Here is a 144179-nt window from a genome sequence, read left to right on the forward strand (position 1 = left end):
TCTAAATTTCAGATCAATTAGTGTTCAGGAACGGGGTCAAATTTCAATTAATGTGGAACAACCCTACAAACACTCAAACATACATACAAACAAGGGCAAACTGAATGAAACCATTGAAAGGAAATTGTCCATTTGGGAACTGCGGCCATCTTGGATTTGCATTTTTCATAAATAACTGTGTTTCACTAGTCAATTCCTTTCATTGGATGTCCATATTGATGGGGTTCTAAGAAAATATGTAACCCGCCATTTTGGAATTTGCATTAAAAAAATATTTTGAAAAAAAAAATTATAAAAGAATTATAAAAAAATGGGCAGGTTTAATCCATCCACCATATAGTCCGGACCAAACGATTGCCATTTTTTTCTCGCATGGGTATTAAGAAAACCGGTATTCGCGTATTCTCGAACGTACCGCTCAAAATACATTCAAGGCCCGTTATTTACTACATAAAAATCAACTTGGTATTGAGTTGAGACGGCGACGTAGCACGTTAAAGGATCCGAAGAAGAAGAAAATATCAGATCGAGATTGTTCAGGTTTATGGGCTAAATCAGAAATGAAATGACAGAAATAACACCTGTAAACTATAAAAAAAAACAAATATAATCAATAATTACGAAAACAAAATCCCGAATTTTTTGCAATTATAATATACACTAGTTAGACTAGTTAATTGGCTACAATTTTATATGTTGATTATTTGAATCGATTCAATAGTCCAAAAGCCATGAATTTTAAAAAAATATTTTTTTGGAAAAAAAGTGAAAAAGTGATTTTTTGGACCACCCAAAAATGGAAATGGTCACCCTAGCGGAAAAAAAATACGGGTGTAATTGTTTGCGATAAAAAACAAATCTACCACTTTTCACGATACTCTGAGAACCACTATATCGGTTTGGCATGAAATGACTGATAAATGACTCGAGCTATAGTCAGCAGTGATTTATGAGAGTAAATATGAACAAGGATTTATCAAAAATCAAATCGATTGTTTTATGATTCAAGATTTTACTATCATTAGGAATTGTGAAAATTGATAAAAATTAAATCAATGCACAATGGTCCAGGAGATGCATTTAAGTGGAAATTAGCATTTAGAGCTCGACAGTTATTCTCTAGACAAAAACTAACTGAGACAAAGTTGTTACATATGATAGAGCGCTCATTTTTATTTTATCAAAAATAGGATGACCAAAATTTTCGATGAAATAAAAAATATAACTTTCTTATCTTTAGAGATAGAGGCAAATACAGTTCGACAATGTTGTAGTCCCAATTATTTAAGACATCTTTGTAAAACAAAGTTTTTCTCTATCTCTTGAAATAACCGATATAGCGCCTTTTTCCTAATTTGCGTTGGAGTCACCATTAAAAAACTGTTTTTTTTTTGCTCTAACTTTTATGTTTCAAATTTTACATGCAAACTGTCTTCGATAGACTTTTAGGGCTTACTAATACAAACATTTGTCGATGCAGAACTTGTCAATATCTCAGCTTTACTCAAAGTTATTGATATTTCTTCCCAAAAAAACATGCTCTTTTCATTTGTTTGTCATTCTCTCTGGGTCAAACGTAAACAATGTTTATTGGCGGCATTTGAAAGAGCATACTTCACTCTACATGATGTGTGATTTTCAGAACTATGTTATTTTTTGTATTTGATTAAATTAAAATTTTCATGAGTTTTTGAGTAAAAAACCATCAATAACTTTGAGTAGGATTAAAATATAGACAAGTTCTGCATCACAAAATGTTATTATCGATAAGCTCTAAAAGTCGTACGAAGACAGTTTTGATGTAGAATTTGAAATATAAAAGTTAAAGCAGAAAAACACGTTTTTTCATGGTCACCCTAATGCAACTTAGAAAAAAGCGTTAAATCGATTATTTTAAAAGATAGAAAAAAGCTTTGTTCTACAAAGTTGTTTAAAATAGCTGGGGCTATAACATCGTTGAACTATGTTTATCTCTATCTATAGAGATAAGAAAGTTAGATTTATCATTTCGTCGACAATTTTGGTCACCCTATTTTTGATAACATAAAAATGAGCGCTCTATCTCCCACAAAGTTGCTTTTAGCGCCTTCTGTATGAGTTGCATTAGGGTAACTATGAAAAAACGGGGTTTTTTACTCTAACTTTTATATTTCAAATTCTACATCAAATTGGTCTTCGTACGACTTTTAGAGCTTATCGATACCAACATTTTGCGATGCAGAACTTATCTATATTTTAATCCTACTCAAAGTTATTGATGGTTTTTTACTCAAAAACTCATGATTGCAATTTTAATTTACTCAAACACAAAAAATAACATAGTTCTGAAAATCACACATCATGTAGAGTGAAGTATGCTCTTTCAAATGCCGCCAATAAACACTTTGTTTACGTTTGACCCAGAGAGAATAACAAACAAATGAAAGCATGTTTTTTTGGGAAGAAATATCAATAACTTTGAGTAAAGCTGAGATATTGACAAGTTCTACATCGACAAATGTTTGTATTAGTATGCTCTAAAAGTCTTTCGAAGATAGTTTTCATGTAAAATTTGAAACATAAAAGTTACAGCAAAAAAACAGTATTTTTTCATGGTGACCCTAACGTAACTTAGAAAAAAGGCGCTATATCGGTTATTTCAAGGGATAGAGAAAAGCTTTGTTCCACAAAGATGTCTTAAATAATTGGAGCTACAACATTGTCGAACTATGTTTAGCTCTATCTATAAAGATAAGGAAGTTAGATGTTTTATTTCATCGACAATTTTGGTCACCCTATTTTTGACAACACAAAAACGAGTGCTCTATCATAAATAACAACTTTGTCTAAGACAGTTTTTGTCTAGAGATTAACTGTCAAGCTCTAAATGCTAATTTCCACTTAGATGCATCTCCTGGACCATAGTGCATTGGCTACACGGCCAAATTGCTATGGACGGAAGATTATTATTTTCGATTAGTGGTATCAGTAGCCTGTACGCTGGAAAATGACTTGGTGGTTGTTCCTTTTTTTTTTTTTGGCTCGGCAATCATAAATTGCCAGTGAGATTGGGAAAATGTATTCCTAGACATGGATAATGCCTTGAACAAAATTATATGCTTCATTTTCACGCATTCCTGGAATGATGTACATATCAATTACTTTTACTAAACGACAGTATCCGAATACAAAAATATTCGATACCTGTATAATTTCCGTTTCCTAGTCAATCGGCCACCAGAATAGTATTCCGAAGTGTAACTCTGGAACCGGAGATCCGCCCACCGGAATGGATCAACATAACCCAACACACATCCCCAGAACAGGGGTGTGAGGGTTATCTCTAGGGGGAGGACGGGTTGCGGGCCGATGTACCGTTCACCACAATTTGCCAGCAAAACTTTCCCTTAAAAATTTTGTTGTCATACTGCAAGCATCCCTGTGAACTAAGGGAAGGCAATGCATCACCACTCTTCACCGAGCTTTCGTAAACAGCATCCATGGCCCGAAGAAATGTAAAGAAATACACTCCCCACTCCCCTTTTCTCATAGAAAAGTCATCATGTGCTTTGGGAGTGTGCATGTGTCTGTGGTAGAGCCATGGGTGGGGGTGTATTTCGGTGAATGCTAAATTTTGAACCGGACAAGAGGAAAAATATTGGTGAAGACATCGCTGATGAAGACCCCAGGGACACAAAATGCTATTATATTTCCGGCTGCCACTGTGAGAAAAATGGAATCCGCCCAGTGCCACTGTGCGATCGCGTCTCATAGCTGGGAACGGGGTCATACAAAATGGAGTGATTCCAACATGCACGGAATTCCGTAACAACCAGCAATCCATTCACTCGAGACTATCAAAGAACCAGTGCTGCTCGTGACAATTTTCTTCTCGTGAAATACAGTTTCCCGCTTGATTGCATCTTTCACTCAGATTGAGGGCGATTCTGTGCTGGGGAAAAATACTACCCAACATCGCTCTTAATCTTTATCCGGGAGATCAAATATTTTTTTCCTCCATTTACACAGTTAATGGGTATCATTGAGTCGCAAATAGCCTTCGAAAATTACCTTTCGCCGGGCACCGCCGTTCCGAGCAGCGCAATCCAACAAACTCCCCCCGATAAGAAAGCTCATTTATCCTTCACGTGCCGCATTTGCATACCCGAGACATCCATTTCAGGATCACGCGCGTACGCAACACTTTCGCCGATTTTCCGAGCGAATGTACACACATATTTCTTTCTTATCGCTTGCGGATCAACTCGCCGTTTGCCGAGCGGATGAGAATTTGTTTATTAAACAACACTTTCCACCGCACACGGCTACATTCCGCCAGCGCGACCATATTGGGAATGAGCGCAGTGAACAGGACCATAAAATTAAATTGGACGGAACGGAAAAAAAGTTTGCGAAATCTCTTTTTAATTTACTTTTATATCCTTTGCTCAAACTTTTATCCCGATGAGGTGGGGTATGTTTGTTTGTGTGTATGTGTATAAACCGGGACGAACCGTGGTCCAGCAGTGCAATACATTCCAATTATCGGCACGATACGATCAAACTCTGTTAATCCTTTCCCTGCTCCCGGAAAGTATTACAATCGGTTCGGACGGTGACACTCCTAATGCTCTCCACTGCTGCTAGATGATTCCATCGCCGCTGCGATAATTTCCGCCGTCGGCAGAACGGACAAAAACGCCACTCGGTGAAGACGCAAAACTCCGACAGCATCCCCGGAACTCCCCGGGCAGGATAAGTGGCGTCGTAAAATCGCTGGAAATTAATCCACTTTAATTGAAATTTATTCAATTTCTATCTCGAGGGGATCCTCCTCCGCAGCCATTGCATTGCTGGCAGTAGCAGTAAAAAGTAATTTTATGTTCATGGACCAAAAAAAAAAGTCACTCCACGATGTACGCGGAAAATTCCACACTGCACCTTGGGTGGCCAAAACGGTTGGCGCAAGGATGGCGAGGGATAAAACAGAGTGGAGTCGATCATGCAGAGCGAGATTGGAGCGAAAAAAATAATCCCGCACGACTGATTTTCAGCTGACTTAATACTTCTCCTTGCGCGCTGTGTGCGAAATGTTTTCGCACAAAGTGATGATTTGAATTTCTACTCCTGCTGTCACTTTTTTTTCTGTTGCCCCCCGTTCCCGCATTTACCAAGTGATGCAATTTTCTCCAATTTATTCACGTTCCACCGGCGGAAGCGGAGAATTCGTGGAGAAAAATGTTTGACAAAGTTTTGAGGAACCAGCGCAAGTCCTACCACACAACGCGAGATGGGAGCAAGAAAAACATTGCACAAGTCAAATGATGTTTCGATATTTATTTTGCTGAGCAGATTAAGGAAACCGACGCGGAGGTTAAGGAGGCTAGAGCAGCAGCAACCAACCCAAGAGAAGAAAACGGAGAAAAACTATACCTTCTCTACGAGAAAAGCTTTTCTGAGACAGGTCCTACACAGCGGGTGGCGTTGGTGCAGCACCGATTGTTCGCGACTGTAGATGTGATTGAAAAGTCGGAACAGAAGTAGCAGTTTGTTTGGAAATCAGGAATAATCAAAACTGATTCAATTTGCAATTTTCGATTTGTGATTTTTCCTTTACTTCGCCAAGACGAAGAGCCTTTTTCGTTTAGTTTACCTTTTTTTTCTTCTTTTCCCAGATCAGATCGGTTTTGTTGGTTTTGTTCACGAAACAAAAAAATGCATCGTGGATTTTGTAGCTATTAAAATTTAGTTTCGATCTGTTGACGATTCAAGGAGAAGTTTTGACTTCTGAAGACATCAACTTGTTGTTGATACAATGAGACGATTATATCGGAGCTGGTATTTGGTAGATTATATTTCAATTTTGTTTAGCAATACGATAACATAAACAGAAACTAACAGAAATCAAATTTAAATAATTATTATGTGGGTTTTTCTTTCCATAAAAACATTTATCAATATATGTTTTCCTTACCCCTCCTGTACTCGCGCGCAAAATCGTAACTCGTATACTCACAGATTGTGCATGTCTCTGTAATATTGCTATTGTGTATATTTAGGCCTTATTGCTATTTATTTGAACAAAAAGATATAATTGAATGAAAAAAAGTAGAAGGGTCTGAGCCTAGCGGCACGGACGGAAGTTTGACGTAAGACTGTGAAGGTTCAGAATACTTGGTTATTTTAAATGTAATTCTGTTCATTGTTCAGAAATCTGTTAGTTCAACCTTTTTGAAACTCTAAATAGTAGCCTTGAAAAAGAGCCGTTGTTGTACCTTCAAACGGTTTGTAACGAACAAAACAAAGAAAGACAATAAGCTACTGGCAGGAAGTTCAACTGTACAGTGATAGACATTCGTTCAGCCGCACTTGAAAAAAAAAACTTGAAACACTTACAAAACAACTAGGAATGTTCTTTTTATCGGGATACTTATTTGATGTAGTGATAGTATATTTAAGTCACTTTTTTTGAAAGGACGTGCGTCACAATCACACACACACATACACAAGGCGGCATCGGTAGATATAAACATTCAAACGTCGCTTTTTCCCGAGACATACGTTTAGCCGCAGGGCATAAAAATCGAGTTTTCGCATAATCACCAAGCCTTTATCTGTGTTTTTTGAAAAAAATACTTGGGAATGTTCAATTTACAAGATAAATATTAGATGTGCAACGTAAGAAGTTGGTCAGATTAGTGATTTACGTAGAATTTAAAGGAATGGCGAAATGTATTCTATTGACGGAAGAGGGGCGGAAAATAATAAAGATATTCAGTGAACAAAAGTTTTCTAATCGCTCGATCGTAACAAAAATTGGTCTATCTAAGAAAGTGGTACGGAATTTCTTTAAATAGTGCCAGAAATATGGGATATAACGACTAACGAATGGGAACGCCAAAGTTACGAAAACGGCGAAAACGTTCAATTCAGATGGTCCGGACTGTTACAGTTGCTATTGGTACAATTTAAGTCAACGGCATGTCGTGAGATCGAAGCGAAACTTTGGGGGCGGAAGTTTGACAGTGTGGGGAGCCGTTTCCTATCACAGCAAGCTTCTCATTTGTTTCATTTTCACCCGAATGAACTCCGAAAAGTATCTTCAATTACTGGAGGACGTTTTGATTGACCATATTGAGAATAACGCTACTGGGGATGTCGTTTTTTCAGCAGGATTATGCATAGTTCCACGTTTCCAAGCAATCGAAGGCATGGTTTGCCGAGAAGGACATTCCGCTTCTTGAATGACCTGCTGGCAGTCGATTACAATCCCATAGAGAACCTATGGAGAATCTTGGCCGAGATGGTCTATGCAAACGGATGACAATTTGACAACATTTCCAGTCTCAAGGCAGTAATTCAGAAATGTTGGGCTATAATCAATATGGCAACACTTTAAAAGCTGTCTGACTCGATGCCAAATCGAGTTTTCAAAGTGATCCAAAATGGAGGTGGACATACTAAATATTAGCTACCGATTGGACTCGAAATTTGCCGCACAAATTTACTTTTATTGAAATTTTAGGATACGGCTAAACGAATGTCCACCCTGATTCCACATATTTGAATTACTTAGAAAACAAAAAGTGAATTTATATTTATACTTTATACTTTTTTTTAGAATGGATTCGATGAAAATATACTTTTATGAGCAAAACTGTACAAAGAATTGACTTATTTTAAAAAATATTGAGGAAAAATAGGGTGCGGCTAAACGAATGTCTACCACTGTATAACTGAGAATTATTAATGAATATCAGTGGGGCACATAACTGGGTGGAATGGTAGATGACGTATATGTGAATCGGTAAACAAAAAAAAACAAAAAAAAAGGAAACGAAAAAACAGGTTGAAAATATTCACGATTTCTGGATATTTTGAGGTAAAATACACATGAAATCATGAAGTTGTTTCATGTTTAATGGATAGCTATGATATTGTGATTTCTTTCCATTTCTTTTCTATTGTCGGGAGCAGTAGATTTTTCGGTGAAATAATGTTCGATTGCAGACTATCACAATCAAGTCGAATTGGTTATACTGTTCAATCTATCTAGGAATTTAGTCATTGAGAATTATGAATATGAGTCATGAAGAAATTTATTATTTAATTTCGTTTCATTTTTGTGATGCGATGTAATGCCGATCTCAATAAGTCTTCGCATGATAAACGCAGCCTCCTCCTAATTAATGAACGATCACTGTATGGGTGACACTTTCCTCGTTGCTTTGCTGAAATCTTGCATGAAGTTTCAGTGATGCATGAAATCTTGCATCTGATTACTTTAACATCTTGCTAATTTGTTAGATAGAACGAGTTATTGCACGCAATTTTGTACAACATTCATGGGAACGAAGTTGGAAGAAAGAATGCGTAATACATGATTTACCTTCGCATCCACTCGCAAAACATGTGTCCTTCATTTGTTGAATTACTCACTTGTTTTATTATTTCCACTGTTGATTTTTTTTTTTTTTTTTATTAAATCGTTTATTTTTACAGGCTCAGTTACATAAGTTTAAAGGAGCCAAACTCCTATTTGTATAGTTACAAGTATATATAAACATTTTTTATTAATTCTAATGTTAATGAAGTAGAGAACCGATTACTCGCGGCTTGCTCGAGTTTAGAAGGGTGACATTTTGTTTCAGGAAAAGGATGGGATATAAGGATATGTTGACAATGTTCACACTCACATTCGCACTCACATTCATCATACTCAATTCTTAAGCCTATCTTATATCTAACATGTATTTACATTTCACCTTATTCTATTGTTAGTAAGAAGGGATTTGATTTCTCGCGAAGGGAAAGGAAAAGGAGAATATAAGGATATAAGGACAATCACACACGAAGATTGATAGCTTTTAGGAAGACATATATTTGGGACATGTAATCAAGGTCTAAACCAGCTAACACATCTCTCACCGGCACATTGGGCTGCCTTCCTCTAGCCCAAGAGAGTTTTCTAAATTCGATCTGGCAACAAGATACTCCTCGCACGACCAAACAACGTGTTCGATGTCGTGGTAACCTTGGCCACAAGCACAGATATTGCCATCGGCAAGATTAAAACGAAAGAGTAGCGCGTCTAACGAACAGTGATTGGACATGAGTCGAGAGAAGGTGCGAATAAAGTCCCGACTTAAGTCCAGACTTTTGAACCATGGTTTGAGGCTAACCTTAGGGATAATCGAGTGAAACCACCGGCCCAATTCATCTTCGTTCCATTTACGTTGCCAGTTAGCGATGGTATTTTTACGGACTAAAGAATAAAATTCATTGAAAGCGATTTGACGCTGATAAATATCGCCTTCAATTGCACCTACCTTTGCCAATGAGTCAGCCCTCTCGTTACCCGGAATTGAGCAATGTGAAGGGACCCAGACAAAGGTAATGACATAACAGCGTCTGGATAAAGCACTCAAAATTTCTCGTATTCTCTCAAGGAAGTACGGCGAGTGCTTTTCCGGCCTCACTGAACGGATAGCTTCGACAGAGCTAAGACTATCCGTTACAATGTAATAGTGTTCAACAGGTCGTGAGGCGACGCTGTCCAGCGCCCAATGTATTGCTGCCAATTCAGCAATATACACAGAGCAAGGATTCTGAAGACTGTGGGAGGTGCTAAAAATTTCGTTGAACACTCCAAATCCTGTGGACTCATTCATAGAGGAACCATCAGTAAAGTACATATTATCACAATTGACACGCCCATACTTTGCATTGAAGATCGTAGGAATGATCCCCGATCGATGATAATCTGGAATTCCATGGATTTTCTCCTTCATGAACAGATCAAAATGTACAGAGGAATTGATGTAGTCAGGAAAACAAACACGGTTGGGAGTATACGAAGAAGGATCAACATGCATGGAGATGAATTCATGATATGAGCTCATGAATCCTGAATGAAAATTTAGCTCGATAAGCTGCTCAAAATTTCCGATCACCAATGGGTTCATAACCTTACACCGGATGAGGAACCGAAGAGATAATAAATTGAAGCGATCTTCCACTGTTGATGTCTCAGGCGAAAAAAAATCTGGGTAAATTTGCCGTCTAACGGTATATATTATAACATATACCGTAAGAACGATTCTGCGTAATATTCATTTGAAAACTCTTAATAATCGTTACATTTTTCGTAGAGTGACCCCCCTATATAGAAATCAAAGACGTAGTCCTACGTCAAAATCTTAGAAAACATTTTTGCAAAAAAATCAGCATTAGTAATCATTTAATTTAACCACCTCATTGATTCTCGGTCTGTCCGACCGTTCGTGTGAGTGTAGGAAGGTTAAGGATATCGATCTTCAAATGTGATTGTTCTTACATCCTAATCCCCTTCTGTCGCGGCCAGCAAAGAAACACAACTTTCTAGTTTTTTTAAACACTTTATTCACAAGCCAAAAGCAAATACTTGACTAAAAAAACACTTCACACACTATCCGCTTCGCAGCCTTGAACCTGGATATGCGCCTGGAAAACAAAGAGCAATGAGTCTAGTTATTAAACATAAATACATTGTCACTTACCTTTTTCACATGGAACCACACTATTTGTATCCCACACTAGCAGTTCACAAAACACAAACAACCAGGGGTTAGACATCAATTGAATATAGGCTACCCAAAATCAAAATCAATATGGCGTCATTTGTTTATCAACATATCATTTACGAGGATTGAAATCGAAAAATGCGCTGCTTTATTCTAACTGCATGAGCGATTTTCATATTTCGGTTTCACATGGAGGTGTTCACATTTAACATGGAGTTTAAAGTTAGCCACTATTCGACTATATAATCGGACCGAGTTGTAAACAACAGTAATTGATTGAACCAAAATGTCAGTAAACCGCAGCAATATTGGGTACACTGGCAATATGAGGGATTTGACGTTTTAGTCGTACCCCTGCAAACAACAGCATGACAAAACAACGTATAAACAATCACAACACAGAAACAATACCAAGCGAATTGTCAAAGGACAGGAACGCATGGAAACGGATCCGCTATTCAAATGACTATGGGATCGATCGTTTAAAAGGAGCATGAAATGTTAAGAACAGGTTTAGAGGCGAATGAACTGCAAAGTCTCTCAAAAACAAAAAAATTAATAAGAACAGTGTTCAGACGCAATAAAACCTTCGATCAGTATAGATCATCATCTTATCTATATTCGATCTCATCACTCTCTACATCATCATCGGGTAGCCAGTCTACTCTCATCTCTACTACTCTTGGAAACTCTGCTTAGATACCTCTCTGGGCGGAGACACCTTCTTTCGTGCTTCGCGAGCTATCGGTTCCCTTCTTACTAATATTAGAATAAGTTAAATTTTAAATACATAATAAATATAGGACTTGTTTTATGAAATGAGTGTGATGAGTGTAAGTGTGAGTGCAAACATTGTTACAATTTCCTTACATTCCATTCTTTTCCTGAGGAAAATATGTCACCCTCCTAAACTAGAGCCCCGAGATACCCAGATCATAAAAAGTGGTAAGTATTTTTTACTACTGCGCAATTTTGAATACTAAAAACTGATACAATGAACAACAGTTCTTTTTTTGTAATAAAGGTATTTAACAAATCTAGATTTTAATTTCTAGGTTCATATTAATTCAAATTATATATATCTCTGAGATATCTCTGATCTGCAAACCTCAAATATCGAAATCCTCTATTAGGTGGCCATTGATTATAATGGTAAAACTTACTTCCAAAGTGAGATTTCCTAGAAGTAGATAAAATTTTCTGGATTAGACACAAAAATGTTCTTTTTTGTCGATACTGCTGTAGACAAAATTATTTGTATAAAGCAATTTCACATAGAATTGATCGAGAAGTGTGCTCAGACCATTCAATTTTTTCATCTTATATTTTTCATTATAATATGACAAACTTCATTAGTCGATACATTTTTTTATGATTTCCCATCCAAAATTAATGAACATTTATTCTTATGCCGTAACTATAATCTAACTATCACATTTTTTTAAACATATATTTTTATTATTATTTAATTTACAAAAATAGTGACTTTATTTCATATATCGAGAAATGATGCCATATCAGCTGGATGGAGATGCAATTTTTTATTTCAAAATTTTAAACGAATTTTACGATAATAGCCTCTCAAAATTGTTGTTTTCTGATAAAGAATTCATTACCTAAAGAGACAAACAATTGTCTACTCATGATGAAATAATTAATCGAACTTGATACAAAAAAGGAACAGCTGTGAGAATGGTAAACAATTCAAAAACTCATTACAACAGTGATAGTGCGACTATCACATATGAAAAGCCATCGATAGAAATGAAACATTTTTCCTCCAAATGATTGTAATTTGTGTGAAACAAAAATAATTATGTTTTACGTTGCAAAAATTTTGACAATCGAGTCTTACTTTTCCGTTTCTTTAGAATTTGTTTAATATCGTTATCATATTTTGACAACAACTATTTTTGATTTAAATAATTTCGAACTTTCCCTTTTCCTTCCAAACGTGCTGTTTGACAAATGGTAATCAAATGAAACACTTTTCGAATTCAACTGAATTGAAGGAATCTGAGCGAAGCATGTGTCAATCCAATTCAATGCTTTGTAGTGAATTACGTTCTTCGTTGCAAGTAATTGCAATGAATAATTCGGAATAGCATGTCATTTTGGCAAATGCATAATTAACTTGATTGTTTCTGTCAACCAAATTGAGGCTCCCTAGGCACTCTGCAACTGGTTCTCTGACATCCAACTCCTATCTTTTTTACTTTTGCTGCAATATCATTTTCAACAATTCCCGGTGAGCTTTCAACAAAAATCTTCAAACATCACTCCACTTACTCCACTGTTCTTACAATAGCCAATTAACCTTCATCTTCACATTGAAATTCTACATTCTTTCTTACAATAAGTCGTATTCGAAAAATATAAAAAAAACTGTAAATAATTGGGTTTTAAATTCTTTATAATTGTATCATACATATTCGAGTCGAGAGCAGTTCCAAATGAAATGGTCCTAAAAATGCAGATTTTAAAAACATGTAAGGTACCGTTCTGTATCATATTTCGGACAACATCATATTTCGGAAACTTTGTTCTAATATCTTGAAATACTTAATGCACTGATGATATAACTATAAAATTAATATCACAATTGCTTCTTTAGAGTAATCTCTTGGTTTCACTATCATTTCATATTAGAACTACATTTTAATTATAACATAATCGTCAAGTATCCGTTCATCAACATTTAAATTTCTCCCGTGTTTCATCAGTTCTCATCATCGTTAACAGTTTACTGTGATTGCTTGGTAGGTAGGTGTTTCGCAGTTGACTATAAAATATAATCAAGTGTTATTTAATTTTCGTTCAAAAAATTACAAAATAAAGTGTCCGAAATTTGAATTCAATCTGTCCGAAATTTGATCTAGTGTCCGAAGTTTAATTTTTATTCGCTTCATTTGAAAAGCATTTCATTCGATGATTTTTTTTATGTTTTCAATCAAATAGGTATCAAAGTAGAAAGCTTAAAAGCATATTGAACTAATTTATTAAAAATATCAACCAAATAATACCTATGCATAAAGTTTAGACCTGTTTTCTGCATCATATGCCTTAAGCGTCCGAAATATGATTCAGAACGGTAAATGATTTTGGTTTGTCCAGCCGAAAATATGATCATGGTTTGTCCACTATTTTGAATGCTCTAATTCAGCGCTCCTTTGTAAAAAATTTTTTTTCTGGATTATAACACTTACAAATATTGTAAACATCATGCTTGCACACCATTTGTATCACAATTATATAGCTAAACCATTAAATTAACGCATTTTGATGAACTCAATTCTGATCATGAGTTGTCCCATTCAATGATGTTATTTTGTCCACATGATTTCTATGGCAACCGCTTGGCGAGCTGCAGTTTGTTTGTTTTGTTTTGTTGTTGTACGATGCAGAAATAAAGTTTGTCTGTGTTGAGTTTTTTTCACCATTTCGAAGGTGTAGAAAAGGCAATATTCTGAAGAAAGCCTAAATTATGAATGGTACAATATGATGACAGTAAACCCAAGCAATGATAAATGCAACTTGAAAATTCGAATGTTTTCATTCAAAAATGGTGATTTATAAAACCGGACAAACCATGATCATTTTTTGGGCAAACCATGATCATAATTCCTATTTAAGAAAAATTATTAAAAAACATAAAAATTTGAATAATTTCAACACCTTATGGTAGTATTAGCAACTAGGGACTTGGGGCTTTTCAACAAACCCAAACTCGTATCGATTATGTGTGATTTTCATGAAGAAAAATCGATTTGCATTTACTAGTAGCGTAAAAATACTCCAAATCGGACAAACCAAGATCATTTACCTTATTTTTGATTCAAATGAAAGTTTATATTCCGTTTGGGTTGGGGGATTTTTTGACTCAAGTATAACTTTTGAAAAGGGCGTATCGATGTTAGTAAGAGAAATCTTTGATAATTCATATCTCAAAACTATGACTCGTACCGAAATAGTATCTTAGTAATAGAGTATTGATGTTAAAATGGGAAAAAATATAACCTGAGAAAAAAAATTAGTTCTTTTTTTTAATTACATTTTTATTTTTTTTTTATTTTCTTCATATGAAATATAAGTCATATAGAAAAACACGGTATAACACGACAAACATATCAAGAGAGCCTATCTATATATATATAAAAATGAATTGATGTCTGTCTGTCTTCCTGTCTTTCTGACTGTCTGATTCTTATGGACTCGGAAACTACTGAACCGATCGACATGAAAATTGATATGTAGGGGTTTTTGGGGTCGGGGAAGGTCCTTATGATAGTTCGAGACCTCTTCCCCCTCTCTAAAGACGCGTCCACATTACGCCAATCGGCCTTGGCCGCCTGGTAAAGCCGACTGAATGTGGACGTACCGCCCGGGCTTGCCGACGTGCCGAAAACCGACTCGAATCAAACCGAACCCAACCCGAAACAAGTGGGTCTGGTTCGGGAAAGTCGAACCAAAACAAAACGAAGTAAATTAGCGTTGACGACATTGTGCTTCGTGTGTTCGTGACGGCTTCCTGCATCCGATGGGACTTCGGCTTCGTGCACCCGATGGGGCGTCCACATTACATAACGAACCGAATATGCCGCCTGGTACAGGACGATCGGCATCATTCGGCATAATGTGGACGCGCCTTAAGGAGGGGCTGCCATGCAAATTAAACACACATTTCTAAATTACTCGAGAATTAAACAAGTAAACGAAATAAAAATTTGGCATGTGGAGGTTTTAGGATACAATAAATGTTTCTATGGTGGTTAGATATTCCTCCCCCCCTTTCTTAGGGGGGCTGCCATACAAATGAAATACAAATTTCTGGATTACTCGAGAATTAAACAAGCAAATGAAACCAAATTAGGCATATTAAGGTTTTAGGGTGCAAACAAATGGAACCAAATTTGGCATATGGAGGTTTCAGGGAAGTGCACCCGTAGCCGGGTGGTTAGCGTCTAACATTATCATGCCGGGTGTTCGGGTTCGATTCGCGTTCTGGCCGGGGGATTTTTCGTCAAAGAAATTTCCTTCGACTTGTACTGTGCTTGCCCCTCGGAATACATCCAAGGCGTGTGTTAATTGGCTTAAGAAATCTCAACTAAGTATTAACAAATGACGCTAGTTAATACATACTTTGAGACAGCAAAAGCTCCACAGAGGACGTTAACGCCATTCAAGAAGGTTTTAAGGAGCAATAAATGTTTTTATAGTGGTTTGACACTCCTTTCTCCTCTCTAAAGAGGAGGAGGGGAGGGTGCTGAACAACTCGAGAACTAATCAAACAAATGGAATTAAATTTAACATATAGAGGTTTTAGAGATCGATAAACATTTCTATGGTGGTTCGACACTCCTCCATCCTCTCTAAGGGGAGGCTACCATACAAATGAAACACAAATTTCTGCATAACTCGAAAACTAATCAATCAAACGGAGCCAAATTTGGAATGTGAAGGTTTTTGAATAAGAGAAATGTCTCTATGATGGTATTACACCCCTCTCTCCTCTGAAATGGAGAAGTGGTCCCGTAAAAATAATACACATATTCCAACCAAACATGAAAATTTAATTTTTTTAAATGTGATAAAACGCACTCCTATATCTTCTTCTAACTATATAAATAAAAATGGATCACCGTATGTGTATCCTAGCTACGGCTGAGCTACTAACGGCTCGTTTGGTAGGAATATAAGTACAGAACTATTCTTTTTTAAATAAAATTTCGGGAATGAAAGTCCACATACTAGGTAATTCCAAACGTGATTAATGCAGCCTTTTTGATTTTCGGGTTAATGTGGATATGGGTTAGTACCATAATTGTTAATGCCATATCGGGTAGCAGCTGGAGGCTCCGGAGAAGATATTTTCAACACTGTACATTCTACCGCAAGGTGTTCTGTAGAAGAGGTATTGATGCTTTACAGGCTCGATGGAGATGTTTTTCATCTGTCCACAAACTTCGCTACAGTCCACAAAAGGCTGCCTCCATTTTAAATGTATGCTGTGCTCTACAAAATACACTGAATTCCTTTTTTACACGACTGATGCGTGCAAAAAAAAGATCGCGTAAAAAACGCATATTTTTAAGCAAGTCACGTGAAAAGAAATTGCCACATCACTGGTGCGCGTTCGTCACAACCACACTCATAAAATTTTTTCTTCTGTTTTTCTCTTCCCAACGAAGCTACGGTGGCAGGGCCAAATCGCGTAATTTCGAGTAAAACGCATAATTTCTAGAGAATCTCGTAAAATAAAATCACGTTAAAGAAGAATCCAGTATATGTGTACAGTAATGTGCCAATGAAAATAGTCATCTGTTATTTCAAAAAGTTACCCCATAAAAAATGTTCATCATTGGACTCAATCGGACTTAAGGGAGAGTGGCGCAAAGCGGTCAAAGTTTGAGTTTTTTGAAAATCGAAAAATCACCCAAGTAAAAGTGAAGTAGTAAGGGAAATCGGGGTTTTCGAAAAAAAAAATTTGATGCCAAATGTCTTAAAATTGCATGAAACGTCGAGATCTAGCGTCATCTCGAAAAAAATTGTTTTTTGTCAAAAATCGGCACTTTGAGACCTTTTTTTCGGAATACGAAACGAAAAGTATGGTTTTAGGCACCAATAAAAATAGTTATCTAGATTTTTCATTCGGAAAATGCTACGGAATGTTGATTTGCACGTTAATATACCCTATGCAAAATATCAGCTCATTCGGACTTCATTTATTTGTGTCACAGACGTTAAAATTTAAGTTGTTTAGAAAAACGAAAAATCATCGAAAATCGAGGTTTTCAAAAAAAATTTATGCCAAATGTCTTAAAATTGCATTACTTGTCGAGATTTACGGTTATCTCGAATTTTATTTTTTTTTTGTCAAAAAAAAATGTTTTTTTGGCACTTGGTCGTTTTCCGCCTGAAAAATTGATCCTTAACTCAGATTGAGCTGAAATTTGGCATAGGTTGTTTTTTCGAAGTGGGGAACATTTTGTATAGGGCTTTATAGACTTTTTGCAATTTTAGGGTCGATTTTTTCCCATACGTTCATTGGCTAGGGTGCCTACTCACTAGAATATAAATTAAAGCATTGTTTGTTTATAATGACACAAAGCAGCAAGATTATCACCTGGTCTTATAGAAGTTGGACAGAGTGTATATAATGATACACTCGACCAACTCTTCAACAACTATGGATTGTCTGAAAAGCATATACTTTTCCGTGTTCATTGAAAAACGGAGAGACGAATCATCTGGAGAAATCCAATATTTCATCTGAAATCCGTGTTCTGGTTATTCAGAAAAGCTTGGCTTCTCCCTAGCCGCTATGGTCGTATGTAATTGGCCCACTCTGACTGTATACTATTACTGATTTTTGCTAATCATTCAAAATGAATTTATGCCATAAATCTGGCTGTTTGCAACATTAAGAAGAGGTTAAGAAGTTCTTAATTGTTTTCAACTATTAACTCATTTTTTTCTTATTTTGTTACTTAGTCCGGTCTGACTTAACACCGCCCATTAGTATTTTTATCTGGATGTGTGTGTAAATTTTTATCTGGATGTGTGTGTAAATTTATTACACTAAAATATCGGGGGGGAAAAATTCTGTTCCTTCAAAGTTTTTCTGAACTAATACATTTTTTTGCGAAATGAATCAATCCAAATTAAAAATCCAATTACCTTTATCAACAAAATTTTGTTTGATTCCAGAACATTTCTGTAGGATTTTTCAGTACAGAGATATTTTTGTTTGAATGAAGAGAATACTTCTTCGTCTTTGATGTACATGGTCATGATGTACATTAGGGTGGCAGCGAAAATGGTCATGTCAAATTGTCGACCATGTACATTTTGATTATTGACCCCAAAAAAATGATCTATGCAAAGTTTCTGCTCGATCGGACATGATTGATAGAGGTGCCTCAAGTGCTCAAAGTTTTAATTTTTTGATTCTCGAAAATCTTCCAAGGGGGAGTAAAGGAAATTCAGAAAATCGATTTTTTTCGATGCCAAATGACATAAAAATGCATAAAACGTCGAGATCTGGTGTTATCACGAAAAAAAATTTTGGTCGAAAATCGACTTTTTGGGACTTAGCCTGAGTGGTCAAAAAATCAAAACTTTGAGCGCTTTGAGGCACCCCTAAATCATGTCTGATTGAGCTGTCACAAAATGTCGATTTTCGGGCAAAAATTTTTTGTCGAGATGACATTAGATCTAGATGTTTCATACATCTTTATGTCATTTGGCACCGAAAATCAAAACTTTGGAAGAAAGTAGTTGAAAACGATGAACAATACCTTGTTCAAACGTGTTCTCCCAATAATTCATAAAAATGATGTATTAATTTCCATTGAAACGGTGGGTTTTTTACTCCAACAAAAAGTTGAAACAAATTAAATTTATACTACGCTTGGTACGATTATGCATTTAAGACACCCAGTGGACATATTGAAATAAAGGTATACTAAACAACAACACAGTTACAACTTTCGCTGCAAGCAACAGAGAAAAATCCATGAAAAGCGCCACCTGCGGTGACAATGGCGCAGGGCATTTAAGGACATAGCAATTCAGCTCGCTAGTAATCATCATCTCGCACAAAACTCCACTCCGATGAACAAGAGTCCACCCTCCCGGGGGGAAAATTGTAAAATTTTCCTCTAATAGAGCAAATCAGAACGTCTTATTCTGTTGGGTGCTTTCTATCTCTGTACCCCCGCGAGACAAAGTGAAATATTTATCAGATCGAATGTCCTGCGAGGAGTGGCAGGCAGCAACGTCGAGCCCGAAGCCGAACAGGAAATCAGCAGAAGCGTCACGTCCATGTTCCGGCAGCTGCCCCGTGAATGGACGGGAAGGAATGGAACACGAACCGAAAAGGAAGGAGGCCAAGACAAAACGAAGGCAGATCGCTTCTAGCGGTGATAAGAAAAAGCACTTCTTCAAGTTGGCAGACATGCCAAAAATAAATATCTCTCGCAAACGAGCAGAATTACGACACTCTGCCTTGAGTACTATAAATGTACACAACAAACGTACCGCCGCCCGCCTTTACAGATGGCGAAATACAGAATGTACTGATAATTGTAGATAATTTCTACGAACGAAAATAACTCGAAGTATTTTTTGGTCCTTCTATCCCCGGCTGAAACAGAATCTGCTTACCTGATAATTGCGCCAATTCTGCAATTCGACTGAATTACAATACGATAAAGATAAGTCGAGTATACGAATGTTTGGACAGCAATCTCCAACGCGGACTCCTTCTCCCAGCGCTATCGGTCCATCGCATCGTGTTTTTTTGAAATCATTCATTCCTATCAAACACAGTCCAGGCGGTGCCGAGGTAAATAACTGGAATAGCATCTCTTGCTTTAATCATTATTATTGTTGAAAATTGTCCCCGTCAGCTATCGTGAACGACTGGACCGACCGACCGGGCGGTGGCGGCAATGCTGATAAGGCTCACCGAATGGGCACGAAAGGAAGAAAAAAAAACTCCGAAAACAGGATCACAAATGAAATTCAAATGAATCCCTGTGGACGAATGCAAAGAGAAATCACTGTGTTGACAAAAAATGTAAATGAGAGTGCAATATCCGGTTTCCTATCGCAAGCCCCGCTTTCCGTCCACGCGAGGGTGGACACGTAACGCGGAAGCACAAATGTTTATTCCAAGCTCATTGGAATTGCAGAATGGCGTTTGAGTATTATTTTTGTGGTTATAGTCAATGTTGTGAATGATTGTTCCGCTTATTATAAGGAAGGGGGGGTTAAGCGTGGAAAGTCAAGTATTCAACCGTGAGGTGCAGGTTGGGTTCATCAGACTTTCGAATGGATTTATCAGCTTGAGCCTATTGCCTTGAGCCTAAATTTGAGCTCAATCATAACTCCATTCACCAGTATCGCTAATGTCAAAATTTGAAGCTGAGTAGCTCAGCTTTCAACAAAAATATAAAAAAAATATACCGCTCTCTTTCTTTAACTATGTAAACTATAAAAAAACAAATACAATCCATAATTACAAAAACAAAATCTAATTTGTCGCAAGCGTTCAAAGAAAATTAGCTCATTAACTTCATTTTGATATCTCGATCATCTGAATCGGTTCAGTAGTTATGCTCAAAAGTTATGCTCTTAGTCTCTTTCGCTCTTTCTCTCTCTCTCTCTCTCTCTCTCTCTCTCTCTCTAATTTCCACAGAACTGATTTCGAGCGAACTACTTAGAAACGAATGAAGTGCATTAATGTATGAATGTCAAACATTAATACAAAAATAGCTTTTTTGTGATTCGATTATGTATTGTATTTGAAAATTAACTTTGAAAGTGAAATTGCGATTATATATAATCGAGTCCGACCTGTACTGAATAGGTACATGTTGAAAGTAGAATTCGCTGGACGGAACGGATGAACCTAACGAGGGCGCTTGGATGAAACTAAACAAAACAACATTGTCATTCGAAAGCCAAATTCATGCAACGTGCGTCTTAGTTTGATAATGTATGCTCTACTTTCAATTTGAAATTATTTTTATTCACTACTAGTGCATGAGGCTTTCAAAATGTTAAAGGCAAAACTATAAATTTTCAATTTTATATATTTCATTCGGATGGAACCATTATTAAACATGATTTTTCATGGAACCTAGGAACCTAGAGAGTCCCGACAGCAAATATTTCCATAATGTGATTTTTCAAATATATCCAAAATGAATAAGATACAAATAGCCTAACGCATTTCTACATAAAATATGCGATCGTGTCTAGAGCGCGACCCTTCTGTGACTTTTTCTAACAATAACTTTATCATCATGTTTTCTTTGAAAAAATAACAATTTATCCTATTTTTTTTAACAAAGTGATATAGTGCGTCTGACAAAGTTTCTCTCTTCTCATTGAAATATGAACTTTTGTCGAAGACGTCAACTTTCTATCCTTTTCTAGTTTCTGGAATGTATGCCATTTTTGTAGGTTAATTTTCGTGTTCGACATATTCTAGACGTATTAGTACACTACAAAAAAGTTTACAGAACATGCCAATCGCGATCACTAACACACACAAAAATGTTACGAGTTAAACATTAGTAGTATTTTTTCGTAGAAAACATTAAAAAATGGTTAGGAAAATTTGTGTCCGTTACATTGCCCTTCTTCCTATATATATGGATGACTTGTTGGTAATTGTACGAGCTAGTCATATACAGGGCGGACTCGATTATATACAGTTTCGGATTTATTTTCACTGGATATAATCGAATTCTGTATACAATCGAGTCAACAAAAAAAAATTTTTTTATGCATATATTTTTGTTTTTTTTTTTTTTAATATAAAAAGTTGTGAAACATCTATTGGATTTCAGTATCATTTTAGAAGTGAAAAACTTCAATGTCAGTTATTCTTAATGTGTTATTAATAATTTTATCCTAAAAATTCATATTGAAATTGATTGTTTCTCTTTTGTTTTCTGTTGTTTTTTCTACAATTTGTTCTTTGACACCCAACTTCTTAACGTTGAAAGGAGAAATGAGTTATATTTGAGATATAAAAACAATTGTTTTTTTTCCAAACTCTAAATAATCGAATCCAAAATTGTATATAATCGAATCACATATAATCGAGTCTGTGTATAATCGAGTCCGACCTGTATTTCAATGCAGAAATAAAAAAAAACATGTTTAAAATATAATATTATTTTACAATGATTTTGTTTTTGAGATTTGAAACTTTGTCGAATACACGTCAAACAGAATCAAGATTAGTTGTGATTTTATCGAAGAAAACATGAGAAAGTTGTGGTTAGAAAAACTTTTTCACTGTAAAGGTACCCATCTTACGATTTATGGATGACTTGCTGGTAATTGTACGGGCTATTCATATGCTTTTTTTTTTGGATTTTTGAAAAAAACGCGTTTTTGAGAAAAAATGAATTTTAGTTTTTAGAATAATATTTTTTTCAGTGTCATTTGAAAAAATGTTTTTTTTCATAGTTTTTAATTCAAATTTAAACTATTTCCATCTTTGGAAAGAAAAATTGTAAGTATTATAGTTCTTCAGTTAGAAACTTTTGTAAAGCAACAAAAAAATAACCCTTTTCAAAGTTACCTAAATGACCAATTTTTCACCCCCACAACGCAATCGGAAATGATGCCAGTCGAGTTGACATAACTGTCAAAGTTTTATAGCAGAATGCTGTCCTAAATTATCAGGATTACTCATAAAATTTGCTTCTATATTCTTGCTGATTTCCAAGAAATACAAGGGTTTCAGCTCTTTGTTTTTAAGAGGCTTTAAACTTTGCAGTTCATTCGCCTCTAATTAAAGGGCTTATTTGTCTTTGTGGGTGCATTTTATACACTTCTTCCTCTCTAGTCTTTTCTTGAATGGCGTTAACGTTCCTTGTCGAACTTTTTCCGACTCAACGTGAGCTTGAGCTTGAGCTTGGGTAGACTGTACAATTCATAGTTGCTCTCCGTGATTGACCTGAACCAACCAAATTGCACTGTGGAACTTTTGCCGTCTCAACGTATGCATTAACTAGTGTCATTTATTAATACATAGTTGAGATTTCTTAAGCCAAATAACACGCCTTGAATGTATTTCGAGGGGCAAGCTCTAGATTACGCGTAACCACAGTGCAAGTCGGAAGAAATTTCTTTGACGAAAAATCCCCCGACCAAAACGGGAATCGAACCCGAACACCCGGCATGGTAATGTGAGACGCTAACCACTCGGCCACGGGTGCACTTCCTCCCTAGTACTGAGTCTATTGGAAAGGCAGAGTCATATACACACATACCCCATACCTGGTATTTTCAACGTGGGTGATCGCATCAATTTTCTTCCGCCGACTTCCTACTGATACTACTTTTTGAAAATAAAACGAATCATATAAAAATATCCAGTACTGATAAAGAATTTCAAAAAACTTCCGTTAAACCATCCCAGAGCCGACCACTAAGAACGCTATTGTTAAGGGGGGACCCACAGTGTTCCCTCAGAAATTCTAGATGGCATTCAATAGAAGAATGAACGACAATGTCCGACCGAATGAATGGTCTAGTTGTGTTCCATGACATCTAGTATCACATATGGTAACAGTGTTTGTGAATATTTTCGTTGCGATAACGACGTGGCAACGTAGTCCTTTATGCAATGAACCAGTGTAGCGATAAACATGCATGTTTTTAAAATTTTGCACAAGTGCTACAAAATATGTTAATAAATAATGTGGTGGTGTTCTAGATAGAGATTTTTTTGCTGATTTCGAATTTGTTTTCCTTTTTTAGTTAAAAAAAAATTGATGCTGTAAAATGAGTGTTTGAGAGTAAGTACATTTTCTACACTTTCCCTTCATGACTACTGGCCAATTCTGGCAACTTTGCGAAAAAATGCCATGAATTGATCAGGAAGTTTGAAAACATATATTTAGACACCCCACTCGTTTTTTTCCGAAAATTTAACCCCTCCTGTGAAATTTACCCCTAATATTGTGATACTTGTGATATTGTGATACTTCAGGAGTCATACTTCGATATAAGGCAACCTCGATATAACGTAACTTTAACCTCGATATGACGTATCTTTTTAAAATGTCTTAAAATTAAAAAAAACTATTGATGGGTTATACCTATGATAGAACCGCAAGGTTGACGTAGGACTGCCGTTGGCATAGTAATCATTTATGTTTTTTTTTTTCAATTAGCAATAATCGCACCTTGCATGTTCCAAATTGGGCGCGATATCGCCGCTGCGCAGGGCTATCCTGTGTATGTATTGATTAAATTATTGATTAAACTAGTGAATGAATGAAACAATTTACGAATTCAATTGCAAACAAATCCCAATCTAGGTCAATTCATACATACCATAATACTAATGCATAATGATTATTGCAGCAAATAGTTATCAACATTTTGCCTAATCATCAAACGGTATGCGTAGAAGTTCAGTGAGCTGGCGACATGAAGAGAGTGTGAAAATGCATGGGGGTATAAAAGAACTGCCGAGATCTGCAATGCCGATTTTTCCAACTGATTGTTTTCGGAATCTGTGTTGGGAAAACACATTCCGATTTGCAAAATTGCAAACGAGTACAAAAGTACCCGCTGCTTGTACCTAATTTGCAATGCCGATTTCCCCGGGCTCCATGGTTTTGAAGTCTGTGTTAGGGAAATATCCATTCATTCCAGCGATGGTACCTCAATCGTTGCGCAATCATAACTGAGTGGATTTCCGAGCGACACTCGCTTTTAAACCGATTGGTGTGATTTCAATCGCCTCTTTTGAAAGCAATTTTAAGGCTATTGAAACAAGTTTCTTGATCAAAAAGTAATAAGCATAGAACGCGTGGACGTTTTATCTTTCGAATGAAGTGTTTATCATTCCATTTCCTTCAGTTGTTCAGCAGCTATTAACGCTCAAAATCTCGTTCTCCGGCGTAACGCTTTCGTTTTCGAAACGTTGAACTTACACCCCAGTATAGAAATGAAAGACGTAGTCCTACGTCAAAAAAACAATATAGAAATAGTTTTTTGGAGTATAAATTATTTCGAATAAATGTTTCTTGCAAGTTTTCAAACAAATAAGTACCGTAAATAGGGAAAAAAAATAATTGTCTTGTCCTATTTGTGAATATGTCCTATCTAAACCCAATAATATTATGTTTCATATTCTCAAAACAAGTACTGCTCTATTCGAAACAGAAAAAAATGAAGCTCACATTGTTTTAAACAATTAAACCTGTTAAAATAAATGTTTTACGACCAGTTTTCATTTTGGATTTCAATCTGGATAACGAAAAAATTGAATGGAAACTACCGACGCATATCGATATATGGTTGAATTTGTACATAATTGACTTTTCACAAACGTAAACAATGACGCCGAACGGTACATTTAGCTGATTGAAACATTTCAGGAAATATGAATTTATTTCATTATTTAAAAAAAAATGGAACTTATGGAAAAGCAATGTCCGGATTGTTTGTATTACAGTCCACGACAATTTCCCTGATGAAATACGCATGTCTTCAACCTGATATTAATTATTTTTTTTAACTTTTGGCATAACTTTGAACATGTTTCAAGAACAAAATTCTGAGAAATTTCCATTTGAATATAAAGTAAGTCAAACATAGAAGCTGTAAAATAAACTAGATAATAGATATCCATTTCCATATCCAGCCGGATACCGGATATTTGAAAAGAAATCCACAATTTTTCATTAACACAACATAAATCATAACAAAATAGTTCATTAGCTAGATAGCATAGCATAGCAAAACCATTTATCTATAATTAGAAATAAAGTTTGATTACTGAAATGTCAGATTTGGTTTTTTAAATTAAATTAATATTTACTCATAACATTAATTTAAGAACAGTACTCAAAATTACCCAGTGGTAAATTATGATGAATAAATAATAAATTTTCAGATGTTGATGGTGACTTCCGATTATGCTTTGCTTCGTACACCAGGCCAACTTCAGAGAACAGTCTTCACTGTAATACTACTGCAAAAGCTGAGCTGAAAGATGAAATTTAGAATCGATCGCAATCGTGATTCACATTTCGTTCATTTCTTTAGCAACGTGATTTTTTTTTCCTGAACGCGACTCTTATTTTCATTTGTCACTTCGTTGAAACAGTCCTAAAAGGTGTATCGTGAGTTTCGTGTTTAAGGTTTGATTCAGTTTCGTCTCTTTTGTTTCATTTACAGGTCTTGAAGTCAACGATGAGCTGTTACTCTCAGAAGATTCGTCGCGAGATATTTTATGTACTCCAATAATATTTCCAGCAAGACTGTTTACGTTTCAAAAACTCCTAAATAGTCCGACTGAACACTCGGGTCTAGAAAGGTTGCAATTGAGTAATTGTGATCTTCTCCTAAGTACTTGAATCCTTATAAGAAAAAAAACATGTTGAAGATTACTTGCAGATATTTGATTCTCTATAAAAGGATATCCACGGAAACGAAAAATTTATTCATAGTTCATTATTTTTATGTAAATTTTTTTTCTAAAATGTAATTGTTTATTCGCTTCATGCACACAAGCAGTGTCTTCCAGTTTCGTATTCGCAAATAAAAAGCCGAATATCCGACTGCCGGATATCCGGTATCCGGCCAAACTACTATCCGTTTCATCACTAATTGATACCGATTTCACTTCGATTTTTTGTCTACGAAAATTTGCTCAAATGAGTATAAGAAAGGTTTATAAATACTGTTGGGTGTAGAAAATTAATTTTTGCGCTTTTTTAAGTAATTATGAACAATTTTGCATTAATAAAAATTTTTTTTTGTCTCGATATAACGTAACGAGAAAAAAATAAAGTTGCCTCATATCGAGGTATAACTGTACCTAAAGCGTTTCATAGGGATTTTTGAAAATTCGAAAAATTGCCAAAATGGTGGTTATTTTTGTTAAATGTTATGAGTTATTTTTCATGAAAAATCACTGTTTAGAAGCTCATTAAAAATCGAGAACATGAGATATCAAAGAACGACTATGTTTTTTACATGCTAATAAAAAATTACAGCAAATTCGGTCGAGTAAATACTTAGATATCGATAACACAAGATGAAAAAACAAGGTTTCGAGAAAAACGCGTTTCAAAATTTGTACAGCAATACCATATACCTTGAGGTGATTTAATACTTTTGGCTATAACTTTCCAACGAAATCAAATAACGAAAAAATCTTTCAGGACAACATTTCTGAGGGCATAAGCCTCCCAAAAGTGCAAAAAAAACAAAAATTCTATTTTTCCGATTCTACAGACCGGAGTCACCGGAGACCGGAGTTTTCGAACTGTATAGGCTCTGCAACTTACCTGTACCAATCTTCAATAACTGAATCTATATGCAAACCGAAACAAAGCCAATAGTCATGTGATATCTTTTTGTGAAACAATTTAAATCACAATTTATCCGGTCATCATTTTTTGTTTTGTTTTCGGATCAATGGAGTGAAAGATTTGCTTAATTTTTCATTCGTTTGAATTTATTATTAGTCCTATTTTCTGTACAAAAAATACACTTTTGCGTCCTTTCTAGTCTATGTACAATATATACAATTTCAACAACTGGCTCAGAGTACAAAATTAGATCAAAATATTCGATTGTTATATTCTCTCCTAATCGTAATACTAATGTTTCGCGTTGCCCACCGTTGCGTACACAGCGCATACAGTGTTCTTGTTGTCACAATCTTTCGTTTCCCAACCTAAATACTATTTAACAGAGTCTGCTCAAATGACTAGCGATTTTCTAAAACTGAACAAAACTACCTTTTTACAGTAAAACTGTACAAATTTGCTCCTCTATTTCCTTTCTTTTTCAATTTGTCTCACTCTCACGCACACACACAGTCTTATATTTCTATGGTCTCTCCGCGGCGCACGCACACACACACACCCATCCCTGCCTGTTTACGATCACCTCACCCCCGCGCTGCTCGGCACCACCCCTCACACTACCCCCACTAACCTGACGGTGTTGATAAAGATTACGAACAGCGCCACCCGGGAAACGACGTTCCCACTGGACCCAAACAGTGCCACCCCGGACGAGCTGCGGATGGATTTACTCCGGGCGGCACCCTCGATCACATTGTTGCTTTCGTCCTCCAGCAGTGTCCAGCTGGGTGCGTTACCGACACCCCCAGCAGCAGCCTGTGACTCCCGCTCCGTTACGAAGCGATTCACGCTATTGGTGGGACCAGCGCCGGCCGGAGCCGTTGCGCCGCACGTTGGCGTCGGGCGCCAGATCCGGGTGAGGTTGGGTGCGTACGCGTCCATATTTTCGGTGCCCTGTGGACGGAAAAAGAGACAAGTAAATCGTTAGAATAGTGCTGCTGCTGCTGCTGCTGCTAATTGTTTGATCTCATTGAAAATTCAAAAGCCAGAAAGAAACCCAGCTCGGCGCGCTGGGGACGGAAAACTATCCGAGCGAAGAAGGGTGGTCATACTGAAACCTCAATATTTGCATAAAATTGATTTATAAAGTACTTTGCCAAACTATTGTATAATAAATAATCCTACTTTGCGATTTTCGCCGGTTTCTCCTCAGCTTGGTTTGGTGAAAAAGAACAAAGGCGAGTAGTTAGGAGAGGGAAAGTTTTTTTTGGGTTCTTCCCTCACATTAAGTGAAGGGAGGAGGTGATTTTTTGGGTCGGAGGATCAGGATTTGGCTTGGTGTGGAATATTTATTTGAAGTTTTGCTCTTGTGGGATGTGAAAAGGGGGTAATTTGGGTCAAGTGGTTCTCGACTGGTGGAGAGTCGAACTTCTCCAAAGAGTTTTAATTTATTCTAGTCCAACGCATGAGAGGAGTCGTTTGATGATTAATAATATTGCGAACTTACCGGAATGGGAGTGTTTCGTGCGCTCCAGCAGATCGGCTTAAAGGCACCCTTCCGTATCACATACTGAAAAGCGTTGAAGTTAACCCGCCAGTCGTAGGAGAGTAGCCGCTCCTCGAGGGTCATTCCGGCGATTTCCGGCGGGGAAGCAATGCGGATGGGATTTGCTCCCGGGGCCAGCTCGTTGATGCCGACGGCATGCAGCACCGTCGGGAGGCTGGGAATCGAATGGCAGGACGTGAGTTCCTTCTGGCGCGGATAGTACAGACTTAGAACCAGGCAAGTCTCGTCGCGGGAGGTATAGCCTCCGAGGGCAATCGTCTTCCTGGCGTTGCTGTCGTATGAGCACTCCGCAATGAGACGATCCCCTGGCAGTGCTTTGACGGGACTGTGCAGCCGTCGGAACTCTTGGTAGTTAGAGTCGACGTTCAGATCGTGAGCGATCGGTGGCAGTTCCTCGCGGTAGCGAATCTGTCGCAGACGGACCTGCTTACCCATGTGGCTGGTTTGCATCATCACAGCGAAAATGTTGATCCCCGGTCGGGGAAAGGCACGCTGGGTACACTCCTCGATGCAGTGGCCCTCAGAAACGACACGTTCCTGACCCGGCGGGATAATGTGTCGCCAGTTGGGTTGAATTCCAACCGACAGCACCCCGGCGTCGTGCTTTCGCAGGATCGTTGTGTAGTACAAGCGCAGCCCGGAGTTGTCCATGCGAGGACGGAGGTCGATCGAGTTGCTCTGGAAGCCCATGTAGTGCGTCTCCATCATGTAGAAACGGGCCTGGTACGAGTCCAGAGGGTAGCCGGCCTCCAGTGGGAAGGTGAAACCCTGTCAAAAAGAGAAAAAAAATATTTGCATCAGATTTTTTGATGATGGGTTACGGCTTTCAATAAGGGTGCCAAATCAGAAAACACGATTTTATGAAGTAAAGCTAATGAATGAATTTTAAAGATTCACACACCATTCGAATCGAAAATTCTCTATATGATTCGTATGAAATGCTGTACATTGAAATTACCCAATCCGCAAACGTTTTGAATCAACGAAAATAGGAAGCTTCCCATTTTCCCATACATTTATTCTATACCAAAACTAGCGTTGGCAGAAAAAATGCTTTTTCGTGTGCTGAATGGTGAAATGAAGAGTTTTAAAATATTTGTATGTATGGGAACAAACCACTCTTTCTCTTAGACTGAACGTCAGCTTGGAATTGCACAAAAAATGCAAACGATGCCAAGGGGCTATCAACATACCACGTGAACATAAAAAGTACGATTTTAGATTTCCCCTCCCCCTTCGTGTACAAGCGTGGACATAACTATACCCCTCTCCCTGTTGTCCACGTGGACATTCTTCGAATTTTTTTGAATTGAAAATGTTCAAGTTAAAACCTCGATGTACCCACATGCCATTCTAGGTTTATTTCATGTTATATTTTGTTTCTTTTTTTTAATGAACGGAGAAATTCAAGGAAATAAATGATATGTTCAAAAAGCAGCGTTCACTGAAACTTTGTGATCTAGTTCTTCTGTCCATTGTACCTTACTTACTGAGGAATATGATCGATCACAGGAAAGGCCGGTATATCTTCACTCTCGATTAAAAAATATTTTCAAAGAGAGCGTTCCACTTCCCAGTCTGCGACTTCAGCGTATTGAAGAAGCGTTCCATTTTTTACAAATCCTCAACCATCAACCATCATTGTCTAGATGATTTTCAAAGATCTTGTGTATGTACGCTGGATGGTACCTAAATTAAAATTTTGTTGTATTATGTCCAATTTTGATATCCATTTGTTTTTTATAAGAAGATAACAAAAATAATTGTCCATTAAAAAAAATCAGCTACATACAAACATTTTAGCACTCCTCAAAACAGGTGCTATTATTTGTGCATTTTACCTTGTAAAACACGAAGAAACATGTTTTCTGCCAAGGATGCAAACTTTTCTGCCAACGCTAGTTTGGGTGTACAAATGTGGTCATAATATTTTCTGTTTTGCCGGGCGCGAAAATTTCATTTGCAATTTTCATTTTTAGGAATTTAGGAGGCTCCTAGCAATTGAAAACAGAAACAGATTTTAGTCTAACTATAGCCAGCGAGCAGTAGCACTTATTTTAGACTGAGATTTGAATTTGAAAGATGATGTTCTGAATTACATTGGCTTTCATGTGGATTTAATTCGTCTCAACAGCTTTAGCATTACATAAATGGGCTCTTCAAAGACAACAAGATAACTGGTTTTAAACTTCTAACTATTCGTGTGTTTGTGCTCACGGGCCAAACGGATTAAAATAACATCTCAACGGACGGTTTTGGGGTTCGGCTTATATTTCATATGCATACAGTCGATATGCAGTCGGTTAATTTTCGTCGGATCCGTGAGTAATTCGCGATGACGAAGGTACTGTGTCGACTACTAATTTACTCTCTATCAGATGAGCAGGTCCGAATGCAGTTTTAAACTGTTAGAATTTAATGAAAACTGTTTTTTGATACAATTCAAATACACGCAGTCTTGACTATTACTAGGCTATTCATTTTCTAGATTTTCAGCCGCTTTAGTCGGAAAATAAAATGTCTTATTAATAATTGACCCAAAAAGTTGTTCCAATACCTTAAAAATTGCTTCCAAAACAAGCTATTGAAATCACACAAATCTGAATAAAAGGTGGCGCCCGCTTGCCTCAACATTATGCTCCTCTCTTCCAATCCCATTTCTTTTCTGCTGTCGGACCGGAGCGAGCCTTCAGCGAAAATCGAAGTGTGGATGACAATTCGATACATATTATTTTCAAACGATGGTGACATTAACTATGTATTTGATAGCAGAGAAAATGAAATGTTTGATGTGGTGTATAGAATATTCCACAATATCAAAGAAACCATATTGTTTGATGAAAGTTCGATTTCTATTTGAGCGTTAATGATTCTTTTCCAACTAAACGAAGTAGATTGTGATAATTTTATTCAAAAGATAAAATATGTAAGAGTTATATGGTCATTAATTATTGATCCGAAAATTTGTTTCAATAGCTTAAGAATTGCTTTGAAAACAGGCTAATGAAATCACAAAAATCTGTATATAAACTGATGTCCGTTCGGAAATCCATTTCAAGAACGTCGTTTGATATTTGCTGAAGCGGACACGGTTTGCTGAGGAGCGTCGGAAGACAATGAAGTGTCTTCGTCAAGGCAGGTAAAGAAGAAGTTTGTATTGAGTTGTGTCCAAGGGCCCTTCTCAGGGCTAGAAACGGATGAACTGCAAACGTTTAAAGTATCCATAATTCAATAAGAAGAGGAAGACGAAGTAATTTATTCAGTTGCGATCACGAAGGGACATGAGACGGTAGCTCGTTAAGCTGAACGGAGCCGCATTCTTTGGTAAAATCAGCAGCTCTATTATCAAAAGCCCACAAATACTGATGATTCCAATTGTCGGGTAGTGAAGGGGGAGTGGGGGGATATTATTTGCGCTGAGTATTTCCGAGGAAGAATCGATTCCTACCTTGAGCGTTAATAATTCTTTTCCAGTTAAACGAAGTGGTATGCTAATCATTCCATTCGAGAGATGAAATGTCTAAGAGCTATATGCTTGTTACTTATTGATTGCTACGCCAACGGTAGTCCTACGTCCACCTTGTGGTCACAGATATATCCCGCTGCTTTAATTTTAGCATTTGTTTGTTTAATATTTTACATAGTTGAAGGTTGAGGGCGTTATATTTTTTAGTATTTTTTTTATGCTGATTATTTTTTTCCATAACATATTCTCGTTTTTAGGTGGTGATTTTTCAAAGTTGACATGTTTTCTGTCTTCGTTCACTATTCTTATGTCACTAGACAAGATTTATGAGACTAGAATTCAGTTTTTTCGCATGTGCAATATTTTTTCAAAGGAGACTAGCTCATCAGCTTCAATTTGATATGTCGATCATCAGAGTCGGTCATTTCAAGTTGTTCTTGGAAAAACGGAAAAAAACATTATTTTTCGGACCACCATAAAATGGAAATGGGCACCCTAATGAAAAAAGTAAAAAGACGGGTCTAAGAATTCGCGATAAGGAACAAAACTACCAATTTCCACGAAAATTTGAGAACCATTATTTCGGTTTCGGGTGCAGATAAAAAATCTATGTTTTATTTATGACTGATGACTTAGACAGCCGGTGGAAGACAACTTTTGTTTTCGGTGAGGATGTGCTCACAGCGGAATAATTAAATTCTCGCCTGGCGAAATTTATTACTTATGCAGTGCGCACACAGACCAATATGAATACCTTCCACTCTTCTTGGAAGACAAAGCACAAAAGTATCCAAATAATTTAATTTGTATTTCGTACCCATCGCACATTAAATTCATCAACAGTCGGAGGAGAGCTTCTGGCGTTCACTCAGAAGTCACAAACGAGAAGGAGAAGGTAGGGGGAAAAATCCCGCCCATTCAATGCATAATGGGATTCAAACAAAACAAAACCAAACCAAAAAAAAACACAAAATAATTATTATTCCAAAACAGTTTTAAGCGGCCAAACGCGCGCGCTCTCATCTGCGCGTCAACGCCCACCGCAAGGCTTCGCAGCGACGACGAATGACAGATTGGCGGTCGACATACAAACGCAAACACACAGATAAAATAAAAGCACGGGTGATGATAAAGAATTCATAATCGTGAAAAAAAACACGCTCTGTGAATGGAAACAATGATAAATTTATCCAGCGGGGCGCGCGCTTGTTCCCCCTCCGGGAATGCGCTTAGTGGAACGGAAGACCCCGGCCGATCTAAGCCACAAGAGTCGTGTGGTTTTGTGACATGGACACACCGAAAGCGAGGCGGCGGAACAGGCGGGAGAACACGGGTGAGTGGGTGTGTGATGGGACATTGTTTCTCCCAGCCTCGGCGAAACCAGCAGGGGATGCGCGCGCGTGATCTGTCTTCCAAAGGTACGATGTGTTTTTTTTTCTTAACTACTATGTGGGAACTTACCTCCGAGCCACGGGACCACGCGGCGACAATCGAGTTGCAAGTTAGCAGCTCCTTCTCGGCCTGCATGCAGGATCGGCCAAACTCGCGGGACATGATCTCCAGCTCCGGCGTCGAGCCCTGGCACTCGTACAGGATGATGTGCTTCATGAAGGGCAGATTCGAGCGGGATTCGATCACCGGCTCGTACTGTGTGTGTGTGTGTGGAGAAACAGAAAAAAATAGAAACAATCAATCAAACGATCAAAATTTGGCGTCTGTGCGCTGTGTTGTGGTGTGCGGGAAAGCTGTGCGCTGCCCATTAACTTAATGCGTTTTTTTCTGTTGTTTTAAGGGGGTAAGGAAGTATAGTGTGGAGAGATTGCTTTTAATTGTTCCCAAATTCGTGAGAATCAACATAATTATTGACGGATAGCGTGTACGTGCGAAGAGGGGGATACAAAAGTGGTGTAAACCACCGAACGGCGCTCGAGAGAATGAGTGAAATTTAATGAAAAACGATTCCAGCTTCCGGATGGCCATTTTTGCTTGCTGCAAATTCGCTTCCTCTGGGGGCCGCCTGCGTTTTAATGTGGGAAATGTTCCGTCATTCCGTTTTTTTCTCTATCTTAAATAATCCTTCATTCAGCGGTTGGAGTGAGAGCACCGAACAGGAGTGCAGCTGCTCCCGATCCAAAAATGGAATTGGTGGATAGTTGTACAAATGATAATAATGGAAAAAGTGGAGAAAAAACTCTCAAAATAACACTGACTGTTGTACCAATTACGAACGAGAAAAAATGAGATGATCATACATATCATAATTGACGATTTAATTGATAGGATTTTAAAACAGATGGATAAAGATAATTTAAAGACCTTTCAGTTTTGAACAAAACGTTAGCAAATTCCGTGATTTTAAAATTAAGAGAAAAATACTCTTGCGAGATTTAATGAGGTCAGCTCAAGAGATCTGAGCCAGTTTGTCGTCATTGGCGTTATTGAATATTCAGTCATTAAAAAGTGAATTTCAACAATCTAGAACCATCTCACCAACACTTTCGCTAATCCAAAACATCATTCAGAGCTCAACCCTCTCTCGTATAGTTGGGGTTGATAACGAAAAGGAAGCCACCGTAAGCGCGTATCTTCAAGCCAAGAAGGAATCGTTTTTGCAGGCGCTCTTCCTGGTGAATTTCCTTGCTAATTGTGCCTTTGGTGATAAAGGAATTACTTTTCCTGCCACAAGTGCAGATTGATTGTCAAACAAGATATATTTAGGGGAGTTTCATAAACTTTTTCGTTCTAAAGTATTAACGTACTCGTTGCAGTATAAAATTCCAGTCCCACAAATTTAAAATTTTGTCCATACTAACACATGAAAACTTTTTCAAATAATCACAATACAGCTATTGAACAGGTGACATCACCGTCGAATTTTGTTTGTGATTGCGGTTGGGAGCTTTTTTGACTTTAGGTGCCTTCAATCCAGCATGTTTCTTTGACTTTCAGACGAATCCTAGCGACATTCTCATTTTCATTCGATGCCAAGAGAAATATTGAAATTCAAGACGAAGATGATCATTTTTACAGAGGAAGATCTGCTCTATTTTGTTTGAATATTTAAAAATGTTCAAATATAAAATAACCATTTGTAACATATTGTGCCTTATCACACGTAAAAAACCAAAGCCTCAAGGACCAAAAAACTTAGTCCCAAAAATGTTAAATACATCTTCAAACATGCCCGAAACACGCCGCAAGAGATTCGAGCTAAATCTTAAATGGCATAAATAATTGTCAAAACCAAAAAGTCTTTTTTATTATGGCGCTGTGTGCAAGTGTTCTCTAGAAGTCGACACCTCGCTGACGGAAAGTTTATCTCATGAACCATACGGCCGATTTAGCTGAAATTTTGCATAGAAAAGTTATTTTATCGCATAACCTAGCGGCTTTTTAAAATAAAAAAAAATCTACTAAAATGGACATGATTTTTTTTACAATTCTTGTAGAAAAAACCTCCACTTCAAATGTTCATATAAAATCGAGAAACCACATTTTCTCAACACGTTTAAAAATTTCATTACTTTAATAACGACTCATTTCTTATGATCTATCTGCTATCTGATCAAAATTGTTGGGAAACCAATAAACTTTTCATGAAAAACGATTTTTAAGTTCTTTGTTCAAAAAACTTCAAAAACATCGGGCTGCTGTTCTATTAATAACTCAACAATGATCATTTCAACTGTCTCCGCTGTCCGGTGGTCTAACTGGATGATGGAAGAACTGAAGGAATACTCTTAAGCCGAAAAATGGCAACTGTGTAATGTACTATTTATAGATATGATAAACATGTGGCATGTACATGATTAAAATTCGGCTCTGTTGGAGCTAAAATGCTAATGAAACTAAAATAAACAAATGGGATAAAAAAAATACTTTAGGAAATCGTTACTAAAAAATCGTATGGTTAAAATTCGAATCGCCAACTGCATGAAAAATCATCTTAAAAGTTTCATCCTAAGACTAATCATTCTCGAGTTATGGACGTTTTTATATAAGGGAAGTGCGCGTTTGTTTTATCTCGTATAGCACTCTTTTTTTTTTTATTTCAACACGCGCTGTATTCTCCAGCAGAGTGGGTAACCGAGGGAACTCGCGTTATTGCGATTTTCTTCAAAGCGCGTGAATAATATAAACCGCATAAATGCTTCAACAAACGGCGACAGCAAAATAAAAGCACAAAACTGTAAGAATCCACTTATTTTTTTGAAGAAAAAAAAATTAAACAAATCAAAACAAATATTTAGTAGCAAATGTGATCTACTTAGGGCCTCAGTTACCAATTGCAGACGCACTTGGGATGCTTTCGATGACGTTTCGAATTTTGGACCCGAGATGCAAAATATTTTGTCAAGTTTGTAACATCGGAAATGTGTTATATCTCGCCAAAAAGGGATTGTTAAGGTTATCATTCGAACATGGTTTTTTTGAAATAGGTGTAAAAAGCTGTTAGTTTTTTTGTATCACTTGCGTCAAAAAACTACATTTTCGCTTCAAATTTCATGAAGCACTAATATTGAACATCTCCATTTCTATGAAACTGCCAGAGCAATCCTGGAACCAATTGAGAAATTTGGTCAGAATATTTTATTTTTAAAAAATATTCAGCCATTCCATGATCTACCGAAAAAAAATGCTCCGAATTCCTCAAACACCGCATAGTTATTTTTTTCGAAAAAAATTATACACATATTTTTGTCCTTTTTTGGTGGTTTGATAATTCTACTTTTTTTGTCGATTTTGCCGAATAGAAGCATTTTTGAGAGTTCCTTTCTTTTGAATTACTAGATCGATTTCTGATGTCTTACTAGCAAATGGAAGGTAACGAAACCATCACAAAACCAAGCTTCTTTGTGGTTTTCAAGATGTAGAGATCGAAGAGACTCTGTCCAATTAAATCATTTTTGGAAAGCTCAGCTATTTTTTTTACATGATTCACGAAAATTACGGGAACGCTTGTTTTTTTTTTCGTTCTTTACTTGTATATTGTATTTCATTTTTATGCTGAATGCGAATAAAAATCAGTTGAACTCATATTTAAGTTTTGTGCAGTGTGGGCATTTCTCTTTAAATTTCACTTAAATATCCTTCATTTTTTGGTAGAAGATCGATAATCGATCCAGCAAATAAAAAGTAAATGTGTTTCCAAAATACATTAAAAAATATTTTAAACGACCATAATCGAAATCGTGCCCCATAAAGGTGGAATAAAAAATTCATACCTTAATCTTTACAAAACTGAACAAATATTAGAGATAAATATAAGAGGTTCGAGCAAAATCAGAGCTTCATTTTTTCGTTTAAGTATAATTCAAATTATAAGAAATTTGTTAGCAGAGTGTTCCACATTATATTTTTTCTTCAGTGAAGATCGACGAGCTTATAAAAACTTTGTCGGAGATGTGTATAGAGTGGGATTCGAGGCATCTGGTATTCGACCGTCTGTCTTCCTTGTAAAGGAATTCATCATTATACAAGTCCTCTAAAGAAATACATAATCTGACTCACGAGTTCCTGATACATTTCTAATAGAAGGTTCCCGGAATAAATCGCCACAGAAAACGACTGCAACAGAAACCACCGCTTATAAAATGTGTAGTAGGCTATAAATATTGTGGCGCGGTATTGTATTTCAAAACAAGAATTAACCGGGCAAACGTATCGCCCCAGGCAAACGTAACGCCCCGGGCAGACGTATACCGTCCGACGCTCGCTAGAGCTCGGTCGGACATTGCTAAAGGATCGTATCCTATGTTTCAAACTAACCGGGCAATCAGTGGATCCCAGGTTTGCGTGCGAGACACCGCCGCTTCCGACGGCGGGTCGGCGGTGGACTCGGATTGCGTCATCTTGGCGGCATGGGCCGCCTCGATTCCTTATCCTCGCCAAATGGGGACTTCGTCCCCATTACATTGTCCTCAGAATAAATTTCGAAAAACGAGAACAAGAGAATAAATTTATAATAGAAATGTGAGGCACATGATGTTTTTCCCGCGCCAAATATTTCTAGCCTACTACACTTTTTCTAAGCGGTTGTTTCTGTTGCAGTTGTTTACTGTGGCGATTTATTCCGGTCACCCTAATAGAAATACAGGGTGGGTGGGTAATTTCAGAGAATGACAATAATTGATCATTTTTTTAGATATGGAATACCTGAAAATTTTTGAAATTATTTCATTAAGTAAAAGGACATCTCTGTTGTATTTCCAAACACTGAAATGGGTGCGTGTATGTTCACATCAGCTCTAAAATCGCTTCAAAATCACAATTGCACCCAATCCAAACGTATTTTCTGCCCCACTTTCGTTAGTTCGCTTCTCCAAATAACAGCCTCCGCACTGTGTTACCGCTGGGAAGTCAATTGTCTGAGAATAGAGCACAGCGTCTAGCGCTGACCCCGTTGATGATGCATCATAAAATTTATTGCGTTCGTACTTTGGAATCCCCCACCTCACACTGACAAACATCTTCCCGCACCCAAAGCACTGAGCAGCAGCGGCAGCTTCTCTCAATTGTTCGACTTCACCCATTGAGAAGAAGGGGGATGATAATTGAGGCTGGGGAGGCGATGAAAAAACCCAAGCTACTGCTGCTGCTGCTGGTGCACTGATTTGAATGCGTTCACCTACCCGTATCATGTGCTGCTTTCGCACGAACTGGTCCAGCTTGAACATCTTGCACCAGCGCAGATTGTCGTCCCCCATCGGTATCTCGACGTCTTTGTTGCGCAGCTCCAGGGTGCGAGTGCGCGAGTCCAGCTCGATCGGTACCTGGTTAACACGCTGGGTGAGAAAAATCGGAACCGAATCCTTGAAGGCTTCATTCGGATCCGGCAGTGTACCGATGGCCTGGGCCCCATTCCGCGGATCCCGGTTGTGGTACATGTAGATGATCCGGATGGTGTCGTTCTGTGGAAAAGAAAACGGAAGAAAAGAAACGGAAATAAGCGAGAGGAAAACAGAATAACGGAATCACGAGACGATTGCACGGCGAGGACCTGAACACTTTGTCGGCCTGTCAATTGAATATATTATTGTCAATCTCTTCCCGGTCCCCGCTGGCGCGGCGGCAGCTATTCCTTTCCAATTATCAGTTTATTCAAATGTAAATTTATTTAAATCTGTTCCTCCCGCGGCAACGTCGACCGGCTTCTGCTGCTGCTCGCAAGCCTCAGCGCAACTAGGTCATAAATAGTAGATGATGGACAAGCCATCATCCTTCCGGGGGCCGCGAAGCAGGATGGACTCAATGAAGCGTTTACTCTACGGCACTTCCAAACCCCAAAGATGACCTCCCTCTCCCTCTCGCCGCACTTGCGAAACACCGCTTGTGAAATCCACACAGTAAATCGGGCTGGGACCGGAGCTATGATAACATGCACTCTGCAGAGATTTATCCAACCTACGGTCGGTCGGATTTTGTCTCGCTCGGAGTTAAAAACCACACCGCGACTCTTGTCACCCCTACCCCACCGACCGCCATCCGAGAGGGAAGCACACTACAGCACAGAAGTTCATCACAAACGCCCGAAATCGAGAAGAAGCCTCCAGAGACTCTCTCTCTCCTGCCTCCGCTAGCGCTCTAAGCGTTTTATAATTTAAATTTGCATTCATAACACAGCGCAATTTTGATATTTGCATAAATTCATCACCACGTCTTCCCAGTGTTCCCTCCCCCCGATTCGGCCTAATGCCGGAAAGTGAGTCTGCCTCTCACTCGCCCGAGCGCTCAAGTTGACTGCTTCCTGGGGGGGGGGAGGTGTCCTGGAGGGATTTGGAACAGTGGGTGAGAACTTAGTGTGCGCGCGCGGAAGATGAGGGAGGCTATCAGAATTGATACGTTCCAATGAAAAGAGGTTTAATGATGAGAAGGACGGAGAAGGAAATGTGAAATGAGTGTCTTTCGCTGGGGATTTTGCGGGTCTCCCCCCTTTGTTCGGAAAGCGGTCGGTCAATCTATAGATTAGCGATTTGTGCTGAGAGCAGCAGCAGCAGTGGCCCTTTTATTAGCTTGGTGATATGCGCGTTTTTTGCGCGTGATTGCAATTGGCTCAGCGTCGATGCCAATAACCGAGGAGAGTGTGGTTATCAGAAAGGGTCCACAGTTCATTATTCCACTCGGAAGATAATCGTAACTTGTCTGACATATGAAGAGAATCGTGCAATTGGTGACAGTAGCATCTCAGATTGCAGTTAAACGTTGCGGGAGTTATTTAGTCATTTAGTCAAAAAAAAAATTGAATCCTTTCTAAAAAAAGGGCCGAAGCTTTTTATTTATTTTTTTACTAAATTTTATTACCGTAAAATTATGACTACCTATAAAATTTCGATCAAATGATGAAATGTAGGAAATTATTTAAATGTTCTTGAAAAAATACCAAAAAATTATTTTTTGAGAAAAATTAATTTGCTAAATTTTTTTTTCTCAGTGTAACTTTATAAAAAATTTTAGCGTTTTTCAAGAAAATGACAATTTTCCAGATTTTATTCTTTGACCATAATGTTGTAAGTATTATAGATTTTGAGTCAGAAATTTTAGTAAAAAAAAATTGTAAAAAGTATATTTTTTTAATATGCACTGGAAAAAACCTTTTGACAAATTTGAATTCATTTTTCTCAAAAACAAATTATTTTAAAATTATAAAAACTAGCTGTACCCTGCCACGCTTTGCTGTGGCACATTGTGGTTTCATGGTTGAGTTGAATTTTTCATTTTTTCATGTTGTAACAACAATCCTAGATGTATTTGGTTGTTTTGTATATTGTATCATAGTTTGAGCTCAGTCGGTTCCGTACTTTTCGAGTTTTTAACGCGCCGCAAACGAACAGAATACTTTTATATACATAGATATTCTTTTAGAAAATTTTTAGAAAGAAACAATTGCAATTTACTACAGTTCATTATCTGACCAAAATTGTATATGTCTTATAGTTTTTGAATCAAAAATTTATTGAAATTATATGTTATTTTTCACCTTTTTTCGAAAAAAATTTAACGCGAGAACTACAAAACCAGAACAATTCTGATCAAAGAATGAAATATAGGAAATTATTGAGGTTTACATTAAAAAAAATTACCAATACATACATACCAATTTATAAAAAAACAAAAAAAAAATTTATAAATTCAAATTTATTTTTCTAAATTTTTTTTTAATTGTGAACAAAATATATGAATAGCATATAGAAGAACCAACAAGTAACCCGTACATCAGAAGAAGGGTATCCTTGACTCTGAACAAAATTAGGATTGGTCGTATTTTTTTAAAGAAAATATGGTCAAGTTTTTGTTAGAAAAACTTTTTTCCAAGTGAAACGTGCCCATCTTCGATTTATGGATAACTTGTTGGTAATTGTATGGGCTTTTCACATAATTATCATAAGAAGTTAATAGAATAATTTTTTTTAGAAAAAATGAATTTCAATTTTCTATTTATTTTATTCTCAGTGTGACCTTAAAAACATGATTTTTCAAAAGAAAACTTAAGTTTTCCTATATTTCATCCTTCGACCAAAATGTTATAAGTATTATGAATTATCAGTTAGATTATTTTTGCAAAAAACTAAAGAAATAAATTCGGTCCGTTTTCAAAAATAAGTCCAATTTTTTTGGAGATATCAAGTATGCAAAGTTGTCTAAATAACCAATGTCTTTACATCCCCAACGTTTCACAGCAATCAGAGACGGAGCTGCTGGCCAGTAGTGTTGGCATCAAATTCGTCAATTATTATCAATTCACAAGAGCATGTGTCCTTCGATACATTTTCTACCGATCGAATCATAAATTACATGTTCATTTAATTTTCCTTCAATTGGGAACGAGGGTTTGATACATTTTCGAAGGAAATGTGCGAGCTGCTGTCTGAAACAAACACCCACCGATAGTTTTGGGTTTCAATCATTTACAGTTCATTTTTGGCAGAGTAAGTAGTGCATTTGAAATTAAACAAAAAACTTACACAATAATTTAATTAAATTGAAAATGTCAATTTTTTTTCAAATGAACCTCAAGGAAACAAATGAGGTTTTATCTCAGTTTATTTTGTTTTCCATTTATACCATACTAGCTGACCCGGCAAACTTCGTCTCGACCAAAATTTGTTTTTTGTTATGAATACCTTCAAACATTCACGTTTTCTTACTATGAGCAAGTTAATGAGTTAATGGGTCCAATCACAGAACTGTTCATTGATTGGTCTTCTATTCGACCCCGTTGAAATAACCTTTTACTATAAAATTCCTAGTATTTCTAACAAAACTCATCATGATAATATCAGATTATTTTCAGACACAATTCTTGTTAAAGCTTTTTCAATCACTTGCAGATATTTGCACACAAATATTCCACAAATTCCACAAATATAAGGTTCCGAGTCCATATGAATCAGACAGACAGACAGACAGAAATCCCTTTATATATATATATATATATATATATATATATATATATATATATATATATATATATATATATATATATATATATATATATATCGCTCGCCGGCAAGCGATATTTACTCAACAATTTCTCAAACGGGAAGTGGGTGTTGTATGGCAGGACGAGCGAGTGCAACATTTATGTAGATTGGTTCGAGGCGACAGATATTTTGTCGCTTTTACTGACGTTGTGCACAAAGCGAACGGAAATCTTGCTTCGCTAGCAGTGTCTTGAATCACTCGCATATTAATCATAACTGAGATGAAATTTCAAACAGGTACCCATATTTAAAGATTATTGTGATTTTGATTAATTGAGAATTGATTTAGATGCTACTTCAAACAAATGATCATTAAACCAATGATAGTCCTACGTTAACCTTTTAGGAATACAAAAGAAGATTTTTTGTTCCGCGAAATGCTCAAACAATTCCTAAAAAATGACACACACATAAACAAAGAAACACATGTATACACAAAAAGCAGTGCTAAATCTCATTTTTTTTCTAAAAATGTGAGCATACCAAAAAACATAAAATATATATAAAATATTTTTTTGTACCGCGCAATGCTCTAAAAATTCTGGAAAACAACAGGTCTCAAAATTCAAAAAAAAAGTTTTTTTTTCTAAATTTTAGAAACACCAAAAAAATAAAAATATTGTTTTGTTCCGCACAATGATTTGAAACAGTAGAAAAAAATACAGAAAATAAAAATATGGTATTTGTACCGCGAAATGCTCTGAACATTCTGAAAAAGATGATACATATACAAAAAAACACCTTCGAACACATCTTTAAAAAAATACTTTAAAAAAAACACTGGGTCACAAAGTTAAAAAACAAATAGAATTTCCAAAAAAAAAATGGGAGCGCTCTTTACATTTTGAATACTTATTTGAAATGAAAAATGTGAATAAAAACTGAAAAATCATAAAGGATTCTGCGTGTGGATGAATGTTTTGTGACTTTGATATTAAGCATTTGAGCGGTTTAATTTCTAAATATGAAATACGATGATGTGGTAACATTTCAAAAAGTAAATTAAAATCGAAGCGAAGTTAGGGATGTATAAAATATGTAGGTTTATTTATATTTACCAGTATACGAAGGTTGAGGAGTAAAAAAGGGTCAGTATTATTTCATTGCTTTTAGAGAGTGAAATTGAAATTGATTAGGAACTTCTCCACAACATTTTAAAAATAATTTTTAGATGAGCTGGGTTAAACTTGGATAAATTGGTCCTATTATAATGTGAATCAATTTCCCGAAGAGTCTTAATTTATCAAACTATCTCACACGTAACATATAATTCATCTAGCTCAGAATATAATGTAAATCCCAAATTTGACCTCGCAAAAAGTGCCACCATCTCAGTATCCATCAGACGTGTCCAACTCGCACAGACAAAGAAATCTCCCCCAAAAGCGTTGGGCCCCACACAACAGCCATCAGTCTCAGTGAAAAAGGGTACGTTATTAACGATCCCCAACATTTCCCGGGAGGAGGGCAACCAGCCACTGCTGCCGTACAGAGAACTTAATTTCGGTACCTGCAGGTGCAGCATCGAATTAAAACCAACCCCCACCTCCCGTAGAAACACTTACCGTGATGGGAACGTCCTGATTGGTATCGCAGGTATCCAGCTTGCGCCGAAACCGCAGCACCGTGTGGGTGGCGTTCTCGTAGCCCAGCAGCAGGACGTAGTCCTGGGAGGGATCCACGTGCGGTTCGCCGTTGCTATTCATCTTGAAGTGGCGGTCCTGTAATTGGATAAAACAGAGAGAGAGAGGGAAAAACACATGTGAGTCAGCTCCGCATACGTACACATCACACACCTTGACAGGCTATTAGACTAAATTATGCAATTTGTAAGTGAGAGTGCGTGCGTGTAGCATCAAGATATGTGCTCATGGTCACGAGTTTTTAGTGAGTTCAGTTGTTCTGTTTTTCTGGTGCTGCGTGGGAGCTCCATAAATCTTGATTCCACGGGGTTTGAAATTGGATACAGTTTAGCGAAAGTTTGGTTTCAGCGAACATTAGCTCGATCGGTTTATCGATCGCGTCTTAATTAGCCCCGTTCGAGGTTTTACAACATTCTGCTTGGAACAGCTAACGAGTGCCAACGACCCGACAAATGTCATGCAAATAATTAAAACTTTATTCGCCGATCGACTGCAGCTTCCGAATGAACCTCATGCAAGCGATTAGTACCCCGGCAAAGGGTAATAAATGGCGAGCAAGTCACATCAAATGCGTGGATCGAACCTGTTTTGTACCTTTCTCTCCTACCGCCCCTGGCTGATGGCTTATTAGCTTGTGAACATCATTCCCAGCCCCATTATTTAACGACTACCGATCGTATATCTACCAACCGGGCCACTCACTCCCACCATCAAATTCATTATTGCGGCCATCGATTTTGCGTCACTCTCCCTCAGCCGACAGGGGACTATCTGTGGCCCATCTGGCGATGTTATCGCGAAGGCTCGCGGTAGACAAACAGACGCAAACAGACACCCACACGCCAACCGTCAGCCAAGCGTCGGGGCGCCACCGCGGATGATTGATTGGAAAAATATCGATCCTGCACACACCTCTTCTTCCCGGCGATGCACACCGACGACAGTCATTGTCTTGCCTCTGTATTCTGCTCTGCAGGATTCGCGGATATTTATGAGCCAATCATCCTCGAGGGGGTTGTGGGAGAAGATGCATTCTCCCCGAGCGACTGGCTGCGAGACAGACAATCTCCCAGGAAAACTAATAACGAAAGGGAAATTGATTTCAATCATGGAATGATTGTCTTTCGAATTTCTCGCCTCTAATCGGTTCACTTTCCTCCCTGGAGCCGGAGGATTTTTGTTGCTGTTTTATGTGGGCACGTTTCGGAATCTTCTCCCCCTGAGGGGCACACCTCACGGAATTATCAGCCATTTCGGGGGAATGAGCAAACGATTGAAACTTATACTATCTGCGCGACGGTTGCGGGAGTATTCCAATGTGGGGAGAATCATAAAAATAGATTGATTTTCCTTTGTCTCGAGGCAGTGTCTGACGAAGTGCAGTGATGCCCTCCCGAAAAAAAACCCACAGTTCTCCATTTCCAGTCGATCAGTGCGCGCGTTTTGTTTGCGCCCGAAGCTAAACTCCATCCCCAACCAGCCGGTTTTGACCGGTGGGCGATGAGTTCGGAGGGCATAAGATCTGGGTCAGGCAAACAGTTTGCATCCCCACATGATAACTCGCGTGTGGCATGTGCAGAAGAAGATGATGGACGATGTCCATTACGTGACCGGTGGTAGCCAACGCCACCGCGCGCTTCGCAAACACTTCCGAGGAGAGATAGTCGTAAACCGAAGCTCTTCTTCCCTTCCGGGCCAGAGGAGCAAACGCTACCAGCCGATAGCTGGTGTCTACAGCTCATAATCAAATATTAAATTACCTTTCGAGCTAATTCGATTCGCCTCACGCGAATGCTTTCACTATTACGACGCACGGCTGCTGATGCAAGAACGGTGTCGAATTTCATGCCTATAATCCGCATAATTTGAAGAAAAAGTATTGCTCATTCGTGATATCCAAAAAAAAAAATCCAATATAGATTTCCGTCAAGACAATAGTGTTAGTTACAAACTCTGTATTTCAGTGTTTCGTTGGAGGATGGTTGTTGGGCACTAACCGAAATCGATGGTAAGAATCTATTTTATGAAAATGATCAAGGAATATTTAACACCTTAATGAATCAGAAGGTGAAGAAACTGGAAACAATAATGGACTCGAAAGTGAAGATGACAGTGGAACAATATCAAGATTTTGAATGAGCACCAAACGATTATCGAGCGGTGATACTCCACTTTGTTTGCAGATGAAAAATTGGGCACCACTTCCTGAAAGCATTCCATCAGTTAGTTAATTAGTTTTTCAAAGTGAATAAACGCAGTGGTATTGTTCGTCGTTAGGCTTCTCCCACCTTTATGATAGCACACAGATTTTCGTCAGTGGAACTTTTGTTCTTCCGTAGCGACCACGAATCTATCTAATGTTTTATGAATTAGATATAAGATAGGCTTAAGAATTGAGTATGATGAATGTGAGTGCGAATGTTAGTGTGAACATTGTCAACATATCCTTATATCCCTTCCTTTTCCTGAAAAAAAATGTCACCCTTCTAAACTCGAGCAAACCGCGAGTAATCGGTTCTCTACTTCATTAACATTAGAATTAATGAAAAATGTTTATATATACTTGTAACAATGCAGATAGGAGTTTGTCTCCTTTAAACTTATGTAACTGAGACTGTAAAAATATACGATTTAGTAAAAAAATTACGCCTAAATGCCTACTAACTAATGTGTAATTTGCAATTTATAGAAAACTAAACATGTAATATGTACACGATTAAAACCCGGCTCTGTTACAGCTAAAATGCTAATGAGCCTGAATAAATAAACAAAAGGGATAAAAAAAATTAATTAATATTATAATTTCCGAAACACTTTATAAAAATATAGAAAAAGAGAGAGATGGAGAAAGGTAAAAGATAGAAAGAAAAAGAGAAAGAGAGAGAGAAAAGCGAAGAAAAAAAGAGAAAAGAAGAGAGATATGAGAGAGAGAGGAGAGAGAGAGAAAGGAGAGAGAGAGAGGAGAGAGAGGAGAGAGAGAGAGGAGAGAGAGAGAGAGAGGAAAGAGAGGAGAGAGAGAGAGAGAGGAAAGAGAGGAGAGAGAGAAGAGAGAGAGAGAGGAGAGAAAGGATAGAGAGAGAGAGGAGAGAGAGGACAGAGAGAGAGACGACAGAGAGAGAGGGGAAAGAGGAGAGGAGAGAGAGAGAGAGAGGAGAGAGAGAGAGAGGAAAGAGAGGAGAGAGAGAAGAGAGAGAGAGAGAGGAGAGAAAGGATAGAGAGAGAGGAGAGAGAGGACAGAGAGAGAGAGAGGAAAGAGGAGAGGAGAGAGAGAGAGAGAAAGAGAGAGAGAGAGAAAGAGAGAGAGAGAGAAAGAGAGAGAATAAAAAGAGAGAGAGAGAGAGAGAGGGAAAAAAAGAGGAGAGAGAAAGAGAGAGAGAAGAGAGATAGAGAGAGGGGAGAAAAGAGAGGGGTGAAAAGAGAGAGGTAGAGAGAGAGGAGAAAAGAGAGAGAAAGAGAGAGAGAGAGAGAGGAGAGAAAGTGGAAAAAAGAGAGAGAAAAGAGAGGAGAACAGAGAGAGGCGAGAGGAAAGGCAGAAGAGAGTTGAGAAAGAGAGGAGAGACGTATATTCTAAATATCCAAACTGAGAGAGAGAGTAATAGCCTGGATATCCAGACTGGAAATTTGCAAAATATCAAAATATAGTAATTGTTGAGATAATAAAGAGGAAAGTTTACGTAGTATGCTACATTGTAGCACTCACGGTAAATGTTGCGTTTGTTAACATGTTATAGAATCGGTTTAGACAGTTGTAGAACTTGTATGTCATTAAGCAATTTGTTCTGATTCAGATTTGCAATTTTATAATATAGATCGGAAAACGGGTAAGTCTTGGGAAAGTTCTTCTACAAAAATGAATACTGAAGAGTACTACCATGCATATCATTCTGTATTTGTGGTACAATTTGCTATAAAGTGCTCATCTAATTTACTTCAAACTTTGAACGATCGGCTAGAAAAAAAACGGCTAAGCGTATCAATATAAAACGTTCACAATTGTTGATGAAATACATTCGGTTAAAAATTACATGCAAACATTAAAACTTACAGCAATTTGCAGAACTACAGGAAAAATTTTGTAAAACGGTATGAAAATACTGTTTTTTGGCACTTTCTGAACTCGATGCAAAAAATTAGAATAATTTTGTTTCGGCATAGTAACAAATTATCCTTATACAGAATTCATTTGAGTCAAAACTACTTTTCGGTTTGCGATAATTATTTATTGAATTATACATCATCAAAGGCGAAGGGGTGATTTCAAATCACTTTGAATTTCCGACTTCGCACTCTGTTTCTTTTTATTTTTGTTTTGTCGACTGTATTTAGACAGCGATAATGACGGGAAACTAAGGCAGAAAATGTAACCGTTAATTATTAGAATTAACGCAAAACTTAAAAAAAATAAAAATGCGTCTGAAACACTTCAATTGATGAAAAATGTGTTTGGCGATTATTGTGTTTTCTAAGACAGGAATTTGAAATATACGAAATAAACGCTAGGTAAATAATGATCGTCAATTTTTGACTAGTAATCGCGTCTTCTAAACTCTCTGCTGTATTCACATGATAGCCAAATCATTGTCTTTGATTTGTCTTTTTTCTTTAAAAATATTTAGAAATTGCTTTTTTCAAGGTTAGTAGAACTTGAATGTTCAAAACCTTTATAATTTAAAAAAGAATAACTAGGTCAATCATTTGAGTCACTTTTAATGTATGTATGGAGTAATGCTTGAGTAGAATAAAACGAACATATACGAAAAAATGTTCAAAAATTAATTTTCACTCCAGTGCCGAAACTTTATCAATACTTGAATACAAGAGAACACATCCACAAATATTTGTTTCAACTGTTATCGTTCCTCCGTAAGAAACTGAGTGACGAATCACATTTGTTTATATAACTTCATCGAAAAAGTACACCAAAGTTGCATTCTCTCATTCAAATCACGAACATTCGTCCCGTAATCCCCAGCTTAATAAACCAGTGAAACAAAAACAACCGTTTGGGTAACGAATTGAGAAGTTTATCTTGGCTTAGTCCGGAGCAAACCGCACTTTCGAGGCTAATTTACGGATAACGCAAATCGCCAAATGCCATCTCTTTTGGCTATACACCCACCGACCCCTCTTCCCCCTCTAACCAGAGACTTTCTGGAACCGTTCATCGGAAAACCCGTTCAAGCGATCGATTCTGTGACTCGTGGACCGCGAAATCACTCCCAATTGGTTCCAATCGGGTTCCAAACCGATTTCGCCTTCTGCTCCAATTACCCAAAACGATCCATTAAGGGCACACGTACGCGCGCGCCACTGCTGGCTGCAAAATCAAGACAAATGGCTTCAAATTAGCTCCTCGGTGGTGGCTACGCGACGTCAAGTGCTCCGCTTCATGCGCTGAACGCCAAGCTAATCTTTGTTCCTCAGTTTGCTGTTTACCTCTCCACGACGACGTGACCGCATCTACCATACTCTCTGGATGGCAAATGTTTGATGGAACTTCGGAGGCATTTATCTAGGTCAATTTATTTTTCCCTTGATTTGGGTTCGAATTCCAAGAGCTCCCGCGAGACGATGCCGCCGCAACCACGACACGCAACGCCTGGCCCCCAAAGTTAAATCGCTGCTAATAAAAATCATGATTACAGCAATCAAGCTTCTTCGCTTGGCGTGGAGTGGAGGCTGCAACGGCCATACACGATCCCCACGCGAGCGGAGAACCGTATCTCCGGCGTAGAAGTCGTCCAGAAGTCGTAAACAGCAATTGACTCGAATTTCGGTCGATTCGATTCAATTTAAACCGAAGGGGATCCAGAATTGATTGCGACTATTTTTTTTTTGTTTCGTCTGCTTCTTGTGTTGCCTTTCGGTTCCGTCTGTTGTGTTTGCTCGGCGCACCCTTTGGCCGCATCTTCCACGAATTTTGTGTGATTTTCAGCTCGCGAAGGGATTCCTCGCGTTGCTCTCGCGGAAGAAGAGGCGCGCACCCGGCTGGAACCGTCTGCCGGTTAAATCAATTATGATAAATTTTCACTCGAAATCGGCCAACATGCTAACAAGATCGGTGTAAAATGGGGACCGGGGGAAAAAAATGAAGGAGGGGCGTAACAAACTCCATGAATGGAGCTGGAGCAACAGCCGAGCCGAGGGAATAAATACAAAGTTTGCAAATAACAACGCGAGCATACACCAAGCGCGCTTGAGTCATAATTTACATAACTTGTTATTCAATTTTTCTTGCCGCCCTCCACTTGTTTGTTTGTGCTGCTAGGCGTTTTCTCCGCGAATATTCGCAACTCTGAACGACGTCTTCCTCACGGGATTCCTAAATCCAAAGGGTGCGTTTTTAGGGCTGCAAAAGTTTGCGCGAAGATCACGCGCCGATTATTGGTTGTGGGAATGCAAGTGGCCGCGCTGTAAACTGTCGCGTTCATAATCGCGCCGATATTCAGTGACCATGAATAAATTTCCACCCGGTGGAATTTAGGATTCACGATTCACGTCCTAAAAACGCACTTCCTCCCCCTCAGTCTAAACCACGAATACCGCGAATTAACAGTCTCGGTGCGGCTGTTACGCGCTCGGACGCCTTCGCACGACATCTTCCCTTCCCCCGGAGAGACGACGTATCACCTTGTAAAACGTGTTCGGCGAAAAGAAATATATCTTTGACCCACGAGCGCGCAACGACATCAACACGGTCGCGTCCCAGCAGCATGTTATATACAGCATTTGCATTTAGATTGGCTCTGACAAGTGAACCGGAAGAAACAAAGGAATTCAATTCTGAAAAAGCCATTTAAAGTGTAGATTACTTGGGCAGTAAGAGTTTTACGCCAACTTTTCGACGAAACCCACCGCCTGCCCAACAACAACAACAAAAATGCGAAGGTAATTCGTCCATCTTTTCCCTTCGGCTGACAGGGTGCTGTCACTTTGTGGTTAGATGGATTTTGTCCATCGGATCTAATATCTGTCCATCGGTCTACTGATGGGTTTCGACCGGCAGTGAAAATGGTCATGTCAAATTTCAAAAACCGACCATGTACATTTTGTTTATTGACCCAAAAAAAATGACCTGTGCAAAGTTTCTGCTCAATCGGACATTATTTAGGGGTTCCTAAAAGCGTTCAAAGTTTTGATTTTTTGATCCCCGAAAATCTTCCAAGGAAATTTAGAAAATCGAAATTTTTTTTCGATGCCAAATGACTTAAACATGCATCAAACGAGATCTGGTGTTATCTCGAAAAAAATTTGGCCGAAAATCGATCTTTTTGGGACTAATTTGGGCCAATAAACAAAATGTACATGTCATTTTTGATCTGTCCATGCGACAAAAAATCCATGGAATCCCAGATCATCTACGCTCAGATTCTATTCCGCCGATATTTTCGGCAGAATATGGGGGCATAGTTAGATCTGATAAAATGTTCTTTACTGACGGTTCATTCATAAACGGGTCCACTGGCTTTGGCATCTTCAATGAAAATTCCAGTGCCTCTTTCAAACTCAAAGATCCTTGTTCCGTGTATGTTGCTGAACTGGGTGCGATATACTACGCACTGGGGATCATTGAAACATTGCCCATCGACCACTATTTTATTTTTTCAGACAGTCTCAGCTCAATAGAGGCAATCCGCTCAATGAAGGTTGATAAACGCTCATCTTATTTCCTAACAAGAATAAGACAACTATTGAGTGTTTTGGTCGAAAAATTATTCAAGATTACCTTAGCATGGGTTCCCTCTCATTGTTCGATTCCGGGGAATGAGAAAGCGGACTCGCTAGCTAAGGTGGGCGCTTTAGAAGGCACACTTTTTGAAAGGCAAATTGCTTATAATGAATTTTTCCACATTCCTCGTCAGTACACGCTCGTAAGTTGGCAGCGCATGTGGAGTGGAGATGAGTTCGGTCGTTGGTTACACACGATTATCCCTAAGGTCTCGACGAGTGCATGGTTCAAGGGATTGAATGTAGGTCGTGATTTCATTCGCGTGATATCTCGGCTTATGTCCAATCACTACAGCCTAAACGCGCATCTCTATCGCATTGGGCTCGCAGCAAACAATCTTTGTGATTGTGGCGATGGCTACCACGACATCGAGCATGTTGTCTGGTCGTGTATCCGGTTCCATGCTGCTCGCTCTCAGCTCTCTAGAGCACTAAGAGCACAAGGCAGACAATCGGATATCCCCGTCCGGGATATCTTAGGTAGACGTGATCCTGATCTTCTGCTTCATCTATACCTGTTCCTCAGAAACGCCGATGTCAACGTTTAATGATGTGTCCTTCGTTGTGTCCCCGTTTCATATCCCTCCTATCCGATCGATAAACTTTTACTTAGTCGCGGCAATACATACACACACTCTTTACAGATACACGGGCCAAAGGTTGTGCAGTCCACTGATCATTCAACAAGAGCCAAAGGTTGTACCGCTCATGACAACTCTACACGAGCTGATGAGCTGTCGAGAAAGACGCACCACGCTAGATATGGGGTACAGACTAGGGGGGCGTTGCTGATTAATGGTCAGCTGCATCCCAATAGGAAGTATCCTGTGTCGAGCACACGTACAGAGCATTGGAGACAGCAACATCCCAATTACGAAAACACTTGTAATACTAACCTCGAGCCAACCGCGAGTAATCGGTTACATATTACTAACATAGATAATAAGAAAAATTGTATTGAACTCCCGGCCCCGTGAGGCTAACGCCATATGAGCCTTTATAAAAATATATATTTTGGAAAAAAAAAATGGTCGGTTTTTGAAATTCGATGATGAAATTTTTTCCATACATCCATTGCCACCCTAATGTATACGTATGAACAAAGATGCCAACCTTCCTGATTTTTCAGGATTTCCAAAACTTTTTTGAACGTTTCCTGATACCCTGACAAACACTCAATTTTACCTGGTTTTACTGAAATAATTCTGGTTTTCCCTGATTTTTTGTACTTTTTACCACTGAATTTTAATCTGAATGAAAATTATACGTAAAAATATAGAAATGAGAACTTTCATACACAAAATACATAAAACATATATAAACATATAAAAACTCTCCGGGCTGTATTTGTTTAATGCTCGCTTTTTCTTTCGTTTAACGGGCAATTCGCGTTATCGCAGGTACATTGTCAACATATATTAAATATTGTAGTTGGCGTAAAAAAAACACTATATCAGATTAGTACACTCAAATGCATTTCAATTCGTTATAATTTTACTGAAAATAATTACTTCATGCTATTTGATTGTTCAAAACACGTGGGCCTGACTCTTACTGAACCATTTTTTTATACAAGTGCTGAAATTTCCATAAAAAATCATCATCTATGTATATAAAAATCTCGTGTCACGATGTTCGTGGCCGAACTCATCCGAAACGGCTGTGCCAATAATCCATGGTCAACATATCCGCAAAGGTAAAGAGCGAACGTTTGCTTTTCCTATGACACATTCAACAGAAGCGGTTCGAGGAAGAATACATTCACTTGCGAGACGCTATCATGGGCAACACCTACACAGCCTTTGTTTAAACGTGTGCACGTGTGTTCAAACAAAAAAAGCAGTCTTTAATGAGCTCCATTACAAAAGTACAGGTATGTCGTCCAACATGTTGCTGGATGTATTCGGTTGAGTGACAAAAGCCAGGATTGCCTAATACGCAATTTTTTTAGTTTGATTAGTCGACAAAATACGCAATGAGCAAAAGGATATAGTAATTTCCTCGGAAATTCTAGATCTATCTTTTTCTGGAAATTCCCCTGAGAATAATGTCAATCAATTTGTAACAAACCGAAATTCATTTTATTTCAATTTGATTAATGAAGACGATGTCATAATTACTTTATACCATATAAAATCCAATGCAATAGGTCTTGATTCTCTTCCAATTAAATTTTTGAAAGCAATCATTTCGCTTGTGGCCAAACCGATTACTCATTTATTTAATTGTATCATAACTACAAGTGTTTTTCCTGACGAATGGAAAAAATCTAAAATAATTCCGATAAGAAAAAAGGCAAACATTAATAACATCCAAAATTTGCGCCCTATAAGTATACTCTGTGCGCTGTCCAAGGTATTTGAACGAATTATTAAACACCAAATTTGTCATCATATAAATCAAAATAACCTGCTAAGTTCGATGCAATCTGGATATCGTCCCCATCACAGCACAAAAACCGCAATGCTGAAGGTGTTCGATGATATAGGACTTATTCTGGATAAGGGTCGACCTGTTGTCCTATTACTTCTTGATTTTTCAAAAGCTTTCGACACGATTTCCCACGAAATTTTGTGTAAAAAACTGTCGCAAAACTTTGATTTCTCGAGTCATGCAACGACATTGCTGCGATCGTATCTAATAGGACGAAGTCAGACCGTTTTTAGTAACGATGTTTATTCTAGATTTCTTCCAATATCCTCGGGAGTACCCCAAGGTTCGATATTAGGACCAATCTTATTCTCATTGTATATTAACGATCTTCCTGATGTTCTAAAATGTTGTAAAATACACATTTTTGCAGACGACGTCCAGATATACTTCGACTGCCTGGATAATACAGCATCGACCATTTCAAGAAATATAAATGGAGACCTTGTCAGAATACATGAATGGTCGTGCAGAAATAAACTTATGTTGAATGCCAATAAAACCAATGCATTATTCATAAATAACTCGCAATCCAATAACGTTCTCAAACCAGTGCTGCAGTTGAATAGTTCAATAATTCAATATGTTGAAAGCGGGTTGAGTCTCGGTATAATTATTCAATCTAACTTTTGCTTTGATAAATTTATTTTTAAACAATGTGGAAAAGTGTATGGTACCCTTCGTACATTGTATGCTACCACATCGTTCCTCAGCACTGACACTAAACTTAAGCTTTTCAAAAGCCTGGTATTGCCGCACTTCATCGCCTGCGATTTCCTTTTATCTAACTCATCAGTTTTTGCGCAATCTAAACTACAAGTAGCATTGAACGCTTGTGTTCGATATGTTTTCAGACTGAGTAGATTTGCCAGAGTTTCTCACCTTCAACATCGTCTGATTGGTTGTCCATTTCGCAAATTTGCTCCGATGAGATGTTGCATCTTTTTATTCAATCTTGCAAGAACAAAACTTCCAGGCTACTTACACGAAAAACTAGTAACTCTAAGAAGTTCACGCTCAAAAAAATATGCAATTCCACGACACTTCACTTCCAGGTATGGTAACTCTTTCTTCGTGAGAGGCATTTCACACTGGAATTCATTGCCAAATGAGTTGACTCTTGTTAAATCACAAACACTATTTAAGAGGAAATGTATAGAGCACTTTAATTGTTAAACTCAAGAAATTCTTCAAAGTAATAATTAATAATTTAATAATCAGTAATGCACCATTTGTACGTAAATCAGTGTAACAATTAAAGAGACAAAAGTCTCAAGTTACAAATTAAATTTGAATAAAGAATAAAGAATAAAGAATATCTTCTGATCAACTATCCTCCTGTATTCTAAAATCCGATCGAATCAAAACTACCCGAACGAATCGCAATTCACGTTCAATCGGGTTGTGCAAAGGTGACAGCCTTGCCATGCAATTCGACATTGAGCTATTTCTGTAAAGCGCAAATGGTAAAATATCAACAAATATCATTGATATCCCAAATCGTTGGGTAGTACCATATTCGCCTCAGCTGAGCAAACATTCAATGTTCATATTAATGTCAAACTCTGCAGTTCGGTGAAGAGCAATAAATACATTTGCAAGTCTGTGAAAAAAGGAAACAATATGGATGTGTTTCGAATTCAGAATACCGATGTGAATACTCCTTGATTGAATCACTTCGACGAAATAATAAGGTGCCGAATTGGCCTGTACTTCAGCTCCAATAAAGTTGTCTGGCGTATCTTTGGTTTCAGAATTCATGAACGAAAATGGTGTGATGAAATGAAAATGAAAATGTTTTTTTTTTTTGTTTTTTGTTCAACTTTTGTTGGTGGTCATCGTCTAAACCGCTCCATTTTCTGAATATCATAGATCTCATCTTCAACTCCACATCACACTCGGGTTCGGGAAGTCCATTTTCCCACGGTCCAATGCAATACACGGTCAAACCTTCACGTACCTGCTCGATATTCACGTGGAATCTATCCTCCATCGATCACAATCGATATATTATATGGATCGTTAAAAACATTTAAACATACTTACAATACATTAGTTGTGTTTTATTCAAAAAATATTCACTAGAAGTAATTTATATGGCAGAACAACGTTTGCCGGGTCAGCTAGTAATATTATAAAATTATTACCAATTTTTTTAATGCTTTTCACAAAAGTGTTCCTCTATTACGTTGAATACATATTCGATATGAAAAATGAAAATTTCGTCCATAATTTACAGTGTTATCGATTTATTGTAAAAGTTCATTTATTCCACCTGAAAAAATTGTTATGATTTTAATTTCACAATGACAAAACACAAAGTTCAGTGTCGTTAAGACAAATTAGATCAATGAACTATGTGGATTGTGTTACGAGATTTTTTTCTCTTACTCCAGAATTTTACTTCAAGAATAGCAGACTTTATACGTATAATATAAGAGCAAATATGATTCAAAAACAATATGAAATTATGCAATATGTAATCCAGGAAAAAACTTCCAGCATTAATCAATGTGGCATCGTGTTTCATCAGCGCAATGTCTAAATTCATGTCTCTTTAATGACACTACAAACTATTTTGAAGTCTGGCTGGAATAAAATATTTTTTTTATTGATTTTCAGATTCAGGTCCTTGAAGAGTACTCTCAAATGAAAACTCTATGGACAGCATTTTCGGTGAGAAAGCAAACGTGTTCTGGAAGGATACCATTATTGAGCGACTTGAAATTTGTGGAACAAAACTGTGCATATAAATTTTAATAAATTTGTGTCTTCCTATAAAAATTACGCTTCTGTTTTTCCAAAAATCGGCGCGTACTTTCCGGACAACTCATTATGAACTCTCCTGATTTTTTTAAAATTATATTTGGCAACCCTGCGTGTGAGTATCATTACTCCTTGCAATCCTACAAACGCATAAAAACGAATCATCTCTGTATGGAAATGTCCTAAAGGAACGATTCAGGAACCAAATGAAAGCTGGTTGGAAGGTTAATTGGATTCGCGATTGAGTTGGTTAAAAAAAATGTGTTAGTCCACAAAACCTTTGAAAAAACCATTGAAAATCGATTTTTTATTTCTTCCCGGTACTGTTGTTCACTACATCTACACACACCGAGATAAAAATATGTACGTAAAATATTCTAATACCTGAAAGTTGGGGCTCTCAAATGATGCATATATCATTTATATGTGTTTATTTTTCACGAAGTTACAGCATGTGAAAAATAACTTAGAATTTCCGACTTCGCACTCTGTTGCTTTAATTTTTTGTCGAGTGTATGTTAAAAAGCACAATTTTTCCTCCGGATGCCACCCAACAATGCCAACTCTAAATTGTTACATCGTGTGATCGAAACAAATCGCGAAATCCGCGAATTTTTCAAAAACGATGGCCGCCAAAAGTCAGCGGTCCCAAGTAGTGCTGCTCATTTCACCTCAACCTCAAACGGCGGGGGGATAATGATAATGGCCTCCGTTGCCGCTGCCGAGGGTTGGCCAAACTTCGGCAATTAATCTCCCCAGCGCGCTGATCCTTTGCCGCGCTGTTATGCCCTTTTCCGGGTTTGTTGTTGTAGCGTTCGCGAAATTAGTCAGCTGCGGACTGTGCGCCGCGAAAATTTATATCGTTGGAATAAACAGAAACCAAAAGTGACATTGCTTCCCCCCCTCGCCACCTTTCCACACAGCTTCATACACTTGTATCTCTGTTTCGATCCAAAATCCAAAACGAGATAAAGTGGCTTAGTGTCGGAACTTCCGGTTCGACGGAACTGAACAGTGGAGGAAAACGCTAGGAATTTTTATTATCTCCGCTCTCGTCATCGCTCGCTCGCTGTGGACGCGCTCGGGCGGATGATCGGGGTGACATTCCTGTGGCGGCGAACGGCGGGAGTACGAGAGTATTGACCCAACTTGGTGACACGGGTTGTTGTGTGCGCTGCGGTGCTTGTTTCGTCCCTCCGGCCGGTGTCTTAAAGACGTTGCTAGCTATCCGAAATATTTTCAAGCTTAATTACACTTTAATCCTTCTTGACGAGCGGTTCTTCGATGTCACCCTTGTTTCGGTTGGGAGGGTGAGGACGAACCCGAGAAGACGTTGGTTTTTAATTCCTGACCGAGGGCCAAACTCATTCGGAAAGGGATATACACTCTACTCGAAAGGAGAAGAAACAAGAACGTGCTTGGAGCGATGAAATATCGGCTAATCCTTTTCGAAGGTCCTCTTTCCTGGCAGGAATGTTCCGAACTGTTGCAATGTAAGGAATGAGGCTGATTATACTTTTTTTTCTCGACCGAACACGGGCATTTGCCTCCGTGTTGTTTATCAAATCGATATGCGTCAATCGGAAAACCATCGAAGGCTGCACTCCGCTAATGGAGCACAAAGCCTCTTACGATGGCCATAATCCTCAACCCTCGGTCCGATGAATGGAAAATAACAAACAGCAGACGGAGCGAGGGAAAAAATGACGTGGAGGAAAAACAATAAACCAATCGGGTTCGTTCCCACGAGTGGTTTACAATCCCTTTCCGCTGGCCAAGTTCGCCGCCGCCGATGGCCATCCGCGCCGAGATCGAAAATGAAAATATGTTACTTTTATGTTTTGGCGAGCGGGCAGCAATTCGGATTATGTCCGCTGTGGCCCTTTTGGCGCAGAATAACCATGACTCTGGAGAAGTTGAACCGCGGCGGAAGCGAACGCAAATGTGAGACAGAATGGGAGAGAGTAATCTTAATTAAAGGTATTTATTTTACATGCGATCAAATGGAGCTCACCGAATTCAACGAAGTTTTTTGTTGCCACAGTCTGACAGCCTCGACGTCTTCAATTTAGTTATGTTCAGCAGCATGGGAAGGTGCAAGCTGTGTGCCAATGTGCACACAGGAAGTTGAAAACAGATAAACTTTTCTTCTGCGAATTTGTTTGGGCTGTTTAATGAGTCATAACTAGGGAGAACGCTGTCTGTGTTGCAGCAGCATGCCTTGTCTATTAAGGCCAGGAACACATTCTCATGTGACAAATTTTGCGGCGCCAGTTCCTTCGTTTCCTCGCGCAATTAATAACAAGCACCCACCACAGTACTTGCACACGTTTGGAAAAGCAGAACAATTACGACCAGATGAAGAGAGAGAGAGAGAGAGAGAGAGAGTGGGGCAGATGATAATCATCATCATCATCATCATCATCATCATCATCGTCGTCGTGATGGCAGCATCTCCACAACGATCCGGCGTTATGTTGGTCCCCAGCTGCGACAGTATAATATTCATAGCCAGGCGAACGATTGCGCCCTCGTTCGGTACAAGAAGTGTAACAACGGCGGTTATGATTATTACGATGTGCAGTACGCTTTGCGTAGGAGCAAGTTTTTCGCCGATGGAAGGAAAAAAAACAACGGTTTTTTTTCTGATTTGTGGTCACCTTTTGTTGTCTCCTAGCGGATTTCCCACTCAACCAGTTGTCGTACAGAATGGTTACATCGTTTAAAACGTAAGTTCATATCACTATCAAATATCTGTGGTTGAGTAAAATTTGTTTTTTTAACGTTTTTTTGTTAATTTGAACTAGTATGATATATCACTAGTTCAAATTTACTGATGAACTCATTATATGTACAAGGAAAATTGTAAATGTTCCACAAAACGATGCATATACAGGGAACCTTCGATATAACGTACCCTCGATATAACGTCACTCGATATAACGTACACATTATCAAAGCCCAAAAAAAAATTTTTTTTTATATTTTTTTTTCGGAAAGAACAATAGATTATCTGTATTTTGATATTAAAGCTTGTGTTGTAACTTTAACCAATTCCGAAATACAACTGTTTTGTGATTCCGGATTCTAAATGAATCAAATTTCAATCAACAGAACGAAGGGAAACTTCCTGAGAAAAGTTAGCTTCGTCTTCTTATTGATTTTATTCATCAACCTTACTCAAACAGCAACAAAATAAAGTAATATAAGCTACGTTTCTAAGTTATTTATCATGCTTCGATATAACGTACAATTCGATACAACGTACAATTTTGAAAGTAAAATGTACGTCATATCGAAGTTACCCTGTAAATACAGAGGATATTGTAAAATACATTATTAGATTACATGAGTAACGATTTGAATTGTTAGAACAACAAAATGTATATTATTAGCACGACCGAAATCAGCTTATTTTTGTAACAAATAAATTACAATATAAAATTAATCGTAATGCTGAAACGTCATGCACACGCAAATCTATCAAAAAACTATAAAAAACTAAAAAGTGCATCACATTAATTTCTTCAAGTGTGAACGAGAGATGCGAAATTGTTCGTTGACACGGAAAACTATGGAGACTAGAAGAGTAGATTCCGCTCTTCTAGTCTTCTACTTCAGCGCTATAGAAATAAGTGGTAGCTTTCTAGCAACAACAACGCATATCTAAGAAAATCTTCTACAGCTTCACAAATTACATCGCACACAATAACAAAGTTATCCGTGTAATACATAATATAATGAGAATAATGTGAAATTGTTCTATGATGAAGATATTTTTTTTTGCTTTTCTAAAATAGTTACAATCTTGCAAAACATTAAAATTCCAAAAATTAAAATAAAGTCATATCCCAATTTTTTGTCAGTCCTACGCAGCGCCACCATACGTCAAACATTGTTGAATTGAATGTTGATTGAGCTTAAAACTAGAGGATATGCATTGCACTAATCAAAAAGCAAGTTTAACTAGGTTGTGAAAAATGTTTCTAAGTAGACAAATTTTGTAAAATGAAGTAATTTTTTTAGATAAGTTTATAACAGTTATTATTTTTTACTCTCTTGGAATATTGTGTTAAACAGATAGCTGGCTTTCGAGTTGATTATGAATTCGTTTCTATGAAAAATCTGAAATATGAAAAATTGATCTTTTTTTTCATTACAAAGTTTTTGAACTATGAAGTTTGAAAAAGACTCATTGGAAGATCAATCAATGACGAGTCCTGGGATCAAACCCAGGGTCGTTTGTTTTATACACGGACACGCAACCGTTGTTACTACGGAGACTTCCACGTGTAGCTTTTTCTTCATTTATTTGTTAACGAAGACTTTAAATCTCAATTTAAATTCTGATTAAAAGCTCTTATTTCTACGCTATGTCTACAACTTTTGGACAACTTTTTTGCGACGCGGCCAATTTTAAAATCGTAAATTTGTACCCCCAACAGATCAATAAAATCGGAGAGGGTCGGATCGGATTGACTATCTATCGGAATCTCTCTAAATCAACAATAAGGTCAACTATTCTGAGTGCTCAGCATCAAATCTAATTCAACAACAATACAATATGTTAATATGGCCATTTGTTGCTGGATGAAAAATGAAGCATAACCACTTTAACAAGTTCGCCACTCCGTCACCCAGATATGGGTGACACTTTCCTCGTTCCCATTGAATAGGATTTTTAGAAGAAATATGATAGAATAGGCTTCTAAACGTAGCTATAGGATATGTAGAAAAATCATCAAATCATAACCATATTAATATAATGTTTATACTATACTATGAATAATTTATAGAACGGATGATTTGTACTGCAGTTTTTTTGCGAAACCCATATTATATGACAATGGCATGTGTTATTGTTGTCAATTCGTTTTCAAATTTGAAAAATATTCCTAGAACATTTTAAAGTTGTCTACAAACTGAGCTCTTAATTTAATAATTCATCTGCAAGTTGGACCCCACAAGAAATTTAGAAGTGTCGCGTTGGGCAACGAACTTTTACACGTAGCGAAGCAACTATCGTAAAACAGATTGACAATTTTGGGAAACAAAAATTGATGGGCCCTGTTTAGGACCAATGTTTTCTTTCTTCATCAATTTCAACATTCGATGGTCGTTTGAAAAGTCCGTACAAAAATGAAAACTGCTTAATTGTATGGGGTAAAACTTATGCATTTTTCAACACAGCCTCCTTTTAGGCATATACACTTCGTCCAACGCTACTCTAGTTCGTTGATCCCTTCCGAATAATAGGGTTTGTCCAAATCTGAAAAAAACCCATTCGTTTATGCATTAACCTTATCGTTTGAATGAATTTTTTTCTCCCTTTCGTCAAATTGGGGAACAAATAGTAGTCCGAAGGAGCCAAGTAGGGGGGATGCGAAGCGAGTTGGGATTCTATTGATGGAAAAAAAACACTGAACATCCTCGATTCGAACGAATGCCAAACACAAAATAACAGGCCGATCTGGTTAAAGCTTGGTGAGTGTGTGTGCTCTTCCAAAAGATGCTACTAACTAATCATAATCTCGATATGTGCCAGTAGTCCCATCTCTTTGACTTGTCACGGGCCCTCGTGAATATATATTTTCTCCAGATTTCAGTACATCAGTGTTGCTCTAGACAGCAAGCAGCCAACAACGTGTGGTAAGGTTAATTTAAAAAATTTCAAATTGGCATTTCATCGCTTTTCCGCCGTGCCAATCGTTCGTGCCGCTCAGTGCAAGCATTAAGTGCGCTTGGAAAGCACTTGCACTCTATGGAAATAATAACGGATGCATCAAAAAAATGGATGGACTAGTTTAGGATGGCGTTGAAAACGAAACTACAAAACATAATTCGATAGTATACTTTAAAACTTTACTGGATATCATATGGGATGCATAGGCTTGTCAAGGTCTTCAGTTCACCTCTTTTTCGATGAAAACTAAATACAACTAACTTTTTTGTCTAGTGAGTTTTTATTGAGCGCAAATAAACTCATTGAGTAACATTTCCAAAGCACAATAAATTAAAACAGTATTTTGTGAAATTCGTGTATGAAGATGAAAAATATAGGATCAAAAAGTCTATTGTTTCAAAACTACGATCTCTTTATAAAATGATTCGTCCTAATACTTTGAATTCACCGGCAGTAAAAGAACACAAGCTAACTTAATTTCTTATTAAATATTCGATAATGCATACTTCAGCTAGACATATTTCTTGTTATTGTTCTGCAATTGTGAAAAGCATAATTTTAAAACACCTTTTAATACTCTTGTCCAGTGCAAAAAGTTACAAACGGACGTAGCTTATGTTGCAATATTTCCGATCTCATCAGCGTTCGTGCAGCAAGCACTGTGAGCAGCTTAAGCGTGTCTAGAAGAACTGAAATTCATATTGAATCTTTGAAAATGCATACTGCAGCGGACATTATAACTAAGATTCAGAAATAGTGTAAAAACATGGCGAACATAAAATTATAAAATTATATTATATTAAATAGTTGTTCTGCTGAATTCAGTGTAGAATCTAACTTTTGTATTACCTTCCTCAAAATCTGCAACCTCACAAAACATTGGAGGAGAAAAATATATGTAAAAAGGATGTTTCGAGTGTTATATATAAAAGGATGTTTCGAGTGTATTTTGTATTTCATTTTGTCTAGAAATTAATTGTTAACAGACAACTGGTTTTCGAGTTTTTTTTTAGAAAAAACATTGGATTTTTGCTCGATCAGATCGGCTGTTTTTTTGGTAAATTTGGTTTGGAACCGTTCCATACCAACAGGATGGATTATTACGCAGCATTAAATTAGCTTCTAATGTGTCTCAATATACGGGTTTGCTACTGATGAATGACCTCTTTTTTGTAATCATTCACATTTCATGAACCAATTATCGTATAGTAAGTCGATTGGCATTTTTAGGAAACACAGTTTATTTAATTATGTTTCGGATGCAATATTAAAGGCCCGATTTCTTGGTATTTTTTTATTCGATTCGATCCGAAGAGAAATATAATCGATTAAGTCAATCTGTTGCTGTTGTTGTATAGAAAAAAAATATATTTATTAAAATATTATTCGCTTTTGCGAAAGCAACATGATAAAAGGAATGCTTCAAACCATGTAGAGCTGAATAAATCTGTATAAATTTTGTGTACAAATGCGTAAGAAGTGAACACATATTTTCTAAAATAAGTTATGTTACATTTTGTCACAAAAACGTTTTTTTTTTCGGAAAATTAAAACTGATCCTCATTTTATCCTGATTTTAGTATTTTATTCTTTCTGATTTTGGAAATAAATCGTTGACATCGACGTGTACAACCGTCTTTATTACTCGTTCCATCGAAAACGAATTTCAAAAACAACTCTATAAAGAAGTGCATTTATTGCTCATTAACCATTGGAATGAATCCCAGAGATGTTCACATGTTTCTAGATCAGGTTTGAGCGTTTTCTCAAGGAGACTGCCCATAGTTGTGCATAGCGTGCGAAGCGAAGTATAGAAAGGGTGCAAACTGTTACACATCTCATTATAAGTCTCATCAAACCTCGAATAATCATTAAAAGTATTATATAACCGGTTTTCTATTCTACGGATAGTACAATACAGGCGGTAGAAAAATAATTACAATATTATTTGGGAGATGAATTCGATTAGAAGCTTCAAAAACTACTGTTTCAAAGTCTTAGAAAAAAAGTCGTTAAGTCGTTTTCCCGTCTTAAAAAAAAGCACAAAAATTATGTTCCAGAAAATATTATTTTTATTTGTTCCAGAAAATATTATTTTTATATTTTTTTAATTTTAACCACATTTAAGGTTAAAATTTGCAAATGATTTTCAGCTCAAAACAATTTTCGTACTAAAAATGTCAAAAGACACATTTTAACGCGATTTGAACCACGATTTTTGTGTATGCCTTTCCGATCTGTACGTCTTTTGGCAGTCGAAACAAAAAAAATGAAATTTAAAATGTTGCACCATAGAAGTTTACTGAATATTTTCCATACTTAGCTACTTCCTCGTACGGAGGAAGTCTGAGTTCGTATGAGTAGCAACATTTCACGAAAAATTGATATTTAAAAAAAATATGATTTTCTCCATAATTCAAGCAACTAAATCTTAGAAAGAAAATTAAAACCAATATTTTACTCTTCACGTAATGACAATTCTGGCGGTAGGCAACCACCTTCTTTTATCAATATTGATTTCAATATTGTTTTCAATCTGCCCAATTGTGATGTCAAATGTTTTTTTTCTTCCTAAAAGCTGTGTGTCAGTTCTTCTACGGGTTGTATTCTCGAAATGAAATGGAAGCACAATGCCCCAATCAATTTAGGGTAGAAATTCTGTCAGCCAAACAGCAACCTGAAAAAAACTGCACCGCAAACGAATGAATGCAATGCGCTCAATCCTCCTCCTTTCGCGGTTATAATTACCATCATCATCAACGGATGGTTATGATCGTCATTAACATTATTATTATTATTTTAAATAGAAACTTAACAATTCGCTGCCCCAAAGTCCGGAAATGGACTTACGAGAGCGCATCGTAAACTTAATCCGTTGACGAGACGAAAACCGATGAGCGGATTTCGTCCGAGTCTCGCTCGGACGCTTTTATTAGTTCTCTTCTGCACTGCTGCATATTATCCATCGGTATGTTTGGGTTGTGCCACCACCACTTACCCCGCGCGCTACAGTACAGAAATAAATGTGGACCAGGAAAAAAAATTGTGCCCATAAAAACGGCACGTAAACTTTTGCTACCGGTCGTCTTCTTCGGTCGTCCTTCGAGCTTCAGAAATCATAAATGCATACCGCGAGCAGAAGTGCATGTGGACTCAGAATTTCACGGTCAGTCTGCTGCCCACTCCGGAGTCGCATGACGTGAAAGGTAAATAATGAATGAGAAATGGTGCGCCTTCCTCCCGGTGGAGGACTTTGCCTTAATGGGGAAGCGATTTGTAAGTTTATTTTTAATGCCTTCTTGATGTTTATGGCATCCGCTTTTTATTGGCAGCGGGCATTTGCGTTTGCTTTGCAGAAGACGACTCTCTAACGGGACATCGGAGCTAGAGTGCGTCTAACGAATCGATCTATTTTCCTGAACCTCAAATAAAATTTTGAAGGTCTATGTATATTGCTGCTTCCAGAGAAACGTGCGCATCCTGATTTACAACGGCAGACACAACTAGATTTACAACCACCTTCCGAAGGCTCGGATTCCTCCGGGGTAACATTCGGCTCTGAAAAGAGCCCCCAGCAAACAAACCATGAAATGCACATTATTACCAAAGCCTCTCTGCCCCTTTTCCCCGCAAACAAACATTAAATCGAAAAATATAGATTTATGATCTGTACCCAAAGCTTCCCCCAGAAACCGATAAACAGACGAAACAAAACGTTAATTTGGTAGAAGGTATTCCGGCTTTTTGGAGGCCTCAAAAACTTTGCGATCTCTCCCTCTGCCTGAAGCTATATCTTTTTGCGGTTCTCTCCTCCGACCCGACTCACAATCACACAATCCTTGTGTCTTTGTGCCATTGGGCAGTCGAACCTTGAAAAGATGAAGAATGCAAATTCTTCTGCCTCTAATTTGTTTGATTTATTGCCGGGCCAATGAGAGAAAAAAATAAACCAAACTTCTCCGTTCCCGAGAATCCTGGCCACGCAATCGGAAGGCCCTCTGGGGGCTACCGTGCCAGTGCCTAATGACAGTCCCTTTTGCCTCGGCGTTCTTCTCTTAATTGTTGGGTTCTTTCTCTGTCGTTCGTGGAATTGAAGCATACGATTCGTTTGTTTTTCGAAGATGAAACAAATCTATGTCGTATCCTGATAAGTTTTTTCGCAATTCGAGATACATTTAATTGATTGTCGACACATTGTAAACCCATGTTAGCTAAGCTCTGTTCAGCTAATCGGCGTGAAACAGAGAGCCGTTACTCAGGTAATACACATTGTCAACACGATTCGAAAGCAAACATGCAAATTCAACCAGGGATTTACTGGAAGTACAACAATCTCCCACATCTCGGTGGGGAAAGCAATCGATCACACAGATCTCGTTCCCATCTCCAGCGCACAGCCTGATACAAGTGTTGATTTTCACCCCCGACGCAACCGCGCCTTTCCTCAAAAACAACAACATCAGATGAAACACAAGAAAAATTCCTTGTTTCACTAGGAACAGCAGAGAAAAAGGCACAACTGGCAAGCCAACATCAAACAAAACAACGTGTTTCAATCTGGGCGCGTGGGTGCGATTGTCGTCTCCACTCGCACTCTCCCGCAGGCTTCGTCGCACATGCTAATTTATCCGATGTACGCGGGCGCGACAACTATCGCAACATACATTTTCTCATGTTGTGCTCTTGCAAGGGGCCTGACGAATGTGTGTGTGTGTGTGTCTGTGTGTCGGGGCCGACCGCATCGTGTTCCAATAGCGCACCCATTCCACACGCGAGAAACGAGAAGCGAGAGGCAGCAGCAGCACAACAAGGGAGGGGAGGATTGTCATGTCAAAGGCAGCACGGATTTACGCCCACTAATTATAGCCTCCAAGCGCAGCAAGCCACCGCCGCCAAACCAATCGATGCGGCAGATATTTGGTCGCATTCTCAGGGTCGCGCGAGGAGCGATCTTTATCGCAAACATCGAACGGATCTGAAGTAGAATACGAGAGAAAAAGACACGAAGAGATGCTTCAAAATGGGAAATCGGCCGCTCCCCTTGAATGGAACATCTTCGATATGAATCAGAATTTCAAAAAAAAAAATGGATAATTAATTTCAAGGGATATCGTGCGGGATCCTCGACGAAAACGAACGCATTACGATCATGAGATGAATAAATTAATTATTTGCACGGCCCATTTGCAGCAAAACCGAGGGAATTACGTTGGATTTATGCTTTTCGTGCCATTGCACATAGTTTCTGGAGCGCGATAATTAAAACGGTTTCGTTATGAGGCGAAACCGCTGTTGCTGGATTGAGGAACCACACTTCAGTCAGCAGCCTTGAGTGGATCGTTGATCTCCGCCTCGGCTGGGAGCAATATCAAGACCCTCAAATTGGTTTCAATCAGCGTTGAAACAAAACAGCGCACAGCGCCTCTCGAACGAGATCTCTCGTCATTCGCGAGCATCCATGAAATTGTCCAAATCATCCCCACGCGAGCACTTTCTACTAAACGACGGCAATCATATTCTCGAGGGTTCCAAAAATGGAAGCACAACGCACTCACCTGAAAGTGAACCTGGCCGTTATCGACCCACCCGATCACGATGTCGGCCCCATAGATCGATCCGTCTGTCGAGAATCCTAGCCCCACGTAGCCCAAGGTGCGGGCCTGTACCTCGAACGTGATGTCCTGATTGTTGCTGATGCTCCACAGCAGCCGATAGTTTTCGTCCAGATCGACCGCGTGGTCCCAGTGGGCACCTGCCACGGTAGCGGTGGCCGCCACCGTCACCAGCAGCACCACCGATAGCACTTTGGATGAGTTGCTCATGGTTGCTTTCTTCATCACTCGTTTCTCTTATTCTTTTTTTCGATATTTTGTTATATTATGCGTTGTTTTGTTTTCACTCCACGACAGGATAATTGTGTTGTTGATTGATGGATTCGAATGCCTCAATTCCTCCAATCTATTTTCGGCTCTAGTTTCACACCATCACACCACTCTACACACTGAAACACTGCACCCTCTTTGCAAGGGGGAATTTTTTGAAGCCAATTGATGGAATTAATCACCGGAGATCTTGTTGCGTTGCGTGTTCACCACCGTTCTTCACTCATAGTAGAGGCGGAGCTCTTGCCCTATCGGATGCTCCCAGAAATGGGGATCTGAAACGAGAAAAGTAATTGATTTTGAATATACAATTGTTTTAGATTGAAAAAAAAGATTAAAAAAAAATTATTACATAGTTTTGGGTTACTAATTTACTAGACATGCTAAGTGTTTGTCAAAAGATGGCTCCAGCAGTCATAGACAACGCGTGAGTTGTCCAATCAGCAATGGTGTGTGTTTTTTTATCGTTTCTATCGGTTTCGTTTAGCAGAAAACTTTGAACCACAAATACTATTTCTACTCAAGGAGGCACATTAGTAGTAGTGATCGCTTCATACATAGCTGACTGCCCTGTCGTACTTGAAGATGCAGAAAAGTGTTTGAATGACGGCGAGTTCAGATGGAAGGTTTGGGTCCGGTAGTCATTACTGCTAATTTCGTTATTTCGTAGTTTGAGTGCAGGTTGTGTTGTATAGTCAAGTGTAGCCAAAACATCGGGAAATTAGCAAACGCATTGGTTATCTGCTTCGAAACATTACTGATTTTGTTTAACGCCATTTATGTTAGGTCGTGTGAAAATATCTGATTATGTACAAAATAATCTTCATTTGCGGGTGGCATTGAAAAGTTTTCGGAAATGCTGCTCGAGATAGAATAACGTTCCGTGTTCCATCATCTCAAAAACGGTTATATCTATGTTGATAACCGTCCGCGAAAAGACCAAAAATCTCGAAAGATGCCAAAACGAAGGCATTGATCGATGAGGATTCGTGCCAAATGCAAGAAGAGCATGTGTGATGAATAAAGGCTTCATTACAGCAACCCAATTGTAGTAAATCATGTGGACTGCCCACCACAGTGATGGTTATTATATGCATTTGTTAGGACCATGTCGGAGATCTTCATTATGAGCAATTGACAAAACCATTACTGGGGAACAGTATCGGATTCGCATCAATTGAAGCCGTGAGCCGAGTACATCATAGAAAAAACGACAACAATACGAGCAGAGGCATGCAACAGGTATTCTACAGCATGACAACGCTCGAACTCACGATACCAAGCTTGTTAAAACCAACTTGAAAACACTCGAATAGCAATTCATACCCCACCCGCCGGGTTTCCGAGATATTTCGTCATCTGATCATTATTTGCTCTGTTCGATGGCACATGGGCTGTCTGATCAACATTTCCGCTCATAGGAAGACATAAAAAAATTGCTTAATTAGTTGGTAGTCTCATGAAAATTATGTTACGGAATTCTAGTTCTGCCAGCAAATTGAGTAGGAATTGTAGCTAGTGCTAGACAACTTTTTGAATGGTTCATTTATTAACATTTATTTAAAAATAAGTTTGGTTTTACACGAGGAAAAAAGGGACAACGAGAGCTCAATTGTGTACCTTATAAGAAAGTGCAAAGATATCTGAATGAATCACACAAATCTATTCAGTAAACGGAAAACGTTTTATGTAGTTACCTTGATTGCAGCACCAAAAAGTTCGCATCAGGACAAATGAAACCACAACTTGAATACAACATTTGTATTTACCTAATTCAAAGGTAATATTAAACTTTTTTATCAGGTCTAGGGTCTTATGATAAGCAATACAGGGTTCGTCAATGGAGATGCAGGAAAAAACGTCAGTTGACCTTTTTTCTTTCTGCATGTTTAAGTCTAATAATTGGAAAATTTCATCACGAGGTCGTATTCGATGGATGACCGTGGAGAAAATATAAAACAACACTATAGAAATTCAAAAAAAAATCGATCAGCTAAGTACCGTGTACATTCCAAAACACGGAGGCTTAAATCTAACTTGCCCAAAGCTGAATATTGGTACGTTGGACGGCTTTCTTCCACTTTTTACCATTGAACTGGTTAGTTAGCAATTGACTCTGAGGTGTAATAACAAACCTCCCAACAGCACTCTTAATCGTCAATGCACCGCTGTTTTGTTGTTATCGGTATCCAGTTCGGGGTGACTAAATTCTGTAACCGGTATGACTAAGGTGCACCTAGAAGTTGTAATAAGAACCCCACCCAGCCTTACCCCAGCCATAAGGTATTGTAACGACTCCTCAGTTGGAAACTCAATGTTTTTGTTATGATCTATTCGGATTTGCTGGTATGTTGAACATCCTATATAGATGATATAGTTAGCAAGGTTGTGATAAGTGGTTGGAAGCTGAAATTATTATTTTACTTGTTTCTTTCACTCAGCCATTGTCCTGTTTCATTCACTTCCGCGTCCATTTCCAATAAATTTGAGAAGAAGAATTTGATTGGAGCTGCTCGAATGAACGTTTAATTGGTTTCATTTTACCAAAATGAAGGATCCTAGACCGGTGTCCAGAAAAAATGCTGCCTTTAAAACGGGATATCAGTCACGCTTACCACAACACCACCAGCGCTGGCAACAGATTACCTGTGTTGGCCTACCTCATAAGCTCACATTGAATATCAGAACAATAATGCATCGAGTAATGTAGCATACCTGGAGGTTATACCAGTATACTTTGGGGCGAACAAATGTCAAAATAATGCCAGTCGGTTAGTCGTTCGATTAATTCAAATAATCGAATATCTGCCATTTTAATCGAGTAATTTTGCATCGAATAATGGTAGAACAGATAGAAAAAAGAAGACAATTTGACATTTTCATTAATTTGTTTTTTACTTGACAACATGATATTTGTTGACTGTTTTTGGAGGGAACCTTTGATGAAAAAACGCTTATTATTGCCCAAAAATAACATGCCTATCATATGATAGACATGCCCTATATACTGACCAACCTACCCCGTGTGTGGTGTTAGTTTGTCAATTTATTCTGAAATATAAAAACGTCAAATAAAACAAAAATATCAAATTAATGATTCTCTGATCATTTTTCGTTCAAAGGGTAAAAGGTAGACTTTTTTTATTAATCCGTTTATTTTTATAGTCTCAGTTACATAGGTTTGAAGGAACCACGCTCTTAACTATATTCTTACTAGAAAATATTAACATGTTTCCTAAATTCTATGGTTAATAAAACAGGAAACCGAATACTCGCGGTCGACTCGAGTTTAGAAGGGTTTCGCATTGAAGGTAAGCTTCATTGTGGTACATAACACTCTAACGCAAAACCTCGTGCTACAAAGTTGTAACCAAATTTAATCAAAAATGACCAACTAGCCCCGCCCTACCCTACACGAAGGGGAGTATATTTTTGCTTCATTGAGCGTAAAAAGAGAGCCGCGATATATTGACCCAGCATGAGTCAGCTGCGATTTGAAGTTCGGTAGGCTCATTATTGAGCGACGATTTGTCGTCGATAATGAACTTGTCAGGCCCTGATCGCGTTGTTTTGTTCAGAATTGAACTGACCGATAAATCGAACCAAAAAACAAAATCTTTTATCGCTTTTTAAATTCGAAAAGCGTGTGAATTTGTCAATTTGAAATTTCGGTGAGGATTTTCTGCTCCGCTGGAGCTATTTTGTACGAAAATTCTGTGAATCAGAGATTATATTTTTTGAAAAAAAGCTCACATTTTTCAATGAGCAAATGCAAGTGCTTTTTGAACTAATAAAACTGGTTCTAATTCATTTTATTATCGAATTCTATTTCGTATGAAAAACAAAAAAATCCGGAAAAGCCGGATTTGAATTGACAAAATTCACCAAACTTTTACAAATTCTATGCAACCCTATGTGACCACTGTTCAACTCCGATGGGATCAGATTAATTTTGCCTGCCAACTACCACGTGCGACGTAGATGATTCCAATTTATAACTAGATGCCATTGTGTTGGTGACAACAATATAATGTGCGGTTTTCATATGTGTGTTTGTGGTAGTGAGCAGTGTTAACAAATGTGTTCGATTATTTGCCGTTTTTCCTTGTTTCATCGTATTATACTTCTGGATAAGATGTTTGTATTCCGGAAGTGAAAGCATCGCAAAACATCAGTGGTTTTCAACCATTTCTGCTCCATTCCCCCCTTTACGAAAATTAATCCCAATGCTTCCACCTATCAGTATTTTGTAAGAAAGTCTGTAGCATATCAGTAAAATATTGAAAGAATACAAACGGCTTTCAAGTTATATTCGCAACAAATATGATTTTGTACTTGTATCTGATTACAAAAAAGGTATATAAAGTTTGTATGGCACCTGCGTCTGAATGATTTCCGCCAAAATCGTAATTCTTGAGCACGTTATCGAAAAGCACACCTCATGTCATCTTCGATATCCACTCTGTTACGGTGTTTTCTTTCCAGAAATCCAGATTCGCATAAATACTACACATAAGACAACAACACTCGTAACGCTTAATTCGCATATCAGGATAAAAATCGATCATTTGCAGATCGATGAGTTTGTTCTGAAATTAATCCGGAACTTTCGTCACTGCCAGTTGAAAGGGAATTCAAACCATGTCCAAATCTTGTTCTTTGATATAAGAAAAATATGTTTCCAGTTTAACTTGTTGTAAAAAATCTTGACAAATGCTGTACAATTTCCTTTTTAATAGTCTTCTGTACTGTTTCGTCGTCTGTTCCATCATCATTCTCCGACGAAAGTCTTTTAAACTTTGTGAAGTTGTTCAATTGAACATTACATTTCAGATTTGGAAATGTTTGCCGAGGATCGCAAATTTTAGCGTATCCAATAAAGTTTTTGTGGCAATTTTTGTTAATCATTGTCAAATTCCCCCCTTTTAAAGGCCAAATTCCCCAATAGGGGGGAATTCCCCACCGGTTGAAAATCACTGGTCTACACAGATCACATCTTTTGACGTTTTTGTTTCGATTGAATTCCGACAAATCTCGCCAGTTAATCTAGGAGAACAAAACCAGCGCATCGACTCCATGTAGCAGGGTTAGGAATATCGAGCAGCAAAAGATCGATCATCAATAAGATCTTCTAAATTCAACAGACTTTTTTTTTATTTTAATAGAAGGAATGGTGTGAAAATAGCTCTGCATTTAAAATTCTATTATTTCTTACTTTGGTATTTGGTTTGAGTTGAAAGTGCGTTTAAAGTTTGTGTGAACTCAAGTTGCTAAAAATCCATTTTGCCCAACAAGAAACTCTGAGTTCAGTAGCAGAATATCTCCTCAAATTTCGGTTACTCACCCGGTGAAACCGCTCTGCAGTTAGCACTTTTTGTTTATTTTACAGCCCCCCATATGATGACTCTATACCATCATCGTGCACCGTCGATGACGGATAATCTTCATCAGCGCGTTGTCGCGGGGTTGATTTTATTGTGACACGAATGTGAACGATGTAAACTTTTTCGCTTTAACGAGGGAAAACGTAAAATTAAAACTTTTTCTCACCTTGAAGGGGGAGGGTGGAGATTTTACAATCTTCTCATACGACACTCCACCACTCCGACGAAGAAAGCACTCGGAGTCTGGTTCTGATCCAACCGTGTATTTAGGGTACTAAAGGATAATTTGTGTGTGTACAATTTAATCCCAATCTCGAGCGGCAAGAAAAAAACGATGCCGGCGGAAAAAAGGTACACAACACGCATGTTTCGTGCTCCATGACAAAGTGACTGAAACGAGCAAAGTTGGTCCATAACCCCCTACCGTTGTAAGGGACACGCGCGCTATCGAGAGCTGGATTTAGCATTAATGGAATGGGAGCAGAACACAGCGAGATTAAAAAGTTTGTGGCCCAAATTCATTTTTCGTTTTTACGTTTTCCAGAAAAAGGCAGAGCTCCGTGGGAAGTGGAAATCCGCCACCAGGACTCTCCCGATAGCTACGTACGTAATCACCGATGGGAAATAGATTAGCGAAATTCCAGCCATAAATTTCCCGCCGGTAATTTTGGATTGTCTGGATTCCGATGGATATTGGATTTCCATTATCGACTACAGAGATGGCATTGTTCGAATTACTTCGCCGCAGCGCGGCAGACACTTCCGGGCGCAGATGATTCTAACACACCTCTCCCGATGACACTACAAAGTAGGGGCTATCGAATGACGGAAATTTCTCGCGGGACATTACATTTCCACTGGCAATGCTAATCCTCCGCCAGGCCCGAAAATCCTGGGCTCGAAATTCAATATGTGTGTGTTTGGGTGTGTGCGGTTTAGAGGGTAGCTGCGGAATGCGTAAATATGTGAGAACATGGATTTCCGATCCGAAGGCCCCGAGAGTTCTTGTCGCCTCTCACTCTTATTAACGAGGGAATATTTCCCCCACCCCCAACTCCGAGATTAGAAACGAGGAACCTGTGCTTGAGATAAAATATTGATCGGTATCTATCCGCTCCGGAGCGGAAGAGTGAGTGAAAGAGACCAGAACAACCAGAAAAGGCAATAAAACTCAACGATAAGGGTTCGAATTTCTCCCCCGCCGCCATCGGTGGCGTTGAACAATGCCGGTACGTGCTGCCGATGGAAGCGCTGTTGACTCCCCCACTGCGTTTACCTGGCCTCAGGTGATACGGGTGGTGATGCTGCGAAGAACCACTTAAGTGGATCTCGGATGATTCGAACCGCCTGAAATGCTGGTAATGAAATGCCTCACCGCTTTAAAATCCTTTCCCGCCGATTTTTTGTCGACGGATTTTCGACAGCTTCGGCGGGAGACGGTGTCGGTGTCGATTCGGATAATACAGGTGCTTCCGGGTCGGGTTACGCGCTTTCATCTTCTGCGGGTGGAAGTTGATCGATTCGCGTTGACATGGGCTCCCAAACGAGATTCGCAAAATACAGCCACTATTAAATGTACATTCACCAAAATTAACCCCGCCGTAACGAGGAGATGGACTTGGTTTGGTCCAGTTGTTGTCGAGGACGACGCGGCCAAAGCGGAATCTTAGATAAAAAAACAGAAAGAACATATTTTCCAACATCAATATTCCATGGCTTTTGTATTCATAATTCTTTTGTGTGTTTTGACAGCATTTATTCTGTTATTTATACACACGGAAACAGAAAGGAAGAGAGAACGAGTCTGACTGCTGGACAACAGCAGCGCTCTGCTTCGGACCGCTTCCCTTCGGGACAACAACAGACAGGAAAACTATTCACGACTGTGTGTTGTTTGTTTATGTAGAATATGATTTTCTGTTTGTACACCTTTGTCCCTGTTCGCATTTCGTACAGGGAAGATATGATCATCATAAAACATCACACCTTTTCTCATTTCCTTTGTGGCATCATCGTCGTTTCGCTCGCTTATTGTGTCCTGGTGACAGTTCTGCCTCACAACATTGTCGTTTTGCGCACAAAGGGACTCTTGCTCTTTTCCCCGAAGAAATCGTCCCTAAGCGCAGAGCTTAAGATTATTTTTTTTTTTGCTCTTCTTGCCCTGGACAAGGGGGTGGAGAAGTGCAAGAATGATAAATCAAACAAACATTGCTCTTTCTGCAGATTTGAAGTTAGAGGAAGACAGAGGAAAAAATCATACCCTGTCACTGTGTGATGTTTGCAATCGTCCATTCACCAGATCTTGCCCAAATTGAATTCCGTTCCAAGAATCCAACCAAAGCTAGACATTTCCCACACATGATGGGCAGGCAGGCATAAGCTGTGGGCTCGGAAAGACATGAAGCCAAAATATTTATATTAATGAATCCAACGCTCGCCTTGCTGTGCGTTTCCATAGACGCACACAAAGACCCACAAATGGCCAACCGGAGGCGTCCGGTAAGAACTTCATTTGATTTCCACGGAAAAAAACACGACGATCTGGGGGCGGAGAAGGAATCCTTTTGACTCGGTGGAATGATTTATCGGCCAGCCGTGCCCCGCAAAACTCGGGATGGAACCGAATTCCAAAGTTATGAAGTTATGAGGAACTCCCTCCGTCCGTCGAAGCATGATTAAATGATTTTTAGGTATATGTAGTTTAATTATAAACGGTCTTTCTTCTCCCCTCGTAACCGTAATGGGTGTAACTAATTTCGTTCTTATTTTTTCCTCGCTGCCAAACGGAAAAAAAGAAAAATTCCAAAACCCAACCAAAAAAAAAACAGAGCACAGTAACTTTGTGTTGCGTGTCTTGTGGTTTTGGGATGCGTTTTATGCGCGCCGTGAAGGCGTAATTAAATGCACGAAAATGCTCAGACCCAACAGAAGACCCAACAAGAACAGCGCAATCGGGGCGCGCGAGAACTGTGAAGACGAGCCACTTTTTAATTGTGAAAGCAATTATCCCAGCTCGTTAAATTAGTTTCGTCGATTCTTTGCTGGGCAGGGTTGTTGCTGCTGGGAGGTGAAACTATTTGAAAAAGAAGAGAGCTAGTGAGAAAAAAAACTTTTTTTTTGGCCATTCTACTCGGGGCTCTGCCATGTCCGCTCCCGAGGGTGTGCGGGGAGACCGGTCCAAGGCAAGAAAAATTATCCTATTAGAGCGATTAAATAATTCACCTTCTTAAAAGCCTTCGCGACAGTGTCTGGAAGGTTTTTTTTTGGCTCTCTGATGGCTTGTCTCCGAGTCAGTGACGGCCCGAAAGGCAGGGGGCGCTATAAAACATTTAAGACTGTTTTCGATAATTATCAAAGGTCTATGGAGAACCCGATCGAACGGTGGAACGTGGTATCTACCTGGATTTCTCGGGGATCGAGTCTACGAGCGTGTCTGAGTCATTCCCGCGACGAAGGAACAAACAAGCGGACGATGCGGAGAAGATAATTGAGGAAGAAATCCATCGGCGACACTGACCTGTCACTTATCAATGACCGGGGTGGGCTTCATTCATGTCGGGACGGCAATGGACTCAGCCGGGAGGTGATCTCACCTCCATCGTGACGTCAACTCTGATAAGCTGGGTAGGATTTATGGGGCCCTGAAATGGTGTGGATTTCAGATTCATCTGATTTCAGAATCCTCTTTAATTCCATGTTCATTGGTTAGACTAACAAATCGACCATATTTCGGAAGATTAGAATATGTTTTTGGATTCGTAAATTTCAATATTCATGTCTTGGTCAGGAATTAGATAAAATATATCTCATAGGGTTCCCGGAATAAATCGCCACAGAAAACGACTGCAACAGAAACCACCGCTTATAAAATGTGTAGTAGGCTATAAATATTGTGGCGCGGTATTGTATTTCAAAACAAGAATTAACCGGGCAAACGTATCGCCCCAGGCAAACGTAACGCCCCGGGCAGACGTATACCGTCCGACGCTCGCTAGAGCTCGGTCGGACATTGCTAAAGGATCGTATCCTATGTTTCAAACTAACCGGGCAATCAGTGGATCCCAGGTTTGCGTGCGAGACACCGCCGCTTCCGACGGCGGGTCGGCGGTGGACTCGGATTGCGTCATCTTGGCGGCATGGGCCGCCTCGATTCCTTATCCTCGCCAAATGGGGACTTCGTCCCCATTACATTGTCCTCAGAATAAATTTCGAAAAACGAGAACAAGAGAATAAATTTATAATAGAAATGTGAGGCACATGATGTTTTTCCCGCGCCAAATATTTCTAGCCTACTACACTTTTTCTAAGCGGTTGTTTCTGTTGCAGTTGTTTACTGTGGCGATTTATTCCGGTCACCATCTCATAGCAAGCCTAACGCAATATTCTGCTGGCGTAAAGTCAATGATTCAGACCTAGTCCACAATCATTATGAAATTCAATGTCTGAGCTTCAGATGGTCGAGTTTGAGTTTGGAGAACTGACGGTACTGCTTTGTAATCATGATACAAATGCGGAATGGTGGAACATTACAGCGGACATGTTCCATGCTGCAGTGGAAGTATTGATTTCGTGAAAACTTTGCCTTCATGCAGTACAATGTTCGAATTAGTTTATTAGTTTTAGCTTGACGTGTTTACAACCTGGCCTGATTCACAATATCTTTCTTGTGTATTGTTCGTAGCTTTGTTTTTTTTGTGGTTCGGCTTGCGAAACCTACTGTCAATCCGATTATCTCGCGGGAGATTAGTCGCGATATAGCTGTTTCACGTCCCGAACATCACCAGGACTGGACAAAGGCGCCTATCGAAGGGTCAACTCGCTTAGAGGATCTGTTTCCTGGTTTTGGGGATGTTCTTGGAGACTGACAATGCTCTATGTCCATCTCACCATCCCAAGGGGTAACTTGTATAAACAATTGCAGAAGTCGATAAGTACTCTCATTTAATGTAAGTTAATATGACGATTATGTTTATCACGAAAAAATGCCAGACCTGTGTTTCATCTTGTATTGTGATTCGTTTATCCATGAAGCACATATGTAGTGAACTCAAAAAAACAAGATTAATACAATGGCTCGACTAGATTACAAGTTATAGTTGTTTTCATTCAAAGTTTTTTTTTCTTTAAACCATATTTAATTTCAAAGTTACTTGTTTATTTACTTATACAATCATCATAAGGTGTCTTACCTCTACACCATAAACTCTTTAAAGGTCATTCGGTTTCATGAAAACTTTCACGGCGATCGGTTTTAAATAAAAATTGAATCAATACAGTCATCAATTATGCAAACAATTTCGCTCATATCTAAATAAAAGTGAATGCAAAATCGTTCAATAAAAATTCATTCAGCAAAACTATCTAGAATCGTTTAAATAACTTTTAAGTGCTTCAAACATCGTGCAAATTTATTTTTTACTAGCTGACCCGACGAACTTCGTCCCGCCCAAAATAGATTTAGACTTTCAAACATCCACGTTTTCTTACTGAGTGAACGTTAGTGAGTCCAATCACTGAACTCTTCATTGACTGATTACCCTACAAAAATCAATTTCGTTAGCGCCAACATCAAATGGACTAACAACGCTTATTATGATGTAATTTTCGAACATGTGAGAATTCAATTTTCCGAATTTTCCGACCTTCCTTCAGGATTTTCCGAAAATTGTCCGATTTTTCTCTCCACTATATTGATCTACGGGAAGAGACGAATACAACAAAATACCGGAGGCTAAAATCGGACCATCCCTTCTTCGGGGTTTCCGCTTACCAACAGATTTTGCCTTACATTTTTATTTATATAGATGAACAACTGACAAAAAAGCTATAGGAACATATGACAAATTGCGTCCTGCGAAAATCTTGACTGAAATTACCGGTCTTGGAGTCAAATCGGGGGCGGGAGATTTTGATTATTTTCTCCAAAGTGAAGAAATTTTCATGTGACGCTAACTTACTGAAGGCATTCCATGCTAGAAAATAGTGGTTCTCGGATTTTCGTCAAAAGTGTTAATTTTGTTCTTTGTCGCAAAACATTAGACCTGCATTTTTTAATTTTTTTATTAGGGTACTCATTTCCATTTTTGGGTGGTTCGAAAAATATTTTCTCCCCTTATATCTAAAAATGATTTTTTGCAAAATTCATAACATTCCACTGCACTGATTTAGATGATCGACATATTCAGTTCAGTTTTTTTTTAAACCCACGATTTCCTTTACTCCCCCCCCCCTTGGATGATTTTTCGGTTAAAAAAAAACTTAAACTTTCACCGCTTTGCGCCACTCTTCCTTAAGTCCGATTAAGCTGATATTTTGTATAGGGTGTTTTTTCGAAGTGATGAGTGTATCTAGACCAAAGAGGCCCTAGCTGTCCATATCATTTATGAAAACTGGAAACATTTTCACAAAACGTAACTTAAGAAAGGTATTTTTTTTTTCTTTAAGATATATTATTTCTTATGCTTGGTTTAATTTTTTTCCATATACACCCATTTTTAAAGTTTGTAACTTTTGAACCAATTTTCATTCTTCAACCAGCAAATGAAAGGTGTTTAAATGAACTATCAAAGTAGAACTGCATGTGAAATTTATGCTTCTAGACGAAAGCAATTTTTAAAAAATGCATCTGATTGTGTTTGAGGTATCAAGACTTGAGAGACCTTAGCTTTTCTTATTTTACCTTTATTTTATCGATCTTTTTCCTACAAAAGGAAAGATATTTACATGAAGGATAAATTTCAAGGAAAAATATAGAACTGCAATCCACATGTCCACTTTAAGTAAAACTTCAAAAAAAAATGTTTCATGGTTTCAAAAGCGTTGAGATTAGATGCGTTTCTATTTTTCCATGGTTTTGGGAAGATGAGACATTATCAAAAAATGATTATCAAAAAAGTCAAAACCGGAAAGATACATTTCTCCGAATTTTATTGGTAATAAAGCTTTTCAAAAATCGTATAAAAAGAAATTTGAATTCAAAACTTTGATATTCACAAAAATTACATGCGGTTCTATACTCTATTCCCAAAAATTTCATTTAAACTTCTTCGATTTTGTAGTAAAAGATCGACAGTTGACCAGAAGAAACATTTTAACTAAGGGATATTCGGCAAAAACAAACATAAAAATAATTCATCTAAGAAAAGAAAAAAAAACAAATACCATTCTGAATTATTGTTCAAAAAAATCGAAGTTCTCCAAAAATTATGTGAACAGCTAGGGTCTCTTTAGTCTTCAAAAAAGACACAAAAACTAAAAGATTAAAATTTTTCTCCCAAAAGTAAACAAATGTTGACAGTAAGGTCTGTATATTTCATAGGAATTTGATTTTTTTAATTTGATCAAGACTGGAATCATAATCAAGTCATCTAATAAACCATTCCAGAATGCCTCATGGTCATGAGAATGATTCAGAAATTGGATGGAGCGGATTGGAGAAGTCAAACAAAATTTGTTTTTGAGCAGCTGCATAATTCAAGGGATTACATCACATCATTTTGATTGAGGGATAAAAATTGTTGATAACCCCAAGCGCAGGAATATAGAATGATATTCCCACACCAGAAAAACAGTATGACAAAATTATTGGAGAAAGAAGGTTCATGAGCACCCAGAATTGAAGGTTATACTTGATCAAAACTGGTGTCAGAATCAAGTATAACCAACACGATGATTGGGAATGACCCAACAATTCATCTTAGAACGCCTCTTGATCATGAGACTCATCAAGAATAAAATGGAATGCCGCAATGGGTTTGAGCCAAAGGATGTCGAACGGAGTTAGTTTACTCGTGGTCAGCTGCTCTAGAGACAGAAATTTAAAGAACTAAAAGGCTTTTTTATTGAGGGAGCAAATAGGTTCTATTTGATAATACCAAGGCCTATGATAATGGTATATCATAGGAAGTTTCCGAGCATGTATCCACATCGATAATTAAAGTGTTGCGAATGTTTCCAAGACATACCCGGAAACTAAATTGCAATGGAAGTCCTATACTATCTGTCGATTCCTTCAGATGTTAAAGAAAGTTATTTACTATCTTTTTTATTTCGATCAATCGACCTGGACACGATCTGCACATTCATCCCTATGGTAAAGTTAAAAGCATAATTATTTTTTCATGGACTGTCTCAGAAGATGATATTGTTTCGACGAGGAATTCGTTGCTCATTATTTGGTTTACTTTCAAAAGGAAAAAAGGATGACTCAGAGTGAAACTTGGAATATTTCCAAACACATTTAGAAGTGCTGTAACTTAATTTCAAGTTTTGATTTAGCTTCCTTCTTCTTGAAAAATGAGAAAGAGCAGAGCGCGAAAACAAAGCGGAAACAAGATTATACACTTGCTAAATATAAAATTGACAATGAGTTTCAATAGAACAACCGCCATTTTTAGTGGTTCTTATTTTCGTGTTGTTTTATTTTATGCGCTACTGTTTTGACGTCGGATCACGTCTTTTTGGAACATGTGGGGGTACAAATTGAAAAACTGAAGATTAGTCGCAGCATGAAAAACGTTGAACTGCGACTGCGGCCTATCTTTCCTGAAGATATTCAAAACCAGCATGTACCAATATCGTACCGAATATTATTGGTGCTGATTGTGCGAATTCAACATCATAATCCTCGAAAAATCTTTATCGAACCAATAGAGAATGTTTCAGTCTTGTTTGTGGTCTCTTTTTATTTCACGAATAATGGAGTTTTAATCACGAATAATATAACTAGATTTAACATATAACAATATAATAACAATTCCAATAGTTTTTTTTTCAATTTCGACTAATTTAATGGAATCCCATTCATTCTCAATCGATCCAATGCTAGAACACAGTGTTCTTCATATTCCAACGATAGTCAAGATGCAAAGATTCCCCGGAAAAATACCTCAAGCGGTCCCGGGTTCGGTCGCAACCAAAAATTCCGTGCACTCAAAGTCCCATCCAAACCCATTAATTACCTTCTAATCACCCGAGAAACCAAATATTGGTTCCATTTCCACCATAAATTAGCCAATCTCGTGAGTCACATTGAGCCCCTCGGAAACATTTCCGTACCTTGTACCCGCTGACACTAAATGGTGATTTATCAGCAGATATTTGTGGCTTTTAGATGAGAACAGACCAGCAGTGGATAGAAGAAGAAAACGCAGAAGAAACTTTCCAAAAACCAGTTTCTTCCACTCGATCGACCGCACATCGATCTATATGTGTGTACCTCCTCTCTCTGCCTTCTTCCACTGCAGCATTCCGTCGACAAATCACCATGAGTAAGAACGCGCAAGATCGAGAACCAGACCCAAGAGCGATAAAGAGAAAAAAAGGAACGGACCGCAGCACTTAAGCTGACCGAATCTTGGCTCAAGTTCATCTGCTCTGGAAGTAGAAGGTAGATAGAGTGATGCTGACGCTGGCACAGTGCTAAGCCTCGGAAGGTCGGCGGAGGCTGCCGCTTTGCTGGCGTTGTTTGGCTGGCTTTGAAATTCGATATGTTTTCGTTGGTCTCTGTGTGCGCGCGGAGAAATGGGTGGAAAAAGTGTGGATCCAGGTTGTGTTTCTCTGGTGTGCCCGATGGGCTCATGGAACATTTTCAAGGTTATAGGTACAACCGATTAATTCCCTCCCCTAGCAAACTGATCCCCCCTCGAGAGGGGCGGCAGTATTGGATTACGTCTTCAAGTGTCTCGGGCGCGTCGCGGTAGCTGTGGAAGCTGTCAAGCGAACAGCAAAACAGATTGAAATCTGCGCATGTGGTTCCACAACCCACAAGCCGCCGCATTTCTTTGTGTAAATATTTAGATCCAATGACGGCGCGGTTGATCCCGCACCTGAATCTCCGTAGAAGCTCGCGAAGAACTTCGCGAGCTGTCAAAAATGGTTGCGATTAACACGCATTTCACCACTCTAATTTGCATAACACTAGGTTCTGAGGTGTCGTTAATAATTGAATACGACGGAGTCGGTGGCTTAATTTGAACCGCGAAAATCGATCCAAAGTGTACGAGCGAAAATTAGAACGACGAAACCACTAATGCACTACTCTCGAAAGCGACCTTGGCAAGCAAACGGTCGCACGGATAAAAATCTTTGACCGCCACTCGTGTGGGTGCTAATTATGGCACCTTTCAAAATTCCCAATCAAATTATTAAAACCGGCTCTCGTAATCCCTCTTCGATTGTGATCAGAAGTTCTGATCGAATGGGGTGATGTGTAACGCGATACACGCTACATGAGTTAATCGAAAATCCTGAGCCAGGCTTTGGGTGGTCGCACCAATTTGTAGCCTCTGCTGATTGATCTCTCCTAATCCGGGCCGGCTCAAGCCAATTACATGAACTACATATGTTCCAAATTACGATCGAACATGCGTGTTTCAAGGATCCCGCACAAATCGGCCCACGTATATGCGTTTGCTTTGAAGCTGGTTTTCATCATCCGCATCCACTTGAGTTGCGCTACCGAGTTGCAGTCAACGCAACAGGAGAGGAAGTATTTCATTATCTGGGAACGGCTCAGATTTGGAACAAGTAGTATTCCCCCGGCCGCACCACGGCCATTATTCATTCGCTTCGAGTGCCCTAGAATAACAATCATAACTTAGTCCCTCGAGGGGCATACAATTTTTTCGGCCTGCTTTCCCAGCCATATGGTAGATCTTCCTCGAAAGATCAACACACTCCAGCTTAAGCCGGAGAACACGTGAGGTTTTGCGTAAAGCCACTTTACTGCACTTCTTCTTCTGCCTACCATCCTCCCTCGTCCTTTGCCACAGTTTCCTGTTGCACCATTCTTTTATTATGTTTTTGTTCTTTATCCGAACAGCAGATAAATATTTACAGCAATGTCGTTTATTTTTAAAGTCCTTTTTTTGGGTCGTTCAATAGCTCTCGATCGCGATCGTCGCCCCTTCTGGAATGTCCCAAACTTTCCGAACGCCGACGCGACATCCAGTTAATCCAGTTTCCTGTTTGTGTCTTCCGCGCGAGAGGAGGCTTTTATTTGTTTCGAAAACAATTCCAAACAGAGAGGGTCTCGGAAATCGAAACCGCAGCCCGATCTGGTCGCCGTATGACGCACCGCATTTATGGTTCGGTCTAGGACTTATTAAATTCTCCATGCAGCGTGTGGCGCACACTTCAAGTGGGACAATTTATGACGAGTCGCAATAAAAGTGGGAGGAGTGACACACGGCACATGGGGTGAACCCTTCTGGATGGCAGCGAAAAACAAAAACTGCGTTCGAATCGATTCGCTGGGAGTTGAAAGGATGACAGGCAGCACAATGTGCCATCCACATCCCTTCAAGATATTGAATTAATTAAGATCACACACCGGGTGGTTCGTTTGCGTGGGGATGGAATCGTCCTTCGTGCAACATGGCGCACACCAAAAAAAAAACCGCCAATAGAAACGTCCACCGTTGACAAAGATGATGATGTCGATTTGACACAGCACCCGAACGTCCGTCGGACGGACGAATCTTGTAAAGCGATGAGAAAACGTTCTATTTTTAATGATCGATATTAGTGGAGCTAAGTGGCGGGGTCGACACCTACTACCCGAGCTGGATACACACACACACCCATCCTAAGAGCGTTAGCTAATGCGCTGCAGCTGCCGCTGTCGGGAAAAATATTGGCGTGGGGTCAATTGGAGTTGTGAAAAATTTTGTAACTCATGCAGAGGCGAGAACACACGGGATGTAAGATTATTACGGATCGTTAGATTTTATTTATGCTACTTCAGCTTGATCGATGGCCACAAGACGGTCGGATCGACGCGTTCTAGCCGGGGTTGCCACATATACAGAATACTCTGTAATTTGCAGATTTTACGCTAAATTTCAGATACAGAATCTGTACATACAAAATTACAGATTTTCAGCAAAGATACAGAATAAACATTTTTTTTCAAATTCAATTTTAAATATTATTTTTTTTACTATCTAACTTGTTACTTCTTAATAAACTTTTTTTTCGTTTAGTTCATGAATATACCTTGATTTATGAAAATGTTGAACCATATGAAATGTCACCTCACCCTTCCCCTCCTTCTTCCACCCGATCGAAGTCTACTCTACCCATCTCTTTTGTTCCTTACAATCGAGGATTCAATCCCTCTTATTCTACGCGGCGAGAGAAGTGAAATAGCAAAGTTCCTCGCTTCATTGTGGAAGCTACAGTACTTCACAACTTCTTTTTGATACCCGAGTCGATAACATATGAGGACATGACTTCAAATCTCACCTAGTGACAAACTATAGTCACGCCATTCGCCTACGGGAATGCAGTGACTTGAACCATCTCCCTTCATTCGTCGCGCGGAATAAAGGGGAATATTTTCATTTTGACGTAGGACTACATCTTTCATTTCTGTACCGGGGTGTAAGTTCGAAGTAAGATTTCGAATGTTAATACCTCTTTGGAGGCTGAACTTCATTCGATAAAATAAAATGTCGCCTCAGTCGAAAAAACTACCGAGCGCCAAAAAGTCAATATTTGACAAAAAAAAAAGTTTTTCGAGATAACAATAAATCTCGACCCATGCAATTTGTGGACATTTGGCATAAAAAAATTTCTTTTTTTTTAAAAAAAAAACGCCAATTTCATGTATTCTCCATTAGGAGATTTTTCGGGTTTCAAAAAACTCAAATTTAGAGGTCTGCGACACTTGAAAATGAAGCCCGATTGAGGGCATAGGATATTTTATCTTCATTTCGCAGAAAATTCCGTATGAAAAATCGAGATGGCCATTTTCATTGGCACCCTAAACCATAAATCGTATGTATTCTTTTATTCCAAAAAATAAAAAACCAAAAAAGTCAATTTTTGATAAAAAAAAAAATTCGAGTTGACGGTGAATAACGACGTTTCATGCATTTTGTTTTTGAATACCCCGATTTCACGTACCGCCCCCACCCTACTTGAGAGATTTTCGAGGGTAAAAAAATCAAAAAATTGTGCCCTCTGAGGCACCTCTGAATCATGTCCGAATTTCGAACAGGTAATTTTTTTTGGGCCAACAAACAAAATGTACATGGTCGATTTTTAAAATTTGACATGACCATTTTCGGAAACCCTACTGTGAAGCGAATGATGTACGATCGCCGGAATGTGTTTCTCTAGCACAGACCTCAAAACCAAGGAGCCAGGAGAAATCGGCGTTGCAGATACATGCAAGCCCCCATGCATATTTGCGAACTGAAATGTGTTTCCCCAACACAGACTTCAAAAGCAAATCTGCATTGCAGATACATTCAATCCGACGGTACTTTTATACCCGCATGCATTTTTGCACTCTGGAAAGTGTCTTCCTAACACGGACTACAAAATTGTTACAATTAATCAATACAAACAAATGGTTACCAAGCCAAGTGTAGTCCTTCGTCAGCCTTGCGGCTATATCATAGGAATAACCCACCCATATTTTTTTTCATTTGTTAGAATAAGACGGTGGAACACAGAAAGCGGGATAAATATGTTGCTATCCTTCTGTGTAAGGCAAACTTATCACAATATTTTCTCGGTACGTTAAGCGTCACCATTTTTCCCGTTCACGGAAATAATGGAAGACATTTTGTGTTTGTTGCAACGAAGTTAAGTTAATTTGACTAGGAAAATTTCGTATCGATATTGAGTTGAGTTGTGAGCTGCCGTGCCAGAATGCCTAAGAGAACTATTAAGGCCGATTTTTCAACGGATAAGGTCATCTTTAAAAAGAAATTCGGTGGACTTTTTCTTACGTTAAAGGTATATTTTCAAGTGGCAAGTTACCCGCTTGTCAGTTTCTGTAGATGTAGTAGGGTAGATGAGTATAGAGATGAGAGTAGACAGGCTACCCGATGAATGAAAAAAGATGAGATCGAATATAGTCAAAGCTGACCTTACTGATCAATGGTTTATTCGCAACTGACTTTTTCTAACTCCACTTTTTGTTTTTAAGAGGCTTCAAACTATTCAGTTAATTCGCCTCTAGTTTTTTCGTCTAGAATTTTCGCCATAAACAATTACACTTTGTATAGCAGGTTCATTTCCATCCGTTCCTATCCATTGACAAGTTGGTATTGATTGTTGTTGTTATGATTGGTTTTTTTTTGTGTTGTGATTCTTGTTTTGTGCTGTGGTAAGTATTATGTGTGATACAATTGTTTGTAATTCTATAATCAAAATTATCTTTGCAGGTGATAAGCCAAGAGGTAAGCAAACACCTGTTTTTCAGGTGCAGAATAGTGTTTTTTAGAAGTTTTTTATAATGTTATCATGTAGATTTTATGTCATGAATGAAGTGTTTTGTGGAAAAGAAAATATATGTTGTTCTTTTAATTTCTTCCTGTCTGGGCCGTAATACCGTCATTCAACCAAAACTGGAAGCGACTTTACCGAGTTTCAAATAAACTGCAGCAATAACCGGCATCAACTATGACAGCAATCCGAAACAGTTGATTTCAAGAACACTTTAAGCTAAATTTAAACCATTTATTTTAGATGATTCCCTAAGTAACACTGACGATTTGGTTGAAGCATCCTCGTTCTCGTCCTTGATCAAGAGGAAAGGAACCACAAAAAAACCCAGCGATTAAGGTTATTCAGCGCTTTTGTTTCAAATGGCTAAATTCTCCGGAGTCTAGCTATTTTGCGTACTGCTAAATCAGTTTGGATAAATTGAGTATCGCTCGTAGCGGAAATTCAAACCTAATTACTCACTTAGCCACCAAACGGCTCCACAAAGCAGCCAAAGCAGCTAGTGATGCAAGTTTGAAACCAAAAATCTTCGAACCACCCTTAGATAAAATTACTGAGGCTGAACTCAAGACTTGTTCATGAACTGTAGAGAACAATGTAAGTTTGGCCGCAGTTGATAATCTAGCTGATGTACTAAAAGGTTTGTCAATTGAACCAAAGCGTTTTCAAGAAGTTGAGACTTGGCAGAACGAAAACCTCTGTGGATGATCTGTCATAGCCGTAACTCAACATGTTGAACTAGTAGAGCGCATAAGAAACAACGATTTTCTACAAAACATGTTTTTTTTCGGCTATTGAGGTTAACCGTGCTGATCACGTTACTCTTCACGCGGCGATTATTGAGCAATTTGTCAAAGATAAAATCGATTATAAGAAACGACTAAAGGGATTCGGCTCTTATGGAGCAACGGTTATGCTGGGACGTAACAATTCAGTAATGCGATTGTTCAAGAAGGAGTGTAAAAAAGCATACGTAGAACGACTTATCTACAGTTATTTGTAAAACAGCCCAAAACGTTCTGCTAAATTCAAGATCATACAGGAAATCGTTGACCTTAAACCGTTGGGTTTTCTTCATCAACAACCAGTTGCTAATCAAAATCTTGAGCGATTTGAAGAGCTTAAACTGTTGTTTTCGTTTCAAATTAAGTATGACCATGACAATGACAATCCGCTTATCGATTCATTTAAACAATCCTATGACTAAACCGATTATGATGTTCCTAAACTCAGTAGCGTCTAGTCCGCCTGTTCAAACTATTCATAGAACAGGTAGACAACAAAGGTATTTTTTATCATCAATTCACATTTGTAGTACGGAGGAGGAATTATCGAAGGTAATTTCCATATTATCTCGAACATCCTTATTTTATTTTCTGTTTAGGTGAAACTTTGCGCGTGTTTCTTCTGCATCTTTAAGTGCGACAGGGCAAGCGCTATGTATGAAGCGATCACTACTACTAATGCGCTGTCTTGCGTAAAAATGACATTTGCGGTTCAAAGTTATTTGCAAACACACACCGCATGAAGAGGTAGCTCACTTGGTCACGAGTCGCCTCTGTCCAACCTATGTTGAACCGCTCATCAATTATCAATCGTACTTTTCAATCAGAAAATTCTAAATTTTGCAATTTTGTTCTCAATTTGTAATGATACAAGAACGTTATTGTTGATCATGTTGGGGAAGTTATGTTCGGAGAGCTACATGACCTCCAAATCCAAAATTGTATTGAACTCGTGAAACAGATTTCAGAGTGATTTGCTTATCAAAACTGCGGCCTTGAAAAACCTTCAAACTTTCGTAGAACTACCAAACCTTTATGATTGCAATCATTAATTCGCCAATTTTCGGATTGAGAAGCGGGTAATACACAAGGCTTGGATAACGAATGCAGGCTACTCAAGCCGAATCTTATGGGGCAAAAATCAAGTGGCGTGAGGGAATTTTTTCATCCATGACTAAGATCGTTGGTAAGATATTTTTTGATAATTCCACATTGATCGATGTGTATTAGAGTGCCAATGGATGGAAAAAATGGGTAAAAAGTGACCTTCGAATTTTCGAAAGGAAATTGATTAAAAATGTTGATGTGCGACACTAGTAAATTAAGTCCGATTGAGCTGATATTTTGCATAGGGTACTTTTTCGTGGGAATCAACACTTTTAATCAAGTTCCCTATGAAAATTCGAGATGGCCATTTTCATTGGCACTCTAGTGTGTATTGAGCGAATATTTTCACTTTACAATTCCAACAAAGCCCATAAATCGGTTGGCTCCTACAATGATGGACTCTATTTTGAAAGCGAAGAACTATTTATCGGCTCAAGGAGGATCGTCGTCGATTAAATTGGCGGAAACTTCGAAGGCAAAGTTCAACCAAACCATGTTTATTATGAAAAAAAAAACCTTTTTTAAACTTATTTCGTTGTATTGATACCGCTTTAACAGTCTATTAATGGGGGCTCAGAAGAAAGGGGGTGTAAGTGACTTGATCGATTTCTCCTCATCAAATTTTTCTTTAGGTAATAACTGAACTGCAAAAATGTTCCAATTTGTGTTAGGTATATAGAATCCGATAGATGAGGTTCTGACCAATCTTCCACATTGTCAAATACAACTGGGAATATGTTTGCAGCTAAGTTATGACCAAAAGAGAGAGTCGATGTAGAGGAATCGATGATGTCACTTACACCCCTTTCATTTTGAGCCCATCAAATAAGAAAAATAAATTCAAAATGAAAATAAAACTTGCTTTTCATTTTATTCGTTAGTTTTTTTATACACATTTTTGCTTAAAATTTTACAGAATTGAATGTGGCAACTCTGGTTCGAGGCGCTCATCAAGTGCCATAATACGAATGGCAATGAATAGTTACAGACCTGCGAATTCATATGTCACTGTGACTTAACTTATTTTGCTTACGCATTCCACGAGAAGTCTCCACCTCCGCAACTGGATTAGATTCCACATCTAAAGACTGAAGACGAGACTCTTCCAATTATGAAGGCATAAATATCTCTATTTTTAGTGTTTCTGACAGTGACAGTTTCGCGCCTTGTGCCGACGGCACAGAATTTATTCGCCAGCAGCTGGGCGGCGCTGCTGCTGCTCACTCCCACGAGCAAATTAGCGATCTCGATGTCCATAAATTACTACCTTCAGCGCGCGCGGTGCGGTAGACCTCGATTAACCCCGGCCGCGCAGTTCGCGTTCACTGTTGCTGCAGAGGCCGGGATATACAAATTAGCGTGTAAAATCCACCCGGGAAGAGCCCTGTGGAATCATTCTGCCGGTAATCTTGCGCTCCAAGCTGGAGGAAACTATTCATAACGTTAATTTGGAACTAATTTCCTACTCCGTAACAACATCTCTGAGATGCTCACTCGGCGGCGGCGGCGGTTGGAAATCGCGGCTATGCCATTACTTTGTTTGTTTGCTTCGGGTATAAATCCTCTTCTGGGTGCGTTTCAATGGCTCTTGAGAAAGAGAGGCAGCTCATTTTCGTATGATTCATCATATTTTTCCCCCGCTGGGAGGCGAAGAATTTCAAACTCTCCCAGCCAGCGCAACAATAGCCACTGTTGGCTTCCATTTCATCGCGCGCTGCGCACTCAAACTCATAATCTAATTGAAACCGAAATTATACTCAATTACATTCCCACACACCAACCCCAAGGCACATCATCTGCATCTCACGCTTCTCACAACGGAATCTCCTCCGGTAGGTATTAATCAAAGATGCCAGAGAAACTGCAGGAAACGAACTCCGCAATTGTTTCTCTGCCCGGCTGCACTTGAAAACTCGCGCGACCGGCCGCTTCTTCCTTTTCGAATAGTTTGTTTTCCTCCACTTTCAAGTACTCAAAGTCCACAGCAACAACACCTCTCCCAATGTACCCCGAATTCACTTCCACCCATCTGTGCTTCCACCGCATGTTTTCTGAGAGGTCCATAAAATAGCAATTCCGAGCCCCGAAACCACAAATTTGAAAGCTCAAAACGGTTCCGCCTATCAGCCCCGAATGAGACAGGAAGCAACTTGAAAACACACACTCTTTTATGGCGTCCGTAAATTATTTCCGATCTGGTATTTTTTTTTTTTCTGTGGTTGCACCTAATTCCACGGAAGACGACTTAGCATAAAACACAAACCTTGATAAGAAATTCCGGAAACTTTAGCTCGCTTGCAAACAGCACACTGCACCAAGACGACGGGTCTGTCGCTAGTTTTCTGTGGTCTTAATCCAATATTTGCACCAAGTTGATAAAATGCAAACTTCCTCTCGCTTTCCACCGCATGCACAACTATGCACTTTCGAACGATTGTTTCCACTCTCTTTGATTACTCGACACGCTTTAGGTATTCACTCGGCTGGACATAGCCTTCGATTGCATTATCACTTGTATTTTTTCCTTCCTCAGAAGCACCAATAAAATCACCAAATCTTCACCATTTTTCGCTTATCAGCTCGATTAGTAGAACCTCACTTATCGTGTAATCCGCGTACGATTAAGTCACACCTGGACATTGCAGCACAATCCATCAATCATCGCACAACGGCGACATAACCGACGCAGTTACGCACTGTCTCAATTCCGCCAGTTCTTCAGCGGCGATCTCTCATTGACACTCGAGAAATCATCACACATTGCTCCCAGCTCTCATTCACAATCCTGCTTCACTTCTTTCGTGGACCCGTAACTGCCGGAGAGCGAGGCGCAGCGCAACATAAACAACACCACCAACAACATCAACAGCAACAACGAAACGTTCAACTTTCAAACAGCGCGCATCGAAAAAACCGACTTAACTCTAGCAATGTCACGACGAAACTAAAACTCATTTGCCGAACGAATGGGGGAGACAGAACAGCAGAAAAAAAACCCTCGAGTCTCCTTGTATTATTGTTGGTGTATAACGTTCGTTCGGTCGTCTATTATCCCGTCGCGATATACACAGCACCACTCCAAACGCACCACCAGCCCTCGGACACGCGATAAACAAAACGACTCCCTAGCGCACACACAAACACCCAAAACATACACCCTGACAATCCCTCCTCACCCTCGTCAAACAGCAACAGCAGCATCAAACGCAATTATGCATGTTTTTCTGCACTCCATGCGACGATGAACATTGGGATTGCAGCCGCACACACAACACACTCACACGATTAAAAATTAATTGAATTCGTTCTGGCTCGATACCTCCCGAAGGGAGCCGAATCGAGCCGAGTGGCTTCTCCCACCACTGGCGTGCAGCCAGTGGAGGGGGTAACCAGGCCAGACCAGTCCTAAGCGGCGCAAGCTAAGCAGCTTGAACAGTTCATCCCCACTCCAAACCCAACAAAAAACCGAACCGAGCCGAATGGAGCCGAAACGGCTCCGCCGCGTTGGTATTGGTTCCATCTGGTGACCAGTTACAAAGCACTGCACGCATAGCTGACCGTGCGTAACAGTCTCACTTTGTTCGGCTGTTTTATGTTTGCGTTTATGCTTTCGTCAGCCATTCTTTTTCTATGCTCGACTGTTTTCATTGTGTGTGTGTGTGCGCGATCGTGCACACACATTTCAGCTGTTTTCGCTTTGTGTTCATCTTCTTATCCGACGAGAGGGTAATCACTTGTGCCTGGTGGTGGCTTTGAGCGAGTGAGATTTTGACAGTTTCTCAAGCTTTTTAACATAACATTTACACAGGTCGTGGCGAATTCGTCGTTGATCTCTTTCGCTTCCTCGCTGATGATTCGACGGTTTCTTGTTTTGTTTTTTTTTTTTCAGAGCCGAAATGATGTTGAAGTTTACGGAGGAAGTAGGATGAAGGAGAAAAAGTGTTTTTACACATGATTGTAATGTTGAGTGCTTTTAATGCTGTTTGTGTTGCATTTTGAGCGTGATAATGGAGTTTTGCGACTTGCGAAGAGTCACTTTCTTGCATTTCACCTTAACAAGTAAACTCAACTACTCAAATGTCCCCCAGAAACGAAAGACGTTCTACATTGTTTATTCTTCTGATCTACAGATAATTTTTCCAAAAAAAATCTTAAAAAGCTTTCGCACCACATGGTTCTACCCTAAGAACACGGAAAATGAGCTCTAATTGAACCCATTACATCGGATTAATGGATTAGTATAACAAAAAAATATGCACTGCTTTATGGGCGGTTCCACACAATTCAACGTGGACATTAACCCTTTTCCGTACAACATCGAGTCACACTTTTCGTGTACATAACATAGCATAACATAGGGCGCTAGAACTCTCAGCAGAGTAGTGAAATCATTTGATGTGTGACGTATTAAATTTTGATTTCAAAAAGGCAGACTACGAGCAAATTAATTGTAAGCTTAATGATATAAATTGGTCATTTCTACTTAAAGATGAAAGGAACATACACAAAGCTGTTGAAATTTTTGATGATAATCTGTATAGAATCATAAGCGAACATGTTCTTAATTGTTAAAAAACTTAATACAAATTCAAAAACACCAGTATGGTTCACCCGTGATATTAAAAATCTCAAAAACAAAAAACAAAAAGCTCATAATAGATACAAAGCCAGCAAAACTTTGGATAATTTAATCATATACAAAGATATTTGTAAAAACCTTGATGCGAAAATATCACTAGAATATGAAAGGTATATTACAAGGATAGAAAATAATATTAAATCCGATCCTAAGAATTTTTTTAATTTTGCCAGCGATAAGATGAAATCTAATAATTTCCCATCAAGTATGAAATTTGGAGAATACGTTGGATCAAATGATAGTGATATTAGTAATCAATTCGCCCGTTTTTTCCAAGGTAACTACACAACAAATAACGTGGTTCGAGATTACGATTATTTTTCGTTTTTTACCCGAGTGTGCAAACTCGGTCTCAATTGATAATATTACCGCTAATGAGCTTCTTATCGCGCTGGAGGGCCTAGATTCATCTAAAGGTCTCGGGCCGGATGGTATCCCTCCAATGTTGTTGAAAAAGTTGGCATCGGCTTTCGTTCATCCTTTGTCCTTGCTTTTCAATTTATCGCTAAAATTGGCAATATTTCCTTCTGTCTGGAAAAAAATCATTCCTACTACCCATATTCAAATCGGGTAACCGTCCTGACATAAATAACTATCGTGGCATCGCCATATTATCTTGTATTCCCAAATTATTTGAATCTATTGTCAATACTAAAATGTTCAATCAGTCAAAACATTATATTTTATCGAATCAACATGGTTTTTAGAAAGGAAGATCCACTGCCACAAATCTGTTAGAATTTGTATCCTACTCTCTTGCGGTAATGGATAGAGGCAAGGTTGTCGAGACTCTTTATACAGACTTCAGCAAGGCTTTCGACAGAGTAGATATTCCAATGCTTATTTTCAAGCTCCAACGTATGGGAGTAACTGGAACTTTATTGAAGTGGGTAGAATCTTACCTCACCAATAGAACACAGTTTGTTCGCTTTAGAGGAAAAATCTCTAATCCAATGAATGTCACATCCGGAGTTCCACAAGGTTCTCCCTTAGGCCCTTTACTTTTCATCCTATTCGTAAATGATGTGTCACTAGTATTAACTAACCTCAACATTCTAATATATGCTGATGATATGAAATTGTACATGGAAGTAACCAAATGTAGTAACCTTGTGATTTTCCAACAAGAAGTAGATGTTTTCTTCGAATGGTGCGTGAAAAGTCTTTTAGATATTAATGTGAAAAAATGTAATATTATATCGTATACTCGAAAACATGAAACTAATGACTTCATATGTACTCTAGGATTTGAAACTGTAGAGAGATGCGTCAAAATTAGAGATTTAGGTATAATTCTTGATTCGAAACTCACTTTTGGCGAACATTACAATACAATGATCAATAAAGCAAATAGTATGCTCGGTTTCATAAAACGATTTAGTTACAATTTCAGTGATTCATACAATAAAAACATTGTATATAAGTTTTGTAAGATCTATTTTAGAATATTGCAGTGTTGTATGGGCACCCTATCAAGAAATGCACTCCAATCGAATAGAATCAGTACAAAAACAATTTTTATTATTTGCCCTGAGAAAGCTAGGCTGGACAACATCGCCCCTTCCCCCATATGAAGCTCTTTGTATGTTAATAAATATTGAAACACTTGAGAAACGCAGAGAAAATGCCACAATTTCATGTTCAATTGACTTAGTTTCACACAGGATTAGCTCTGAAACCTTACTTGAAAATCTAAATTTTTATGCACCAACACGAGCCTTGCGAGTACGGAATTTGTTCAAACCAACTTCATTTCGAACTTTATATGCTACGAATGGTCCACTTAATACAATGATGAGAACGTACAATAAGTACAGTAATGCGATTGATGTGACAATAACGAAGAAATTATTGAAAAAGTCATTGACTGAAAGATCATTGTATTCGTGAATTACAGTTTTGTCATATATGTTTGCTGCGTTGCAGTTCGTAATTTATTATTAATACTAAAGACATGATACCTCTTATAATTGATTTTCATAAATATAGCTATAAATTATTCATTAAGTATATTGTAATTGTAATGTAATGTATGTAATTTGTTGTCTACTATAGTTTGACGAAATAAAGAAATAAATAATAAGGGAAGGGGTTAATCCATTCTCGAAATTTTGATTTGTAACCTCCCTATACCCGCGCGCGAGATCACAACACGTATGCTAGTATGGCGGTCACTTTTTTCAATACTCAAATGTATACTCGCGCACGGTGTCACAGACCAAAATTTGAACTTGTCTGTTATATTGCTATTGTGTGTTATTGAAATTTATTTTTAGAAGAACATTACCTATATAATTGAATGAAAAAACTCCAGAATTTTTTTTTTCAATTTCATTTTGTTGTAATAGTCATCTAATTCAGCTTCCTCAATACATTGTAATATCGTGTTAATCTACCGGATCATGATTTTGTCATGGCTGCTAAACATAAGCTTTTTCGTTTACTATTGCAGGATGTAAAATGAAGCAATTGAATACAGTGGTCCAATGTACGTTACAGTTCCTTCAATAAGGCACTATACTTCAAACGAATTTTCTTGTGCACCCAAAAATAATTTTTAACACATGCTTTGGCATCTCGATTTATTACAACCAATGAGCCTATAGGCTCATTTGTTATTTTTAAATAACAGAAAAAGCGCTACTCCCCAATACTTGTATGTCATTTGTATAATATATATGCTTTTTCAATATAAGATCGAAACTGGAGACACATTGCAAATAAGCTTTTCGTATAGTTTGCCAAATACTCGGCCCAGGCCGAGATGGATATAGATCTCCTTTAAACTCTCTTTTTTACTCTTAAAAAACACGTTCCAACTTCATTTTAATATGAGTTGTAATATTATCACGCGTTTATGCAACAGCACCAGTAGCTATGTGGATAGCGTGGTCGTATTAATCAACCTTGTATTCTATCTGGACTGGCCTATGGACTTTTTGTTTGGTACTATCCCAAAAGAAATGGAAAAAAGAAGAAAGAAAGAGATGTCTGCTACCATACATACAAACATTTTGAAGCTTTTGAGACAGACGATTTTATTTGCTTATTGGCGATCTAACGCAAAACGTAAACGATCGGTGAGACATCTGGATTTTGTTTTTGAACTAAGAAAATGATGCTAATGTAACCTAAAACTCAAAAACAAATCAAGTATATTTTACTTCCGAGCTTTCCAAGGTAGTTCTCACATGCAGGAACCATGCATTTTTCAACTTGTTTTTGATTGTGCTCTCGAATTTCTTTTTTTTTTTATTCAACCATTGTCAATATTTATACAGTTTACTCAAATGAAAAAGGTAAACAAATAACATGTTATATATGAAATTGCGCAGAATGAAATTTCTTACAAACGCATCGCAATCAAATAATCGTTTATGATTATAATGTTGTAATTTATAAAAAGAACTACAAACCTTCCATAAGCTCACATTGCTAAATTCAAAACCATCATCACTTTCACCGCAGCGCCGGCTAGGTGTAGATTTGTACGTTAGATTGCCAATTTGACGCTTCATGACGCGAAAACGCATTGTTTCTGCTGAATATGAAATGTTTCCTGGCAACGCTAGTGTGGGTGTATATTAGGATTGGGCGATCTGGGAACGATTTTTCGAAGATCGATCTTTTTCATTCCGATCTCCGTTTTTTTCGATCGATTATTTTGACTTGAAAAAATTGAGAGAATATCGATTCTTTCGATTTTCGATTTTTTCGATCTAAGAAAAAAATTTTTTTAGATCTGTTTTTCAGTATACAATTTTTTTAAACATAATGTCAACACTTGAATCCGATACCGATACAGAACTAGCGGCAGCAACCGGTGGGGATTTACTCTCACCAGTGACTCATAGGAACATTGAGCTAGATGTTGAAATCAATTCCAGGCGAAAGATTATTCTCAAGAACCGACGCCAAAATCAAGAATCGGCTTCGTCTACATCAGGGGCTCTCAAACTGTTTTGGGCAAGAGACCCCTTTTCCAGAATTAAGTCATATCTTAGACCTCAATTTTTTTTTGAAAAAAATCTCTTTAGTTTTCTTCTTACTAAATAATTATCAATTTGAAACCACAACTTAATACAAACTATAAAAACATAGAAGTAATCGAGTAAAGATTTCGTCATTTTTCTCATATGGCTGAGCAAATAATCGAGTGTCCAAAGAATTGCTTCGAAGGTTTTTAATAGCACTCATAACATACAGGGTTTTCCAACTTAAAATTCCGAAAGTAAATTGAAATGAAACACACTTAGAATTCGAATTTCGATGAAACTTTTATTTCAAATTAAAGTTTGGTTTATGCCATTATGTTTGAAATACAACATCATTCAAATGTCCACCTAGGGCTTCCTCGCACACCTTGATCTGGAACAGGTAATTTTCGATGACGGCACATATGGGGCGGTATCTCGGTCATAACTTCACGAATATTGTCTTTAAAATGTACAAGAGTTTGCGGAGAGCTGGCATAGACACGGTCTTTCGCATAACCCCACAAAAAAAAGTCTAGCGGGTTCAAATCGCATGATCTGAACGGCCAATTGGCATCACCAAAACGCGAAATTATGCGTCCCTCAAATTTCGTTCGCAATATGGCCATGTTCGGTCGTGTTGTGTGGCACGTGGCGCCGTCCTGCTGAAACCACATGTCATCCGTATCCATATCTTCAATTTGTGGCAAAAAAAATCGGTTAACATGCGGCCATTGCGCTCACCATTTACAGTTACCGTCTCGCCGTCCTCATTTTCAAAGAAATACGGCCCGATGACTCCACCAGACCATAATGCGCACCAAACAGTGACTTTTGGCGGATGCAATGGCCTCTCAACAATCACGTGTGGATTTTCTGAGCCCCATATATGGAAATTTTGGGTGTTCACATAGCTAAAGAGCTCGAAATGTGCCTCATCGCTGAAGAAAATTTGATGCGAAAATTCAACATTTTGCTGCTGTTGTTCGTTCACCCAATCGACGAATGCCCGACGCATTCCATGGTCACCACGCTCTAATTTTTGTACCAGTTGGACTTTATATGGATGTAAGTGCAAGTCCAAATGCAAAATTCGCCACAATGATGTGTTTGACAAGCCCAATTGCTGAGCACGCCGTGGAATCGAAACATTCGGGTCATCCTCCACACTGGCAGCAACAGCAGCAATATTTTCGGCCGAACGCACATTACGATGATGCACAGGTTTCACAATATCCGCTACGGATCCAGTTTGTTCGAATTTACACATTACATTAGCGATTGTGTGCTCTGTAGGCCGTCCATGACGACCAAAACCCATCCGTAATGCTCGAAAAACATTTACCGGTTTTTCATCATTTTTATAGTATAATTTAACAAAATTAACACGTTGTGCGATGCTAAAACGATCCATATTGTAAAATGGCAGACATTCAACTAACGATATGACGCTTTGGTTGACAGCTATGTCAAACGGTTGTCAGCGCAGGGCTGTATACTTTCGGAAGCCCGAAATGGAAAACCCTGTGTAATAAAGAGTGATGCGATCTAGGGCTCAGATTTTTTGCTACTAAATGCTGTCTGTGAATCACGCAGTGAATGGCCAGTATCTTACGCATTTGAAACTTTGAGTAAGCTGCAAAACCACGATGACGACCAACCATTGATGGTGCACCATCAGTCTCAATGCTCTTCCATGGAATAGTTTTTTCGGTAAAAAAAACCGATCGATTCTTCTCTGGTATCAGTCTTCATATATGTATCAAAAATCATTTCTTGGCACATATTTTCATCTTTAATATATAGAACATACCCTAACAACAGAGCTTCATTGCTGGATAATGTAGACTCGTACAGCTGAAAATCTGTTGGTCTATAATAAATTGAATAACATTTTCCCCTCTTCGCGACCCATCCCAAGTTTCCTGATATAATTTTAAATTTTTTTTTAGTTACGCCATGCACATAGATGACCAAGTATTTTGGAAATTCTTTTTCAATCATTTTATACTAGTGCACTTCATTTAGCTATGTAAATACCTTGTAATCTCTTGAATTAAATTAGAAGCTGAGAACATTATCATTCAAGCTCCAACGCATATGAACTTGCAACCTAAGGGCAAGCTTGTTATACAGTAAAATATTAGCAGCATGTTTGGACATGAATTTGATGATGACTTCCTTCGTGTTAAATCGTGTATATGTTTAAAATACAGAGAAATGTTAAACACCCTTGAAGGATTCGTACGCTCAAACGCATTATCTTGCACGAACCTTGTTTTCGCACGAACCAGCGAAACGAAAAGTATGGTTTTGGGTGCCAATGAAAATAATTATCTTGATTTTTCATTCGGAACTTGCTACAAAATGTTGGTTAGCACGGTAATATACCCTATGCAAAATATTAGCTCATTCGAACTTCATTTACTGGAGTCGCAGACGTTAAAATTTGAGTTTTTCGAAAACCAAAAAATCACCGGGAATCGTTTTTTTTTAAATTGATGCCAACTGTCTTAAAATTGCATGACACGTCGAGATTTACAGCAATCTAAAAAAAAAATATTTTTTTTTGTCAAAAATCGATTTTTCAGGCGAAAAAGCAACCAAGTGCAAAAAAAAACTTTTTTTTTGATAAAAAAAATTCGAGATAACTGTTAATCTCGACAAGTAAAGCAATTTCAAGACATTTGGCTTAAAATTTTTTTTTGAAAAACTCGATTTTCGCTGATTTTTCGTTTTTCAGAAAAACACGAACTTGACCGCTTTGCGCCACTCTCCCTTACGTCCGATTGAGCTGATATTTTGTATAGGGTGTTTTTTCGAGGTGGTGAACATTTTTATAGGGTAACTTTTTGAAATTCCAGATGACCATTTTCATTGGCACCCTAATGGGCAGTTATCAGTTGTTGAGTTTACAGTAATGTTTTCGTAACGCTTAATAAAACGACTCCATGACGTCACAAAAAACACGACACTCCTATAGAATAAGCAAATAATTTGGATAATTTTTTTTATTTTTCAAAGATCGATTCGACCAAAATCGATTCGGCAAAGATTGATTCTTTGGTACCGATTTATTCATTGGATCGATCCCTACGCCGTTTGGAGAACCGATTTGACAAGATCGATCTTTTTATAAAGATTGCCCAATCCTAGTGTACATAACGAAATGACAAATTTGACATGACGATGACGTTTCCTCCAAAACAATTATAACAATGTTAACCGAAATGCAATTTCACAGTTGTTCCTTCTCAACTGAGAAGTCGTTTAATGATATTGGTTTTTCATAAAAAATCACGACTGCATTTCTAAAGGGTTCTAACTGAAAATGTTGTGGTCCTAATCCTGCTAAATTATTCTGCAATTATTATTTTTTGGATGCTTTTTCGAGCTCTGAACAAATAAAAAAAAATATTTTTCACATTCATCATTTTATTTTATGTTTCTGAAATTCTCAAGAATATAAAAATAAATAAGCGAAAAAAAAATCTAAATTTAGAAAGCCACAAGCGTGCGAAGTGGGGAGACCCTAAAAAACAGTACCCTGGTGTACACGATTTTACCCTTCTGGTTATCAGAAACAAAAAAAAATCCAATAGGTTAACCAGTGAAAACTTTGGTGTGAACTTCGGTCAAAAATGGAGACAGATTCGAGATAAAAACAAGTTTTTAGCTCGTTTTTTATGACAATTCGATTTTTTGAAAATAATTTTCTTTGTGCGATAGAGAAATGGATAAAGAATGTTCATACCAAACTTTTGAATCAATCGGTTCAGTAGAACTTGTACGCCAGTTTGGAAAAAAATAGTTTCGAGAGAATCGTGTTAAAAGTTTTGAATCAAGAACGCAACGTTCTGAATCATGTTTCGGACACATCAGGCATTTGATGAAGAAAACAGATCTAAACTTCATGCACAGGTATTATTTGGTTTATATTTTGAATAAATTAGTTCAATATGCTTTTAAGGTTTCCACCATGGTACCCATTTGATAGAAAACATCAAAAAATTATCGAATAAAAATGTTTTTCAATTGAAGCGAGTAAGAATCAAATTTCGGACAGAATGAATTCGAATTTCGGACACCCTGTTTGCACAACGGTTTCTTGTGGTTTTGAACTCAATTTATAATTCTGTACAATTACTAATGCAATAAAATGATCAAACATGCGAAAAAAACAACGACTTGGTCTGTCTCAAAGTGTACTGCAACCTTCCATACACACCCAAATGTTTCGAAAATTGTCTACAACCATGGCTTGTAAACTTGTAATAGAACTTTTATCACTTGTTTTTTTTTAAATAACTTGAAATAATTTTGCTTGTCGTTTATTGATGTTTCTTTATGTTGTAGTTTCATGGTTTAAAATACCGTAAGGGCTACACTGCTTAATATATAACAAATGATAATTATATATTTAAGTTCTAATTATTTGCTGTTCAAAGTAATAGAATAATTCAAGGTTATTCACAAAGCTTGAATCATTTTCATTTTAGTTACATAGTTTCATCTATTTTTTCAAGCTTATCTTTCTGCTTCATCCGTTCTTCCTGCTTCCTCAACTTAGTTAATGTTTGGATTTATTTTTTTTCTGTTTCAACTCAGTGTCGTCATTTCAATTAACTTCTTTGCAGGTATTACCTATTTATACAACATATCCCATGACTCACTTGTGGCCACTGGAGGAGTAACGTGAGGCTTACTTTCACCGTGAGTTGATGAGTTGCCATGATTCATGGCATCATATGGAGGGTTCAATGTTTTTTCTGTTAGCTTTTTTTCATCCAATTGCACATTGTCCACTAATTATTCAGCTCCCCTCATATCTATCTGCTGGGCTGTAGTTGAAAAACATGTGTATTATTTGTACAAGATTCCAATATATGTTAGGTGCGTAATAACCCTGAAAACTCACATTGTAGTATCACCAATTTTAATTGTCCAAAATATGAATCGTAGGGAAAAAGTTCGATTCAAATTTATGACACTCAGACTCAATTCGGACATTATCGGATGCTATTTTGTAATTTTTGGAAAAAAAATTACATCATGCTTGATTATATTTGATCGTCAACTGCGAAACACAATAAACTGATAACGATGATGAGAACTGAAACACGAGAAGACTGAAACACGATGAACGCTCAAATTCTACATGCTTATGCTAAGCGAGCGTCAAGGACAAACGATAATGAGTAATGCTATTAGATTTTTGCCTTCTATTTTATAATTCAAATGTAATTCTCATATAAAATGATAGTGAACCGGAGGGGTTATTCTAGAGAGTCAATTGAGATATTAATTTTATAATTATATCACCAGCGCATTAATCATTTCAAGATATTATTACAAAATGTCCGAAATATGAAGCTGTCTTAAATATGATTCAAAACGGTATCGCAGCGAAAAAATCTTGTGAAAATTTAGCATCCTTTCAATACTGATATTGATCTGATATATTTATAATCAACATGCAACGAACATCGTAGCATAATCCTACGTCAACTATGCGGTCATGTCAAGGATGCAACTCTTCAACATTTTTCAAAATTTGTATACAACGTACATTTAAAAAAATTAAATTAACATATTGTGAAAAATTACAAGACGTAAAAACCATATTTTCTATTTTATTTTCCAACAATACAGAAAAAACATAATTGGGTGTTTTTACCGCGAGAAACGTGGTACAAATTTTAATATTCCGTAGCTGACTTGAAAGCATACCGAATAAATTGTTTGAGCCGGTTGTTAAGCATGCGAAATTGACGTTTATATTGTAGAGAAGTAAAAAATGTTAAAGGAGAAGCTTTCGAAACATTTTATTTAGATAATGGGATGGATAATTGGATAACATAATTTTAAAGCTTCAACCTTCATCTTTTGGATTATTTTACGAACGTATTATTACAGGTAAACTTCGATATAACGTACATTCTACTTTCAAAATTGTACGTTGTATCGAATTGTGCATAATAAAGAACTCAGAAACGTTATATAATTTTATTGTGTTGTTGTTTGAGTGAGGTTAAAGAATAAATACAACTAGAAGACGAAGCCAGCATCTCTCATAATGTTTTCCTTCGTATTATTGGTTAAAATTTGATTCATTTAGAATCCGGAATCACAAAACAGTTGTACTTCGGGATTGGTTAAAGGTACAAAACAAGCTTTAGTATCATAATACAGATAATTTATTGCTCTTTCAAAAAAACAATATTCGAAAAAATATTCCTTTGGACTTTGAAAATGTGTACGTTATATCGAGGTAAAATGTACGTTATCTTTATGTGGACAAAAATATCGGAAAGAAATTAAAAAAAAAAAATTTTTCTGTTCTTCCGAACATTTCGTGGACTAACACAATTTTCTGCCAAGCAAATCCATTAAACCATATCAGTTTGCTTTCATTTGATCCCCATAGCGTTTCGGTGCCACTTTCAAAATAGTGATATTTATATTTGAATGGAAAAAATCTTCTTCGTGTTTGATAATGAATATTTTTTTCGTATATTTGTGGGTATGAGGATTGCAAGGATGATACTCACATAACAGTTCGGCTGAAAAGTTCATAAGGTTGACGTCTAGACGGCGCCTCTTGCAAAAATCTACTTGACTATCACAAAGCACCATTTTTCAATGGATACGTGTCAAAATTTAAGAGCAATCGGTCGATTGTTTCGTGAGTTACAGCATTGAGAGTGAAGCAACTTTTGTTATTGTGAAAAAAATGGAAAAATCACAAATCAATGAAAACGATGGCAAAATTGCATGAATTGGGCTTCGAATTGCTTTCGCATCTACCGTATTCTCCAGATTTGGCCCCCAGCGACAATTTTCTGTTCGCTGACCTGAAGAGAATACTCGCTGGCAAGAAATTTAAGACCGATGATGAAGTGATTACCGAAACTGAGGCCTATTTTGAGGAAAAACCGAAAGAGTACTATAAAAATGGTATCGAAAAGTTGCAAGCTCGCAATAATCGCTGTATCGCCCTCGGAGGCAATTATGTTGAATAATAAAATTTAATTCTGCTAAAAAAAATAGTTTGACTGTGTTACCTTATAAACATTTCAGCCGAACTGTTATATGCATATACATTCACATATACAAACATTCCTTACCACAAACTCCTGAAAAAGAAAGTACACTTCAGGTACTATTTGCGATAAAGTGCCCCTCTAATTAATTCCAAACTTCGATCTATGGGCTGAAAAAAACGGATACACGTATCAATTTGAAATGTTCACAGGGCTTTGGGGATATACTAGGCTAAACATTTGTTGTCGAACAAATTTGTCACACAAATTTCGCAAATTTCATCGTGCACTACACAGTGGGTATATCGTTATGAAAAAAAATATTTCAACACTGAAAAAAATAATATAAATCTAATTGAAAGAAACATTCCTGGCCAATGTCTCGCCAAGCAAAGCGCGCACCGCCCAACCAACGGCAGAATCCGGCAGATAATTGGTCCAGGTGTGCACTTAGCATAGCTACACTCGGGGCTCTCACAAAGGCTTGAAGGCGGCGGCTCCACCAATTGGCAGCAACGTTCCGTGCAGAAAGAAATCATGTTCCGAATTAATTGATGAAACGCATTCGCTTAGTTGGAACTCCAGATAAGAAGCGCTCGGAAGAAACCCGTGGTCCCGTGCTCGCGATAGGGTGGAAAATTTGAATCAATTTGCTATCACGTTGCGGATCTCCGGCGTGCAGCCCTGAAGAACATGGTGCAATCGGTCCAGGGGGAATGTTTCGTGTTATATTCGGGTGGTAATTTTGCTACCATTTGGTAATCAGCTGTACATTATCGGAGAACATGATACTGGTCTTAGCGTGGAGAGTGATTTTTTTTCGGAACATTATTTTAGCTCAGTTTTGCACTTGTCTGAGGGGTATCTAATGGTTGGACGAATGCACAGGGACGGGGAAATATGCAACGGTCGTAATGGATTATTTGTGTTAGTTTTTGAGGAAGCCGAAACAGCACGATTTCGTTAAAATATTTGAGAATTGAAAACCTCAAATTATGTGCGAACGAGTACTCGAATAAGTGTTATGAAACAGTTGAATAATATTGCTACGACAGTTCAAGGGCAACCGATTTAAAATAGACTCGCAAATACTGAATGGACCGCCCGTCAATGTCAAGAGTAAAGGGCTGTATCGATCAGATCTTCAAGTGACCAACTCGTTGGTGTCGACACATGACAATTGACGCGCAGTGCGCAACAAACTCATTCATGTCAAACGTACACCAAAACCCTCAGAATACTTGAGGTGTGGAGTGGAATGAGTGAACGTATATTTTTCGGTTAGTGAACATTTTTCGAAGTGTTATTTGTCGCGCTGATGAATGATGTACGGGATAATGTCCTTGGGTGTCAATCACAAATTAGAGGACCGATTAGAGGTGTTGAGTTTGAAGAAAAAAAAAATCACGAATGTGGCACAACGAGTCATTCATCGTCAAACAACAAAACAACTTCCTCGAAAACCAATGACTCAAATCCAAGGCGGCAGCACAAATAATCATACTCTTCCTCCTCTCAGAAATTAAATACGCGAAACATTTGGCTCGACAGTGCTGCTTTACGACAAGTAATGCATCTTCCAGGGAGAACTAGGGTTAACCACAAAAATCATAACCAACTCCGGTTAAAGTCGCGTGGTTCACAATGGCCATATAGCCTAGGTTAGTTAGGGTCGTAATTTTAATAGGCAAAGTCGTAAACATTTGTCTTCGCCTTTTTTATGTTGTTTGCCTCTTCGCTGCTGCTGCTAGCGCTAGTTTTCGGTATCCGTCGTTCCGCATTTAGGGATGCGTTTTTTAATAATTTCATCTTTTTTTTTCGGGAAAATGGTTTGATATATGCTGACACGCAGTGCACGCCTCCGTTGTTATAACCTTTTTTATGATTTCGGAGCACAACAAAACTTCTTGCGAAAGTGCGTCATAACCGGCTTTGTTCGGTGGGCCAGGATGACACATTGTCTGTGTCGTTCGGTAGCATCATCAGCAGCGGCGCAGAAGAAAAACGAGAGGAGGTAACCGAATAAACGAGTCGCCGAAGAGAAATAATGACTAAGGGGCCGTCCAGTTAGTTGTTTGTCTTCAACGACGTTTGTATTTTCGGGAGCGTTTAGCAGCCAACAGCAATCATGGGAATGATGAAGCGGTTTAATTAAGAAACTTGGGGAGGGTCAACTGGTCGTGCCCCTCTCTCTCTTTCTCTATCGCTACGAGGTAATGTTCTTTATTTTGGGAATAGGAAAACATTAAAGTTGCTTTTTCCTGCTACACTGGTTGAACTTTCTCATGATCGGAGCGGCTATCGGTGATGATCTCTTTTTTCGGGTTAAAAGCTGGGATTGATCGCTCATGTGGTTTGAATTATTTTTGGATAGTGACACGCCTTGTAGGCTGAAACAATTTGCTATGTAACAATTATGTTAAACTGACCTTTGGAAATATTGTTGGAAATATTAATACGATCTAATATAGATGATAGCCTATATAGCTATAGCCTATAAATTTAGCACAATACAGCACGGACCCGATTATATGCAGTCTCCGATTCCTTTTCACTGTATATAACCAAATCCTGTACATAATCGAATAAAAAAAAATTGTTTTTTTTCTACGTATGTTTTTCGTATTCTGGATATAAAAGAAGAATTTAATTTTTGATTCATCCCCTTACAGTCATAAAATACCTTTCTCATATAAAAAAATCCCAGTTCTTTCAGGAAGTGACAAAGGATAATATTTGATGAAAAAAATCCTTCTACGCATATGTTCGAATTTCAACAAAAGTTATTGGACTTTTAGTTATTGGACTTTTTCTCTGTTTCGGTCTCTGTTTGTCTCAAACTGGCTCTAACGTTTGCATTGAAAAAATGGACTTTTTCGGATGGTGATAAAAAAAAACTAAGATAGATAATTGAGTTTGATAAATTTCCCATGGAAGGTAATTATATTAGCTTACTTGCAAAAAAAACTACGCTCTTGCGAGCGGCCTTCCGGCAGTCAACCGGAACATTCGCGATGGCGGACGAAAACATGCGTGTACGCATGTTTTTGAGTTCTTTCTTCGTTTTATTTATCAATTCCCTCTCAGTTTTCGCGACAAAATTGTTGGAGTAGATCTTACGTTTCAGGATTGCCCAGAAATTCTCGATGGGACGCAGCTGGGGGACGTTGGGTGGGTTCGCTGACTTGGGTACCTCATCGATATTCAGCCGCTCCATCTCCTCTCTAATGATCGCTTCGAGTAGTGGGTCGAAGCCAGATCCGGCCAGAACACCGCGTCTTTGCCCTAATGGTATTTCTTGATGAAGTGCCCTGTCAGTCGTTGCCATCCAGGGTGAGACAGATCTCGTCGTCCATCACCACCGTCACGCCGCGATTCGCCTGACTCATGGGTAACTATGATTGATACTGCATGGGTAGTTTCGTCAGTACGTGTGAAGCTAAACCCATAAAAAATCGGCATTTTTTTTACTTTTTTAATGCAAACGTTAGTTCAAAAATACGTATGACGATTCTGTACTTTCATTTCAAAGATAAGAAAATTTTATACAGGATACAATTGTGATACTTCCCAATTAGTGGATTGAAGTAACATTTTAGAAGTAAAAAACTTCAAAGTATGTGGTTTTTAAGCTTTTACTCTTAATTTTATCCAAAAAATAAATAATAAACTTGAATGTTTCAAGCTTTCTAACCGCTCTACAATTTGTTCTTTGACACCCAACTTTTTTTTTATTTTGCTGCAATATCATTTTAAACAATTCCTGATGAATCTTCAACTAAATTCTATCAAAATCACGATTTTTTCTTCACTGTCTCGTAATATCCAATCAACTTTCACTTTAACGTTGTTACATTTCATTTTCGGTTGAAATAAGTTATGTTTAAAATATAATTTTTCGAGTCCGACCTGTAATCATCATTCCATGGTTTGGTATTCGTGCAAAATCAAACGAGCAGAAGTTGTATCTCAAAGTATGTTTCAACAATTTTTTTCCCTTTTGGATTTGAACCACAGCGTCCATTATTTTGAACTATTGTGGAATACCCCATTATATACTACACTTCAAGCTTATCTACTGCTTATTAATGAATGAGTAGACTGAAATCTATAGCGAGATTGGTGCCAATCAGGAATAATCTGTTTGATAAAATTTATGATCCTGATCGGCGACGCAGACCAAATTTCCTTGGGCTCCAGAATAACTTTATCAAGGTGTTGAAGTCTGCGTCTTGTTAGAGCTCCGCAGTTACAGAGTAAATGTTCCGAGGTTTCGCTTTCGGCATTACAAAAGCGTCAATATCATCTTGTGTTAAACCTATTTACTCGGACAGTGTCCTGTTACAAGACCAGTAAATGTGCTGAAGTCTGTCTCTAAGTTTTGCAGCCAATTGGCTGTCACTTACCGGTATTCCCATTTCTTCAGCTCAATTTTCAACACAACACAACAAGTTAAAATAGGTGATTTTGTTCCTTATCGCAATTTATTATACTCGCATTTTTTCATTTTTCATTATGGTTCCCATTCCCATTTTGGGATGGTCTGAAAAATCACCGTCTCCCTTTTTTCCAAAAACGACTTTTTTAAATTCATAACTCTTGAGCTACTGATCCGATTCAGATGATTGACATATTAATTTGAAGCCAAAAAGCTAGCCTTTTTTTTTTTTGGAAAATTCACTCCTGCGTAGAAAATGGATTGTGTTTTCGTAATTATTGATTGTACATATTTGTTTTTTTTTTATAGTTTACTTGGTTTCGGAACCAAGAGCGGCATATTTTTTATATTTTTTTCTTGAAAACTGAAGTTTTGACGTTTTTATTTCTATACTAGCTGACCTGGCAAACTTCGTCCCGCCCAGAATGGATTTTTTGTTATGAATACTTTCAAACATTCACGTTTTCTTTATAAACGAACGTTCAACGTTCTAATTGGCCCCTTTACAATTTCATTTTACTATAAGTTTCCTAGTACTTCTACCAAAACTTGTCATTATAATATTCTTATATAATATTCGACACTCTATTATATTCCTTTCTAGAGTTTTGCACACAAACTCATTTGGTGATCCATTTTTATTTCTATAGACAACAAACATCAAATGGACTAACAACGCTTATCACGTAATTGTAGAACATAAAGGGTGTGCCACATCAAATTGCATCACGGAAAAAACGCTGTAGAAATTCGCCCAGTAGACCGATCCTTTTGAAAATTTTAGACAGTAAAATAAAAACTATTAAACAACTTTTGGCATTTTCTTTTCATTCATACTTCGAGCCCAAGCCCGTATGCTTGCACCTTCTTCTTTACCCCGTCCATAAGGTTCTGTACAACGTCAGGTTGTAGTTTTTTTTTGAACAGAAATCCATTTTTTCTTGAAGTCCGCCTCCGATTTGACAACTTTTGGGTTCTTCCGGAGGGCCTGCTTCGCCCAATATTTCTCTATTGGGCGAAGCTCCAGCGCGTTGGGCGGGTTCATTTCCTTTGGCACGAAGGTGACCCCGTTGGCTTCGTACCACTCCAACACGTCCTTTCAATAGTGGCACGAAGCGAGATCCGGCCAGAAGATGGTCGGACCCTCGTGCTGCTTCAATAGTGGTAGTAAGCGCTTCTGTAGGCACTCCTTAAGGTAAACCTGCCCGTTTACCGTGCCGGTCATCACGAAGGGGGCGCTCCGCTTTCCGCAAGAGCAGATCGCTTGCCACACCATGTACTTTTTGGCAAACTTGGATAGTTTCTGCTTGCGAATCTCCTCCGGAACGCTGAATTTGTCCTCTGCGGAGAAGAACAACAGGCCCGGCAGCTGACGAAAGTCCGCTTTGACGTAGGTTTCGTCGTCCATTACCAGGCAATGCGGCTTCGTCAGCATTTCGGTGTACAGCTTCCGGGCTCGCGTCTTCCCCACCATGTTTTGCCTTTCGTCGCGGTTAGGAGCCTTCTGAACCTTGTATGTACGCAGGCCCTCCCGCTGCTTGGGCCGCTGGACGAATGAACTTGACAAATTCAGCTTATTGGCGACATCCCGGACCGAGCTTCTCGGATCACGTCTAAACTGCTTAACTACGCTCTTGTGATCTTTTTCACTGACGGAGCATCCATTTTTGCCGTTCTTCACCTTCCGGTCGATGATTAGGTTCTCGAAGTATCGTTTTAGTACTCTGCTGACCGTGGATTGGACGATTCCCAGCATCTTACCGATGTCCCGATGTGACAACTCCGGATTCTCGAAATGAGTGCACAGGATTAATTCACGACGCTCTTTTTCGTTCGACGACATTTTTCCAAATTTAAGAAAAATTGACAGTGAAGCATGGCCAACGTGATCTATACACTCTTATCTGATTATAAGCGAAAGCTGAAGATATAATTCCTAAAAATTAAATTTCTACAGCGTTTTTTCCGTGATGTAATTTGATGTGACACATCCTTTTTGGGAATTTTCCGCATTTTCCTTCAGTGTTTTCCAGAAATTTCATTTACCATGTTTAGTTCGAATATAGTTGGTTGAAATATGTGCGATATTTTTATGGGACCCCCATTCTTCTTCCAGAGAAGGGAGGAGTGTCATACCATCTAGAATTATTTATTGTTCTGTGAAATCCTCACATTTAAATTTTGGTTCCAATTGTTTGATTAGTCCTCGAATTATTCAATTCCTCTTCTGCATAATTGAATAAACAGAAGAAAGCACGGGGAAAGGCTTTAATGATATTTTGTGCACATTTTTGAACATCGATATGATAAATCAAATAGTGTAGAGTTTCTCGTGTCGTTGTTAGAATTCTACCTTATCCTATCCGTTTAAGGCAGTATTCTAGTCTAGAAATTTGAAGAAAGTCAAAATTTGTTTCCTTCATATTTCTGTAGCTTAGGCATTCAAGAATATATCCTAGAAAGGACTTATCGAAAATTTTATTATCTACCGAGTTTTAGAGAGGCGATATCTAACCTGGTATAGCCATAACAATGAACTTTAAAAGCGTTTTTCTCTAAACTAGTTTTTTTCAAACTGACGTACACGATATCTCAAGTTCTACTGAACCGATTCATGGATACAGTCATCAGTCATCTCTCTATCCATTTTGTCAAAAAAAAAAGATGTTTTTGACTTGTCCGAGGTGCATGCGGTAGCGGCATCCTCACTGATTCGAAATCTGTTCGATTTTTTTTGTTTCAGTTAACCAGAAGGGCTGGTACGTGTCGTGTACGCTATGGCACAACATTTTTTTAACCTTCTCACTTCATCAGCTCCTAACTATTCTAGTTATGAATATTTTTTCTCCGTTCAATTTTTGTTTTATTGTTAATTGATTGATAAACAAATAATTATATAACTGGTAGTTAAAATATTCTTTGCTTTATTTTTACGGAGCTCGGAAAATCGTCCGAAATTCGTGTTTCGACACTAGAATACCCCCTTAAACGATGAAAGATAATATTGTTTATTGTTTATTGTTTGGATAAAAACTCATCTGACATAGTCTCAATGAAAATGTAATAAGATAATGTTTTTCAAGGACCTCCATTGGATGTATCAAGAGAATAAAAATTGCAGATTTCTGAACAATGAAAAAACTCAATTCAAATGTAATTACTACAAACAATCTAGTGGTAACATCCATACCTCTCACGCTGAAGGTCACGAGTTCAATTCTCACTCCCGACATTCTTACAAAAATGGAAGTAAAAGTGACGAACCATTCAAAATGTGTTGAAAGTCACTATAATAGAGAAAAAAAAAATACAAACAATCACAGACCTACTTCAAACTTCCGTCCGTGCCCCTAGTAAAAAAACACTTTTCACGAAAATCTGAAGAACCACTTTATCGGTATGGAATGGCTGAATAATCTACACTTTGTTTAGAACGACACGATACCATTAGTCGTCAAGATTAAGGAAACTGAGTAAGAATTCTAATAAAATACATGGCAATTTCGATATAACGTACATTTCACTTTCAAAATTGTACGTTATATCGAAGCATAATAGCTCAGAACATAGCTTATATTATTTTATTGTGATGCTGTTTGAGTAGAGTTAGTAAATAATGACGCCAAAATCCAACTAGAAGGTGAAGCCAACCTTTCTCATGACGTTTCCCTTTGTACTGTTGATTGAGGGTAAATATATAAAATAACCGCTTACTTGTTAAAAAGACATTCTCCCTGTAACAGTGCCCTTTTTCCGATGAGAAGTCTTGTTGGTAGCGTGTATGGGCTATTCATATACTTTTCGTTTAGTATTTAAAAAGTATATATATTTTTGAGAAGAATCAATTTCATTCTAAATATTTTTATTTATTATATTTTATTTTATTTAGTAGTTTATATAATTTTTTTTCTGTGCAAGATTAAATTATTTCTTATATTTAATTTTATAACTAAAATTGTTTAGGTTTTTAAGTTATTTTTATCCGAAAAAGCTTAAAATAACCCAAAATTTAAAAAAAATCCAGCTCTAAAGCTATAAGAATTACATAATTGCAAATTTAATATTATATTTAATATATAATTGCTTTAATAGCAAATCATTTTCAAGAAGAGTACTGTTACTTTTGTTATTTTTAGGAGAATTTAAAGAATTTTTTTTTTCCAAAATATATATTTTTATCAAGGCTCATATGGCGTTAGCCTGACGGGGCCGGAGTTCAATATTTTGACAGTTTTTCTTATTATCTATGTTAGTAATATGTAACCGATTACTCGCGGTTGACTCGAGGTTAGTATTACAAGTGTTCTCATAATTGGTATGTCGCAGTCTTCGATGCTCTGTACGTGTGCCCGACACGGGATACTTCCTATTGGGATGCAGCTGACCATTAATCAGCGACGCCCCCCTTGTATGTACCCCATATCTAGCGTGGTGCGTCTTCTCGACTCGAGGAATCCAGGATAGAATGGTCACTAGCCGGCGCAATCATCAGCTCGTGTAGAGTTGTCATGAGCGGTACAACCTTTGGCTCTTGTTGAATCATCAGTGGACTGCACAACCTTTGGCCCGTGTATCTGTAAAGAGTGTGTGTATGTATTGTCGCGACTAAGTAAAAGTTTATAGATCGGATAGGAGGGATATGAAACGGGGGCACAACGAAGGAAACATCATTAAACGTTGACATCGGCGTTTCTGAGGAACAGGTATAGATGAAGCAGAAGATCAGGATCCCGGCTACCTAATATATCCCGGACGGGGATCTCCGATTGTCTGCCTTGTGCTCTCAGTGCTCTAGAGAGCTGAGAACGAGCAGCATGGAACCGGATACACGACCAGACAACATGCTCGATGTCGTGGTAGCCATCGCCACAATCACAAAGATTGTTTGCTGCGAGCCCAATGCGATAGAGATGCGCGTTTAGGTTGTAGTGATTGGACATGAGCCGAGATATCACGCGATTGAAATCACGACCTACAATCAATCCCTTAAACCAAGCACTCGTCGAAACCTTAGGGATAATCGTGTGTAACCCGAACCCGTAAGACCGAACGCATCACCACTCCACATGCGCTGCCAACTTACGAGCGTATACTGACGAGGAATGTGGAAAAATTCATTATAAGCAATTTGCCTTTCAAAAAGTGTGCCTTCTAAAGCGCCCACCTTAGCTAGCGAGTCCGCTTTCTCATTCCCCGGAATCGAACAATGAGAGGGAACCCATGCTAAGGTAATCTTGAATAATTTTTCGACCAAAACACTCAATAGCTGTCTTATTCTAGTTAGGACATAAGATGAGCGTTTATCAACCTTCATTGAGCGGATTGCCTCTATTGAGCTGAGACTGTCTGAAAAAATAAAATAATGGTCGATGGGCAGTGTTTCAATGATCCCTAGAGCATAGTATATCGCACCCATTTCTGCGACATACACGGAACAAGGATATTTGAGTTTGAAAGAGGCACTGGAATTTTCATTGAAGATGCCGAAACCAGTGGACCCGTTTATGAATGAACCGTCAGTAAAGAACATTTTATCAGATCTAACTTTCCCATATTCTGCCGAAAATATCGGCGGAATATAATCGGAGTGTAGATGATCTGGGATTCCAGGATTTTTTGTCGCATGGACAGATCAAAAATGACAGAGGAATTGCAAAAGTATGGGAAGCAAACTTGGTTGGAGATGCCTGGTGAAGGGAGCACGTCGTGGGTAAGGTACTCATGGTATAAACACATAAAACTTGACTGAGGAGTCAGTTGTAGTAGATTTTCGAAGTTATCAATTACCAATGGATTCATGATCTTGCAACGGATGAGAAATCTGTAGGATAATTCTGTGAACCGAAGAGTAAGCGGAGGTACTCCTGCCAAAACTTCGAGACTCATCGTATGTGTCGAATGCAAACACCCCATGGCTATACGCAAGCAACGATATTGTATTCTCTCCAGCTTGAGAATATGAATCCTGGCAGCTGATCGGAAGCAAAAACTGCCATATTCTAACACTGACAATATCGTTGTTTTGTACAACTGGATGAGGTCTCCTGGATGGGCACCCCACCATGTTCCGGTTATTGTTTGGAGAAAATTGATTCTTTGCTGGCATTTCTGTTTCAAATACGCAATGTGTCTCCCCCAGGTACATTTAGAGTCAAAATATACACCCAGGTATTTGAAAAACATAGAGTGTTGGATCGTTTTGCCGGATAGGTAAAGCTGGAATTGGGCGGGTTCGTGCTTCCTAGAAAAAACGACCATTTCAGTTTTCTCCGTAGAGAATTCGAAACCCAGCTTGAGGGCCCACGTGAACAGATTGTTCATGGTATCTTGCAACGACTTTTGCAGAGCGACGGGATTAGTACCCGTGATGGAAATAACTCCATCGTCTGCAAGTTGTCTCAGCGTGCAGTCTCTAGTTAGACAATCATCCATATCATTGACGTAAAAACTGTACAAGAGGGGGCTTAGGCAGGAGCCTTGTGGTAGGCCCATAAAACTGTAACGAGAAGATTTCGAGCTGCCATGAGAGAAAATCATGTGCTTTTCTGACAGTAAATTGTACAGGAAATTGTTGAGAATTGGTGAAAGTCCACGATTATGAAGCTTCTCTGAGAGAATTTCCATGGAAACTGAATCAAATGCCCCTTTGATATCGAGAAAAACGGAAGCCATTTGTTCTTTGCGACCAAATGCGATTTGGATTTCAGAAGATAGCAGCGCGAGACAATCATTTGTCCCTTTACCTCGGCGGAAGCCAAACTGCGTATTTGACAGCAAATTGTTCGTTTCGACCCACTTGTCCAAACGAAGTAGAATCATTTTCTCTAACAATTTACGAATACAGGATAACATTGAAATCGGCCTATACGAGTTGTGATCGCTAGCCGGCTTGTTGGGTTTCCGTATGGCTATCACTCTTTCTTGTCTCCAGTCATGCGGGACAATATTCAGCTCCAGAAACTTGTTGAACAAGTTCAGCAAACGCTGTTTCGCCAAGTTGGGAAGATTCTTCGACAAGTTGAATTTAATCTTGTCCGACCCCGGAGCTGAATTGTTACATGAGAGGAGGGCAATTGAGAATTCTACCATCGAAAAATTCTCATAATCGCATTGGAGCGGAATGTCGCGTACGACGCTTCGTGCAGGAACGGAATCGGGACAAACCTTTCTTGCAAATTTGAAAATCCAACGGTCAGAGTATTCCTCACTTTCATTGGTATGGTTCCAGCCACGCATTCTCCTAGCCGTATTCCAAAGAGTACTCATAGCGGTCTCCCTTGACAAACCATTGACGAATTTCCGCCAATATCCACGCTTTTTTGCTTTAATCAAACCTTTTAGTTTGGCTTCTAGAGCTTGGTACTTTAGAAACCATTCCACTGATCCAGTTTTCCTGAATTTTTTGAAAGCGGATGATTTTTCAAGGTAGACCTTTGAACACTCCTTGTCCCACCACAGTGATGGAGGACGACGTTGGAAAGTGGTAGCCGGTACACGTTTCTTTTGAGCTTGAAGTGCGCTATCGTAAATCAAACTTGATATGAAATTATACTCTTCAAGGGGAGGAAGTTCATGCATCGAAATGATTGCTTCAGATAATAATTCTGCAAATTTTCTCCAGTCAATATTCTTCGTGAGGTCATACGCAATATCGACTGACTCACTAGATTTTGATTCATTGGCGATCGATAAGATTATTGGTAGGTGATCACTACCGTGGGGATCTTGGATTACCTTCCATGTGCAATCCAGGGATAATGAAGAAGAGCAGAGAGATATGTCTAGCATGCTTGCCCGTGCAGGAGGGTTGGCTATCCTAGTTGCTTCCCCAGTATTTAAAACTGTCAATTTGAAGTTGTCGCACAGATCATAAATCAACGTGGCACGGTTGTCATCGTAGAGTGACCCCCATGCTGTTCCATGGGAGTTGAAGTCACCTAAGATTAACCGCGGCTCCGGCAATGCCTCGATAATATCAAAGAACTGATGGCGACCTACCGTAGTCCTGGGAGGAATATATATCGAAGCAATGCAGAGTTCTTTGCCATTGATTTGTATCTGGCAAGCGACAACTTCAATGCCTGTCATCGATGGGATAGTGACTCTATAGAAGGAGTGACGTTTTTTGATCCCCAATAGTACGCCACCAAACGAGTTGTTACGATCTAGGCGAATAATGTTGAAATCGTGAAAATTCAGCTCGTCGGCTGAACAAAGCCATGTTTCACAGAGAGAAAATACATCACAGTTAGAACTGTGAACTAAAAATTTAAATTGGTCTAGTTTAGGGATGATGCTTCTGCAATTCCACTGTATGACAGTGGTCAAATCCTTGACCTCTTGCGCTGAATTAGGCATCGAGGGAAATGAACGCTGCTAAAAAGCCACATTTTTCTTTCAAAAATGTTCTCACAACCGGGAGCAAACATAATACTATGCTTTTAAGAGGATCATTTATATTTAAAGCATTTAAAATGTTATCCACAAGGTCTGAAAGCGCAAGCAGGCCAGGTAGTGGCTGTTGCTTCGACCGCGAAAATGGAACAGACGTGTTCTTTCTGGGGAGTGATGGAAAAGAAGTAATTTTTCTTTTCCTGATGGCACCCTGCGATGTACCGGAACTTCCTGCATTGGGAGCGTCAGCAACAGGCTCGTCGTTCTGCAGAATGGAGTAGGGATTGTCCTGTGTCGTTGGCACGGAACTCTTAAGCATTTCTGCAAAAGTCCACTTGGAACGTTCTTTTAAGGAACCCCTTTTTCCCCTCGTTGTTTGTACACCGGGCATTGAATAAGATCATGAGGAGTCCCGCCGCAATGAAGACACTTGTGCTCTTTCGCGCAAGGATGGCTCTCTCCACAATCTGCGCAACGTTTTTTATTGCAACAATAGGCGGCCGTGTGACCGAGTTGCATACATTTGTTGCATTTCATTACCCGGGGTACAAACAATCGAACAGGTAAACGAAGTGCCCCTATTGCAACGTAAATTGGAAGGGCGGAACCCTCAAAAGTCACACGAAAAGAGTTTGTCCGATTGAGAATTCTTTTGTCATTTTTATGTGACACAGATTTCAGTCGATCGCATGCAAGAATCTTCACAGGTTTTAGAGTGGAGTTCTTGAAGCGACCGACACCATCGATGATCTCTTTTCGGGTCAAACCCTTTTCGGTTATTACGCCGTCTATTTCGACGTTGCAACAGGGTACGTATACACGATACTCAATCGCAAAGAGGTCGCAGCGCGTTACTTTGTTCGCTTGGGTCCTGCTTGAGACGACAACTCGTAGTTTGTCTGGCGCCATCCGTGTAATTTCGGTAACGTCAGAAAAATGTTGAGTTAGTTCCTTCGAGATGCGAATGACATTGAGAGGTTTGGATTTTCGTCTAAAGTAAACAATGAATGGGCTTTTGGAGCCTTCAGGGTATTCTTTAGGACGAAAATCCTGTTTCTCGTCGATTTCCTCATCTTCGGAACTATCAACTTCGTAAACAGAATTTTCTACCTCAATTTCTGCTTCATCCTCCTGCTCTTCAGGAGGAGGTTCGGTATCAGAAATATTCAATTGCGTCAACGGGGGGTCCTTTCCGCCCTCAGCCATATTAGAAAAATCGGCCAACTGTTCGATATGAACAAAATATAATAATTATCAAAATGAATAAGTAAAAAAAAATATTATAAGGTTATGCTGCGGATAATATTTATATTAATTTATTTTATTTATATTAAATTCTAAAATGAAAAAAAGTTCCAATAAAATTTCAACGGTAATGTAACCAAGAAAAAATAGACACCCCTAATGCCAACGTTTGCCGATTTGGTAAACACACAGATGAACAATGGTGTAAATCGAGCACAGATGGTAGAAGGAATGGTAGGAGGACAAAAGAAAAATAAACTTATATTTGCCGCTGCTGTGTGGCGTGTGTGATGAATCTGTCTGAATTGTATCCTCTGCGTCTCGGTCGCGCACCACTTTGAGCTTCGCTCTACTCGCAAGCGCAACCGATGAAAAAAAACACAGTCTGATTCGATGTGGAAAAAAACACCTTTGTTGAATCGTTTCGAAAACCTGTCCGATCTACTTGCGAGTTATCGAACGAATGAAATACGTTTTTGAGAAAAATTAATTTCAATCCTTCAAATATTGTTTTCCAGTGTAATTTAATTTATGTTTTTCTTACATGAAAATTTGAACCTACGTTTCCTACGTTTCATTCTCTGACCAAAATTTTGTAGATACAGTTCGGACTCGATTATCCGGAGTGTTTTATTTTTGATTTTCGAAAATTTTGAATAATTTGTATAATAATTGCATATTGAATAGCTAATATGGGTATCAACTGAAAGGCCTTGACTAGTAGAATGCAGTTATTTATGAAAAATGCAAATCCAAGATGGCGGCAACTACAAAATGGCGGATTACATATTTTAGAACCCCATCAATATGGGTATCAAATGCTGTTCCCAAATAAACAATTACTTTTCAATGGTTCCATTCAGTCTGCCCTGTTTGTATGTATGTTTGAGTGAATGTAGAGTTGACCCGCATTAATAGAAAATTGACCCCGTTCCTGTTGACTGATTGATTTGAAACTTGGAACATACCTCTAGTTCTACTGTCATAATAAAACTGCGTATTCCATGATCTTGAAAAATTGAATTTGGCCGCTGCTAAAAAATGACTGAATGGCTTGACTTGGAGAATACATTACACTATGAACAACATAAATTCGAAAAGGTCGGCGCCACAACATTTTCTACTATGTATTTTTTTGCAATTTTATGCAAATTTTTTGCAATATTGGTATTAAATGAAATGATTTGACTAATAGAATACAGTACATCATCGAAATATTTCGCAGAAAGTTAGGTAAGAGATAAAAATTGGAAAAAAAGTCATTTTTCGAATGGTTTTAATGTAGAGAAGTATGCTAATGATATAGATAATTTACTAAAAACTAGAAAATAAAATAAGTAAAAAAAAACATTTTAAGTTAAACGGTTTCATGTACTAAAAGCTAGAAAATAATTAGACAAGTAGCAGTTAGTAGTTATCACATCCGTTCCTTCATTATTCTAGGGCAATGATGAGACTAAAATAAAATCGTGGGGTATATGATTAAACAACTAACTGTGGATAATTAAAATCCAACGTTTATTTCTTACCTAATTTTCTTCGGAATATTTTCATGATGTACTGTATTCTATTAGTCAAATCATTTCATTTGATACCGATATTGAGGGGATTGCAAAATATACATAGTCGACCATTTAGTGGCGGCGAACTTTTTGAATTTATGTTGTTTCTTATGTTTCGTGTTCTCAAGTCATTCAGCCATTGTTAGCGACGGCCAAATTGAACTTTTCAAGATCATGGAATACGAAGTTTTATAATGACAGTAGAATTAAAGGTGTCTTCCAAATTTCAGATCAATCAGTCAACAGGAACGGGGTCAATTTGGTATTAATGTGGGATAACCCCACAAACTTTCAAACATACATACAAACAGGTCAAGCTGAATGAAATCATTTGAAAACGTAATTAGTTGTGTGCGGACTGCGGCCATCTTGAAATTGGATTTTTCATGATCTGCTATGTTCTACTAGTCGAGATCTTTTTTTTAAACCCATATTGAAGACGTTTTGAAAAAAATATATATGGCGCCATTTTGGGGTGGCGGCCTATTTGGATTTGCATTTTTCATAAATAACTGTATTCTACTAGTCAATCCCTTTCATTTGATACCCATATTGAAGCGGTTCTGAGAAAATATGTAATCCGCCATTTTGTAGCGGTCGCCATCTTTAATTTACATTTCCCATAAATAATTATGTTCTACTGGTCAAGTCCTTTCATTCGATACCCACATTGATGGGATTTTGTGAAAATATGTACATAATACGCCATTTTGTAGCATCTTGGTTTTTCAAGATCATGGAATATGCAGTTTTATAATGACACCAGAGGTAAAGATGTGTTCTAAATTTCAGATCAATCGGTCAACAGGAAGGGGGTTAAATTTCTATTAATGTAGTACAGCGCTACAGACAAAGTTACAAAGTCACAAACATACAAACGGGTGAACCTAGATAAAACCGTTTAATAAATAAGTGCAAATCATAATTATATTACGTTTACCAAGAGAAAATTGTTTTTTTAATGACTTGATTATCCACAGGATTCGATAATCCGGAGTAAAAAAAAATCAATACTCCGAACAATCGAGTCCGTCCTGTATTACAGTTTTTGAGTTAAGAAAAAACTTTGACCCTTTCCAAAAAGTAGTCTTATTCTCTTTTGGACATTTCAGGTATTTGTATTTGTATTTGTATGCAAAGTTGCTCAGATGATCAATGTCTTTACACCCACAACGTTTCACTGCAATCTGAGATGGTGCTACCAACTTCTAAGACGAGTTGGCATGAAATTCGTCCATTGAAAATGTGTACGTTACATCGAATGACGTTATATCGAGAGTACGTTATAACGAGGGTGCGATATATCAAAGTTTCCCTGTACGTGAATGTTTTGAAAGTTTTTGAAATTAAACTCAGTTCATTTTTTTTCTTTCTAGGAAGCCAAAAATTTTGCCGAACAGCTTGTATTAATTCGGTTTTACGAATTACGATGTTTTGAAATAAAAATAATAATGATTTTAAATTCGTCCTCATTGAATATTTAGTCACAATTAAAATTGATCGAATGATAATAAAAAAAAGTAATTCAAGTAAACTTCACTATATGTTTAAAAGAGCCTTCAGAGTCAAACAAAATTGGAGTGGGTACGAGTCGAATTCGACTGTGCTCGGTTAATTTGGCATGGAACTGTTTAATAACTGGTATTCAATTATGGAGTTGCTTTACAAATAAGTGAAACTGTCAGAAAGAAGAAAGAAGATAAACGAGTGACAAATCTCACAAGCCAATAAAAAATATTGGATCATTTTCAAGATATTGAAGCCTCTCACCATTCACACACGCTCTGCTGCTTGCAGCAAGAAATATCAGACTGGTGCTATTAATAACACAACAATGAACGCCTCGTATCAATTGTTTCGCTGTGTACATTGGTCCAACTGTGCTCATTCGAACAATAGGAATACTCTTACGCCGAAAAGGTAGCATTATGTAATCTACAACATGTTATCGATAAGATAAAAATGTACAAGAATAAGTTTGAGTTGTTGAGCAGTGGTTGGGTGATTGTGTTCTTTACGAACACGGTATGTATGCTCTCTCATCCTTTCAAATCGGGGAGCGTATCCGTACCAACTTGCACACACATCATTTCCCCATTCGTCAATGCATCTTCCGGCGCAAAAGAAAGCATTCACAAAAGCTTTTTCGCGAAACGAGTGCAGCCAATTTGTTTCCCGCGCAGAGCGTGGCGCGGTTGCAAAACTCCTCTACTCAATCGTACTTACCTGTGGTTGCTGCCGTCAGCGAGATTGACATGTGACGAACACATGCTGCAATGAATATTTCGCATCGATTCGTATCTTCTTAAAAGATTAATTCCCCCCTTCACCACCTGATGTGGAGGCGGAAGGCAGAGGTGGAGACGATGCAACTTTGATCACACGGCTTACAATTCATCAACCGGATAAGATCTTCGGTGACTTTGGTTTCGTCGCAGCATTCAAATCGTTGCCAAGCCGACAATACCGCTGAGTCGTCGCAGGTGAAGGGAAGGATGAAGAAAAAGAAACGAAGCTCTGAGGGATGCGATTTATCGGATGCATTTGCCAGTCGTGAATCGATGCAGATTAGCTGCTGTCAGTGGCGAATTTATCTTTTACCTCGCGAGAACAGACAAATATATGAGTTTCTTGCAGCGTCGACCGTTGTATGGGAGACTTGCGGCAGGGAAGTGTGGTGCAAAATTGATTAAAATGTATTTTCCTTCCATAAAAGGAAGTTAAGTTCCTGTGTAGGGTCGATTGACAGTCGTTGCCATGGCAGAATACAATCTACGAAACTTTATTCTTTCAATGATTGACCAGCGATGAAAGTATGCCAATAAAAAGAATATTTGATTATGACCTATCGTCTTACAACGTGATAATCTTCCTCGCTTCATCAACTCCGAACGGTCAATTTGTCCAACGGCGGCGAAGATCCTCATCGCCAAACAATGAACTCTTAGCACATCTCGAATGCCACCCTTCCTTCCAGACGTGAGTAAACCTCGTTAAAATCAATGATCTGTGGAATTTGTCCCACAACGACGAGACGGAGACCAGGCTGGACCATCAGCGGTAGCGCTTGTTTGAGTCTCATGATTCACAAACAAACAACTGCGAGAAAGAACACACCTGAGTGGTAAGTACATAAAATCTTGAAACGAACGAAAAAAAATAATTTTACTTGTTTTCGACAATCTTTGAAGAAAAAAGCGTCACTTTCCGCACCGTCATGACAGCTAACAAACCAACGCAACTCTTCCGCCTGAGATCGGCGGAGAAAAGGTTCTCGGCTTGTCTTCTATGTTTACCTACCATTCGGATTCTGACGTTATTACTGACTCGGCCCTTCCGGTCGGGCCAGTCAGTCATCGCGCGGTCGTCTGTCTGATTGTAATTGAATAATTGCATAATCACTGTTAATTTGGGCGATCGGTGAATATATTAGCACGCCAGTCGGGATCAGGCTGCTGATCAGGGGTTCAGCGGCTTGTTTTTTTTTGCTGTCTCTTCTGGGATATTTTGTACTCATCGCGGGTTTTGATCTGTCGGGCTTTGTTTGCTGGTGGTATTTGAGTGGGCGATAATTTGATGACGGGAATAGTGATGATTCAATTCATCTGGTTATTTGAAGCTGTATATAATAAGCAAATTCGGGGTTTTCCTATGTCAATTGGGATTGAAGAATTTTGAGGATCAAATTCACTTAGTAGATTTACCATTTAGTGGCATTGCAATGGCTATCACCTGTAAAAAAATACACAACGAAAGTGATTCCCACGGTCGTTTCTCTATTACTCAGCAAATGGGATTTTAGTTCGTTATGATTCCTAGCTTCGAAAACTAAATGAACCGGTAATGAGAAGAAAACAAAATACGCACTGCGTACTTACATAAACTTAAATTCCCAACCGAATTCCTAAGCAATAATTAAAATAATTATCGCAAGGAGTCTAGAATGAAAAAGAAAGCAAAATACTGGATCTTTACTCAGCAGTTTTTAAGACACCTCCCTCACGTTAGGATCTTGCAAAGATTCGAACAGATTTTGGAAGTCCATTAAGGAACTTTGATTGCCGTATTACTTGCGTTATTTCCCTTAAGTACTGTGTTGAGATTTTGTTGCCAAACAACATGCAAACAATGTGTGGCAAGTTAAAAAAAATGGCTGCATCAGTGCAAGTGAGAAAAATGCTTTTTTAAATGCTGAAATTCCCACGATTATCTGAGCGATTAACACTGACGCCGCTAACTACTCGGCCATGGGAAAATTGTGGTTTCCAGAAAACAATATACAAAATAACTTGATGGTATCGGATCTCTAACCCTCAATGCATCAATTCCTCGCATGTCTTGTTATTCTAGTATCCTGAATATATACACTAGGGTGCCAATGAATGTACGGGAAAAAATCGACCCTAAAATTTAAAAAGTTACCCTGTACAAAACGCCCTGTGCCAAATATCGGCTCAATCGGACTTAAAGGAAAGGGGCGCAAAGCGGTGAAAGTATGAGTTTTTTTGAAAATCGAAAAATCACCCAAGGGCGGAGTAAAGGAAATCGGGGTTTTCGAAAAAACAAATTTGATGCCAAATGTCTTAAAATTGCATCGAGATCTAGTGTCATCTCGAAAAAAAAAAATTCAAAAAGCGACACTCTGGGACTTTTTTTTCGGAGTACGAGACAAAACATATGATTTTAAGTGCCAATAAAAATAATTATCTAGATTTTTCATTTTTTTTGACAATTTTTTTTTTCGAGATAACAGTAAATCTCGACGAGTAATGCAGTTTTAAGACATTTGGCACCAACAAATTTGTTTGAAAACCCCGATTTGCGGCGATCTTTCGTTTTTCAAAAAAACTCAATTTTTTACGTCTGTGACACCAATAAATGAAGTTGAAATGAGCTAATATTTTGCAACGGGTATATTATAGTGCAAACCAACATTTCGCAGCGAGTTCCGAATGAAAAATCGAGATTTTTTTCTTTTTTTTTTCACAAAATATATATATTTTTATCAAGGCATATAAGTCATATTGCGTTAGCCTCACGGGGCCGGGCGTTCAATACTTTGACAATTTTTCTTATTATCTATGTTAGTAATATGTAACCGATTACTCGCGGTTGGCTCGAGGTTAGTATTACAAGTGTTTTCGTAATTAGGATGTTGCTGTCTCCAATGATCTCTACGTGTGCCCGACACGGGATACTTCCTATTGGGATGCAGCTGACCATTAATCAGCAACGCCCCCCTAGTCTGTACCCCATATCTATCGTGGTGCGTCTTTCTCGCCTCGAGGAATCCAGGATAGAATGGTCACTAGCCGGCGCAATCATCAGTTCGTGTAGAGTTGTCATGAACGGTACAACCTTTGGCTCTTGTTGAATGATCAGTGGACTGCACAACCTTTGGCCCGTGTATCTGTAAAGAGTGTGTGTATGTGTGTATTGCCGCGACTAAGTAAAAGTTTATCGATCGGATAGGAGGGATATGAAACGGGGACACAACGAAAGAAACATCATTAAACGTTGACATCGGCGTTTCTGAGGAACAGGTATAGATGAAGCAGAAGATCAGGATCACGGCTACCTAAGATATCCCGGACGGGGATCTCCGATTGTCTGCCTTGTGCTCTCAGTGCTCTAGAGAGCTGGGAGCGAGCAGTATGGAACCGGATACACGACCAGACAACATGCTCGATGTCGTGGTAGCCATCGCCACAATCACAAAGATTGTTTGCTGCGAGCCCAATGCGATAGAGATGCGCGTTTAGGTTGTAGTGATTGGACATAGTCCGAGATATCACGCGAATGAAATCACGACCTACATTCAATCCCTTGAATCATGCACTCGTCGAAACCTTAGGGATAATCGTGTGTAACCAACGACCGAACTCATATCCACTCCACATGCGCTGCCAACTAACGAGTGTGTCCTGACGAGGAATGTGAAAAAATTCATTATAGGCAATTTGCCTTTCAAAAAGTGTGCCTTCTGAAGCGGAATCGAGCAATGAGAGGGAACCCATGCTAAGGTAATCTTGAATAATTTTTCGACCAAAACACTCAATAGATGTCTTATTCTTGTTAGGAAATAAGATGAGCGTTTATCAACTTTCATTGAGCGGATTGCCTCTATTGAGCTGAGACTGTCTGAAAAAATAAAATAGTGGTCGATGGGCAATGTTTCAATGATCCCTAATGCGTAATATATCGCACCCAGTTCTGCGACATACACGGAACAAGGATCTTTGAGTTTGAAAGAGGCACTGGAATTTTCATTGAAGATGCCGAAGCCAGTGGACCCGTTTATGAATGAACCGTCAGTAAAGAACATTTTATCAGATCTAACTATGCCCCCATATTCTGCCGAAAATATCGGCGGAATAGAATCGGAGCGTAGATGATCTGGGATTCCATGGATTTTTTGTCGCATGGACAGATCAAAAATTACAGAGGAATTGCAGAAGTATGGGAAGCAAACTTGGTTGGAGATGCCTGGTGAAGGGAGCACGTCGTGTGTAAGGTACTCATGGTATAAAGACATAAAACTTGACTGAGGAGTCAGTTGGAGTAGATTTTCGAAGTTATCAATTACCAATGAATTCATGATCTTGCAACGGATGAGAAATCTGTAGGATAATTCTGTGAACCGAAGAGTAAGCGGGGGTACTCCTGCCAAAACTTCGAGACTCATCGTATGTGTCGAATGCAAACACCCCATGGCCTTACGCAAGCAACGATATTGTATTCTCTCCAGCTTGAGAATATGAATCCTGGCAGCTGATCGGAAGCAAAAACTGCCATATTCTAACACTGATAATATCGTTGTTTTGTATAACTGAATGAGGTCTCCTGGATGGGCACCCCACCATGTTCCGGTAATTGTTTGGAGAAAATTGATTCTTTGCTGGCATTTCTGTTTCAAATACGCAATGTGTCTCCCCCAGGTACACTTAGAATCAAAATATACACCCAGGTATTTGATAAACATAGAGTGTTGGATCGTTTTGCCGGATAGGTGAAGCCGGAATTGGGCGGGTTCGTGCTTCCTAGAAAAAACGACCATTTCAGTTTTCTCCGTAGAGAATTCGATACCCAGCTTGAGGGCCCACGTGAACAGATTGTTCAGGGTATCTTGCAACGACTTTTGCAGAACGACGGGATTAGTACCCGTGATGGAAATAACTCCATCGTCTGCAAGTTGTCTCAACGTGCAGTCTCTAGTTAGACAATCATCCATATCATTGACGTAAAAACTGTACAAGAGGGGGCTTAGGCAGGAGCCTTGTGGTAGGCCCATAAAACTGTAACGAGAAGATTTCGAGCTGCCATGAGAGAAAATCATGTGCTTTTCTGACAGTAAATTGTACAGGAAATTGTTGAGAATTGGTGAAAGTCCACGATTATGAAGCTTCTCTGAGAGAATTTCCATGGAAACTGAATCAAATGCCCCTTTGATATCGAGAAAAACGGAAGCCATTTGTTCTTTGCGAGCAAATGCGATTTGGAATTCAGAAGATAGCAGCGCGAGACAATCATTTGTCCCTTTACCTCGGCGGAAGCCAAACTGCGTATTTGACAGCAAATTGTTCGTTTCGACCCACTTGTCCAAACGAAGTAGAATCATTCTCTCTAACAATTTACGAATACAGGATAACATTGAAATCGGCCTATACGAGTTGTGATCGCTAGCCGGCTTGTTGGGTTTCCGTATGGCTATCACTCTCACTTGTCTCCATCATGCGGGACAATATTCAGCTCCAGAAACTTGTTGAACAAGTTCAGCAAACGCTGTTTTGCCAAGTCGGGAAAATTCTTCAACAAGTTGAATTTAATCTTGTCCGACCCCGGAGCATGAGACATGAGAGAAACATGAGAGAAGGGCAATTGAGAATTCCACCATCGAAAAATTCTCATAATCGCTTTGAAGTGGAATGTCGCGTACGACGTTTTGTGCAGGAACGGTGTCGGGGCAAACCTTCCTTGCAAAGTTAAAAATCCAACGGTCAGAGTATTCCTCACTTTCGTTTGTATGGTTCCAGCCGCGCATTTTCCTAGCCGTATTCCAAAGAGTGCTCATAGCGGTCTCCCTTGACAAACCATTGACGAACTTCCGCCAATATCCACGCTTTTTTGCTTTAATCAAACCTTTTAGTTTGGCTTCTAGAGCTTGGTACTTTAGAAACCATTCCACTGATCCAGTTTTCCTGAATTTTTTGAAAGCGGATGATTTTTCAAGGTAGACCTTTGAACACTCCTTGTCCCACCACAGTGATGGAGGACGACGTCGGAAAGTGGTAGCCGGTACACGTTTCTTTTGAGCTTGAAGTGCGCTATCGTAAATCAAACTTGATATAAAATTATACTCTTCAAGGGGAGGAAGTTCATGCATCGAAATGATTGCTTCAGATATTATTTCCGCAAATGTTCTCCAGTCAATATTCTTCGTGAGGTCATACGAAATATTGACTGACTCACGAGAGCTTGATTCATTAGCGATCGATAAAATTATTGGTAGGTGATCACTACCGTGGGGATCTTGGATTACCTTCCACATGCAATCCAGGGATAACGAAGAAGAGCATAGAGATATGTCTAGCATGCTTGCCCGTGCAGGAGGATTGGCTATTCTGGTTGCTTCCCCAGTATTCAAAACTGTCAATTTGAAGTTGTCGCACAGATCATAAATCAAAGTGGCATGGTTGTCATCGTAAAGTGATCCCCATGCTGTTCCATGGGAGTTGAAATCACCTAAGATTAACCGCGGCTCCGGCATTGCCTCGATAGTATCAAAGAACTGATGGCGGCCTACCGTAGTTCTGGGAGGGATATATATCGAAGCAATGCATTGATTTGTGTCTGGCAAGCAACAACTTCAATGCCTGTCATCGATGGGAGAGTGACTCTATAGAAGGAGTGACATTTTATAATCCCCAATAGTACGCCACCAAACGAGTCATTTCGATCGAGGCGAATAATGTTTAAATCGTGGAAATTCAGCTCGTCGGCTGAAGAGAGCCATGTTTCACAGAGGGAATATACATCACAGTTAGAGTTATGAACTAAAAATTTAAATTGATCTAGTTTAGGGATGATGCTTCTGCAATTCCACTGTATTACAGTGGTCAATTCCTTGACCTCTTGCACTGAATCAGGCATCGAGGGAAATGAACGCTGCTAAAAAGGCACATTTTTCTTTCAAGAATGTTCTCACTACCGGAAGCAAACATAATACTATGCTTTTAAGAGAGTCATTAATATTCAAAGCATTCAAAATGTTGTCCACCAGGTCAGAAAGCGCAAACAAGCCAGGTTGTGACTGTTGCTTTGACCGCGAAAAAGGAACAGACGTATTGGGTGTTGTTCCGGAACGTGCTGAGGACCCCTGGTTAGTAGAAGAACCGTGTAAACCAGGAGGTACTTGCTTCGGTCTATTTTCAGCACGTTCGGTTCGAAGTTTCAATCCAACTTGGGAAATTTCGGACTTCTTACTGAGGAGTGATGGAAAAGTAGTAATTTTCCTTTTCCTGATGGCACCCTGCGATGTACCGGAACTTCCCGCATTGGGAGCGTCAGCGACAGGCTCGTCGTTCTGCAGGAGGGAGTAAGGATTGTCCTGCGTCGTTGGCACGGAATTCTTAAGCATTTCTGCATAAGTCCGTTTTGAAAATTCCTTTAAGGAACGCTTGATTTTTTCCCCTCTTTGTATGTATACCGGGCATTGAGAAAGATCATGGGGGCCCCGTCGCATCGAAGACACTTGCGCTCTTTTGCGCAAGAAGTCCCATCATGACTCTCTCCACAATCTGCGCAACGCTTTTTGTTGCAACAGTAGACGGCCGTGTGACCAAGTTGCTTGCAGTTGTTGCAACTCATTACCCGGGGTACAAACAATCGAACAGGTAAACGAAGCGCATCTATCGAAACGAAGTTTGGAAGGGCGGAGCCCTCAAAGGTTACTCGAAAAGAATTTGTCGAACTGAGAACTCTCTTATTATTTATAATAGATACGGATTTCAGTTGGTCGCATGCAAGAATCTTCACAGTTTTAAGCGAAGAGTTCTTGAAGCGACCGACTCCATCCTTGAGTATATCATTTCGGGTCAAACCCTTTTCGGTGATTACGCCGTCGATTTCTACGTTACGATAGGGCACGTATACGCGATACTCAATTGCAAAGAGATCGCAACGGGTTATATCATTTGCTTGGGTCCGGCTGGAGACGACAACTCGTAATTTGTCTGGCCCCATCCGAGTAATCTCGGTAACATCTGAGAAGTTTTTTGTCAGCTCTTTAGATATGCGAATAACATTGAGGGGTTTGGATTTTCGCCTAAAGTACACAATGAATGGGCATTTGGAGCCCTCAGGGTATACTTTTTGACGAAAATCCAGTTTTTCTTCATCCTCCTCATCATCAGAAATTACGTTTTCTATTCCAATTTCTACTTCACCTTCCGGTTCTTCAGGGGGTTCCGTATCAGAGATATACGTTGGCGTCGTTGCGGGATCCTCCCCGCCTTCAGTCATAGTAATAAATTTCGTCAACTGTTCGATATGAACAGAATTTATTGGTAATAAAAAAAATTTAAAAATAAATATAATAAGATAAACTTCTATTTTAGTTACAGCAGAAAATTATAGTTATTCAAACTAATTTTTATTAAATTAAATTCAAAAATGAAAAAAGTTCCAACAAATGTTCAAGTGCAATATATATGAAGATGGTCACCCTAATGCCAACGCTTGATGATTACGTAAACACCCAGCGAAACAATGGTATTTGTTATGCACAGAAAGTGGAAGAAATGATAGAAAGGAGAAAAAAAGAAATAAACTTCTACTTGCCGCTGCGGTGTGACGTATGTGATCTGTTGAATGGATCCTCAGTGTCTCGATCGTACACCACTTATTTGGTTGAGATTCACCACGCTTGCAAGCGCGCCGGATGAAAAAACACAATAGAATCGATGTGAAAAAAAACACCTCTTTCGGATCGACTGAAGAATGCGTCCGATAAGCTTGCAAGTGAGCGAACGAATCTCCTTGTCTGTTCATTTTAAAGATAGGAACATAATGTTCCATCAATCTGTTTTAAAACGATCTATTGCAACTAGAATATAGTCGTCAACTGAAATGAATACAGCCTTATATTTTCTGTTAGAACTACGATTAAAATTTTTATTTTCCTCTTATTTTTAGCTACAACCCAATTTTTATTTTGCTCACATTCATCACCTATTGCTCACGTTGATTATGTTCATGATTGATCAGCGTCGACGACCGCTGTTTCCACCACTCACACGACGATTTTGATTAGCCCCTGGTCTTTGATGCTCGCGACGATTCTGGCCGTTGGCTCTCGTCCTGTCAAAACTTCGATCCCGAAAATCTCGATGTGTTTGCTGGCTCCGCACCTTCGGCGATACCGCCCGCATGTTAGAATCATGACCCCGACGTTGTGGCAGTCTCTCCCGTGGTCGCTCTACATGCGATAATGCTGCATTCACCGTCCTCGTTGGTGTGACCACCGGACCTGCTAGCTGTATATTCATCGGTCGACCATCGAGACGGATCCCGTTGAACTGTTTCATCGCTTTCACTGCGTCGACCCGTCGCCCGAATATCACGTCAGCCGTCCCCAAAGACACTCCGTTCCGATCGTAGTGAACCGTGGCGCCCTCGAGGGGTCCACATTCCGAGAAGAGTTCGATCATATCCGAGTCCGACACACCTTGGTCCAGATTTGACACCACCATTTTGGTGCTACCTTCGGTCGCATTTTTGTAACCGGCGGTAAACAGTTCGAGTTTTGGAGCATTTACATTATAGCGTGCTTTCTTCGGACGTTGGATTCCTCCTCGATTGCCCCCTTTCTGGACACCTCCGCCATCCCTTGGCGGTGCGGTGTTCTTTCGGAACTTCTTTCCAACACCACTGTTTCGTTGTCCTTGTAGGTTCGCAGTACGTTTCTGCGATGGTTTGTCGAGACTGTTCCGATTACTTTTTTGTGGTTTTTTGTTGGTGCCATTTTGTTTGCGTTTTTTTGACGTCCCGTTGGTACCAGTTGACTTTTTAACATCTTTGCGAGGATTTTTACCTTTATGTGTTTTCTGCGTCTTGATGATTTCATCCAAACTCATTTCGATTTTATCCATTTCGCGTTATGCTGGCAGATGAGTCACGGTGTTTATGGTTCTCGACTGTTTTCAACTGTTAACAAGTGAACGACTTTGATTAAATTGTGATGACAACTATGCGAGATGCGCATTATAAGGGAATGTGAGGTACAAATTGTTCTGTTCAGTACGTATGTTTTAGTTATCTACCAGGGGTACAAAATTTGAATTCACTACCTGTACCTGTGACGTTCGTATTGATAAATTGAAAAAATCCTACCTATCATTTCTCCTTTCGAATAAAATTCGAGCATGGGTAGATATATATTTCTTAGCGGTTGTTCTCCGTGAAACATCTGGAACACAAATGCATGGATCCCATTGTGCAAAATTCGATGGGTACTATTTGGATAGTTTGGAAGGGAAAAAGTCCTTTTTGACTCGCGTCAATTTTGAACCCTAATTGGTGTTAACTATTTTTGAGAAATCAGTACTCTTCTTTTGAGCGCAAACAATGCAAGTTGTTTGAAATCGAATTCTCCATTAAGAAGGAACCCCTGTCTGGCAGGTCGGAAAATAATAAATTTTCGTTGATTTTTTTCGGATATTACGAATAGAGTGAAGTGTTCGTGTATTTTGGTTATTGTTTAAGTTATTTTTGTATTTTCCATTTTTTATGTGCACGAATAATGATCACGACGCTGTTGACAGCCTGATGCGTAAATTCTGTATGAAAATCGGTACCTTGCTGGTGGTATCGGTTGGGAAACAATGGGATGTCACAGAACGAATTTCAATGAATATTTTGAAACTTTAGGACAATACCTAAAGCGTTACATAGGGGTTTTTGAAAATTCGAAAAAATGCCAAAACGGCGACCGTTTTTATTAAAACTTAGATATTTTCTATGAAAAATATCTAAATAGCGATTTTTGAAAAATCTAAAAAAATATATATCAAAAAAACAGCTATGTAACGCCTTAGATAATTCATTTTTACATGCTGATAAAAAAATCAGCCAAATCGGTCGGGTTGAAATAACGTCGAGAAAATCGTGTTTAAAACATCGTACGGCAATACTATTTCCCATGAGGTGACCTCATACTGACTCATTACCCGGCCAGGCCATGCATGATGGCAATAGTTTGCGTGGTTTTGTCGCTACTCCCTAGCAGCCTTTAAAAGGCCAATTTGAAAGCGAAAAAAAATCAACTATCAGCCTTAAGGGAGGTTGATGACTTCTCGATGACTAGAGCGAGACTGTGATAGAAATTATAAATAACTTTGTTGGCGAGTAACAGAACATCCCTACTGCAACCCTGGAAAGGAGAGTTTGTTTACGTCTGCAATTTGCGATCAATGCCCTCACTATGATTCTCATCAACCGATTGCGGACAAAAGGGGAGTTATAAACAAACCGGCAGTATTAACGGTACGGATAACTGTTCTGGATACAGGTCTTCTACCAGTGGAAGCGAGAACGCAAACTGTTTTGCGTAAACGCCGGTCATACTCTTCTCTCTTGTATGAGCCGGACACAATACAAAGTGGAAACCTAATAGAAGGTAGAAATTCACCACTCTACCGGAGCCGAAGAAATAAAACATCGCACAGCGAGAAATCGGCAGCGCGCAGCTGAAATGTAATTCTGCGGAGTTCAACCAGTTCGAGTTCGTCCACCACAGGATCCATATGGATATAAAATGAATATAAGTGATCGATAATTAATGTTGTATTATTGTGAAATATTTATTAATATATGTAGTATTGTGAAAGACTTGTCATGTGATTAAATGTGTTGCTAATCAAGCTGTGTGTTATTTGATTGAGAACAGAAACTAATCCACTAGTCGGTGTTTAGTGTTGTTGGCCGTCGGCACTGCGTAAACGCAGTTGGGTTCATTGTTTCTTTTGCCGACGGCAATTGGATTTGTGTTTTACTGGGAAAGGTATTCCCGTTCGATGTTGGGTGCCTGAAATTTATTAGAACTATCGAAGGTGGCCAGGTACCCAACAAACATAGTTTACAATATCGCCAAGTGCAATATACCATGGTGGAGCTTAAGGAAATTTTCTCCTTCTCCTTTATATCTCTTGTTTTTTTTTAACGTGGGACTACGTCTAACCGGAGTATATGGAGGGTAAAATGAAAACCTAAACACAGAACATGCAGGAAAAAATGAAAGATTCCGAATGCTTATTACTCGAACATTTCTTACAGGATCGGAAAGATGTTTGCATCAATTGATAGGGAATATTTCTACGCTTCTATCGCAATTAATAAAATGTTATTTTTCATTAGATAAACAATTGAATAACTGTAAAATGTTAAGCGTTATCTAAACGGCATAACTGCCTCATTTTAATTGGCCCGATCTACGATTTTCCTAACACAGCCATCAAACCCAAGCAGCCTTGGGTAAATCTGCATTGCAAATACATGAAAGTCGGGGGTATTTTTGTTCCGACTGAAATGTGTTTCCCTAACACAGAGTTCAAATCTATGTAGCGTGGGGAAATCGAAGTTGAAGTTTTTGATTCATGCAAGTCGGAGGTATCTCTGCACCCGCATTTTTTTTTGCACTCCGCAAAGTGTTTTCCTAGCACGGATTACAAAAGCGCCTACGCCTTACACAATGGTTTGGCTCGGTTATTCATTATTGTATTGAAGGATATACCTTCATATCTTCCGCACACTGAATTTCTACGCATACCATTTGATGATTAGGCAAAATGTTGTTAACCATTTACTGCGATAACGCCTATTGATTAAACAATATGTGTTCGACATACATGTCAAAATCAGAACTGAGTGCCTGAAGTTCATAAAATCAAGCAAATTCGTGGTTCGAGAAGTACGTACACTTGAGAGATGCAAACTTCAGAAGGAAATGTAAAATAAAATAAACGATTGATAATTCTCCCGTTCACATATTTTGTTCTAGGCATCATACTAAACGTAAAAGGACTGTCATTAAATTTACTTGTAATGAAGAGCATTATCTATCACAATGTATGAATTGACCTTACATGACATTATACAATCTTTTTACTCACAAAGCAAATATATTGAATTCAATTGAATTCGGAAATTGTTTCATTCCATCAAAAATTTAATAAATACAAACAAATGATTGATAAGCTAAGGTAGTCCCACGTCAACCTTGCGGTTATATCATAGATATAACCCACCCATTTTTTTTGTTTTTTTTTCTTTAATTCACCAAATGAAGGATGAAAATAATTCATCATTTTTCGAGTATTACCGAACTATTAAGAAAAAAACAGTTATTTCAGAATTATCTTTAACCATTTGTTGTCTGTTCATTTTAAAGATACGAACATAATGTTCCATCAATTTGTTTTAAAACGATCTATTGGAACTAGAATATAGTCGTCAACTGAAATGAATACAGCCTTATATTTTCTGTTAGAACTACGATTAAAATTTTTATTTTCCTCTTATTTTTAGCTACAACCCAATTTTTATTTTGCTCACATTCATCACCTATTGCTCACGTTGATTATGTTCATGATTGATCAGCGTCGACGACCGCTGTTTCCACCACTCACACGACGATTTTGATTAGCCCCTGGTCTTTGATGCTCGCGACGATTCTGGCCGTTGGCTCTCGTCCTGTCAAAACTTCGATCCCGAAAATCTCGGTGTGTTTGCTGGCTCCGCACCTTCGGCGATACCGCCCGCATGTTAGAATCATGCCCACGACGTTGTGGCAGTCTCTCCCGTGGTCGCTCTACATGCGATAATGCTGCATTCACCGTCCTCGTTGGTGTGACCACCGGACCTGCTAGCTGTATATTCATCGGTCGACCATCGAGACGGATCCCGTTGAACTGTTTCATCGCTTTCACTGCGTCGACCCGTCGCCCGAATATCACGTCAGCCGTCCCCAAAGACACTCCGTTCCGATCGTAGTGAACCGTGGCGCCCTCGAGGGGTCCACATTCCGAGAAGAGTTCGATCATATCCGAGTCCGACACACCTTGGTCCAGATTTGACACCACCATTTTGGTGCTACCTTCGGTCGCATTTTTGTAACCGGCGGTAAACAGTTCGAGTTTCGGAGCATTTACATTATAGCGTGCTTTCTTCGGACGTTGGATTCCTCCTTGATTGCCCCCTTTCTGGACACCTCCGCCATCCCTTGGCGGTGCGGTGTTCTTTCGGAACTTCTTTCCAACACCACTGTTTCGTTGTCCTTGTAGGTTCGCAGTACGTTTCTGCGATGGTTTGTCGAGACTGTTCCGATTACCTTTTTGTGGTTTTTTGTTGGTGCCATTTTGTTTGCGTTTTTTTGACGTCCCGTTGGTACCAGTTGACTTTTCAACATCTTTGCGAGGATTTTTACCTTTATGTGTTTTCTGCGTCTTGATGATTTCATCCAAACTCATTTCGATTTTATCCATTTCGCGTTATGCTGACAGATGAGTCACGGTGTTTATGGTTCTCGACTGTTTTCAACAGTTAACAAATGAACGACTTTGATTAAATTGTGATGACATCTATGCGAGATGCGCATTATAAGGGAATGTGAGGTACAAATTGTTCTGTTCAGTACGTATGTTTTAGTTATCTACCAGGGGTACAAAATTTGAATTCACTACCTGTACCTGTGACGTTCGTATTGATAAATTGAAAAAATCCTACCTATCATTTCTCCTTTCGAATAAAATTCGAGCATGGGTAGATATATATTTCTTAGCGTTGTTCTCCGTGAAACATCTGGAACACAAATGCATGGATCCCATTGTGCAAAATTCGATGGGTACTATTTGGATAGTTTGGAAGGGAAAAAGTCCTTTTTGACTCGCGTCAATTTTGAACCCTAATTGGTGTTAACTATTTTTGAGAAATCAGTACTCTTCTTTTGAGCGCAAACAATGCAAGTTGTTTGAAATCGAATTCTCCATTAAGAAGGAACCCCTGTCTGGCAGGTCGGAAAATAATAAATTTTCGTTGATTTTTTTCGGATATTACGAATAGAGTGAAGTGTTCGTGTATTTTGGTTATTGTTTAAGTTATTTTTGTATTTTCCATTTTTTATGTGCACGAATAATGATCACGACGCTGTTGACAGCCTGATGCGTAAATTCTGTATGAAAATCGGTACCTTGCTGGTGGTATCGGTTGGGAAACAATGGGATGTCACAGAACGAATTTCAATGAATATTTTGAAACTTTAGGACAATACCTAAAGCGTTACATAGGGGTTTTTGAAAATTCGAAAAAATGCCAAAACGGCGACCGTTTTTATTAAAACTTAGATATTTTCTATGAAAAATATCTAAATAGCGAATTTTGAAAAATCTAAAAAAATATATATCAAAAAAACAGCTATGTAACGCCTTAGATAATTCATTTTTACATGCTGATAAAAAAATCAGCCAAATCGGTCGGGTTGAAATAACGTCGAGAAAATCGTGTTTAAAACATCGTACGGCAATACTATTTCCCATGAGGTGACCTCATACTGACTCATTACCCGGCCAGGCCATGCATGATGGCAATAGTTTGCGTGGTTTTGTCGCTACTCCCTAGCAGCCTTTAAAAGGCTAATTTGAAAGCGAAAAAAAATCAACTATCAGCCTTAAGGGAGGTTGATGACTTCTCGATGACTAGAGCGAGACTGTGATAGAAATTATAAATAACATTGTTGGCGAGTAACAGAACATCCCTACTGCAACCCTGGAAAGGAGAGTTTGTTTACGTCTGCAATTTGCGATCAATGCCCTCACTATGATTCTCATCAACCGATTGCGGACAAAAGGGGAGTTATAAACAAACCGGCAGTATTAACGGTACGGATAACTGTTCTGGATACAGGTCTTCTACCAGTGGAAGCGAGAACGCAAACTGTTTTGCGTAAACGCCGGTCATACTCTTCTCTCTTGTATGAGCCGGACACAATACAAAGTGGAAACCTAATAGAAGGTAGAAATTCACCACTCTACCGGAGCCGAAGAAATAAAACATCGCACAGCGAGAAATCGGCAGCGCGCAGCTGAAATGTAATTCTGCGGAGTTCAACCAGTTCGAGTTCGTCCACCACAGGATCCATATGGATATAAAATGAATATAAGTGATCGATAATTAATGTTGTATTATTGTGAAATATTTATTAATATATGTAGTATTGTGAAAGACTTGTCATGTGATTAAATGTGTTGCTAATCAAGCTGTGTGTTATTTGATTGAGAACAGAAACTAATCCACTAGTCGGTGTTTAGTGTTGTTGGCCGTCGGTACTGCGTAAACGCAGTTGGGTTCGTTGTTTCTTTTGCCGACGGCAATTGGATTTGTGTTTTACTGGGAAAGGTATTCCCGTTCGATGTTGGGTGTCTGAAATTTATTAGAACTATCGAAGGTGGCCAAACATATTTTACAATATCGCCAAGTGCAATATACCATGGTGGAGCTTAAGGAAATTTTCTCCTTCTCCTTTATATCTCTTGTTTTTTTTTCTTTAATTTACCAAATGAAGGATGAAAATAATTCATCATTTTTCGAGTATTACCGAACTATTAAGAAAAAAACAGTTATTTCAGAATTATCTTTAACCATTTGTTGTCTTTTTTTTCCAAAATATATATTTTATTAAGGCACATGTGGCGTTAGCCTGACGGGGCCGGGAGTCCAATATTTTGACAATTTTTGTCTTACAACTATGTTAGTAATATGTAACCGATTACTCGCGGTTGGCTCGAGGTTAGTATTACAAGTGTTCTCATAATTGGTATGTTGCAGTCTTCGATGCTCTGTACGTGTGCCCGACACGGTATACTTCCTATTGGGATGCAGCTGACCATTAATCAGCAACGCCCCCCTAGTCTGTACCCCATATCTAGCGTGGTGCGTCTTTCTCGCCTCGAGGAATCCAGGATAGAATGGTCACTAGCCGGCGCAATCATCAGCTCGTGTAGAGTTGTCATGAGCGGTACAACCTTTGGCTCTTGTTGAATGATCAGTGGACTGCACAACCTTCGGCCCGTGCATCTGTAAAGAGTGTGTGTATGTATTGCCGCGACTAAGTAAAAGTTTATCGATCGGATAGGAGGGATATGAAACGGGGGCACAACGAAGGAAACATCATTAAACGTTGACATCGGCGTTTCTGAGGAACAGGTATAGATGAAGCAGAAGATCAGGATCCCGGCTACCTAATATATCCCGGACGGGGATCTCCGATTGTCTGCCTTGTGCTCTCAGTGCTCTAGAGAGCTGAGAACGAGCAGCATGGAACCGGATACACGACCAGACAACATGCTCGATGTCGTGGTAGCCATCGCCACAATCACAAAGATTGTTTGCTGCGAGCCCAATGCGATAGAGATGCGCGTTTAGGTTGTAGTGATTGGACATAGTCCGAGATATCACGCGAATGAAATCACGACCTACATTCAATCCCTTGAACCATGCACTCGTCGAGACCTTAGGGATAATCGTGTGTAACCAACGACCGAACTCATCACCACCCCACATGCGCGGCCAACTTACGAGCGTATACTGACGAGGAATGTGGAAAAATTCATTATAAGCAATTTGCCTTTCAAAAAGTGTGCTTTCTAAAGCGCCCACCTTAGCTAGCGAGTCCGCTTTCTCATTCCCCGGAATCGAGCAATGAGAGGGAACCCATGCTAAGGTAATCTTGAATAATTTTTCGACCAAAACACTCAATAGTTGTCTTATTCTTGTTAGGAAATAAGATGAGCGTTTATCAACTTTCATTGAGCGGATTGCCTCTATTGAGCTGAGACTGTCTGAAAAAATAAAATAGTGGTCGATGGGTAATGTTCCAATGATCCCCCGTGCGTAGTATATCGCACCCAGTTCAGCGACATACACGGAACAAGGATCTTTGAGTTTGAAAGAGGCACTGGAATTTTCATTGAAGATGCCGAAGCCAGTGGACCCGTTTATGAATGAACCGTCAGTAAAGAACATTTTATCAGATCTAACTATGCCCCCATATTCTGCCGAAAATATCGGCGGAATAGAATCTGAGCGTAGATGATCTGGGATTCCATGGATTTTTTGTCGCATGGACAGATAAAAAATGACAGAGGAATTGCAAAAGTATGGGAAGCAAACTTGGTTGGAGATGCCTGGTGAAGGGTGCACGTCGTGGGTAAGGTACTCATGGTATAAAGACATAGAGGAGTCAGTTGTAGTAGATTTTCGAAGTTATCAATCACCAATGGATTCATGATCTTGCAATGGATGAGAAATCTGTAGGATAATTCTGTGAACCGAAGAGTAAGCGGGGGTACTCCTGCCAAAACTTCGAGACTCATCGTATGTGTCGAATGCAAACACCCCATTGCTATACGCAAGCAACGATATTGTATTCTCTCCAGCTTGAGAATATGAATCCTGGCAGCTGATCGGAAGCAAAAACTGCCATATTCTAACACTGACAATATCGTTGTTTTGTACAACTGAATGAGGTCTCCTGGATGGGCACCCCACCATGTTCCGGTTATTGTTTGGAGAAAATTGATTCTTTGCTGGCATTTCTGTTTCAAATACGCAATGTGTCTCCCCCAGGTACATTTAGAATCAAAATATACACCCAGGTATTTGATAAACATAGAGTGCTTGATCGTTTTGCCGGATAGGTGAAGCTGGAATTGGACGGGTTCGTGCTTCATAGAAAAAACGACCATTTCGGTTTTCTCCGTAGAGAATTCGATACCCAGAATTGGACTCATTTCGAGATAACTATGTTTTATTGGTACCCAAAACCATACGTTTCGTTTCGTAAGTCCCAGAGTGTCGATTTTTTTCAAAACAAATTTATCGTGATGACACTAGATCTCGATCTAGTTTCATGCAATTTTAAGACATTTGGCATCAATTTTTTTTTCTCAAAAACTCCGAATTCCTTTACTCCCCCCTTGGGTGATTTTTCTATTTTCAAAAAACTCAAACTTTGACCGCTTTGTGCCACTCCTATTGAGCTAATATTTGGCATAGGGTGTTTTTTAGAGGTGGTGAACATTTTTTATGAGGCAACTTTTTGAAATTAGAGATGACCATTTTCATTGGTACCCAAGTTTTTGCAGAAATATAAAAAAAATATTTCAAGTCATATTCGAAAATAAAGAGTTTTGTTAGAGTTTAAACTAGATTAAAAAACAGTGTTTGTCTTGTCCTTATTGTGAGTAAACCTGAAATTTCTATAGAACTACTAGCTGACCCGGCAAACGTTGCTCAGCCATATAAATTATTTCTAGTGAATATTTTGGTTGCGTGTCGCAGTTCTGTTCTAGGAATTTTTTGGATCCGAATTCTGATGCAGCCGCATCGGGTCGGTTACCTCAAGTACGACAACAGTATCTTTGACACATAGGGAAATGAAGCGCTATAAACGATGACCGCCGACAGATTAAAAAAAAAAGAAACGCAAACAATTCATTTCCTTAATACAATGTACTTCATTAACGAAACTGTTTAATCTCTTGAAAGTTAAATCTAACCTAATATATTTTTGTCGCAAAGAAGAAAAATTATATAAAGAAAATCAATAATAATGTCATCCAATTGATTTCTCGTTGCCTAAAGAATACGCACTTGCCTTTTCAAGATGGATGGCTAAATTTCTGACAGCTGGGTTTGTTTATGAATTGGGGAACCAAAGATAAACCAACAATTTCGTTAAAGTTGATATACCAGCCAATTTGATGGCGCAATATATCGTCGTTGTCATTCAATCGACTAATACCATCAGTTCTTCGAATTTTGAGCACAGCTATATTGCTTCTATTTTCACAGACATGCAAATGTGTTCGTTGCAATTTGCTATCAGGTTAGCGAGCCCGAAAACGATTTTGAGTTGCTAAAATTATTGTTCAATACCGATAAAACCTGAAATGAAATTTGTAAATATTATATATATATATATATATATATATATATATATATATATATATATATATAAATATATATATATATATATATATATATATATATGTATATATATATATATATATATATATATATATATATATATATATATATATATATATATATATATATATATATATATATATATATATATATATATATATATATATATATATATATATATATATATATATATATATATATATATATATATATATATATATATATATATATATATATATATATATATGGCAATGAATGTATGGAAAAAATTTCATCATCGAAT

At 38.5% G+C, this 144179-nt stretch overlaps 3 protein-coding genes across 3 annotated transcripts; all 3 read right to left on the reverse strand.

Moving 5' to 3' along the window:
* Positions 1–27544: 27544 nt before the first annotated feature.
* On the reverse strand, positions 27545–93520 carry LOC129768887 (MOXD1 homolog 2-like). The gene is made up of 7 exons (XM_055770826.1): positions 92827–93520; positions 68720–69321; positions 44480–44635; positions 39066–39344; positions 33895–34080; positions 28908–29735; positions 27545–28354 (listed from the first exon to the last, which is right to left on the reverse strand). The coding sequence occupies exons 2-7, from the start codon at positions 68999–69001 to the stop codon at positions 28013–28015; spliced, it is 2073 nt and encodes a 690-aa protein (XP_055626801.1). The 5' UTR covers positions 69002–69321; positions 92827–93520; the 3' UTR covers positions 27545–28012.
* Positions 93521–133119: 39599 nt separating this feature from the next.
* Positions 133120–134007, reverse strand: LOC129765711 (THO complex subunit 4-like). The gene has a single exon (XM_055766130.1). The coding sequence runs from the start codon at positions 134005–134007 to the stop codon at positions 133120–133122; it is 888 nt and encodes a 295-aa protein (XP_055622105.1).
* A 3501-nt stretch (positions 134008–137508) lies between these two features.
* On the reverse strand, positions 137509–138396 carry LOC129765712 (THO complex subunit 4-like). The gene has a single exon (XM_055766131.1). The coding sequence runs from the start codon at positions 138394–138396 to the stop codon at positions 137509–137511; it is 888 nt and encodes a 295-aa protein (XP_055622106.1).
* Between the last annotated feature and the right edge of the window lie 5783 nt (positions 138397–144179).

The sequence above is a fragment of the Toxorhynchites rutilus genome, chromosome 2, assembly GCF_029784135.1.
Source record: "Toxorhynchites rutilus septentrionalis strain SRP chromosome 2, ASM2978413v1, whole genome shotgun sequence".
Classification (NCBI taxonomy): Eukaryota; Metazoa; Arthropoda; class Insecta; order Diptera; family Culicidae; genus Toxorhynchites; species Toxorhynchites rutilus.

Coding starts and splice junctions, on each gene's coding strand:
- LOC129765712 (XM_055766131.1), bottom strand. CDS start 138,396: ATGGATAAAATCGAAATGAGTTTGGATGAAATCATCAAGACGCAGAAA.
- LOC129765711 (XM_055766130.1), bottom strand. CDS start 134,007: ATGGATAAAATCGAAATGAGTTTGGATGAAATCATCAAGACGCAGAAA.
- LOC129768887 (XM_055770826.1), bottom strand. CDS start 69,001: ATGAAGAAAGCAACCATGAGCAACTCATCCAAAGTGCTATCGGTGGTG. Junction 44,636..68,719: donor ACGGCCAGGTTCACTTTCAG/GTGAGTGCGTTG, acceptor ATCCAATTACAG/GACCGCCACTTCAAGATGAA. Junction 28,355..28,907: donor CACGAAACACTCCCATTCCG/GTAAGTTCGCAA, acceptor TTCCGTCCACAG/GGCACCGAAAATATGGACGC.